The sequence below is a fragment of the Lacerta agilis genome, chromosome 14, assembly GCF_009819535.1.
Source record: "Lacerta agilis isolate rLacAgi1 chromosome 14, rLacAgi1.pri, whole genome shotgun sequence".
NCBI lineage: Eukaryota > Metazoa > Chordata > Lepidosauria > Squamata > Lacertidae > Lacerta > Lacerta agilis.
This window is the reverse complement of record NC_046325.1, coordinates 32043047-32184395: the sequence shown is the minus strand read 5'-3', so window position 1 is coordinate 32184395 and position 141349 is coordinate 32043047. Positions and strand designations below refer to the sequence as shown.

Below are 141349 nucleotides of genomic sequence, written 5' to 3'. Positions count from 1 at the left end.
TGTCAGGCATGAAATTCCTATGGAGGTCTATTACAAGGACTGCATTAAGAAAGCTGTTTCCAATTCCTAGCTGCCAGCATCAAATTTTTAGTTGCCTAGGCAACTGGGCACCTGGGATTTTCCTCCGACGCCCCCTCCCCACCAACTACAACCCTTTTGCAACTTTGCTCCCCACCCCCAACCCGCCATCTCAATCTCTGGGATCCCTGTGGCAGCAAATGTCTACTTCACAGCCTCTTTCTTCTAGCCTGGCTCTGCCAAAAGGTTCAGATGACTGGAAGGACATCCGGAGGCAAGAACATCTGGCATGGCTGATTTCTGCTGACCTCTGCAGGCCAATGTGAGTGATTCGCTTCCTTTCCCTTTCCCTCTCTTCCCTTTTCCTTCCAAAGGCAAGGAAGAGCTGGGACTCCACAGACAACCCACGTGGTGGTTTGGGCAACAGTCTTTTATGGGTGCCAAAGAAGCAGCGGCTGATCTGAAAGGTCCGGAGTTGATGGCTATATGCCAGAAATTCCCGAATACTGGTCGCCGCTCCTTATCTGCTGTTGACTGCTACTACAGAATCAGTGGGTGGCAAATGTTAACATTGAATAAGAAGTGGCCACAGAAGGTTGATCCAAGGGAAATTTGGGAGCTATAAAAATTGTTTCATTTACATAATAACGTAAGAAAAGCTTGCTGGATCAGAACAGGATCCAGCCCAGCATTCCGTTCTCACAGTGGCCAACCAGATGCCTGTGGGAATTCAGGTTCTTTTGGGTAAGAGATGGCGGTGTTATTAGTGAATAAACGTTGCTACAGCTTTGGACCGGTTTTCTTACCCCACATATGCCCACTTGGTCACTTCAGTCTACGGAACTGGCATTTCTACAAATGCCGCAGCATGTTTGATCCACACTTGTGAGAAATCAATCTAGTTACGTGCAGCAATTCCCCCATGTCTTTGTTGTAGTTTCTGAAGCTGAAACCATTTTCCTTTAGGCACACCTACCCAGACATGTCATTTTAGTATGTGCGCTTGTTTGTAAAACTGTGAATTTTAATCTATATTTGGGTAATTTTATTGTGTTTGTTTGCAGCGTTTATTGTTTATTGTGCTTGTTTTCACCGCTATTATCTTTGAATGTTTTATGTTATTTTGTGTATGCTTCTTAGAGAGGTGCTTTGTGGGTTTTGGGAATTAAGCAGTATATAAAGGTAACCTGACCATTAGGTCCAGTCACGGACGACTCTGGGGTTGCAGCGCTCATCTCATTTTACTGACTGAGGGAGCCGGCGTACAGCTTCTGGGTCATGTGGCCAGCATGACTAAGCCGCTTCTGGCAAACCAGAGCAGTGCATGGAAACGCCGTTTACCTTCCCGCCAGAGTGGTACCTATTTTTCTACTTGCACTTTGACATGTTTTCGAACTGCTAGGTGGGCAGGAGCTGGGACCGAGCAACAGGAGCTCACCCCATCGGCTCTGTGGTTTAACCCACAGCGCTACCCATATATAAAGCTTGCTAAATATTCCCCTATGGCTCAGGTGCACATCTTGTATCCAGCAGGTGCCATTGAGTTCAGTATTGTGGGATCCGTTTTATGGAGCTCCCTTCCAGGTGAGGACAGACAGACAACCCCATCCCTCTGGAACTTCAGCAGGCATTATAACTGAATTCTGATTCTATAGCTTTAACTATCCCCCCCCCCCCCCAATTGCATTGAGTTTCTCATACACTGCCTAAGAAGGCCGTAGCTCAGTGGTAAGAGTATGCAGAAAGCCCCAGGATCAATCCCCAGTATCACCAGGTAGGACTAGGAGGAAGGACCCTTTCCTGAAACTCTGACAAGCCACTGCCAGTCAGTATAGACAAAACCACGCAAGATGGATCATAAGACTGTAAAGTTGGAAGTGACCCCCAAGAGCCATCTAGTGCAACCCCACTGCAATGCAGGAATTTCAGCTAGATCATAATCCAAACTCTGCTTAAAAACCTCCAAGGCAGGTGAGTCCACCACCTCTCGTGGGACTCTGTTCCACTGTCAAGCTGCTCTTGCTGTCAGAAAATTCTTTGTGGTGTTTAGTCGGGATCTCCTTTCTTGTAGCTTGAAGCCGTTGGTTTGGGTCCTGCCCTCTGGAGGAGAAAACAAGCTTGCGCCATCCTCCATTTGACAGCCCTTTAGATATTTGAAGATGGGACGCGGGTGGCGCTGTGGTCTAAACCAGAGAGCCTAGGGCTTGCCGATCAGAAGGTTGGCGGTTCGAATCCCCGCGATGGGGTGACCTCCCATTGCTCGGTCCCAGCTCCTGCCCACCTAGCAGTTCGAAAGCACATCAAAGTGCAAGTAGATAAATAGGTCCCGCTCCGGCAGGAAGGTAAACAGCATTTCCGTGCGCTGCTCTGGTTCGCCAGAAGCGGCTTAGTCATCCTGGCCACATGACCCAGAAGTTGTCTGGGGACAAACGCCGGCTCCCTCAGCCTATAGAGCGAGATGAGCGCTGCAACCCCAGAGTTGTCCGCGACTGGACCTAACTATCAGGGGTACCTTTACCTTTACCTACCATATCTCCTCTCAATCTCCTCTTTACCAGGCTAAACATACCACTGAATGTATGTTTGAATCATTCCTGCTTAGAAATGATTGTAATCAAGTGACATATGTTTCCCAAGTAAATAAATAAAATACAATTGCTGAACTAGGAATGCTCAGCTCAGAGCTTTACAGAAAGTTGCCCCCCTTCTCTATTTTTAACTCCCCCCACAAAACAACAGGGTTCTTGGCAAACTTTACATATTTCACTATCTTTTTCCCCTCTATTTTTCTAGGCTTCAATAGCTCACAGCTTCCTTGAGGAGAAAAGTTGGACTAACTTCTGTACTCTCCTTGTTTTGTACCTTTTGCTAATGAGCGTCAACAATAATTATGACAGCAGCAATAAAACAATTTATTATCAAGTTCAGACGTGAGTGTTAAGAGTATTATTCAATTCTTCTTTTAAAAACCCAAAAAGAATTAGTAAGTGCTCTCATCAGAAACAAAAGTTACAGGTTGTACTAATCTGTGAATCTGGTATGATGAATGAAAGGGAGGCGATTCAGAATCCGTTCTCAGGGCACCACCACACAGCGTGTATTGGGGTCATGAAATCAATGGTTCGGTTCCTGCACAGGTTTGATATAAAACCTGAAGATTTAAAGAGCCTCTACACAACAGTGAAGCATTGCAACCAGCACAATAGTAAAGAGAAGTGTGTTTTAAAAATCTAAAACATAACTATGATTGCACGTTTATTAAAAAGACGCAGAACCTTTTTTCAGCCCTAGAAGGGCTCCATAAAATACCAGTATCGTCTTAACACAGTTCACAAAGGCTTGATGAGGATAGTCGAGATTTGGGGGGTTTTTTTTCCATGCAAAGGAGCAGTTTTATCTCCCCCCCACCCCCGCCGACCCTGGATTTCCATCACTTCCATTTTTAAAAAAACAACAACACCAAATAGTTATTTTTATCTGCTTACAGGGCACATGGTGTGCGCATGTGCAATACTTGTAAGACGCTAGCCATGCACCATCTTAATATGCTCGGAGGCAAACTAAGTACACTGCCAGCCAAACTGATACATCTGGAGAAGGTGTGTTAGTGTTAAGTGCAAATCCGGTATGCAATAACCACTGGAATACTTTTGTGATTGGGAAAGAATGTGAGCCTATGAGCCTGGCAGTACCTGGTTCCTCGCTCAGCTCAGGAACTTTGCAGCTAGCCTTTGGTTGACTGCTGTCTCTCAGCCTTCACCCCACTCTGCCCACCTGCAATTTAGGTGAAATCATAATGATGTTACACAGTGGTTGTAAGAACTGATGAAGTACGTTTTGCTGTCTGAGTAGTGGCAAATGGTCTCTCTCCCCTCCCCCAAGTCAAGGTGCATTAACACCCAAGTTATTTTGGTATTAGAAGCAGAAAATGCCATGTCTATGGATATATTTCGCTCCCTGTCAGTAACAACACAATAACCACAAATTCAAGAATCAACAATTTGCTGCCTTTTTCTGTGGGGCCACTGCACTCTGCCTGATGATAAGACTGACCATTGCTCTTCACCACCATCACACAAGTTGAGTCCATTTTTGTTATAGCAGTGTGCCACTAGAGGGCAATATGACAGCACATTTAACCCAGTTTCCAGAAAAGACAGACGTGGGAGTGAATCATCTAAACATATCCCTCTTTTATAGTGCTGGCCTAAGTATGTTACTCAGAAGTCAGTCCTGCAAGAATTCAGTGGGGACTTAGGCCTTTTTCACAGCACAAACTAACCTAACCTACTCAGAAGCAAGTCCTACTGAATTTAACGGGGCTTCCTCCCAGCCTGTTGCAATGCCCATATATCCAGTACGGTAGTTTCAAAAGAAAGAGAAACCGGTTTAACAAGTATCTTGCTATTTTAGTCCCATCCAGTGCAAATGCTCTTTTTTTGGGGGGGGGGGAGACTATCATAAAACCTAGGACTCAAACGTTGCAAGTCCAGCACCCTATCCGCCCATGCCACCCTAAAAAAAATATGTGCAATTGTCATTTGTGAATTTGCGTCTCTAATTATTGCGGACATTTCAGCACCAGATGGGAGGGGGAAATGCCCCCCCCCAAAAAAAAAAACCTGCCCCGCATTCTGCTAGAACAAAGGTGACAACCCTAACCCTAACCGTGTCCCACCCAACCCCGCAGCCCCCCAAAAGGCAGCCACGGGACTTCCTGGGCCAGCTCTCTAGTGGGTAGGCAGAGGCACCAACCCAAAACACCGCTTCCTTCCTGTCGCGCACTGATGACGTAAAGGACGAATAGGTTTCTCTACTGTGCTTAATACTCCCTTTCCACCATCTCCCTAAAGAGGCTCCAGCCCGACGCCGCTCGCTGGCAGCAATGCACCGCCGGGGAGTCGGGGCCGGCGCCATCGCCAAGAAGAAGCTGGCCGAGGTCAGGCTTCTTTCCCCCCTTCTTCTTCTTCTTCCTCTTCCAGCTGATCTTCCTTTCATTCCCATCCTGCTCGCTTGCTGTCTCTCCCGCCAGCCCATCCTTTGTAGGAGGGGAAGGGGCTGCAGTTTGCGCCTCCTGCCACTCCCTGGGAAGCTCTTTAACCCTTACCAGTGTCGGATTTACGTATAAGCTAAACAAGCTATAGCTTAGGGCCCCGCTCTCTTGGGGACCCCCCCAAAAATTAAAGGGAGGGGAAGAAAACCCTGGATGTACATTTCCAAAATATAAGATAAAAAACAAATAAAATAAAGCCTATATACAGCAACAGTGTTTGGTGTTGTGCGGCTCCTATGGTGTAAATTGTGTTTCTAAATGCCAATGTGTTTGCATTATTAAGTTTGTTATGCATGAAAAATCATTTTAAGAAACAGAACTTTCGTGTATCTGAAGAAGTGTGCATGCACATGAAAGCTCATACCAGTAACAAACTTAGTTGGTCTCTAAGGTGCTACTGGAAGGAATTTTTTTGTTTAATAAAAACTTAGTTTTTATTTCGTTTCGACTATGGCAGACCAACACGGCTACCTATCTGTAACTAAATCATTTTAAGTTAGAGCTTAATAATTATTTCACTATTAATAGACTTCTTCTTAATTGTATTTCTGTTCAACGATTACTTTGATAAAATACACATTTTGATGTGCAAATGGCTTTAGATACCTATGAGGTCCATAAATTACCATATAGCATACATTCAACACAAAAAAACAGCAACAATTTGTTGTTGACAAAGGACAGCTGGACATATAAAGGGCCCCATGACCTTCAGAAGCTTAGAGCCACATCAAACCTAAATCTGGCCCTGCTTCAACCCCAGGCTGGACGAGGGGTGGTGGTGGTGGAGAAACGCACTTTGCACGTGCTCAGAGGCATTTCTCTTCAGTCCCATTGCCCATTATTGTATCCTGCAGCTGGCAGGGATTACCCCCAGGCATTCAATCTGCTGCACCTCTCCCCTAAACTAGGGCTGCCTGGCTTCTTAAAACCCTTTGCTGGAATTTGTCTCCTTCGCACTTTTGTCTGATGAGACAAGAAGAGAAAAAGAATCTTTATTTGCATCAGCCACTAGCCATAGCAATAAAATAAAATAAAATGTACGGAAGATACGTGTCTCTGCTTCAAGAGAGCGAAGAAGCAGGGATGGGAGACTTGTGGCCATGGGCATAGCCGAGGGGGTGCAGTGGGGCAGCTGCACCTCCTTCAAAATAATCAAAATCAATACAGATTTGAGGTTCTGCCCTCCCCCCCCAACAAAAGCCTGCCCCCTCTAACAAAAATCCATGTTTGTGGCCCTCGGGATGTTGTTGGACTGCATGTCCCATTGGCACCAGCAAGCTCTCCAGTGATGGGAATTTTAGTCCAACGTCATGTGGTGGGCCACAGGTTTCCCCATTGCTCCTGTAAGGTAAGCATTATGCTCCATTTTGCAGATGTGGAGACTGAGGCTAGGAGAGAGCGGTTTGCCTCAGGCTACCTTGTGTGTGGAAGAAGGGAGATTGAAACTTCCTGGTTCGTAGCTCAGACTCTTAGCAGCTAAGCTACACCAGCTCTTGACAACTTGTGCAGTCAGTTATTTCTGGGTTCCAGTAGAGGCTAATGGAGCATCTCTTCAATATTTCTCTGATGAAAATAGGGACATCGTATTCAATAATAATAATAATAATAATAATAATAAATAATTTTATTTTTTACACCCCACCCATCTGACTGGGTTGCCCCAGCCACTCTGGGCTGCTTCCAACATATATAAAACATAATAAAACCTTAAACCTTAAAAACTTCCTTATACAGGCCTGCCTTCAGATTTCTTCTGAAGGTTGTGTAGTTACTTATTTCCTTGACATCTAATGGGAGGGCATTCCAGAGGGCAGGTGCCACTACCAAGAAGGCCCTCAGCTTGGTTCAATGTAACTTCATTTTTCACAGTGAAGGAACCGCTGGAAGGCCCTCGGAGCTGGACCTCAGTCTCCGGGCTGAATGATGTGGGGTGGGGTGGGGGTGGAGACACTCCTTCAGATGTACTGGGTTGAGGTCGTTCAGGGCTTACAAAGTCAGCACCAACACTTTGAATTCTGCTCAGAAACAATTTGAATTGTGCTCTTAGGAAGCTGCGTAAACATAGGCAGAAAGGCGGCTTGCTGGCCTTCAAGAGAAAGGAGAGTTGCACTGCTTTGGTGCTACAACTTAAGACAGCTGAGTCTTGGGTGCTTGCCAAACAGTCCTGTGGACAGGGCATTCTCATAAGAGCATAAGATGAGTATGCTGGATCAGGCCAATGCTACATCTAGTCCAGCATCCTGTTCTCACAGTGGCCAACCAGAGCCCGTGTGAAGCCTCCAAGCAGGGCATGGACGCAACAGCGCTCTGCTCAGCCACAGTTCCCAGCAACTGGCATTTAGAGGCATCCTTCCTCTGACAGTGGAAGGAGAACGTAGCCATTGTGGCTCCCATAATGATGTTTAAGAATCAGAGATGCACATCCAGGAGGGGAAATGGCTTACATATCACTCTGCATCTTACCACCATTTTTTTTTCTTTGTAGGCCAAATACAAGGAACGTGGGACAGTTTTAGCTGAAGACCAGTTAGTCCAGGTGAGATGAGGAAACACAAAGGTTTATTATTATATTTTATTTTATATATATATATATTATTAAATTTTCTATTTTACAATTTAGAATATTCATTTAGGCAACCTTAAGATATCAATGACTTCCCTTCTTCTCTTTCCATGCTTCATTTTGCATAGCATAAAATCCCTGCATCTTTTATATAAACTAAACCATTCATTATTCCATTGTTACTTCCACCAGAACTTATTTACACTGTTGAGTTTATCTTAATGCTGCCAACGTTTTCAAGTGTACACTATTATCAGTAAACATTTTCCAATCTTCTTGAAATGAATGTTCTTCTCATTCTCTTATTCTGTAAGTTAGATCCTCAAGCTGCGCATATTCCATCAGCTTAAGTTGCCATTCTTCTTTAGTTGGGACCTTGCTTGTTTTCCATTTTTGGGCTAAAAAAACACAGGCCGCCATAGTGGCGTACATGTGAATAACCTTTTTTGACATCTGGGAATTTCCATCTAAATTATCCCCAATGAAAAGGACTCTGGTTTTTTTTTTGGGGGGGGAAGGTGCTTTAAAACATTTTCCCCCCCCCAGTTCACTTTAAATTATTTCCCAATGCCCTTTTGCCCTTTTACAGGTCCACCACATATGAAAGAACGTTCCCTCGACCTCATTACATCTGCAGAGATGTAATGAGGAATCACTAAGGTTTGATCTTAGTGTTAAAAGGAGGGCCATTGCAAAATGTGTGAATCTAAAAAGCTCTTGTATGAGCCTAGGCTTCTGTACATGATGCACATTATCAACCTGTGGTTCCCATTGTCACAGGGTGTTGCACTGATCAGGGGGAACCAACAGCAGGGGAAATGAATAGAATAGAAAAATACATAGGTGATATGTCTGTATTGATGGGTATATGACAGCCATAATTTCTGGCTTCCCAGTGGATGGGACATGGAGATGGATAATTCATTGGCTTAATCCCAACATTAGTCTTTAAACTATTAAGAAGACAGCACTGGAGCAAAAAAGGCTTTCCCATAAATCGTTTTCTTTGTGGTAATGGCGACAGAGAGCTGTCCCTTATGAAACATCAGTCTGTTCTGGGTCTCAAAGGTGTATTTCGAATTAGTAGCCTTTCGAAGAAGATCGTTTTAAACCTGTTTCTTCTTTCTATCCCCTGGCTTCGTTTACAGATGTCCAAGCAGCTGGATACGTTTAAAACTAACCTTGAAGAGTTTGCCAGCAAACACAAGCAAGAGATCCGTAAAAACCCGCAGTTCAGAGTCCAGTTTCCAGGACATGTGTGCAACGATCGGGGTTGATCCCCTAGCCTGTAAGAAATGGGGGAGGCAGGGATTTAGGGGGCAGGAAGGGTTTCTGCAGAATCTGCTGGTCTTTCTTTGGTGCTTCAGTTCGATCTTCCGTGTTTCCATTAAAAATAAAAAGGAGTGGCATTGTTTTCTCAAATTAAATAAAAAACGAGTTATCACAGTATATAATGTAAGTTGTAAGCCCTCTGAGGAGGGACCATTTTGTTTTTTTTGTTTTTTAAAAATTTTATTGCAAAAGCTTTATTGATTAAAACACAATACATCCAATACATTCTCACATTAACATACAGTATCATTTTTATCATACATTTCCCATTTTTCCATCCTCACACCCACCACCAAACACCCCTCTGACTTACCTCCATCACTCTTTCGACTTCCATTATAAGCTATTTGTTCACTATTTGTACAATCTTAACTTCTATATATTTCTATAATCATCTTTAATTCTTTATATTAATTTATTATTTAACAATTCCTTCATACCTCTTACTCCAAGCATATTAGCACTTCTTTCTTTGAGCAACGTTTCTCCATATACCCTTCATAACATTTCCATTGTTCCTTCAAATTTTGATTTGTTTGGTTTCTTATTGCTGCCGTCAGTTTTGCCATTAACAAATACTCATTTAACTTGCCTATCCACTCATCCTTTGTTGGGACCTGTTGTGTTTTCCATTTAGCTGCTATCACCATTCTGGCGGCCGTGCTAGCATACAAAAATACACTTTTCTTTCCACTAGGTATTTGCTCATCTAATAAACCTAGCAAATATGCCTCCGGTTTCTTTACTATTGATTTTTTCATCATTTTTGTCATTTCTGTATGTACCATTAACCCCAAAATTTTTATATCCTCGCATAGCCACCACATATACAATAGCGTCCCCACTTCTTTCTTACATCTCCAACAAAGGTTAGACGAGGGACCATTTTGATCCATGCTCTGCCTTCCCAAGCCATGTTGCTGTTGGGAGTGGACGGTGGGCCTGTCTATAACTCCTTATCCCCAACTTGTCCTTGCTCAGATGCAAGTTAAATTTACAGTCAGTAAGAAGAATTGGATGAGCATAAATAACTTCCCGTGGACTTCTCACTGAAAAATGGAAAATCACTCTCGAGGAAATGTTCCAAAAATCATGGATAGGGAAGGCAGAGAGCAGGTCTTGTCCCCTTTGAATTCTTGACACTCGCCAAACTAGGAAGTTCCTTTGCCTTTTTCTTTATTGAAAAAATCTAAACTTGCAAAATTTGGTCCTGGAGATTCTAAAATAATAATAACGCAGCGTTCTTTTTTTTTTGTCTTCCATATATTCATATCTATATTTCATTCCCTCTTCCGCAGCTGGCAAAGGATTCTGGTCAGAAATGTTGGGTGTTGGAGATTTTTACTACGAGCTCGGTGTTCAGATTATTGAAGTCTGTCTAGCTCTAAAGCACAGAAATGGAGGTGAGGATAGCGTCCAGTCTCTTCTCTTCTCAGGGTTGTGTGTGTGTGTGTGTGTTTACAGTTCTCTTAATGCCTGCCTGCCACTCTCTGAATGGGTGGCCGATATCTGCGAGCTTCCTGGCCATGCTAGTCCAACCCCCTAGAGACATTAACACAACCCTGAGCGTCTCCACTCAGAAGTAAATCCCACTGAATTCAGTAGGTCTTATTTCTTGGTAGTTGTGCATAGAATTTCATGCATCAGTAGGAGTAAGACTCTTACTATGGAGGAAGCCGCATTGAACTCAGGGGGGGGGGAACCTATGGCTGTGCTGGCTGGGGCTGATGGGAATTGTAGTCCAAAATACCTGGAAAGCGCCAGGTTGGGGAAAGCTATTGTGTAGGATTGCAACCTTTTATATATACAGTACAGTCGTACATTGGAAGTCGAATGGAATCCGTTCTAGAAGTCTGTTCGACTTCCAAAATGTTCGTAAACCAAAGCACAGCTTCTGATTGGCTGCAGGGTCAGAAGCCCCATCGGACGTTCGGCTTCCAAAAATAGTTCATAAACTGGAACAGTCACTTCCGGGTTTGCAGCGTTTGGGAGCCAAAATGTTTGAGAACTAAACTGTTCAAAAACCAATTTTTTAAATTGAATTTTCTGTTTTACAATTCAAAGTACTCATTTTACATCCTTAAGATATCAGTGATTTCCATTCTTCTCTTTCCATGGTTCATTTTACATACCATAAATCCCTGCATGTTTTACAAAAACTATACCATTCAGTATTCCATTACTGCCTCCATCAAAACTTGTTTACACTGTTGAATTTATCTTAATGCTGCCGGCATTTTCAGCTGTGCACAATTATTTCCCTTATATCCAATAAACATTTTCCAACCTGCTTAAAACCCATGTTCTTCTTGTTCTCTTATTCTACATGTTAAGTCTGGGAGTTGTGAATATTCTGTCAACTTAAGTATAGGATTGCAACCTTAGCCTGCTAACATATTGGGTTGGATTCAAATTCCTTGTATGCATGATGGTTGTGTGTTAACACGCCTCTTGCTTCCTCATTCCCGCTAGGGCTGATAACACTGGAAGAACTTCACCAGCAAGTGCTGAAGGGGAGAGGAAAATTTGCGCAAGACGTCAGCCAGTAAGCCTTGCGTTGGAGACTGCACCGCAGTGGGGGGTGTAATATGTTTTGCATCATTTTGCATAATTAGTTGTGGCTGCTGAAGGTTCACTGGCAATGTCTAGGGTGATGGAGCAGAGCTTCCCACAGGAAATAATTAAATCAGTCGTGCACATTGACAAGTTCAGAAGTACTGTTTTTGGGGGACAGGGGGTGGGTGGGTATGGAGGACTCCCTGGTCCTGAATGGGGTAACTGTGCCCCTGAATGACCAGGTGCGCAGCCTGGGAGTCATTTTGAACTCACAGCTGTCCATGGAGGCGCAGGTCAGTTCTGTGTCCAAGGCATCTGTCTACAAGCTCCATCTGGTACACAGGGTGAGACCCTACCTGTCTCACCAGAGTGGTGCATGCTCTAGTTATCTCCTGCTTGGACTACTGCAATGCGCTCTATGTGGGGCAACCTTTGAAGGTGACCTGGAAAACTACAATGAATCCAGAAAGTGACAGCTAGACTGGAGACTGGGAATGGCCGGCGATACCATATCACACCAGTCCTGAAAGACCTACATTAGCTCCCAGTACGTTTCTAGGCACAATTCAAAGTGTTGGTGCTGACCTTTGAAGCCTTAAACGGCCTCGGCCAAGTATACCTGAAGGAGCATCTCCACCCCCATCGTTCATCCTGGACACTGAGGTCCAGTTCCGAGGGCCTTCTGGCGGTTCCCTCACTGCAAGAAGCGAAGTTACAAGGAACCAGGCAGAGGGCCCTCTGACTGGTTCCCTTTAGCTTCACTTCTCACAGTGAGGGAACCACCAGAAGGCCCTTGGAGCTGGACCTCATTGTCCGGGCTGAACGATGGGGGTGGAGACGCTCCTTCAGGTATACAGGGCCGAGGCCGTTTAGGGCTTTAAAGGTCAACACCAACACTTTGAATTGTGCTCGGAAAGAAAAGAGAAGAAAACTGTGTTTCTCAGGTAACTCATTTCTGCACCAAGTGTTATGTTTTGTAGCTTTTCTGTGCTTCCACTGAGACCATCCTTTGCCCTGACTCTTCTTTCCCTGGCTCCTCAGAGATGACCTCATCCGGGCAATTAAGAAGTTGAAAGTTCTAGGAAACGGCTTTGGGATCCTTCCTGTTGGTGGGACCTACCTGATCCAGTCTGTGCCGGCTGAACTAAATATGGACCACACGGTTGTGATACAGCTTGCTGAGGTACCCATGCCCGGTTGACTCAGTTTCTGCTATTATTCAAGGGGTTGATTCAAAGTTCTTGTACTGAGCTTTCAATCCCTTGCCTATACAGTCCTATGTTGCAAGTCGAACAGAATCCATTCTGGAAGTCTGTTCAACTTCCAAAACGTTTGAAAACCAAATCACGGCTTTGCTCCTGCAGCCAGTCAGAAGCCCCATCAGACGATTGGGTTCCAAAAAGAACGTTCACAAACCAAAACAATCACTTCTGGGTTTGCGGCGTTTGGGAGCCAAAACATCCGAGTTCTAGGGCATTCGGATCCAAGGTACGACTGTCTCTGTGTGTGTTTCATCGACACCCTTCTGGTCACCCATAGTTCACTGGCCTCTGTTGGGAGACAGAAGGGGGAGGGAGGAGCTCCATAATTCCTTCTCAATCTCGTCCCCTTCAGTCCAGTCCCTGACAAGAGGACATTGCTTCTCCCTAGTCAGAAGCCCTACCTAAACTTCTTTTCCAACCCCCCCATGCTGGGGGCATAACCCTGGGTCTTTGAAGTTTCTCAGCCCCACTCACCTCACAGAGTGTTGTTGTGGGGGAGGAAGGGAAAGGAGAAGGTTAGCCGCTTTGAGACTCCTTCGGGTAGTGAAAAGCGGGATATCAAATCCAAATTCTTCTTCTGCTTCTTCTTCTTCTTCTTCTTCTTCTTCTTTCTTCTTTCTTCTTTCTTCTTTCTTCTTTCTTCTTCTTCTTATTTTGAAATCGCCTCCTTTCTTTACTCTCCGTTTCAGAAAAAGGGGTACGTGACCATCAGTGAGATCAAGTCGAGTTTGAAGTGGGAGGTGGAACGAGCGAAGCAAGTTTTGGTATGTAAACAACGAGTTACGTTATAAAAAGAAAAGAGCACCCACCTCTTGGCAGCTAGGAAAATGAAATATTGCGTTAGAAGTTGTATAGGTTAGGCAAAGGTGCATATCATTATACATGTTTGCTTGCAACTAAATGTTGCAGCATGGAGTCTTCTCTGTTGAGGATTCTAAGCTATCCATTCCATGAACCCTCCTGCTGCTTTCTGTTTCTTCCCCAACAGTAAGTCAACATTCTGTAGCCACTGAGCATGCTCAGTCCTCCCCCTGTTTTAGGGTTTCTCCCCTACGAAGCTCAGGGTTCCCCAAGCCTGCTGTTGGGAGAGTCCTCTTGCACTCAGTTCCTGCATCTGGTTGGCTACTGTGAGAATAGGATGCTGGACTAGATGGGCTTTTTGTATGTTCTGCCTGCCTGCACTGTGTTGCGGGGGAAAGTGCAGAGCCACTTGTGATAGCCCTCCTCTCCAAATAATATTCTGTGGCTTTTTGCAGGATCACTTGCTGAAAGAAGGCATGGCGTGGCTGGATACCCAAGCTCCAGTGGAACCACAGTACTGGCTACCTGCCCTCTTCACAGAGCTTTACTCTCAGGAAATCACACCAGAAGAAGCGAAGGAAGCTTTACCTTGACAGCCGAAAGGGGGACTGATTTATCTGAACATTTTCATTTAAATGGGATGATGCTTTTTGCATTAGTATGATAAAGCTGAGTCACATCGAATGCCTATAGATATTTCCCCCCCCCCCAAGTCTTTAGAAGAAAATGTCTGCGTTACCAAACCCTGCCAAGCAGGTATATTTGACACTGATTTTTGGGCTTCTGCATGATGGAGAGACTAGTTTCATTAGCAAGCTGTTAGTCCTCATGACTGGAAAGGGGTGGATGTGTGGTTTTTTTTTTCTCCTTGAAGACTTAGAAAGTGGAGAGGATTGGAGGTGAGGATTGGTGTCAATGTATGTGTTGTAAGCGTCTCTTCCTCCTTTCCCCCATTTCCTAATTACATTGTTGTATACTTGATTTAACTCTGTGCACACTGGCTGCCTTCTTCCCTAGTTAAGGGTTCCTTGTTTATCTCACAATGAGATGAGAGAACTCCGTCTTTAGATGGTGAAACAGCCAAAATTCTATACTGTTCCTTATTGGGGCTTTGGGAAAGGGACCAAATAATTTTACTATTCTGTACATTCATGCCCCATTACAGTGTTGAAATTGTCCTCAATTTGTGTTTTAAAAAAAAATCAGTTTCTAGTCCTGTGATGACAGGGCTTAAAACTTATTTGAATTATTGGAGTCTAGTAGCTCTAGATGCATTTTCAAATTCTGTCATCTCCACAACCAGGAAGACAAGAGGATGGGGACAGGAAGAGAACTGTTTGTACCTTTGTATAGTGAAATCTACTCACTTTTATTCTTTGCAAATGCAGTAATGTGGATTTCACGAAACAGCCTTAAGATTCTTCCCTGTGTCATTATTGTGAACAACCTAGAAATCTCACGGGGCATTTGAAGAGCTCTTTCATCCACTTATGCAGAGAAACACCTAGGGCCAAGATTCCACCTTAGGCTTTGTGGTTACAGTTATAAAAATCATCCGTGTGTGTTTTTGCTCATTTAGATCAAGCATTTGAGTCAGCAGAGCAAAGGAGTCATTTCCACAGGTAGGATTTGCTTTTCTTAGCAAGTGAGGAGGAACTGCCTCTGGTAGCTTCACAAAAATCACTTTAAGGCAGCTTACAGAAAACTGCCTGCTGTTCACATGCAGAGGGGATCCGGAGATTGTGGTAAGCAACATCCACCACAAACCTGACTTGGGCAGAAATGCTTATGCAGTCCCTCTGGGTGACTCTGCCTCAAGTTCAGCAGTTCTAGGCAGCTGGCCAAACCCTCCCATGAGATGCTTTGGGCGTCTACTTGGATATCATAGCAGCAGATACCCTGCTTTTCACCATTGTATCCTCAGCACAGCCTTGTAAGATAAAAAGTCAGGTTGAGAAACCAGGTGGGCCAAGTCACCCAGGTGGGTTGCACTTCTGAGTGGCGATTTGAACATGGGCCTCCAGCACTCCTAACCACTGTACCCGGTGCTTTTCTTAAAAGGGGAAAAAAGTGCCGGTACTCACCATCAAGTTGTTACAGTATGTTCCACACTTTTAACCAGTGCTTTTCTTCTAGGGGGGAAAAAGGTGCCGGTGCTGTGGGTGGCACTGTGGTCTAAACCAGAGCCTCTTGGGCTTGCCGATCAGAAGGTCGGCAGTTCAAATCCCTGCGACGGAGTGAGTTCCCGTTGCTCTGTCCCAGCTCCTGCCAACCTAGCAATTTGAAAGCACGCCAGTGCAAGTAAATAGGTACCGCTGCGGCGGGAAGGTAAACAGCATTTCCGTGAGCTCTGGTTTCCGTCACAGTGTCCCGTTGCGCCAGAAGCGGTTTATTCATGCTGGCCACATGACCCAGAAAGCTGTCTGTGGACAAACGCCGGCTCCCTCGGCCTGAAGGCGAGATGAGCGGCGCAACCCCATAGTCGCCTTTGACTGGACTTAACTGTGTGGGGGTCCTTTAACTTTACTTTTACCTTGCCCTTGAGCACCCCCAGAAAAAGCACTGACTGTACCACATGGGTTTTTGTATGACTTGCAACAAATGGTTAATGTTCTTCAGCCTTTAGGGTGGGAAACATCCTCCCCAGCACTGGAGTTTGCTTACAAGTGAATAAGCAGGTTTAAGAATTATGTCAGGCAGGAAAGGGGGAGTTGGCATGGGGTGCTTGCGTAGGAAATGAGCAAGAGAGGAAGTACCGTACTTTTCCGTGTATTAGACGAGTTTTTTATCCCAGAAAAGTAAGTTTAAAACTGGGGTGCCATCTTACACATGGTCAGTGCATATTGGTGACGTGGGCTGGGTGTCTATTTACCGTACTTTTGCCTTGGCAATCTGGTGTACGATTTGGTGCTTCTGACAGTGAGGGAACAGCTGGTGGGTGGCTTGATGTTGGGAAAGATGGAGGGCACAAGGAGAAGGGGACGACAGAGGATGAGATGGTTGGACAGTGTTCTCGAAACTACCAACATGGGTTTGACCAAACTGCGGGAGGCAGTGGAAGACAGGAGAGCCTGGCGTGTTCTGGTCCATGGGGTCACGAAGAGTCGGACACGACTGAACGACTAAACAACAGCAGCACATGCTTGGCAGCGCAGCTCAGGCGGGTGAGCAACTGGGGGCAATCCTCTGCAAAAAAAACCTTGACAACTCTGGGCAATCTCCCCCCATTTTCTTAAGTTTGAGTCCCCAAAAATATCTATGGGGGCGTGGTATACACAGAAAAATACGGTAAGTGAAGCGAGGCTTGTGTCCCAAAGAATGTGATGACGCTTCTGGGAATGAGGTACTTGATGAACGTTTAATATTTTTAGTTATGGAGTGTGTCAATCTAGATTGTAGATTGTAAAGTGCTCATCCAAAGCCAGGAGTGGGGGACCTCAGGGCCAGGGCCCAACTGTGGCCCTCTGTCCAGTCCTTGGGACTTTCTCTAGGTCTAGGTCGTACGCCCTCCTTGTGCCTCTTGTGTCATTGAACTGCAATGATATTTCCTGCTTGCCTCAGTGGAGAAAGCAGTGTTCGAAATTAGCCAGACGCATTTTGCACCAGAGTATTGGCCACTTGCGGCCGAAAGAAGATGCCCGGGCGCCAGGATGACTCCTGACATCTCCACCACCTGGAGGTGCATGCCTGGGGATCATTCAATTTGGACTTTTTTAACACACTTACTACCTCGTCCTGTAGAATTCTATGTTATATTTCATCGCACCATCAGAATGAATTTCAGGAACCAAAATGCTTTTTCTGTGCAGCCTGTGCAGGGGCAATCAGCAATGTTATAGTAATATATATAGTTAATTGGTGTGCTTGTCTTCACTTACCCCCCCCCCCGTCCTGCTCACAATTGTGAAGACTATTCCTACATTACAAATGGTCCGTTTCTGCCTTAAGGGGAAAAAAAGGCAGGAATAGGCCAATACATATGTGGACTGTCGCTGAATCAAGTGACTCTTCTTCTTGTAAGTTCTTCATCTAGTTCAAGATTATCACCTGAACTAGCCTTCGGGTATAGGGTGTGTGTGTGTAAATCAAACCCAGTCAGCCCATCATTTGCAAAAGATGACTTTAGAACCGTCTTGCCCCAAAATGACAACTAGACATTCTGTTTTGGTGACTGCAACCTTGGTTTAAGGAGCCATTTGGCCCCTGGCTCATATATCTGAGTTTCTAACACTGGGAGAAAGGTGTGTGCATAAACCTTTGCTTTATTCTGTAGGAAGTACAGCAATCATTGCTTCACACACACCCCCTTTGCCACTGGTCCCACCAACCAATGGCACGTGTGGGACCTGGAAGTTTCACCAAAAGGGAATACAGTACATCCCTGATACAAGCTGCTTATGAAAACAAGACCCCCTTTGGGGGCATTCCCTGTTCTTTTACCAATTCAGGACAAAAAAGAAACTCGGATCCTGCCAAAACAAACTTTATTGCACCAAAAAAAAAAAAAAAAAATATGTACAATTGTATATAAACAAGGATTCCTTATTTTTCTTAAGACCCTTGTGCATTCGAGTGTGTTTAGCTTGTTAGGCCTAAAAGTCTGTCACTAAACATTTTGTCTAGATCAGTCATCTAGGATTGTCACTTTTGAAATGGAAAACATTCAGAAAACAGATGACTATGGGCAGCTAGAAAAACATATTTCTTTTTTGTTTTGTTTTGTTTTCTTACATCCACATGCGAGCCGTGTGAAAAAGAAATAACCACATAAGGCATTTTCATGTTTTCTTTTCGTTTTGTCTTAAAAGAAATGTAATGCAATGGTTCAACAGCCAACATGCATCTGGAACTAAGGTCTCTTGAAGTAACAGGTGCTCTGATTCAGTAACACCTCTGGTCCTGGTGACTATAGACTGGGGGAAAGCCAAACTTACACAATTGGCAGAGTTCGGAGAATACAAGTCCTACCTAGGTCCTACTGATTTCTGTGAGACTTAAAACGTTAACTGTGCACTCAAGTCCCTTTGATTTCAATGGAGGTTCAGCACGACTGATTTTTGTTTTGCTGGATTGCACCCAATGAGATTAACACAAACATGATAAGATTGCCTTCGTCCTCATGAGGTGCCCCCTCTACAAGGCATCTAAATGCAAACTCGCATTAAAAAGCTTTTGATTCCACCGGCTATTCGTAACCCTTGGGAGATTCTTTTCTCCTTGCGGGTGGGAGAGAAACAGAGAAAATGGCATTCCACTCCAAAAAGCAGGTATGGGGGGGGGTTAATTTTAGTTTTAAGCAGCAGCACATCGTACTCTACACGGGAGAGGCAGCAGTAGCTGCAAGACTGGTGGTGTGCTTGCAGATAAAACCATGCCTATAATCATACGAGCTTCCTTTCAGGGGCCAGTTAGGAAGGTTACCCCGCATGATTCCTTCAGCTGGGATTGGACCTACTGAGTGCAATGCTTCCTACTGGCCTGGCCACTGTTAACATCTGCTCACCTCCCCCTGCCAAGTTTTTGATCTGGATGTGCATCTGTAGGGTCAGGAGCAGTCCCCTCCCCCCACAATTTTTTTTTTTAAAAAAAAGACTTAAAAGGGTCTCTAAAATAAGAAGGGGGGGAGCAAGTGAAAGGTGCTCACAAGGCTTCCGAGCCTTTCTACGTAGAAACCAGCTTGAACTTTCAAAAGTAAAAAATAAAATAAAATACTCTGCCAGCTGGGAGGATGGCCAGACATTATCCCACAATTCGATCCTCAAAAGGCATGTGCTTCTCAAGTGTATAGCACGACAAAGTGATTTGGAGAGAAGGGAGCTACGGCAGATTTTTACACATCTGCCATTTACTTCTGTTTCAATAGAGGTTCCTGACAAAAAAAACGAGAGCTAGTCCTTCGACAGATCTCAACAGCTGGCTTTCTGCCCTGGCCTACTTGTCCAACTTGGACTGATGCTTATTGCTGTCCTTCCATTAGTTTGTATGCTCTTCTACATCACTGAACTCCTAACTATGCCCCCAAAAGCTGCAGGTCTGAGTCTGCTATTGCACTGCCAAAGCTTAAGATTAGCATTGCTTTTCTCTCTCTTGGTGCTGCGTTAATTTATATTTGCTGTCTCTCTCTCTCTTGAAACACAATCAATGGCTGCATAGAATCACTCGTCTTCCCTAAATTCTAATACTGCACCTTCCAAATAAAAATTATATGCCACTTGCAGGAAATAAACTGCCAGAATGATGACTCCTTCCAAGGATCACAAAAAAATAAAAAATAAAAAACACTGGCCGTGAAACCTGCTCAACTTCACCTTTTGAAGGCCGCTGGCTGGGTTGCTCACAAGGCTGACGCGTTAACAATTTAGGATCTCTCCCAGTTTGTCTCGTCCTTCTTTCCTGCCTGGATTCCAAATTTGGGGAGGGGTTTTTTAAAAGGAGCTCTAGAGTTGAGTAAAGCTTTGGAAACTGCTTTTCCGTTGCCGTCGTTTTGAATCGCCGCAAAGCCCAGTTCTGGCCAAAGTTCCTCCTCTTTGGTCTGTCTAGGACAGGCAACACCAACCCAACTGGGGAACTGAAACGGAGCGAATATGAAAACAGGGCTTGGTTATTTAAATGGCCAAAGGTGCTTTTTCAGACTTGGTAGAGCTGGGAGTCCATCCCGTTGTGTGGTGGGGGAGGGCAACGCTGGGAGGGAGGTGCTGAGGGTGTATGCGGCATATTGAAACAGACAGCAGGGCGAAGAGGCAAGCTCTACCTCCTGCTCTTTTAGAATCATGGGGAGGACAGAAACAAACCCGCCACGGGTTCTTCCAGAATGCCTTTATGCCATTTTTGCTCATGGGTCTGCAGCGGAGAAAGAGCCACTTTCAAAAGACAGCTTGTCAGAAGCCCGGTTCAGTCTTAGCATCAAATCCTCGTTTGTTTTAAACAGCGTGTACCAGAGCACTGGAGGAGGCAATGAAGGGGTGCTGCTCAGCCCAGGTTCTCCCCGCTCTAGAACCGGACGGGTTCTTGGGTCTCTCCGGGGTTCCTCCGCAGTGCCTGGAGTCAGAAGATCCCACCTCTACGTCTTGGGTTCCCAAGCGATCAGGTGGGAGGCACCTAAGCCTTAATGCTCCCTTGAGTGTCTGTCTCTGTCTCAGAGGAGCTGCTTTCTGAGTCTATGTCTGGGTTCTCCTGCTGGTGTTTCTCCTGCACTTTCAGGCGGATTCCTTGCAAACGCAGCAGAAGGGACTGGTAGTCAAAGTGCCCTCGCTTCTCGCCGAAGGGATCCTGCGAGAGGAGAGGAGATGGGATGAAAACACCTCTTTTTTAAAAATGCTTTATTGGTTGAAAACTGTATAACAGAAATAATCAGTAGATGTTAAAGACAAGATAAAAAACAATTATTCTTTTCTTCATTGATACTTGTTTTGTACATCGTATTGTAATTAAGTTTAACATGACCTCCGATCTTCCCATTATGTTCCCAGATTAAATTCCTTGATTATGCACTTATCTTTATTTCCCCCGTTATTTAACTTACTTTAAATTTCGTAAACTTATCCTATTTGCACCCAGAAGTCAATCGAAACCTGCCAACGGATTAATATTTTGACAATGTTCTTTTACAAAAATTCTATATGTATGCCCCACTCTGAATTTTTTTTCCATCTGTAACATCTCGTAGCTTTGCCGATAGTCTTGCTAATTCAGCGTGCTCTCAATTTATTTTGCCAGTCTAATTTGGATGGGGTGTCCTCTCCCTTCCAACCTTTTGCGATTAAAATTCTGGCAGCAACTGTAGCATACTTAAAGACTCCCCTGAGCTTTTTTGGAATTTTGTTGCCCTTAATTCCTAGCAGAAATGATTCAGGCTTTTTAGGGAAAGAGCATTTAAACATTTTCTTAAGTTCGTTAAACTGTCTGATCAGGATGAAAACAACTTGCAGCAAGATCTGCCAGGGTTTCTTTGCACATGGACTGGAAACAAGGTGACCAAGGCCTTCTGTAACCAGTTCAAGTCATAGACACTTGACAAGATCAATATTATTCTAAGCAGCGAGTATTTTTTAACAACCCCGAAGCCACAAGAGGAACAGGGGAACTACTGCTGGATCAGACTGGAAACCCAAGTCTAGCAAATCAGATTGCAACATGTGCTTCAGTTGAGAAAAATGAAGTTCTGTTAAGGGAAAATAGCTTTCTATTATATTGAAATCTATTTATAACCTAAGAACCCAAGAGGAACCTGCTGAATTAGGCCAAAGGCCCATCTAGTCCAGCATCCTGTTCTCACAGTAGCCAACCAGATGCCTGTGAGAAATTTGCAAGCAGGACCCGGGCACAAGAGCCCTCTCCCCTCCTGTAGTTTCCAGGAACTAGCATTCAGAAGCATCTATGCCTGACTGTGGAAGCAGAGCACAGCCATCAGGGCTAGCAGCCACAGAAGCTCACTTCCCAGATTAGAGAATGTAGCATCTTTCAACCCCACCCCTTTGCTGGATGCTCTTTTTCCAATAGCCAGGATCTAGTCAAGTCTCCTACCTCTCATCCCCTCGTTCCAACATCCTGCTCACGTTAATATGTAAAAGGTAAAGGAACCCCGGGCGGTTAAATCCAGTCAAAGGCGACTATGGGGTTGTGGCGCTCATCTCGCCTTTCAGGCCGAGGGAGCCGGCGTTTGTCCACAGACAGCTTTCCAGGTCATGTGGCCAGCATGACTAAACCGCTCCTGGCGCAACGGGACACCGTGATGGAAACCAGAGCGCATGGAAACGCCGTTTACCTTCCTGCCGCAGCGACGCCTATTTATCTACTTGCACTAGCGTGCTTTCGAACTGCTAGGTTGGCAGGAGCTGGGACAGAGCAATGGGAGCTCGAACCAAGCGGCTCAGTGGTTTAGACCCCAGCGCTACCCGCGTCCCACAATATACTTCCAGCTAGTTCCTGGTGCTTCAGAAATGCCAGCAATTGGTCATTTCCCCTAATTTGTCCCCCATACCTCAGGTTTTCAATTTGCCCTTTGGAAAAACCCTCAGCTGAGCAAACAAGCCAACTTCTCAAGAGGGGAAGGAAATGTGACAATCCAAATTGTTTGTTTGTTTATTTATTTATTTTTTAAAAAAACAGAGGCTGCCCTCAGGAGTGGCCAGTCATAGACATTATCTGATCCTTACCTGCATCGTCTGTCCTTGGAGGTGAAGCCGCTCTTTGCATACCCCCTCGTAGAAATCATAATACTCCATGAAGGACTTTTCCATGACACCCCTAGCAAGCAAAACGAACCGTAAGGCTGCAGAGCAAGGATGTGACAGGTGGTTTATAACAAAAGGGCTACTGCCATAGTTTGTGCTTCTGAAAATTAGTTTGTCATGTGCACGTTTTTCCCCACAGCGCAATGCACTTTGGTTCCCTCCCTCATGCATGACCTGCTGACCAAAATATTATAAAAAAAAACAACAACCTTAAGTGGCGGACAGCAGGGAGAGATTCTATGAAGCCATGAATACAGTTGTACCTTGGTTGTCAAACACCTTGTGACTCGAATGTTTTGGCTCCCGAACGCCGCAAACCCGGAAGTGGGTGTTCCAGTTTGCAAAGGTTCTTTGGAACCTGAACGCCAGACGCAGCATCCGCAGCTTCCGATTGAGTGCAGGAAGCTCCTGCAGCCAATCAGAAGCTGCACCTTGGTTTTCGAAAGTCGAATGGACTTCCGGAACAGATTCTGTTCGAGAACCCAGGTACGACAGTACTGCAATTTGCACTGCTTGCATAAATATCCTCAGCAAAAGGTCTGAATTAACAAGACACATATTGGTAATCTGGAATAGAATGCGGACAATGATCATGCAGCTGCAGGAATGAATGAATGATGGTGCTTGATTGCTGAGTCATGGGTTTCACGCTGGCAAACAGTTTTTCTAAGTGTGGGGGGGAAAGGCTGACTAAGGGGTACTGCCCTCTCTCCCTCTCCATCCTAAAAGCCTGAAACCCATGAATTGAGACTCCCAAACATACCGTAAAGGCTCTGGACAAGGGCATTTCCCTTCTAGCATGTCACACACAGCAACCCTGATAGTCTCATGCCGAATACACTCGTTGTAATTTTTACTGTCTCCCGGATGTCTTTCCTGCAAGAGATTGGTGGCCAAAAACAAAATTCAGCTTTTACGAAGTTCAAGACACACGGCCCACAACTTTGGTCTTCTCAAGAGTGGGGGTGGGGGAGAGAAGAGAGAGACTGAGAATGCCTCCAATTAGTATTGCTGATATTACCCATTGGAAATACTGGCCAGTCGCTGATAAAAGTGGATTGACAATCCTATTTCAAACCAGAGCTATGTTCCATGAAAGATCCCAGGGAGGTTCCATGCATGGTCTTGTACTGCAGACAAGCTGCGAATACGTGTATACAGACTGCAGCATATGGAATTATCCAGGGCTGCTCCAGGCATTCTTCCTTTCCACTCTGTCCCAATGCAGTCAGCTGTTTTAACACAACAGGTAAGCAGGCCCACCCGCAGCAACATGCTGAACCTCTGAATTGGGAATGTCTTCTTATAAGGATGTATGGGTTGGAGATCAAACCTCAACGGGTCTTATTGCTCTGCCAACATTCCCATTTCTAAGAGAGCAGTTTGTTACAGGATAACCACTTCCCTGTCCCTGTAACAAAGAGCTCCGTAAAGTGGGCACTAATCCACGATTCAGGCTACTTACCTGCTCAAAGCCAGGCTCGTTGTGATAAGGGTTCTCAGTCATCAGGGACTGTATAGATATAAGGACCGAGGAAATGCTCTGTGCAGGACTCCAGGCTGGACCAGTCCACGTACTGCCAGACAGCAAGAAACAGGAGTTTATTTTCACACAGCCAAACAAACACAATTCTGTAAAGTGAAGTGAATGATGTGTGGCTTTCAATGTACTTCGATTTGTCTGTCTGTCTGTGTGTATGTGTGTGTAGGTAGGTAGGTAGTAAAAAAAGAACAGTTTCCAGGCCTCAGGGTGGTGAATTTTTTTTTAAAGACATAATGGCAAGAAACACTAAACAAGCAAAGATAGAAAAGCCCAAAAGTGTGACACACGTAGCAGATAAATTGTATAGTTATAAATGAAATTGCAGGCAGGATTTGAGATAAAAGCAGCAGCGGAAAAACAGCAAAATAATTGTAACACGAGAAATTTTTTTGTAATAGATAAAAAGATGTAATGCAGTAGGGAAAAAAAAGTTTGAGTATAAACACTGTGGAGGCGAGGGTAGGAAGTCATTTTACGAAACAATGTACTCCCTGGTTACCTCCAGTTGCGGACGGGATCTGTTCCGGAGGTCCGGTCGAATCCCGAGGTTTCCGCAACCTGAGGACTGCTTCTGCACATGCGCGCGGGGGCAAAACCCAGTAAAATACTTTTGGGTTTGCCGCGCACACATCCCAAAGTTTATGTAACCAGGGAGTTACGTCAATGGAGCTTCGACTGTATTTGTTTTGAAGGTAGTTGTGAAAATGTTTGTGTACACACACACGTTATGAAGATGGATAATTACTGTTTTGTGATAAAACCATTCTAAACTTCTATGCATCTTTCCAGCATACAATCTGAATAGAAGGCTGTTTGCATTCAGTCTTACACAAGAGTTGCACACAAAGTCTGGCAGTGAGGGGAGAATTTAGCTTCCTAAGTACCATGTTCCTTTTTTGTTTAAATGTCTAGTTCTTATCTAATGTACTGGAATTCTGAAACCTTGGGAGCTGGCTGATTAGGGGAGCAAGGGGGACACGGGGGCAGGATTCCCAGTGGCCAGGGCTCAAGGCGTCAATACCCCACACATCTCCTTGGCAAGTCTCCATAATTAGGAGAAACAGAATAAATCATGGGAACCAAGCAAATGCGTGCAAACATCCGTGATAAACAAGTCAGAAATTCCATTGTTCCTTGGCATCGTCGTCTTCTTTCAGAGCACCAGCTACACACTGTGTCTACACACCTCAGTTCCTAGAAGTTGTGTGAAATATCTGAGGAATTTTATTTGGAGCATTCCCACTGTCCAGAGATAAAGGGCAAAAAGCTCAACTATGAAAATAGGAAATAAAAATCTAGAAACACAAAACAGCATAATGAAGTTGCATAGCACACTGTCCCTGCCCCTTGCTGTTGCAACCTTTCTCAGGGTGCTGGTCGGCAAGAGGGTCTTCCTGATTTTTCCCACATAACATGTAAATGGTGCTTGCTTGGGTCCCCAAATCCAATTAGACCCTATTTTCATGTATTTTAATCCCTGTTGGAAGCTGCCCAGAGATGGACGGGGTACAAATAAATTTTATTATTATTATTATTATTATTATTATTATTATTATTATTATTATTATTATTATTTTCCAAATCCATATATATGCTAAAAAGCACTTGTGGCTAACAGAAAAAGTGTAGTAAGTAAATGTGGTTTAAAACACCCAAGGCCATGCCTGAGCATTAGTGAACCTACAAAGAATGCCTTAACTGCAGGGTGGATAAAAATCAATGGGTTTTTTTAAAAAATAAATTTTTTAAATCAGATTTTTAAAATTTAAACAGGATTTTTTTAATTTAAACCAGATTTTTTTTATTTAAATTGAATTTTTTTTAAAATTTAAATCAGATTTTTAAAATAAAATGCTTTTGGAGGAAAAATCTTTCTAAAGATAGTTTTCTATTTAAATTACATTATAGTTCAAAGGCTATTCATCAGGAAATAAGGATTTGTTTAGGTTTTTCATGTGCGCTAAAACTCAGTCTAAGTTTTTTTTAATAAAAAAAATTGGTTTAACCACATGGTTAGTTAACAAACATGGATACATAAGCTATAATGTTATTGTTTTAGTTAAATAAATTGCTAAAATTGTTATTAAGGAAATTATTATTTTTCTCCTTCCAATAAAGTACGGCAGAAAAGTTGTCCAAATATAAACAGTTAACTTATTAAACCTCACAATAATTCCATAATTATCTATGTATTTCTAATAGTATAACCAAATCAGTAATTTTTTATATAACTGTAAAAAAACTACTCTGAAAATTTATTATTCTGCCCCCACGATGCATGACACAAGTAAGGGACCTTTCAACCTCCTGCCGTTGTGAACAGAAATAGGTAGAAGGACACAAGCGACTGAGCAGAGTATAAAATCTGCAACTATGGCCGCTTCCTGTCTTACTCTGGTTTGAAGAGCTCTCGATTGAGGGCTGGAAATGAAGACCACACAGGATCAGCAGGAAAAAGCAGCGCCCCAAACTTTCAAGAGAATGCTTTGTGGTTTCTGAAAATGTAATGCCATCTGAAACCAGTCTCTACCCCCCCCCCACCCCAAAACCACGCAAATAAAAAAGGAAAACTAAATACTGCCGATAGCTGAGCCAAATGAAGAGCAGCTCTGGATATTACAGGAAGCACTGTCAACCACATCCATGACCTCCTCGCGCATCTGGCTGATGGCAGAGGCTCCTTGCAATGTTCAGAGATGCTCAAATGCTCTGTGCCAGGGGTAGGCAACCTAAGGCCCGTGGGCCGGATGTGGCCCAATCGCCTTCTCAATCCGGCCTGCGGACGGTCCAGGAATCAGCGTGTTTTTACATGAGTAGAATGTGTCCTTTTATTTAAAATGCATTTCTGGGTTATTTGTGGGGGCTGCCTGGTTTTTTTACATGAGTAGAATGTGTGCTTTTATTTAAAATGCATCTCTGGGTTATTTGTGGGGCATAGGAATTCTTTCATTCCCCCCCCCCCCCAAAATAAAATATAGTTTGGCCCACCACATGGTCTGAGGGACGGTGGACTGGCCCATGGCTGGAAAAGGTTGCTGACCCCTGCTCTATGCCATCTGAAGACAGCCAGAGGCAGCTTGTGGGATAGATCCAACCTGCAGTTGGCCTCACCTCATGGTTCTCTTGTGCCCTTCTAGTACCTAGACAGAGCCATGCTGTGGGTAGTAGTAGTAGTAGTAGTAGTAGTAATTTATTACATAATAATAATAATAATAATAATAATAATAATAATAATAATAATAATTTATTACTTCCCCAGCCACTCTGGGTGGCTTCCAACAGGATATTAAAAACACAATAAAAGATCAAACATTAAAAACTTCCCTAAACAGGGCTGCCTTCAGATATCTTCTAAAAGTCAGATAGTTGTTTATTTCCTTGACATCTGGTGGGAGGGCGTTCCACAGGGCGGGTGCCACTACCGAGAAGGCCCTCTGCCTGGACAAGCACGTGTCCCAGTGGTGCCCTGCCTTGGCGATGATGATAGGAATTTAATAATTCTAAGCCTCACATTTCAAGAAGAAATACCAGTGTGGTTCACAAAAAAATAATAAAAGACAACAGCAAAACAAGAAGAATGAAGCTAACTGTAAAAATACGAACTACTCATAGCAGAACAACCGCATTGAAACATCCATAATGAAAAGATATATGAATAAGGAAGCCCATTTCAAACAGCGTAACAGTTTAAAAAAATAAAATCAGGAGATCCAAGTTAGGAAGAGCAGGGAAATACTTGTCTAAACAGGTGTGACTTCAAAAGCTGGCAGAGTGGCAATACCTTTGGGGCCTCTCATATTGTAGCAAGGGGAGCGTTCCACCACACGGGTGCTACCAGTGAAAAAGCCTGCCCCTCTGGTTCCTGCAAGATGATAATCATCAACCTACCTGGCTCTGAACAGAAACAGAAATACACACACACGTTTCATCGACATGATAATTGCATGCAGAAGTGTGGACCTCCCCGAAGCAGCTCAGGCTGCTCGGCTCCTTACCCTAGAATACTGAGGCAGACCTTCCCATTGCGGTAGAAGTTAGGGTTAAACCTCACTGTGTTATTCCCTGTTGTCATCAGTTTGACCCGCGGCGGATGGATGGGATAATCTGGAGGACAGCGAAACAGGAACAAGAAGAAACCCCCTTCGTAAGGCGTGTCAAAGGGGCCTGTGATCAACGCATGAATCTGCAAGAGAAAAGCCCAGCTCGCGCAAAAACTTCCAACTGGGTGCAACGTCGGCAGAGCCTGCGCGGGACGCAAGCCGGCCGCTAAGAGAGTTGGGGGGGAGGGGGGAAGAGAAGAGAGATTCTCTACAAAGCATTAGGGAAAACTCACTGCCCTCTGAGGTTCAAGAATCCTGGGTTCAAGTATCAAGCTTAGTTCACACATGTAGCAGTTGAGGAGGCCCAAATTATTTCTGGAGCACGCCACTTCTTCACGCTGCAGGTGGAGGACTGCTAAAGCAACTGGTTTTGTGGTTTTGCCCAACAAGGACAGGCACCCGTTCAACAGCAGCAGCGCCCAGTGGTTCTTTTCAGAGCAAGGGGTGAGGAGGATGAGTCTGAGCACCATCAGGAGGAAGGGGGAGAAATGTTCCTACTTACCTTTTGCATGGACGCGCCCCCCCCCCAAAAGAACCCCAGTCACGACAAGGGCAACAACAGAGACAACTCCTGGGCTTTGAACCCACAAAACAGCTTCCTACCCACTTGGCCATAGCAGCAGACAAGGAACACAAGGCCCAGTCTCAGGCGTAAATGGGTTTTCTTTTCATGGGGGAGCTTTCAAACATGATTTCCCCACCTGTGGTCTGGAGTGATAAAAAACTGTTCCAAGATGTATACAGCATCATCTGTATGAACGAGGCCTTATCTGACCTTCAACTAAATGGCTACCTTAACCCAAGGTGGTCAAACTTCAGGCATGGGAGATCTACTAAAAAAAAAAAAAAGAACAGATCCCTGAGATATACCAAGAGGATGGCAGTGAAATATTGTGACTCAGGGGCAGACCCACTTAAAATTCAGAAACAGAGCCGGAGATTGCTCCTTTCTCCCTTCTGAAAAGGTACCCAAACCCTTCATTCTAACACATTTCTCAGGGTGAACAGAACATGAATTGAAAAGATTTGCCTAATTATGAAGATGCTTTGAGCAAACTTCACTTTGGCTAATTTCTCCTGTGGCAATCGCTCTGCTACCCTTTCCCACAGGCTGCTGCCATAAATGAAATTTCAAGCCATAGTAACTTCAGTATGCCAACCCTCCTAAAAACATCAGGAAACCCCTTCAGGCAGGACACACTACAGAGGAAGGCATTCAGATACCACCTACCTTGGTCATATCATGGGGGTCAGGCACTACAAACATTCCAGGAGGGGGTTCCTTGTAGATAGACATGATATCTCTGGGAAACAAAAATAATAATAATATGTATTAATCAGTCAAGTGTTTGTCTAGAGCAGCGTTTCTCAAACTTGGGTCCCCTGCTGTTGTTGGACTACAACTCCCATCATCCCTGATCACTGGCCCTGCTAGCTAGGAATGATGGGAGTTGTAGTCCAACAACAGCTGGGGACCTCAAACAGTGTTTGAGAAACACTGCTGGAGCTTCCAGCTTTGCACCCCAATCCCCAAATCCTGTTGCTGAATTCTTGAGGAACAGCCCTGCTTTTAAAGAGAGAGAGAGGGGGGGGGGAACCTAAGTTTCTAGTCCTCATGACTTCAGGCAGGTAGTCAATCTTAAAAGACTCCTGAAAACAAATATAAAGATCTGAACTATAAGGGACTCTCCATAAAGTTGTGTTGTGCTTTTCATAGACCTCCTGACTCCCTTTCACCCCTTTGTCCCATTTTAATCCATATTTGTTTCCTCCTATGTCACAACTTATTACCTTCCAAATGCACGGCACATTTTATGGGCAGCTCCAAATCGAGCACATATCACAATACAGCCCATCAAAGGAAAGGAAGAGAAAAGGGAAAGCCCAGGATTTTGAAACATTGTGAATATCACAGCTTAGGCTGTGACACCAGAAGAGGGAGGGAGGGGCAATTCAATCAGAAGAGACACATTTTCATCACCCACTCCAGCCTACAAGAAACTGCTTCCTCAAACTCTGTCATGGGAAAAAGAAAGTACACCCCCTTTGAATTATGTGATTTTACATATCAGGACAAAATAGCAGTCATTTGTTCCTTAGCAGGTCTTAAAATTAGGTAAATGCAAACTCAGATGAACAACACCACATGTCATATTACACTGTGTCATGATTTATTTAACAGAAATAAAGCTAAGATGGAGAAATCATGTGTGAAAAACTAAGTACAGTGGTACCTTGGTTTACGAACTTAATCTGTTCCAGAAGTCCGTTCTTAAACCGAAACCGTTCTTAAACCAAGGCGCACTTTCCCTAATGAGGCCTCCCGCTACCAGTGCCCTTCCACCGTTCGGATTCTGTTTAGACCGAGGTAAAGTTTGCAAACCGGGACACTACTTCCGTTTTTGCAGAGTTTGTAAACCGAATAGTTCATAAACCGGGTTGTTCTTAAACCAAGGTACCACTGTATACCATTACAGCTTCCATAGGAATTAAGAGGCTAAGTAGCAGACGGGGGCACTAATCAAATGTCCTTGCTTAATTGATCATCAGCAAGTGTGCCCACCTTTATAAAAGACAAAATTTTAGCAGTTTGCTGGCCTGGAGCATTCAGGTCTGTTTTAACACAATGCCAAGGAGGAAAGATGACACAATGCTCTTAGAGAAGCAAGTGCTGCTGCCCATTTCCAACCAATTTTAAGTCCATCATTCTACAGTTGGAAAGATTATTCAAAAGTGGAAAGCAGGGTGGATTTGATTTAAATCACTAGTCAGTAAGGCTTGATTTCAATCACAGTTTTCTACATAAAGACTAATTCTTGCTGGTATAACTTTAATATGCAAGTAGATGAAGATTTTTAGAATAACAACTTTTAATATTAGTTTTTTTTAATCCCCAGTTTAATAGGTTAATCATTTATATTTGGACAACTTTTCTGTTGTACTTAGGATGGAGAAAAATAATCATTACCTTAATAATAACAATTTAAATAGATTTATTAGATCCATTCCAATCCAAACAATCAGAAAAATATTGTTTCTATTCTGTTCACTGAACTTCTTGAAACTTAACACTGAAGGGGTTGATTCAGTATTCATAGGTTTGTAGAACAATAGGATTAAGGTCTTTTTCTCAACTCTGTTCATGTTATAACATTTTTGCTGTGAAGAAGAGGCATGTGATCTCTGCTGAGTCAAATTCAGTTTTGAGAACTGCAAAAGTAAACCAAGCATCTGTGATAATATCTTGTAGGCAGAGAAACTGCCCAATAATCTTACAAAAACCTCTGGAAGAGCATAAATGACATTGTGAATGGATTAATGGAATTTATTTACCAAAAAATTAAACATATACAGCCTTATTCTACATAATTAAAAAACTAATCTTTATTTCATGATTGAATAATCTTTGGATGGTAATATATTTTCCCCAAAAATCATTTTATTTAAAAAAATCCAATTTAAATCAAAAAAATCCAATTTAAATTAAAAAATCCAATTTAAATTTTTTAAAATCCTTTTTTTTGTTTTTTTAAAAAAATCATTGATTTTTATCCACCCTGGTGGAAAACATTCGAGACAGTTGCCAATCTTCTCAGGAGTGGACATCCCAGCAAATTCACGCCTAGGTGAGACTGTGCAAGGCTTAGAGAAATCACAAAAAACCCAAGAGTTACATCTCAGGCCCAACAGACTTCAGTTAGCATGTTAAATGTTAATGTTCAATACAGTACAATTAGAAAAAGACTGAACAAGTATGGTTTGTTTGGAAGGGTTGCCAGGAGAAAGCCTCGTCTCTCTAAAAAAGAACATGGTAGCATGGCTTTGGTTTGCAAAGTTGCATCTGAACAAACGACAAGACTTCTGGAACAATGTCCTTTGGACAGATGAGACCAAAGTGGAGATGTTTGGCCATAATGCACAGTGCCACACACTTGGCAAAAACCAAACACAGCATATCAGCAGAAGCACCTCATTATCAACTGTCAAGCACGGTGGTGGAGGGGTGATGATTTGGGCTTGTTTTGCAGCCACAAGACCTGGGAATCTTGCAGTCACTGAGTCGACAGAAAACTCCTCTGTACACTAAAATATTCTACAGTCAAATGTGTTGCCATCTGCCCAACAGCTGAAGCTTGGATGAAACTGGGTCATGCAACAGGACAAGGATCCCAAGCACACCAGCAAATCTACAACAGAATAGCTGAAAAAGATCAGAATCAATGTGTTGCAATAGCGCAGTTCAAATCCAGACCTCAACCCGATTGAAATGCTGTGCGGGACGTTAAGAGAGCTGTGCATAAACAAATGCCAACAAATGAATGGGCCAAAATTTCTCCCCAACAATGTGAGAGACAGATAAAGTCCTACAGGAAGCAATTGCTTCACATTATTGCCACTAAAGGTGGTTCTACAAGCTATTGAATCATAAGGTAAATTTAGTTTTTCACACATGGCTTTTGCATTTTGGCTTTATGTCTGTTAAATAAATCATGACATAGTGTAATATGCCATGTGCCGCTGTTCATCTGAGGTTGTATTTACCTAATTTTAAGACCTGCTAAAGAAACAGATGATTATTATGTCTTCATATGTAAAAACACAGAATTCAAAGAGGATACACTTTCTTTTCCCCCGTGACTGTACACCAGGGGTAGGCAAACTAAGGCCCATGGGCCGGATGTGGCCCAATCTCCTTCTCAATCCTGCCCGTGTTTTTCCATGAGTAGAATGTGTGCTTTTATTTCAAATGCATCTCTGGGTTATTTGTGGGGCATTGGAATTCGTTCTTATTTTTTTCCCCAAAATATACTCCGGCCCACCACATGGTCTGAGGGACGATGGACTGGCCCACGACTGAAAAAGGCTGCTGACCCCTGCTGTACACTCACAACAGAAAATGTTCTTGGTTTGAACACTGCTTAACAAGAACGCACCTACATAAAAAGTCAGAGGTTGTGGACTCAAAGTTAGCTGGGCGGTGGCGGGGGGGGGGGGAGACACACTTCATTCTTCTCACTGAACAATAGACAGTTGTTAAAGGGCAGGCAGGGTGAACTGGCATCTCCTGCTGTACATATAAATTGTGCCAACAGCACATGATTAACAACTGCAGCCCTCAGCCCATAACACAAACACCTGTTTTGGCACACAACAAACAGCACAATCCGTGGAGGAAAAAGAAGGGAGGCGTCCTAACACACTTCTGGGAAACGAGGCTGCTACAAGTTCACTTTCGTTTTAGTTTGCCACCGACAATAAGGCTTTTGTTTCTGGGATTAAACGTGGAACTGGCGTAACTACTCCTGAAGTGGTTGCGTTCAGCTCTAGGAACAAACCCAAACTGTCCCTCCCTCCACCCGCAGTTATTTCCCGGCTTTAAAGCAAGCCTGGGAAGCCTCCTTGTATCAGGGCACCCGAAACATCTGCCGAGCAACACTTGCTTGATAGTGTACCCAAGATCTAGATCTCCAGAATCTGCTAGGCAGGCCTCACCTAGTTGTGCTGACTGGAGATGGCAACGATTCAACACAGAGTCTTGTTTGCGCAAAGGAGATATTGTTGACTGCAATGGAGGACTTCCCTTCCCCTTGCAGTTCCTCACGTTATCCAAGAGCGTTAGCCGAGGGGACGCTAAAAGAATTCTTATTGCTAGTGCCACCGTATTCTGGCCTTCTCATTCTCCTCTATACCCAGAAGGGATCTTCTGGGCAGATGGAACAACCTCTCATAACAACATGTTAAAGCATTAATTAACAGCACACTAAGTACTGAACAAATGTAACCCAGGTCACAGAGAAGTTAATTTCAAGGCCTGCATTCAAATTCCACGCCTGCCAAGGACACAGTTTATGTCCTTGGGCCATAACAGCAATTCCACAGCAGCTATATGGGAATGGCAACCGCCTACCTCTCAGGGCTGTTGCAAGAAACAGGAAACACAAAGGTGGAAAGCATTCAGGAAATTAATTGCTGCTTCTACGGACGTATTTTTGTGCTGCTAATAGCAGCCTTTGCCAAAGAGCTTACTGTCCATGGGTGCATAGTGGGAATTACTTAGCATGTGCAGCAGCTGTGAAAAAGGCAAATTCCATATCACAATTCGCTAGGAAAGGGATCCAAAATAAAACTGCCTGCATCAGGCATTTTGACAAACCTAGGGTACAACAATTGTATTTGGCTGGGTACAGTTCTGCTTAACACCCCTCAAAAAGAGAGTTGGGAAAGGTAAAGGAAAGGGCAACTCAAATAATCAAGGAATTACAATATTTGGGACTTGTTAGTTTAACGAGGATGCGCAAACGTTTTTCAAAGAGGGACGGATTGGATGAAGTGAACACGCGTGAGGTCCAAAGTTGTTGAGCGTTTTTTAAGGATTGAAGTTGTTGAGTGGTCACCAATTTGGAGTGCTTTAAAAGAGGAAAAAGAGGATAAGACAAATTCATGGCTGACAAGGGTATTAATGGCTCCTAGTTATGATGGCTGCAATACCTCCAGTAGCAGCACAGCTCAAAATACTAGCTGCTGGGGCTTACGAGGGGGAGAATGCTATTGAAACAGAACCCTGAAGAGACCTCTGATCTGATTTAGCAGGGCTACCGCATTTTTTCCTTGCACAATTTTTATATGTTTCAACTGTCCCATTGCCTTTAACCCTAGGCCTAGGGAAAGCCTTTACAGCACTGTGGGCTAAAGGAACATTTTTAATCATGTTATTGATTATGACTACAAAACCAGTATTTTTTATCATATTGTTGATTATGAATGCAAACCTAAACTTGTGACCAAGTCCTAAATAAAATGAGTATGTACTGCAATGCACTGTTAATTGTGCAGCACAATGGGAGATACTGGGACGTCTCTCATTCCCCAAATTTATATGGTTAGCAGCAGGAGAGAGGCTGATCTCTGCACTGGGAGAAGGAGCTGTAGATGCTAGAAAGAAGTCAGCCTAAATAAAACTTCACACCTTTCCATCACATGTAAACCAAGCAAGCCAATTTCAGGAAAGGAGAAAACCAAAGCCAAAAGTTTGGGCTCTTAAGCAACAATTCCAAATAATTCTAATTCCAAAGAAGTTTCTAAAAATGAGTTGTCTCATCCTTGGATGCTACACACTAGCATGGCATATATTTAAAATGAGGTTCTAAATATGTTATATGCAGATTGTAATCTGATAACAGAACAAGGAAGTTGAGTTTGGGGAGGAAACAATCTAGGATATCCTCCTTACAGGGATGCTGGAGCATAAGGTTATACATCATCTTCAGGGCTGTGAAAGCCACTGTTGATCCTAAATCTACCTAGGCTGTTGTAATCGGGAGTTTATACCCCCAAGCTCTTGCTTAACCGATGCACAACACCACTCCCTTTAAGAGCTACAAGGCATATGGAAATGCAACAGGCGCAACTCCCCTCCACTACTGCACCTGCATACCGGACACGTCGCACCAGTTGTCCCACCATACACCCCCCCCCCGTTGTTGGACTACAACTCCTATCACCTCTAACCACCGGCCATGCTGGCTGGGGCCGATAGAAGTTAAAACATCCAGAGGGCCTCCGGTCCCCCACCCTCGCTTATGGGGAATTCCTTGCAGACGCTGAATCGCTGCCAAGAAAGTAGAGCAATTAATCTTTTCTGGGCGAGTTGATGGAGAAAGAAAACTCTCCCTGCCCCATTCCGCTCTCAGAAGTATGCACGGGCAGGATGAGATGCCCGGAGGATCAACGCGCGTACTACGCACTCTGCACACGCTCAGGAACACTACCCCCTTGGCCCCTTCCTAAACCACCCACACCTTCCGGGCCAGAAATCTGGAAAGCGGGAGGTTCCGGCATTTGCCTCCTCCCTCGTCCGGGGAGCGGAAAGTCCCTCACCGTTTGATGCGGAGCAGGCAAGCAGGGCTCGGCCTCTCGCCGTCCCAGTCGCCGCTGGTGGTGGGGTCCCAGAAGGCCGAGTGCGAGAGGAGCACCCCGGCCGCGGCGGCCGCAGCGGCCGAGCTGGGGATCCCGGGGACCGAGGCCCCGCCAGACCCGACTCCCGTACCCGCTCCGGATGCGGCCCCGGCCGACCCGAGCCCCGCCACCGCCCAGAGCTCGGCCGGCAGGAACACCCCGGGCCCGCCGCCGCCCGCTCCAGCTCCTGGCCCTGCGCTCGCCGGCGGCGCCGCCAACACCGCGGCCGCAGCCGCCTCCTCGGCAGCCGGACTCTCCGCCATCATCGCCAACAGCCCCGGCTACGCTTCCGGGACCTCCGACGCCAACGACAGGGGCGGGCAGAGCGGACCTCCAAGCGCCGCCCACCGTCGACGGCGCCGCACGGCGGCCACAGAGTGCGGGAGTCCCAGAGCGCCCCGACGGGAAACAGAAACACCCGTAAACCAAAGACGTAGCATATCGAAAAGCCCCCACTTCCGGCGCCGATGAGAATCTTCCCTATGCATGACATTCGAAAACTCGAATAAGGAACGATTCGATGCCGCCTTTTGGATTTAAAGTCTTAGGTGTCTATTTTCTATCTATCTATCTATATCTATTTATTATTACAATTTGTATGTCGCCCCTATACCCGCAGATCTCAGGGCGGTTACATATTTCAGAAATCTCCAGGGCTTCAAGAGCTGCACAGCAGGCAGCAATTCAACAGGTACAGCCTCATGGGCCTCCATGGTGAGGGCTGTTGTCGCTGGATTTCTGTCTCTCGTATAGCTTTTCAGACGCACCGGAGCCCTGCCCTCGTCCAACACGCGCTGCTTGCTTTCTACTCCGGGGGTGATGGTGTTCAAGGGTGGGATGTTTTCAAATCTCCATCAATCTCCTCTCTCGGCTGTTGATTACTACAGCAGCCATTCCACGAGGCTGCATGAGAGGGTGAGAGATGGGATTTCCCCCCATCTGTTATGCTCACAGACCATGCTGCTCCCCCTTGAAATCTTTCCATTACAGTACAGCTGCTCTCTCGCAAAGTAACTAAGAGATAGTGCTCGACTTTGCTCCCCCCCCCCCCCGCTTTTAGATTGTAAGCAGAGACTGTCTTATCGCTGACAACTTTCAGTCTTTAATTGGGGGAGGGGGGCTGGAAATTGCGATAAAGAAAGAACTGCAATACAAGGGATATTTAGCTCGTAACCCTTTACCACTGAGGTGCTGGGCAGAAATTCAGCAGGCAAATGTTTTCATCACTGAATTGCCATCTGTTGAATTTCAGCCGGGCACGAGGCTTTTAGGTTGCAGTTCTACCTACATTTACTTGCGGGTAAGCCCCCGTTGAACTCAATACTGTACATCCATGCATAAGATTACGCTGTTAAAAGCGCAAGGTCCTCTCCAGGGGAATAAATCCCATCCTTGTGGTATAGCTTCTTTTGCACAGACTTCGGATGGACTGGGCATGGTTAATCCAAAGCACTGTAGCAAAAGCGGGAGGCAAAGCCCACTTTATCGGCCATTTTTCATTAATTCATGCGGGCCTCCCAAACTCTAGGATCTAGGAGAAACATTGGAAAATCCGCTTTCAAGGGGTGGGGAACAACAAAGCTCTAAGCCCCGCCCCACAGAAGGCCTCTTCCAGACGTCACGCCATCACGTCACACCGGAACTGGCCGAAGAATTTTCCCTTTCAGGGACAGAGCGCTTCATTTGGATTGATAAACGTTATTTCACCGCCCCCGCCTCAAATGCGCCACTCATTCAGCCTTATACGCATTTGTACTCAAAAACCGAGTTTTCACGCGACTTTTTTTCCCTCGCGCGTGTTCGAGGATCGAAGCTCAGACTCTCGCGCATGCGCAACAGCGGCAACAACCAACCAGCCCTCATGGGAAATTCCCTGTGATCGAGGTACAGCCCCGCCCCTCGCTCCCTGCCCCTTTTCCCTCGGGTTCCCACCCACCACACCAGCGCACCTCCCACAACCTCTTCCTGTCCCTCTGACGTAGATCTCTCTCTCAACCGACATTCACCATAGAGACTGCACGTCCTCCATTCCCTAGAGCGTATCCTTGCTCCACCATAGAACGCCCTAGAGCGTTCCGGGAAACGTCGGGATAAAAAGAAGCGGCGCCCATGTAGTCAGGCACTTGGGGAAGCACCGGGTGTGGCTGTGGGTGTGTTTAGTGGCGGGGTGACTGGATTTAAAACCCACGAAAGAAAAATGACCCCTTTTTAGGATGACGTTCTGTTGTTGTGAGTTAAATCTCTGCACCATTTAAGGGAAAGCTCTGAAGGTCACCGAAGTTCTGCCCTTTAACGAACCAAGGGTTAGCAAAATTCAGACGGAACTCCTCGCACTAAATATAGTATGTTCGTTGTAGCTTTACTTAAGAAATCATAGAATTGTAGACTTGGAAGGGTAATCTAGTCCAGCCTCCTGCGATGCAGGAGCTTTTTTGTCCAAGGTAGGGACTCCAACTTATGACCTTGAGAATAACTTTAAAAATTAATTTCAAACAGACTGAAGGAGGAACAGAAAATGGGCTTATACGGAATCAGGCCATAGGAGATACACACACACACAACCTGCACATTTGATACTTGCCAGGACTCCTTGAAGGGAAATACAGGGTTAGGTGTCCTAAGGTTCAGACTGCCCTCACTGCCTTTATATGGGGAGGTTTTGAACAGGGATAAAAAGGCCCCCTTTTTCTGTAACCCGCCAGGTTTTGTCACAAAACACAGAATTTTGGGGCTCAAAACGAGACTGAAATGAGTCCTTTAACATTACAGTCGTACCTCGTATTACGAACGTGCCTGCTCCTCACGGTCTGTGCATGTGCCGAAGTGTTCTGCAGTCGCGTATGCGCAAATATGCGCAGAATAGCAATATCGCACTTACGCGCATGCGCGATATCACCACTCTGGTCGCGTACGCTTTGGGGTGTTAACAGCACCCCGGAATGGATCAGGTACGTAACCAGAGGTACCACTATATATGGCAGCGTAGATTAACGTTTCTGAAAGATGGTTCCCACCCCGTTTCTTCTGAATCTTCCCTAGAAGTCTCAAACAGTATTTCAAAATGGCAGTGTTAACAATGCTATTGGGAGCTGGATATGCAGCACATTCTGCTGCAGATCCCCACGGTTGCATGGTTTTTAAATATGCCTAGTTTGTTAAAGTGGATTATTGTCCTGACTAGAAATACAGTCGTACCTCAGAAGTCAAACAGAATCTGTTCCAGAAGTCCGTTCAACTTCCAAAACATTCAGAAACCAAGGCGCGGCTTCCATTTGGCTGCGGGAAGCTCCTGCAGCCAACTGGAAGCCGCGGAATCCGTGTTAGATGTTCGGGTTCCAAAAGAATGTTAGCAAACCAGAACACTCACTTCCAGTGGCATGCCAACTTTATGAGGGATTAGAATTTACTAGTCTCAGGGTGCAGATAAGCTTGTTTAATTTTTGTAAAGGCTTTCATACCCTTTCCAGTTGCGGAGGGCAGTAAACTTGCTTCGGTAGTATAGAGACAGATTATTTGAAAATAAGTTATGCCTTTCCCTGCATGCAACTTCAGTATAGACCATCCTTCCTGTTCCTTACGCAAACACTTTATGGAATTGTGGGCCTGATGACATTCCAATTGTATCCTTCAAGCAGGTTGTAGAACTGTTCTCTTCCTACACTATTTCTTAATATCTGGGGGCTAATAGTGGCACTGACTTTTTAGCCAACTATATTTTATTGTATATTGCAAAAGGACTCTGTGCCAGATTGATTTGGCACATTACAATTCTTTGTTCCCCTTCTCAATGTGTATATTTAAGAATTACGAGCAAGCTCTTAGGATGAAAAGCACAAAACAAAAAACTTGAATCTTATTTATTTAGAGAAAGTTTGTTTAAATCTGTTAACACCCTGGCAAGGGAGGCAGGCTCAAACTGGAGAGGACACAGACAGACAGCAGCTGCAGCGTAGCTCCAAGGCTTTCACATGGCAAACAAAATGAGAAATGCCACCATCAAACAGAAGAGCCCCATGGCCTCTGAGAGGGCAAAACCCAGGATAGCGTAAGAAAACAGCTGCTGCTTGAGGGATGGGTTCCTGTAGGTAGAACAGAAGAGAAATCTGTAAGGTAAAATCCCATTGGCTTTTCCAAAATAAAAAGCTGCAATAGGCTTCCCAAGTCCACTCTTGAAAATGTATTTGTAGAACCTCAGAGTGAACACGGGGAAAGCTTTGTTAACTACCAGTCATGGATATATCCACCACATCTCACTTAAAGGTGTTTTGATTGTTCTTAAATTAAAGTTATACAACCATGGAAATCTGCTTTACAAAGAACCACATATTTCAAGCCCTGTCATTAATAAGTTGTGGTTCATAGAGAGTTGAAGGAAGGAGAGGCAAGACAGAAGACTGGGGGGAAGCATCCCTTAATTTAAATTTTGAAATACATGAGTACATTCTATTAAATCATATTATGTTCCAAAATCTGTGAAGATACTTTGTCTGAATACAAACATTTATGTGCTCACATACTTGCGAACCATGGACACACTTCACCAAGCAGGAACATTTAGAGAGAGAGACAAATTCTTCAATCCATACATAAGACAATAATTGCTTCTTTAGCACACAAAAATATTACATTGAGAATGGAGAGACAATAACCCAGCTGGTATGAGCACTGTGTGCACAATACAAGCTGATTCTTACATTAAAGGTAGCTTTGGTTATGATCTTTTTAACAGTGACACCTTTGACACTATTGGTTTGGAAAAGGTATTTTTTCTCATCAGCAAGACACTTGACAAGAAAATTCCATGCAGATTCCACCAATTCCTTTCTATTGCAGCTTTCCCTAGCTCCGGTTTCCAATCACTGTCAGCTGCTTTCTCCCAAGAGGAATGCATTTATGGTAAAAGTCTTCACACAAAAAAATCTACACTGCCTGCTGAAACAAAGCATAAATGCTTTCCCCAAGCTAACTTACCTGGCATAACCAATGATTAAACTACCAAACACTGTCCCAATCCCAGCTCCTGAACCAGCTACCCCCACAGTAGCAGCACCAGCACCGATGAATTTAGCAGCAGTATCAATATCACGGGAGACAGCACTGGTTTGGAATTCCCGATGAGCCAGCTGACGATTCAAAACTCCAAAAGGCTGTGGAGGAAGCAAGTAATTAGCATGATTTATATCAAGTCACTTTAAGCCTCCAAATCTTTTTCTCTTCCCAACAGCATTTAATGCAGATGTTCCCAAACAATGGGTGGGTAGACATCAGGCTGGCAGGACCTACTTTGTTTCTTTATTAGAACCTTTGAAGCCAAGCAGGGCCTCCACCAGGGGCAGGTGGAAAATAATGGCTCAGCTGGGTGGATCACTAAGAATGAAGAACACGGCTGGCTCAACCTATGGATTTGTGATCCGTAAGAGAACCAAGCTTGCAATTTCTTTCAGAAAATAAATCTCTTTCCAGTAAGCTAATGTGGGTGGGGCTTTTTTCAGTTGCTGATATTGTTAAGAGAGTCAGGAATCCTTGCCAAACAGATCCCAGGCTGCCTTCTGCCCATCTCCAGGGCAGGGGCAGGACATACCCAAGACAGGGTAGAGAAGAAAGAAGGGAAGAGGCAATGGCCTTGGACACAGACTACTAGTTTTCTAAGCATTGGCAGTGGGGTAGTGTGTGGGGAGAGAAAGCAAATAATGCTACTTAGGTGTCTCTGCTAGATTGTGAAATTGGGTGTTCCACAATCTGTAGCGTCTACCAGGGTCTGTTGCGTTGCTTTGCTTTTTGTGCCTGCCAACTCCTGGCTATTAGCAGAGTTCAAAGCCACAGCGAAAGCTTGTGTGTAACTGCCAAGGCAGCACAGCAATGATTCACAGAAGCGTTCCTGGGCTGGAACGATGGCTGCTTTCACTTCTGTGTCCATCTTCTGCCAGCGAGTTCCACTGCCCTATGCCAACTGCATCAAAGCAGGCTTCTCCAGCTGGCTATGTGGGCGCCTTGCAGCTAACACTTTGCTATAAATCACTTCCATAACCTGCTAGATTGTGAAATTGGGTGTTCCACAATCTGTAGCGTTTACCAGGGTCCGGCAGGCTTGCGTTGCGTTGCTTTGCTTTCTGTGCCTGCCCACTCCTGGCTATTAGCAGAGTTCAAAGCCACAGCAAAAGCTTGTGTGTAACTGCCAAGGCAGCACAGCAATGATTCACAGAAGTGTTGTCTTCTTAACTAGCTGAGTTTATTTACAAAAACAATAAATCTTCTCCCGGAGTTCTCAGTTCCATGACTGCTCCGGTCGGTGAAAACGAAACCAAGAAAACAGCACACACAAAGACCAAAAGCCTGTATGTGAACTGCCCACACAGTGACCAGTGTGTCACAGCAGAGCACTGAACTCTTTAGGCTCTGATACTCTCCACAGGTCATGGGGTGGAACAGAAATGCAGGTCTCTAGCAGATGTAACTGTTGTTCAGTCACCCTATTGAAATCTTAAGGGTGTGTGTGAAATGACCTCCCTTGTAATCCAGTTAAGAGATGTAGCAACCACTGAACCACAAATATGCAGATTCTGAAAATCTGTTTGATGTACAAACAGAGATATGCCTACCACGCACACAAAGAATACCAATTCTTAATATTTCCCAATCCAGTAGGAGTAAAAGGGAATTCTAGGGGAAGCTACTTAATGTAAACGTTAGAATAGCAACAAAAGGTTCATGAAGGCTTAAATTTATGCAATTTCCTATCCAAAAGGTGTTTTAAAATAAGCGAGGGTGACCAGTTGAAACATACACAGACAACATGTGTAACAGCATGCTTTCTTTTTTTTTAAAAAAAGGAAGGACATAATGATTTTGAAGTACTGCTTGCTTTTTAATTTTTAAAATATTAACATGGACTCTCAAAGCAACAAGACAGTAGCTTCTGCCAGGGAAAAAAAGTTTTTTTGTTTGGCTGTAGTTTGGTATCACTGTATGATGCTGTTAATTATTATTATTATTTTGCTCCTTTTTGTAAATAAAATCAAGGTACAAACAAAAACTGAAGATAGCACTGAGGAGTCATGCTGTTTATTCTTACCTGCAGAGTCTGAGTCTCTGGCCTGCTCAATATAGACAAGGAAGCTGGCCTGGTTAGAGCTCGAGAACAGCAGCGGAACTGGAAAGAAAAACATTAAATTCGTATCAGGATATAAAGAACTGCTCTATTCATAGACCAATGCAATCTGTTAAGACTGACAGTGGCTCTTCAGCATCATAGCCAAATATATTTCCTAGCTATCCCACTTGATCCTTCAAATGGTATATTTTAAGGATTTAACTTGATATTAAATACTTGCAAGATTTATCCTGTACCAGTGATCTAAGGCCTTCCCCCCCAACTGGTGATGAGGCACTTTTGTGCTGACCAGAAGGCAGTTCTCTTTCAAGATAGGTATGCCTATTCGTTATCTAATGTAATAGTAATAGTAAAACTTTATTACGGTCATAGACCAGCAAAAGAGAAAATAAAACGATAGTACATAGTATAAATATTTCTTAAATATCGTCTTTTAACAATACTATTTCAGATCCCATGTTAGATTAAAATTAAGCTAAAATTTAATGGGAGATAATTCCATTTAAGTATTATCTGCTATGGCTTGGTGGACGGCTTTATCGCTGTTGTCAGTTGATGTCATGACGCGTCTCAGTCTTGCTGCATGATAGCAAAATTTAGCTACAGTCATAGTTCGCTCTGGGTTGGTGTCCTCAATTAAATATCTAGTCAGCATTTCAATTGAATGGCCTGGTAGATTTTTTAACAGGGGTTTGATTAACTCCTTCCTCAAATCTCGATACAGAGTGCAGTGTAGGAGGATGTGGCTAATAGATTCGATTTCCTTGAGATCGCAAGGACATAGCCTCTGTTCTATTGGGATCCGAAGATATCTACCAGTTAGTAACGCCGAGGGTAATGCATTAAAACAAGCCCTAGTAAAGGCCCATCAATGTCTCGGGTTTTCTAACGACTTTAGATAGATGGCTGGGTGGTTTGGGCGGTGCTCATACAGTTGTCTGTACATTGAGGAAAGACGAGTTAAGGTGTTTTGGCGGTCGATATCTGCGATTCTTTCCCTAATAATCTTTTTCGCCCTTTTGCTTCCCATAGATAGAGTAGTCGCCACTGGCAGTCCATACGAGGCTAATTTCTTTTGAATAGTCTGCTCCCAAGTGGATTGAAAACTATCAGTTTGATTAAGGGGAGAAGACCATTTGGGGACGTTTTCACTCTTATCCAATACTGTAGAGCTGATTGCCATACTTTAGTTTCTACTTCCTGCACTCCAGCTTCTCTCATATTGGAAAGGACATATGAGCAAGAGGGAAAGTATTCATTGCTGCCTATTAAACCTAGCTAGAGACTCTAGGGGATGTGGGTGGTGCTGTGGGTCAAACCACAGAGCCTAGGGCTCGCCGACCAGAAGGTCAGAGGTTCGAATCCCCGCGACAGAGTGAGCTCCCGCTGTTTGGTCCCAGCTCCTGCCCACCTAGCAGTTCGAAAGCACATCAAAGTGCAAGTAGATAAATGGGCACAGCTCTGGCGGGAAGGTAAACAGCGTTTCCATGCGCTGCTCTGGTTCACCAGAAGCAGCTTAGTCATGCTGACCACATGACCTGGAAGCTGTCTGCAGACAAACATGGGCTCCCTTGGCATATAGAGCGAGATGAGCACTGCAACCCCAGAGTCGTCCGCGACTGGATCTAATGGTCAGGGGTGCCTTTACCTTTACCTAGAGACTCTAGACATGGGCAGTAATCTTCCTAATACTATTTGTATCAGGACTTGCGCATTCAAATATTTTTGTTCATTTTTAAAAAACAATCATTAGCTGCTTTGGGGGTCCACCTGAATTGATATCAAATGAACTGAACAGGTCTTTCTGATCAACTCGCATCAGCCCTAGTCGGCATGGCCAATGGTCAGGGATGATGGGAGCTGTTGTCCAAAAATATCTGGAGAGTGACAAGTTCCCCCATACCTGTCATAAATTCATTCTCATATATATGAATTCTGGCATAAGAATTGTCCTAAATAAATAAATAAACACGGTAAAAGCCATTTGCTGGTTCCCCTTACAGAGTCCAAATTACTTCCAAGATATAGATGTTTTGTTTTGTTTTCTAAACTGGAACAGAGCTAGTCACTCACCGAGGACTATTATAGGAATGCATGGGCAGGAAGACTAAAGATTTGTTGGCTTGTAACTTTTATTAACGTATTTGTAAGTCTGGTTTAACATACCCTTCAGAAACTATTGCTGACTGAGTTCAAATGACATATCAAACAGGTCACTCTTAGTTTTTCCTCTTTAAGAGAGATATCAAACAGTGATTTTACCCGTTGTAACAATGAATAATATGAGTGTAACATACTAAAGTAATCTAAGATACATTAAGGCACTTGCAAGCCAAAAATTCCTTACCAGAGCTGGCGAAGCCAGGAGAGCTACTGGAGTCTGCATTCTGATGATCCTGAATAAAGGGGGAAAGTCACATTTTACACAAACACCCACTGAATACTCTCACAACCAAGAGGGAAAGCCCACTGTGGACAAAATGGAGTACATTTCCGGATCTGTTTCAGGTATAGCTTTTTTATTAAGATTTTGCAAACTAAGTCCAGAATTAAAGGAGGAGGACAGAATGGCCTTGAAGGAACACTATTAATGGAGAGTCCAGTTATTCACAAAGAGCAAGGAAGAACCAGATAGCTTGTAACTTTGCATCAGTGACCTCCAACTATGGACAGACATCACAGATAAGGTGACAGACATGAAACCTGTCACAGGAAAGACAGATGACAATCTTAGCTTAGTTTGTCCAACACAACATTGCTTCTTACAGCAATTAGGCACTCAAAAATGGCATTTGACTTTGTAATTGATTGAAAGAAGGGCGTTTAAGAGAAACTGTGCATACCTCTGTTAGCTAGGAGCCACGAAAAAGCACAATTAGGTAACAGGACTTGCAAAAAGTTAGTATTTCAAAGCTGCTGTCCCCCTGAAAACAACCCCATCACAAATCTACCAGCTTCCCAAATCCTTTCCCATTTTGTGGGTGGCATCCCAATGACAGCCTCCACCATCTACACCTTCGTTAACTGCCCATACTGAAGAAGACATTGGCCAGTTCTCTTCACGTTAGTTGCCCTCTGCACACCTGCCCTCTACTCTTCTTAACCCACACACAAACACACCCCGTTCAGCTCAACAGGATCTCCTTATACCTTCGCCCTGCCCTTCCAAAAAAGCATTCCCAAGCAGACAAAACCGGCAGCTAACAGGCCGGTTGCACCAGAAGCCATCTCGCCCTGGAGTTTCTAGCCCACAATAAGGACTTGGTCCACCATCTAGTCTAGCATATCCGTTAGCAAGCAGGCCAATTTGCTGAGAGGGCAAGCTCAACGAGACTCTTCCATCCTCAGGGTCGTGGCTTCGAGCCCCACGTAGCGCGAACGATTCCTGCATTATTGCAAGGGGTCGGACTAGATGGCCCTCGCGGTCCCTTTCCAATTCTACGATTCTGTGGCTGCAACAACCTATATCTGTCAGCCGTCAAAAGGCACCCCTAGGAAGCCGCGAGTGATTCACTCGCAACAAGGATTCCGACGGGACGCCTTTGAACTGCTGTTCCCAATTCAAACGGGCCTTCGGGATTAAGGGAGTGCTCGTGGGAACAGACCCGAGCTCCGGGCCTCCCCGCTCCACTTGCTCCCCGTGCAGCCGCCTCACCCTCACGGGAGGCCTCAGGACCAGGCGGGCACAGACTCACCTTCGGGGATGAATAGGGCTGCACTGAACCTCAAAGTCGCGGCTCTCCTGACTAGACCCAGCCAAGCCCCTCCCGCCCTCGCTCACCTTGCCAATGTACCACAGCGTCCTCCGCTCCTATTGGCCGCCGCGACGCAAGGAACGCTGCCCGGCGGGGCCCCGGTGGCTCACGGGAGACGGAGCCTCATCGCCGCCCGCTATTGGCTCCCGGACCCTCGCGCTCGCGCCCTCTGCGTGCGGATTGGGCAACTGCGAGGGATCGCGGGTCCCTCATTGGCCGGCCGCAAAACCCTCCCCTTCTCCTCCCCTCCCTCCCCACTGCTCCCGGGAGCGTTCCACCGAGCGCGTCAGAGGAAGGAGACCAGACAAAGTTGAGTCACGTGCTTTGTTCTTTCTTGACAGGCTGCAGGTGACTGCGCGGCGGCGAAGCTCTCGAGGAGTCACGTGATATCGGGGATGGGCGGAGGGCTCTTTTTAGTTCTTTCTAACTTACGACCCAGGTGGCGCTGTGGGTTAAACCACTGAGCCTAGGGCTTGCTGATCAGAAGGTTGGCAGTTCGAATCCCTGCCACGGGGTGAGCTCCCGTTGCTCGGTCCCAGCTCCTGCCCACCTAGCAGTTCGAAAGCATGTCAAAGTGCAAGTAGATAAATAGGGACCGCTCCAGCGGGAAGGTAAACGGCGTTTCCGTGCGCTGCCCTGGTTCGCCAGAAGCAGCTTTGTCATGCTGGCCACATGACCCGGAAGCTGTCTACGGACAAACGCCGGCTCCCTCAGCCTATAGAGCGAGATGAGCGCCGCAACCCCAGAGTCGGACACGACTGGACCTGATGGTCAGGGGTCCCTTTACCTTTACCTTTAACTTACGCTCTGGTGAATGTGGAGCGCTGACTCCATTTAAGAGAATTGCGTGTGAGTCAATACGCACGCTTTATAGGCATAGCTGTCAAGTTTCGGATTTGAAAATAAGGGATCAGCACCCTCACGTGTCCCGGGGACAGTCTACGGTTCTCAGGGACAGTCCACGCCGTGGTAATCCCCCCAGGCTACAAATTAATTTACACCAGGCTACACACCATCATCTTTCCCCACATTCATATGTGGGATTTGACTGGAGTAACACATGACTGGAAAGGTTTGCATTTCCACAAACATAGGTGTGCACTGCCTCAAAATTTGCACACCTGTCAACACAACCACATAGGCATTTTCCACAACAGCTCCACAGCACAAATCCCTTCTGCAGGCAGGCACCCGTGCACAAGAAATGCGCTCCGTTCCCCACAGCGGACCCATGCTCCCTCGCCCTCTCAAATTTCCCCTCTGCAAGCTGCATCCATGGATAGAACATCACACCTAAATATTTCCATTCTGCACAATGCGCAGCATTTGCACGACCCCCTCCTGACAGCACCATACACGGAGGAATAATTCCCACACATAGCTTGATGGGCACATGTGCAACCCCCCCACCCTCCGTAGCCAACAACGTACAGGAATAGAAAGCAATGGGCTTGGCCTGGTCGTCCTCTTATATACCTGCTGGGACTGACAAGCCATCTGACCTTCACCCTCACCTGAATCTCATAGCTCGTCCTCTTATATACCTGCTGGGATTGACAAGTCATCTGATCCTCACCCTCACCTGAATCTCATAGTTCTCCAGTAGCTGCCTCTGAGCAGTTATTTAACTCTTGGGGGAAATAATTAGCATCACACATCATGTGCCTGGAAGTTGCCAAACCAATTAACCAACCAGAAGGATTACTGTTAACCAGTTTTCCTATAACTTGATATTGCTGGATAGTTTTGATCAAGTGCAAAAGCATTTTTAGTTTGCTTTCTGTTGCCACAGTGGAACGTTTCTTTATTAGAGCCACTTTGTTTTGTATGATTACTTGCAAATGAAGGAAAACAACTTTTCTGCTTGTATACCTTGATAATATAATTTTGGTTACTGGGGACAAACAAGATTGTACAAAAACAACATTGGGGGCAGGCCATGCTGTAGTGTAGTGCTTATGCGACTGTGAATAAAAAGTGGCTCGGCTCATTGTCTCTGGGTTTGGGGGGAAGAGGTGACTTATTTCCAATAAGTGCCCCCCTTTATTTCCATAACAAGTCCTTGAGTCTGTACTCCGAATGGTGACATCAGGGACCTAGAAGGTGCAGGGCTTGTCAGTCCAACCCCTACACAGTCACATCAGGGCTGACCTTAAGGCAACTGGAGCAATTGGGCACGTGCAGGTGGGGTGGGATGGGAGTTAAAGGTCCAGGCGGTTTCTCAGTGTTTTTCTCCTGCACTGCATGATAGCTCGCTTTCAGATCCAGGAGAACTTTTAAGGGTCTCTGAAGCGGTTCTCTCCTCGCTCCTCACACTTGGTGCACGCTCGGCAGCCAGAATCTAGAATTTCGTCCTGTTAAAGTACTCCTTGAAGCACTGCTGCCAAAAACTTGGATTGCAGAGGGGGAGAAGCTCTGCTCTCCCCGGACTCCAACTCTCCTTCCCGGACACTCAGCTTGCCGCCCGGCCCTGGTTCCCCGTGCCACTGGCGCCACAAGGTAGAGGTGTGCCTGGGGAGAGGAATATTCCCTTTGAAATAAGGGAAAGTTAAGGGATATAAAAAAAATCAGGGATAGCAGCGGGAAACGGCTTGGAATAAGGGAGTTTCCCGCACAAAAGGGGAGACTTGACAGCTATGTTTATAGGTGGTGTTGCAGCTGTGGTGGCCCATTCACACGAGGATCACTGTTTGCTGCAGTTATCAAGGGGATGGTGATATATGCCCGAGCCAGGCCGTCTAGTAAACCCCATAGTCTGCAGCGGGATTGCAGTCTTAGACTGCAACCCCATTTGTTTTGGAATAAGCCCCATTGAATTCAATGGGAGCTATATTCTGAGTAGCTACAGCTAGGATTGGAGCCTAAACAATGTAAGTAGTGCTTGGGGGGGGGGCCTCAAGGGCACACAGTGCCAGCACCTTTTTTTCTAGAAGAAAAGCGCTGTGCTTAGGTAATTAAGGCATGAAGGTGTTAGCACCATAGAGTAGGCTTCCCTGCCAGGCTTGGTTAGGCAGTTCCTCTCTCCTCACCTTGGGAGGAAGGTAATTAAGCCTATTGTTTCCCTTAAGCCTACCTGAGCTCAGCTTGTGAACAGGTTTTGAAAATGTAAATTCATTTGAAAATATTATTTTCTGTTTAAGCTGACTCTCCTCTTGTCCCTGCACCTCCATCCCTTTCATGGAGACACTCCAACTTAATCCCTGGTTGGCAACTAGATTTGCCATGTTACTGTAAAGAGCAGTCAAAATTGATACTATCTCCAAAAGAAAGATCCATCATCATCTTGTACAGTATATAGTTCTGAAAGTTTTGTTTCAGCAGCAGTTTCTGAACAAACCTCCTGGAGCAGCAAGCTGAACTCTCCACTTACGCCATCAGTTGAGCAAAAGAGCAACCAGGAACTCCCTTTAAGCACCTAATTCCTTTGTAGCTGCTTATGTACCTGCCCCATACCTCACCTATGACATCAGGTGTGAGGCAGGTGGGCATAGTTTGCTAGGAATGCCTTATCGAGCCAAGTTGAGACCCCTGTCAAGCCCAATTAGTCATTCCTATTTTATTTGGCATAGATTTAAATGCCCATAGTTATCTTATGGTGCTGGAGGAGACTCTTGAGAGTCCCATGGACTGCAAGAAAATCAAACCTATCCATTCTCAAAGAAATCAGCCCTGAGTGCTCACTAGAAGGACAGATCCTGAAGTTGAGGCTCCAGTACTTTGGCCACCTCATGAGAAGGGAAGACTCCCTAGAAAAGACCCTGATGTTGGGGAAGATGGAGGGCACAAGGAGAAGGGGACGACAGAGGATGAGGTGGTTGGACAGTGTTCTCGAAGCTACTAACATGAGTTTGGCCAAACTGCGGGAGGCAGTGAAGGATAGGCGTGCCTGGCGTGCTCTGGTCCATGGGGTCACGAAGAGTCGGACACGACTGAATGACTGAACAACAACAAAAGTTATCTTATTGATACATATGCCAGTCCACTCACCTACCAGCAGGCGGAGACATTAACCTATCTTCTTTGGAAACAGTTAATGTTAACTCATTTCTTGAGAATGGCTGCCCAAGATAGATATATAGTTTAGAAGTTGTTTCCACGGGTGACACGGGCTGCAATCCTGAACTCTGCATATCTTACTTTAAAGTGGGTGTTTGTAAGACTGGGCTGTAATCATAAGCATAATTATGAGAAAGTAAGTCCCATTTAACTATAGGCTTGTAATTACTAGACTGAGACACAGGTCTGGTTTCCACTTCCAATAGAATGTTTCTTTTTTTTTTGTAAATAATTTTTATTGGTTTTTTCCATTGCATTTTAACAAACAATTAAAATAATAAAAATAATGTAAAAGCAAGTATAACCTAAATTTAAATATCCAAAAATTTGTACCACTCTTATCATTTACATTTAAAGATTTGAGTCCCTTCCCTTCTTCCTTCTTATGTCTTCTCTAACTCATAAATCAATATATCGCACATCAGTTCTTCTTACTCCAATTTTCCAATAGAATGTTTCAGGGCTGGCTCAGGATGTTTTGTCGCCTGAGACGAAACAGAGCATGGTACCCCTGCCACCTTCGCTCTCCACTGCAGTTGTCTGAGGCAACTGGTGGCGGCCCATGAAAGCCCCAGTATGCTGGAGACAGTGGGGGAGAAAAAAAGAGGCCAGAGTGGAGAAGACAGGCAACAAATGCAGGAGGTGGCAAGCTCCTCGGGGCAGGGCTTTGCCACCCTTCCCAGCTGTCCCCACCTGAGGCGACTGCCTCGTTACGCCTCATGGGTGAGCCAGCTCTGGAATGCTGCTTTTTTCTTCTCCAGGATAGAAATAAGAACTGCCTTTAGAAAATGTGGGTTTTGTGTTTTTTGTTTTAAAAAGTTGGACATTCAAAGCTGCAGTGTGACTGCACACAAGGTCATGAAGCACAAGGTTTCTTTGTGCAGCTGAATGCTGAATTTTGGCAGGGTGCAAGTCTGGGAGCGCAATTTAAGGAGACTGACCTTTGCTGCAGCTTGACTGTTACTCTGTATGGGTGATTTTTGACTTGAAGTACTTTGATCTGTAGTGTTAAAGCTGGACTGTTTTGCAGAGTTGTTGTACACTGGTACCTTGGTTTGCATACATCTTGGTTTGCATACGTCTTGGATTACAAACCTGGAAGTGCGTGTTCTGGTTTGCAACCAATTTCAACCCATTTTGGGGGGATTATGAACAAATTTTTTTTGGGAGGGCCTTATTGGCGAAAGCACACCTTGGGTTACAACCTGTTTTGGTTTACAAACGGACCTCTGGAACGGATTGGTTGTAAAGCAAGGTACTACTGTATTCTGCCTCAGCCTGACACCCCGCCCCCAACCTGCAATAAGGATATAACAAGGCTGACAGTGCTGCCAGGTTTTTGTAAATCACTTGGCTTCAGTACCAACCTGTGTTATTAACAAAGCTTTACGTTGCCACTGTGCTAACAGCCTCTACTCCCACAACCTGCTATATGGTGGGAAATGGACTAAATTGGCCGTGAAATTTGCACAGGCATGGCTGTTATTTAAAACTTAGGACTTTAAAAAATAATGTAAGGTTGTAAACCAGTACACATTTACCTGGGAGTAAGTTCCACTTCCATTTACTTCTGAATTCAGTTGCATTTACTTCTCAGTAGATATTCATAGGATTTTGCTGTTCATATTTCACGCCAAGCCATTCCCTAGTGAGGGAAAGCAGCAGCTCCTCTCTTTCCTGTACCTTTCTTTTCATGGGAGATCACACTGCTACGTAATCACAGCTATATTAAAAGCTTAGGTTTCTGCATTGATTTCTATGGGCTGCCCTCACTTTCACTGGGAGGGGGGAGGATATAAAAATGGCTTTCCCAATGGAACCCCATAAATTGACTATAGAGACAATGAGTTAATGCCTCTTTCCATTTATGTTTTTAAATCTGTGTATTAAACTCAGTGGGACTTACTTTTGAGTAAATGTAATTAAGACTGGCCTATAAAAACCTCATTAGAATTCTTCACATTTATAAAGCCAATGAAAAGCTGTATGCCTTTGGGCATTTTCACCAGAACCTGTTCATATGTACTTGGGAAGCAAACCCTACTTAATTAAATTAGATTTATTTTTAATTAAATGTCTATTTGACTTCATAAATGTCCTAAGGAGAGTAATCCTGTGCACATTTATTCAGAAGTAAATCGCACTGCGTTCCAGATCGATGTGCTGCCTAGTTGCAGGCTTAGTTATAGTTCATTGGTATAGCATCCGGCATCTCTGGGTAAGGCAAGGAGAGGCTCCCTTTCTGAAACCTTGGAGAGCTGCTGTCAGCCAGTGTCAACAGTACTGAACTAGATGGAGCACTGGATGTAAGGCAGTTTCCCACAACTGTTCAGTGGGAAGTTCCTCATTCTATTTAGATGCACAACCAGGAAATGCCACTCACTCAGTGTCATTTGGGAAGCACCTTACATTTGTGAAGGTGGGCACCTGGTTTTCAACTGGTTCCTTCTCCTTTCTGCCCCACACTACCAATATTCACCCATGACACTCTCAGGACTATCCAGGTATAAGCTAAATTGCCTTTTGCTCCGATTGAATACTAAAGAACGGTTTTCCCTGGTGGAATGCAGCAAGGAAAGAGGAAGTGTCGATAAGCCTTGGAAAGCAGCTTTGCTCGCAAAGGGCTTCAGGCGTTGAAGAGCAATATCTCCACTGCTTCACAGAACTACACTTCCCAGCATTCCCTGCAAAGGGTGGTGCCTTCAGCTGTAACTTTCCAGGCTAGGGGCTGTCCGATGACTGAGAGTATCAAGTTTCTCTCCTTTGCTAATCAGCGTCAGCTCCTCTGTTTTAGTGGGAAGTAGCAACTGATCTGTCCTGAGATTCTCGCATCGCTAGGAAGGGGGCTGTTTGACGACTTCTCCACTTGGAAGGGTGAGTAGGCAGTTAAGGGTTACCCCAACTCTTAGCAACAAGTCATCTCTTTCCTGAGCGGCTCCCTTTGCCGACTGTGACCGGGAAGGGGGTAGTTTGATTTATTTTATAAAGTGTGTCGCACATTGAGGAAGAGAGCTAGCTGCGCAGTGGTGGTGCTAAGTGCAGGAAGGAGGTCAGGCGGTGATGGCAACCGGTTGCAATCTTATGTCATGCTCTTGCCTTGTGTTTTGCTTCGCCAGTACACAGAGGAAGCAATCTTTCACTAGATCAGGGTGCTTCTAGATCGGAGCTTTCCAAACTTTTCATGTCGGTGACATGCTTTTTAGACATGCATCATTTCGTGATACACTAATTCAGTTTTACTAGCAAACCAAAGGTTAAACTAAGCCCTTTCCAGCCCTGGGAGAAGTGTGGGGAGCGTTTGTGGAACACACCTACACACTGCAGCCGACACACTAACGTTTCACGGCACACAGTTGGGAAAGCTCTGTTTTAAATGTTGTGGACTGTCTGCAACCCTCACCAGCCCTGACAGTGGCTGATGGGAGCTTCAGCCTACAACAACATCATGTCACTATTCTGAGTGACACTGAACAGATCCACGCTGTACAAGCATGTGTTCTACCTCTACCTCCCATTCTAATTATTTAGGATAAAAGAAGTTGTGGGTTGGGGTAACAAGATTGTTTGTATTAAAGTGAGGTAGTGTTGGAAAATGTACCTGCAAAATATCCCATCATTATGATCTGGGTGGTGAAAAAGGGCTTGTAAGTATCTTAGCCGTGTTAGAAGTCCTCTTTCCGTGAGGCCCAGGCTGCTCAGCAGGAAGTTCTTTTCCCCATAAGAATGAATGTCACACTGTTCAGTTCTGTGAGAAGAAATAAGGGCATGCACTTGGACCTCACAATGTGTGGTACCCTATAACTCGCATCATTTCCAGTAATTGGCCATGCTGGCCGGGGCCGGTGGTGTTCCCTGACATCTGAAAGGCACCACACTGCCTATTCCTGCTGTAAGGCATTAAATATATTATTACAGTCCCAACATGGTTTAGGCGTTTGGAATGGAATATTTGCGTTGGTTCTGTCGCGTCACAGAACAGCCTTATGACATGTTTAAACAGTGTGTTGATCGCCTTTCTGTAACTTGCATGCCAAGCTTCAAGTTGCAAGGTTAAAAGGAAATGCTTTCTGGGGAAAGAAGTTCGTCCCCCCACTTATTTTTTTTTAAAAAAGGCATCTAGCACAGGAAATATGTAACGTCTGCCAACAGAAGCATTGGGATGGTGTGTTACTGCAGCAGTACATTTGTTATGCTGGAGCTGGTAATCTGGAAGCGACTTGAAAAGAAACAGAAACAAGAATGTGTAAGAGGCAGTGTGGCGTAGTGAGTAAGCATCTGAGTTGGAAAGTCCAGGGTCCAACATCTTTTCCGTTGTAAACTCTAGATGGCCTTGCAAGCTGCCATGTGTCAGCATCGACCCTCAATCTTGCCTGTCTTGCAGTACTGTTGTTTTACTGCAATAATATATATGCAGCATTATGAGGGGGGCTGTGAATTCAGAAGCAGCACGTGTGTGTGTGTGTGTGTGTGTGTGTGTATTATGAGGGGGGCTGTGAATTCAGAAGCAGCACGTGTGTGTGTGTGTGTGTGTATTAACCCGGGCTTAGTCCCACATATCTAATCTCTGTCTGAGATCTCGGAGAGTCCTTGTTAGTCAGCACAGAAAACACAAGACCAACGGCATATAGTAGGATGTGTAACTTGTGATTACCTAAAACATTTTTCATATTTAGCAAAGCAAGTCTCTGCCTTCCGCATTCTTTCCACCTACAATTTCAACAATTATGAAGCTATGGCACTTTCATAGATTGTTCATGTACAGTACTGCATAAGTTGCTTCCCATAATGTAGTGGTTAAGTTCACTGGTTAAAAATCTAACCTCTTCCATGAGTTCGCTAAGTATTAGGCAAGCCACTGTCTTGTAGCTTTTATTCTACCCCGCGCACCTGCAATATGTATATGATAGTACTATCCGTTTTTGTAAGGGTGGCTGGGATTGTTTGAAGTACTGTTGAATACCATAGAGCATGATAATAAAGGCTTGATGCTAATGTAGCTAAATAAGACCACTGTAGATGCTTGCAAGTTAGCAGTGATGCTATTAACCCCTACTAGCAAACATATTTTCAGCTTGCACTGTTGTGGATCTCTACTCCCCCCCCCCCAACTACTTGCATCCTCTAGACTAGATTCTTTCTAGACTGAAACCACTGCCTCTCTCATAGCCTTTATTCTCTTTCTAACCTCTTTGTTTACCTTCCCCCTTTTATGTTCCTCCATCCTTGGCCTGCGATGACATCCTGTTTACCAAAACAATCAGCATGCTTTATTTCAGCAGGCCATGCAGGCAAAGCATGGGGAAGCCCACTTGGCAGCTTGGGAAAAGAGAGCATTTGGGCTGTTTCCTGGCTGGTCTAAGAACTGGTTTCTGTTTCCCCATCTATAGACAAACATCCAGATAAATCCCCAAACACCATTCAACGTGAGATTTCTAAGAATACCTGGGCAATGAAATCAGCTACTGAAAGGGAAGATGCTGGAAACTTAGGAAGGGGGGGGCGCTTAAATGCTTCTCAAGGTTGCTTTAGATATAGGTATAGCCAACCTTATATTTGGCAATTCACCTGCTAGCCATAAATGGAATCCAATAGCCTATGTGTCCATGCTGGCCATGGAAGAAGGTGGCTTTCCTTCCTCTGCAGCCAACGTGGAGATGCAATTTACTAGAAGGCTAGTAATAAAAACAGTCTTGTGGGCTAATAATTTTTGCGGGCATATTTACAAGGCTGAGTCCTCTAATTGCTGGTTCTAGCAGGGCTTCTGCAGGATTGTACTCCGTGGGGCAGATTGCTCTGTCTTCCACTCTGCTGCCTTTGATGATCTCCAAAATCTGCTGCACCATGGGGCTACATGAGAAGTCATCCTCATAGGGCTGCTGGTGCCCACAGCTGCCTGTGACTGTTAGTAGGGGATTTTCTTCTTGTTGTGCAGGAAAATGCAAAACAGGACAACTAGAGGCCAAGTTGAATCGAGATTGGGACTTTCCATGCATCCCAAATTGGTGGAACAGCATGTCCTCCAAGCATGTCCCTTGCTGGCTCAGATTATTCAGATGTCTGAATTTTTGGTTTTGCAAAGCAGTTGATTGATTAATGGGAATTCCTTGTGTGGCCTCTTGATGTGCCAGCACAGCAATATGCAACTGATGCTTTGGCTTGCCTACACTTGTTCTGGATTGACCCCCCCCCCTCCCCCAGCTGTCTAGATATATGAAAGCTACTTCACAATCCATGCTTTATTCTACGACAGGCACCCCCAAACTCGTCCCTCCAGATGTTTTGGGACTACAGTTTCCATCATCCCTGACCACTGGTCCTGTTAGCTAGGGATGATCTACAGTAAGATTGCTAAGGTCTTTCAGTGGATCTGCTCCTGTGCCTTTAAGAGAAGCCTCAACAAGTAGTGTAGCTTGTGTGACCTAGAGGGTAAAGTGTTGGTTTAGGACCAGGGAGACCCAGTTTCAGATTCCCACTCAGGCATGCAGCTCATTCAATGATCGGTCAGTCAGCATCTCTCTTCCTTACTTAACACCCAATAGCTCTATAAATATTGAAGCGCAGTTGTTCAGAAATTGGGCCAGTGAAGCTTTTCCTGGCATGGATGGGGAAAGCCTCACCGGCTTCATTTCTGTGCCCGCCATTCTGCTGTTATGGCACACTTGGAGCAGTAAACAAGTACACAGCTGTCTTCTGCCAAGCTCTGCCACTTGACTTGGACTCGGCATTTGATGGCCTTATGGCACAGGTAGCTGGCAGGTGTGTCTCCTAAACCCTGCAGCAGAGACAATTGCTGGAACTCGTGTAGGGTGCGGCTTCTCAGTGACACATGGAAAGTGAAAGCTGCAGGCTATTGTGGTTCTGCTCTAGGCAGGCTATGCTGTTAAATGCTTTCTCAATTCCAGGAAACGGCAGAGCTGGCTGTTGGCCCTGTTTATCTCAAAGTTTGCCTATTCAGAAGAGTATGGAAATGAGCAGCACATAAAGAAGGACTGGCTTTGCTTTGTACTGAAGAATGTTACGCACCTGAATCTCTCTTGCAGAGAGCTCTCAAGTCCTGGGATGGTAGAAGGAAGAGATCTAGAGACTGTTCAGCAAGAGACAGGTGTGGGCAGGGTGGGTGCTGTATCTCGTCTCCTTTTTCTATTTTGTTCTGCTTCTCTTTTTATTATCTATTTACTACATGGAGCTCAGGGTAGTGTATATGGCACTCCTCCGCATTTCTATCCTCTCAACAACCCTGTGAAGTAGGCAAGGTGAGAATCAGCAACTCAACCCAGTGAGTTTTGTAGTTGAGCAGGATTTGCATCTGTGTCTCCCAGGTCCTAGCCTGACACACTATAATTGTTAGACCATGCTGGCTCCCCTGGCTAAGCCAACAAATGCTTACTGGAGCACAGGAGCAATGCACAGGAAACATCAACAACCTTGATGAGGAAATGACTTCTTTGGCAACACATGTCTTCCAGAACTCGGGGGCTTCTTCTTTGTTCCCTTCCTTCCTTCCACAGCCTAAGGCAGCGGTGGGAAACCTGTAGCCCTCTTGATACTGTTGGTCTACAACTCCCATCCTCCCTAGCCATTGGCCATGCTGGCTCTGGCTGATAGGGACTGAAGTCCAACAATGTCTGGAGGGCTTAGCAGGGGTCAGTAAACTTTTTCAGCAAGGGGCCGGTCCACTGTCCCTCAGACCTTGGTGGGGGGATGGGCTATATTTTGGGGGGGGTGAACAAATTCCTGTGCCCCACAAATAACCCAGAAATGCATTTTAAATAAAAGCACACATTCTACTCATGTAAAAACACCAGGCAGGCCCCACAAATAACCCAGAGATGCATTTTAAATACGGTGGTGCCTCTGGTTACGAACTTAATTTGTTCCAGAGGTCCGTTCTTAACCTGAGGTACCACTTTAGCTAATGGAGCCTCCCGGTGCCACTGGCGCACAATTTCTGTCCTCATCCTGCGGTAAAGTTCTTAACCTGAGGTACTACTTCCGGGTTAGCGGAGTCTGTAACCCGAAGTGTTTGTAACCTGAGGTGTTTTTAACCCGAGGTACCACTGTATAAGGACACATTCTACTCATGTAAAAACATGCTGATTCCCGGACCATCCGCGGGCTGGATTTAGAAGGCGATTGGGCCGGATCCAGTCCCCGGGCCTTAGTTTGCCTACCCATGGCTTACAGCCTTGCCTTGACCTAAGGGCTGCTCATGGAGGCAGCTTTTCTTCAGGCAAGGGTAGCCAACATGGTGCCTTCCAGACATTGGAATACAATTCCCATTATCCTTGGCCGTTGGCCATGCTGGCTGGGACTGATTGGAGTTGGAATTCGACAACTAGAAGGCACCACATTGTCTACCCCTCCCTGAGAGTGAGGAAGCAGGAGTTCTAAAGATGTGAAGAGGCCATCAGTGCTGTTTTCCCCTCCTGCCACCAGCACCAGCCCACATGTTAACCTTGCACACATACCTACATGAAGATGCAGTCCAGTAGCACAACTCCTATTGTAATGAAATGGAATTGTGTAATAGGACTACTGCACTCTATCACATCCTGTGTTAATTTCAGCAGAGCTTGTGGAGGAGAATGTCCAGTGAGTGATCCTCTGTGGGTCAAATCAGTTCATCTGCTGTTCTGCTGCCCTTGATGATACCCAAGGTCTGCCACACTGTGGGGCTATGTGAGGAAATGTTTTCCTCATAGGGCTGCTTCTGTCGACAGCTGCCTGTGACTTTTATTAGGGGATTTTTCCAGGGTGCGCAGGGGAAAGGAGCAGCATTACAACTTGAGGCCACGTCAAATTGAGATGGGGGACTTCCCTTCATCCCCAGATTTGTGGAACAGAATGTCCCCTAAGCATATCGTCTTCAGGCTCGGTTTATTCAGATTTCTGCTATAAATAACTGCAAATCCTACCACCAGACACCAGGGAACCTGCAGATGGAATAGATTTCTGGAAAGATTAATGAAGTTGCCTTATCTGGAATGTTGCCTTTGTTGGAGCTGTGGGGAAAGTGATCACGGAGATCTGGAAATCTTAGGCAGATCCCCTTCCTCTGTTGGGAGCTTCCAGTTTTCTCTTTCCGTAAACGTTAGCTTAAGAAACATCCCAGCCCCGTTTATAAGTAAAGGCAATGTTTTTGCATGGATCTGTGTGTGCAACTTGAGATCTATGTGTGTTCCGAAATCTCCCCCCCCTCTCCCTTTTTAAATATTTAATTATCGGTGTCATCAAGACCGGCTTGGCATGATTGTTGTGCAAGCAAGCGGAGCATCAAAAACAAATCATGCATATTTGACTGCTGGCATCCCCACCAATTTCCTTCACCCTGTATGCCCTCTCTGTGTCTCTCCCTGTTATCTGGAGCGGTCATGTCTTGCTGCTCTTCCGCTGCTATGAGGATCAGCCAGGGAACTCGTGCTTCTGCTTTCCTGGAATTGGGAAAGCAGGAAAGCTATCTGGGAAGAGAGCTCCTCCTCTCCGGTGACTGGCCCAGGACCTGATCAGGTTGCTCCTGAAGCATCAGAGAGAATATTTTATCTTGGATCGGCCCACGACAGAAGTCGTCAACATGGTAGCCTATAGATGTTGTTGGACTCCAGCCCCCATGTGCCCCAGCCAGCATGGACGACGGATGGTGGGAGTTGTAGTTCAGCAACACCTGGATGGCCCCATCTTGGCTACCCTGGCTTGAGTCAGCGTTTTAGCTGGTGTGCACCAAAGACGCTCCCTTTCTGCTAATTAACACAAGGAAAATCCGCAAGTGCAACAGAACATTTATTGGGCGTGAGAAGAGGGGGGGGACCTTTGAAATTATGGTTCAGCTATCAACTGGCTTGATTTTCACTTTCAAAATCCCCCCCTTCTTGGAGTGGGGGCTGCTTAGAGGAGGAAAGCCTCCCCACCTGGGGAGGGACAGTGCATGGGTGTGGTGCCATTTTGGCTAAATAAACATTGGCCCTGAAGTCAGGAAATAGAGGGGGGAATAGGGCCTGCATCACAGTGTTGCTGTGTAGAGCATTTAACAGTAGCAATCAGCTATGTCGTCTTCTTAGAAACTCTGTTCCATTTCTCTTGGGTTTTCCATTTCCCCCCACTCCTGACGCTTCAACATTCGGTGCCCTCTGAGCATATTCAATCAGTCCTCATTGGGCTGTTCAGGGGCAATTTGGCTCCTTTTGATTCCCCTACTCCCCCATCCCCAGAATGATTTGTGGTTTTTTGTACTTCTTCGAATTTTGGGGGTTCCTTTGTATATGCTCCTTGTTGTCTGTGATACTATTTTAGACAAACAATTAGTGGTGTTTGGGGAACTGAAGATTTCAATTAGTGTAAAGGAAGAATAGGTTGTAACCCACCAGGATAATTCTCTTCTGGGAGCCCAGATGAAGATATTCCCAGTGGATTATTCACTAGGGGACAAATTTATCGGTCTCCACTTCGCTGCTATAATGATGCTTAAAGTCTTCTACCTGAGGAGACTGTTTTACTTGGTCTTGTTGTAATAACCATTTCCGTAGAACACCTCCCTATTCAACAAGTTGGACTTTGGAGAGTACACTGGTGCCCATTATAGATAACTATATTTAATTTATTGTTTGTCCACGGGCTTGCCCTGTTTGCTCAGGTCAGCAAATGGGATTATGAAATAACAAAGTTGGCATGCTCATGTTTGCTGTTGTCCGACATGTTACTACTATCAGTCTTTCCATCTTTAACTATAATAGCCAAATGACTGAAAGAAACTTAAGGCCAATTCATGCGGCTTTATTGCTGTTTCATTGGCCAAACACAATTCTGCTCCAGTAACATCTGAATGAAATGTACATGGGTCTGGTGAGTCATGAGGGCAGTTCCCATGTTGGTGCCGCCAGCCCCCAGAAATGTGTCATGTGCGTTTGTGAGGCTTGTTGGGAATGCGGACAGCTATGCTCAAATATGAGCCTTCAGTCTGATCTGTGGAGGAAGAGAATAATAATAACAAAACAAGTGGGCTCACGTAAACTACATTTCCGTGAGAAAAATTGTGGTAACACTGCAGTTCACGTGGCCGCCAGTAGACGGCCATGCCAACTGCAGTGTGGTGACAGAAAGCAGTTGGCAGGCAGCCCAAGTGAATTGCTGTGGATGGAACTGCATTTAGGAGACCCCCTGTTTCCCTCAGAGAGCTGCAATTCCCAGAGTGGCTTAACAAACAACCCCTTTTCCCAGGGAACTCTGGGAATTGTAGCTCTGTGAGGGGAATGGGGTCTCCCAGGCCCATGTAGGGTGAGGGGCAGCTGGGTAAAAAAAAACATCCAGTCAAAGGCGACTATGGGGTTGTGGCGCTCATCTTGCTTTCAGGCTGAGGGAGCTGGCGTTTGTCCACAGACAGCTTTCTGGGTAATGTGGCCAGCATGACTAAACTGCTTCTGGTGCAACGGGACACTGTGACGGAAACCAGAGCGCACAGAAACACCATTTACCGTACCTTCCCGCCGCAGTGGTACCCACTTATCTACTTGCACTGGCGTGCTTCCGAATTGCTAGGTTGGCAGGAGCTGGGACAGAGCAAGGGGAGCTCACCCTGTTGCGGGGATTCGGACCACCAACCTTCTGATCGGCAAGCTCAAGACGCTCAGTGGTTTAGACCCCAGTGCCACCCGTGTCCCAACTTGGCTGTGATGCCAAGAATGCCACGTGCCTCCTAGATGACCAGGGACTCCTGCCCCATCCCTCAGACAAGCTCTGCACAGGTCTCAGCACCCTTAGCAAGCCACAGCTCCCAGAATTCTTTGAGGGAAGCCCTGAATGTTTACAGTGGTACCCTAGTTCTTTAAATGTATGGTGTGAATGTGTCCCTAGTGACATCATTACAGAGGCCTGGTATAAAACAAGGTGCTCATTGATTTGGAAAGCTTTCTGTGGACAAACACCGGCTCCCTCAGCCTGAAAGCGAGATGAGCGCTGCAACCCCATAGTCGCCTTTGACTGGGCGTAATAGCCCAGGGGTCCTTTCCCTTTCCCTTTTTATCAAACATACACTGGAAAAGATACATACACCCCACAGAGAGAGCTGATGGAAAGGTAATTTTGAGTAGAGAAGTGGTGGATGGGAAAGGGATAGCACACCACCTCCCCTCTTTGTTTCTCCAACAAAATTCCTTTCTCCCTCCAATAATAATAATAATAATTATTATTATTATTATTATTTCAACAATGCTGGGGATCCACATGCAAATGTGTAGTTGATCCCTTACAAGAAAAAGGATGGAGTTTGGGCGATGGTGTTTTTCCTAGTGTAGGGTTAACGTTCCCTTTCTCTGCCCTGTAACCTTTCCTTTGCTCCTGGGTTCAATGCCAGCAGTGTTTTATTGGGCAAAATTCCTCCAGTGCCGTGAATATCTTGTTGTTAAGATACAGTTGACATGACATCCTGAGGTCAAAATTAGCTGTGTTTGTTTTTAACTGACCTTGGTTTTCTTTTTTGTTTTCCTTTTTTTCCATTTCTGTTCCCCCCCCCCCCAATTGTCCTTTTTACAGAATCCAGGATGGAAGCTGCATTATGTAACAATTCGGAGGAACCTCCCACTTCAGCCGTCTTGCTAGACTGCCGTGCCTTCAATCAGGTCATCTTCACAGACATAGACAAATACTATGTCCCTGGAGCAGATATAACTTGCCATTACAACATTTCTCGGCACATCACCCCACGCCGGAAGGACTGGGTGGGCATATTCAGGGTAAGTCTGCTGTCATTTGTGGCGCACCGTGGACATTGGAACTGGCTTATGATAAATTGCAATCTCTTGCTTTATAACACAGCAGTCAAAGCAGGGTTATAAAGCTTCAGAGGAGATACTGTTCTCTGGATGGAGTTCTTCCAGAAAGCTGAGGGGTTTGTCAGAGCAGGGAAGGAGGCGAGATAATGGCTGATTGGCTGAGGCATGGTGAGGTTATGCTCAGTTTGTGAGCCGTAATCAGGAAGGTATTCTACACCAAGAGAGCTTAGATCTTGGATAGTAGCATATGCACATTTTTCCTTAAAAAGAATTAAAAACCTTTAAGTGCTATTAAGAAATTAAATTGTGTGTGTGTGTGTGTGAATGTTTTCCTTTACTTTGCAAATGTGTATACTACAAACATCAGCATTGTACCATTTTCACTCTTACGGCTCCACCCAAGCAATCCTGGGAATTATAATCTGCTGGGGGGGGTGTGCTGTGAATTCTTTTGTTTGAGATCCCAACAGAGTGAGAGAGAAATTGTTGTTGTTGTTGTTAATAAACTGGTTTAAGGATGATGTCCTTAAAATCTTTAGTTGGACTTTCTTCTTCTGTGATATATTTGTCTTGTAAACCCAGCAGTTGGCGCCCTGGGCCATGCTGCTTTAAGGAGTGGCATGCCAGGCTGTGGGGCACCTGTACTTATGTGCCACCTTGGGCTCCAGCAGGCTGCCCCCAAAGGTAAGTGCCGCCGGGGGTGCCCTGCCTCCTAGCTACGCTATTGTGTAAACCTGCTGTGTAAATACGTCCCTTGTTTTAGAACAGGCTGCTTTTAGTGCACTGGATTAGAGCACGAAGAGGACAGCTTGTAAAACTGTCACCACTCCTGGCCTGCTTCTTGGTTCGTTGAAGGATCCCACTCAAATATTTTGATGTTGCAGGTGGGGTGGAAGACCGCTCGCGAATACTTCACGTTTGTGTGGGCGCCTTTGCCAAGGAACCCCGACAGCAGCGACGACGAACTTCAGGAGGTGCTCTTTAAAGGTCCGTGGTGGGAAGGGAAGGAGTTGGGTGGTGTTATTTCTTGAAACAGGCATTGTTTGCATGCTAAAAATAAAAATAAAAATCTCAACTTCAGTACAGTAAGTCTGACCAGGTAGAAGTGAACCTCCTATGTTAGCTTTGCACGCTTGAAGGAGCTAAAAATGACATGTGGCTTTTTGTTGTTGTTGTTCTTTCAGCCTACTACCTGCCAAAGGACGATGAATATTACCAGTTTTGTTACGTGGACCAGGACGGCCTCGTCCGTGGAGCCAGCGTCCCCTTCCAGTTCCGTGCAGAGACCGAGGATGACATGTTGGTGGTTACCACGCAGGTTCGCTTCGTTTGTGCCCTGCGCTATGTAGTGGCTCATTTGAGACTTTCCCAAGCCTCTGCCAATCTATTATGGCTCCTTGTTTGTTCCCTTCTTCTGCCTTTGTCACTATGTGTAGTCTGAACAGGATGCCTCACTGTACACGGCATGTGGCTCACACTGTGTCGTGCGGCAGGCTAATTTTCAGAGCAGGGAAAGGAGTGCACCATGCTATCCTAAAGGTGAGATCTGTGCCCTTGCAGTAACCTCTAGTGACTATCTCTATGAGTTCCTGTATGTGATAAAAGCACAGGGCTTTGTACGCAGAAGATCCCAGGCTGAAGCCCCAACCTCTCCAGGGACTTTTTTATGTTTTATGTGTGAGTAGTTAATGTAGATGAGTCAATCTCCAGTGCTGCTTTAAAAGGCAGCGAAGCAGGCGAGAAGAGAAGCCATATGGAGATGCAATCTTGCTCTGCCTCTGTACTCTACTGCAATTGTTCTTTTTTCCTTTGTACTTAAAACGCAAGGCCACCAGTGTAGGTGGCACTTGAAAAATACACATGAGCAAAAAAAGGGGGGGACCTGCCCCAAGGAGCTTACAGTCTTTGAAGAGGACAAATGGGGAGAGGGGGTTTGAATAGGCATAAACGTAGCTGTAGCTGTTGTGTACCTAGGCTTTGCTTTGGATGAGGCACCAAGGGATGAAGGTAAACGTTTCGTGGAAGAAGAGGGATCGGAAGGAAATACGGAGTAATTTAAGAAGCCAAGGCAGTGTACGCATCATACATTGAAAGCATTCAGTGGCCCACAAAGAATCCTGGGTTGCTGTAGTTCCCGCACCCAAAGAACTACAATTCCTAGCACCCTTAACAAATTGCAGTTCTCAGGATCCTTGAGGGGGAAGCTATGTGCTTTGAACGTACTGTATGGTGTGTACACAGCACCCCCCCCCAAAAAAAACCCTTTGGGCTGAAGGGGGTAAACTCAAAAGCAACAAAGCTTCCCAACGTTTCAGATTGTGGAGAAGATCAAATTCTGCTGACACGTCCTCTTCCAAGTTGGCCAGTTTTTAAGAAGGGAGCCCCCAGAGAGCACATCTGCTTGCAGTGTCAAGTGCCTTGACTTAATCAAAGCATTTGACACCGTGAGCAGCTGTGATCTCGGGAGGGTCCTTTTTCAGTCCTCCTTATGTCACACGCTGACTTGCCCGAGAGTGATGTCCGAAGGCATGTGCCGCTTCATCTGTCGACCTCCTCCTTAAAAAAACAAAAGGGGAGAAAGAAATTAAAACTGGCTATGGTCCACTAGCCTTTGCCGTGCTGATATTTTAGTCGCAGAGTTGGGTATGGGTGGCTGCATACGCATCGCCAACAAGAGAGGCAAAGAAAATGCGGCTTTTGCATGACGTTTGCGCACAATAGTGGGGAAAGCTGCGACCAGGAGGCCCAAGTGCTGCCTGTTGATGAGCAGTGTTACAAAAAATGGGGTGCCACCCCCCACTCTCTGCTGAGCGATAGCAAGAGCCCAGGGGGTTCCAGGCGCTCACCCAGGGTCTGTGTTCCTTTGGAGATTTGAGGCTGTTGTAGCTTTAAGAAATATGGTTTATTCGCCTATTTACACCTTCATTCTGCGTGGAGGGAGTCCAGATCTTACAGCATGGTTATTTCAAGAGCAACTTGTCTCCCTCAGCAGTGCAGCCAGCCTTCAGCCAGTCTGCCCAAGATAGATTCCGATCTCTCTTCTTCCTCCTTCCTCCTCCTCCTCCTCCTCCTCCTCCTCTTCTTCCCAGAACACCTTGCAAAAAAAACAAAAAACACCTGCATTCTTTTTTCTCTTTTGCTCTTCCAGGGAGAAGTGGAGGAGATCGAGCAGCAAAACAAAACTTTGCTTCAGGAAAACCAGAAACTGAAGGAAAACCTTACAAGCCTTCAGAACCAGAATGAGGACCTGCAGGAGAAACTCAAAGCAGCAGAGGTAGGACACACACACACACCAAAAATACTAGGACATGGGTGCCATTGGTGAGGGGGGGGTTGCTTTCCTTTCCCTTTCTTCCATTCAGTAAGTAAGACACCATTATCAGAGTTCAAGAACACATTTCAGCCAGGCAAGGAGGCTGTGAAGCAGGGCAAGAGAGGGGTTTGGCCTGGGGAGAATATCAAGGGCCAGATGGAGTGTTCTGGAGGGCCACACTCATTCCCTGAGCCTGGGGTCTCTGCATGGATCAAAGAACTCTACAGCGGTACCTCGACTTACGAGCGACTCGACTTCCGACGTTTTCGACTTCCGAATCAGTTCCGAAAGCAAAAAAATGGCCGCCGCTTCCGAAATTTTTGAGTTATGAAGGGAAAGCAGCGGCACGATACCTCGACTTACGAGGTTTTCAATGTGGTTTTTTCGACTTGCGAATTTTTTTTCCGTTCCGAGACGGCGCCTTCGACTTACGAAGATTTTGACTTACGAGGGCGCCTTCGGAATGGATTATCTTCGTAAGTCAAGGTACCACTGTATATAGACTTCCTTCCCATAGAATTATGTTTATAAGTGCAAGTCAGTCTCCGCAGAAACTGCCGCAGCAATAAAGGACCTGCAGATTTATTTTAACAACATTTGTATACCACTGAATGGTAAATAAAACCTCTTAAGTGATTTACAAAGAACATAAAATATACATTAAAATGGTCGCTGAAAGGCAAGATTTAAAAACAACTTTTTTTAAAAAAAGCACAATGCATAAAATCAGTAGTTAAAAGTAAATACAGTGGTACCTCGGGTTAAGAACTTAATTCATTCTGGAGGTCCGTTCTTAACCTGAAACTGTTCTTAACCTGAAGCACCACTTTAGCTAATGGGGCCTCCTGCTGCCGCTGCGCCGCCAGAGCACAATTTCTGTTCTTACCCAGAAGCAAAATTCTTAACCTGAAGCGTTATTTCTGGGTTAGCGGAGTCTGTAACCTGAAGCGTATGTAACCTGAGGTACCACTGTACTAAATAATGCATTGGTAAGTATTCTGTGAACCGCCCTGAGATCTTTTGATGAAGGGAGTTATATAAATTGAATAAGTAAATAGATTTGCATTGGCCCACCTAAGTTCCACCAGTGTGTCTAGTATGAAGTTGCAAAGTAAGGCTAACACTGAAGTTCTTTCCACGCAGCGTGCATTTAAATGGTTCGTGCAGCAGTGTGTATTTGTTGATGTAAGCTGAGGCTGCTTTTCTTCTTAAAGCTTTTCCCACACCGCATGCATTTTAATGGCTTCTCCCGTGTGTGCATTTTTGCAATGTAAAGTAAGGCCTTATCCACTCTTACCTTTCCTCCACACTTTCCAGGCACACTTTAAAGCTCTGTGTTGCATGCTCTTCTTTTTGTCCTGGAGCTTTCGCACTGTAAACTTGCTCTTTAAAGCAGAATTGGAGCAAATGTTAATCCATGGAAACCCTGGATTGCCGTTGGTTGCATTTCAGCTTTAAAGAGTGGGTTTTCACGGGCAAAAAAACCCGTCCGGCTTTAGATTTTACATTCTCTGTTCTCACCTCTCCGCCCTGTGTTTGTGTGTCCAGGAAAAAGCACAGGAGCTTGAAGATAAAGTCCATTTGTTGCAGACTGGGACCATGGAGCTCCAGAGAGCTCAGGATCTGCAGGCTTTACAGATGACCTCTGCTCAGACGGAGTTGGCGGCAGTTACAGAAAACAGTAGCAAACTGCAAAAGGAAAAGGAGGTAAAAATATGGAGGCCGGTTGAGTAGAAGGTAATCATCCATGGGGGCGGCAGGCAACATTTGAATCTTGCGAAGTACACTAGGTTTTCCTATGACACTGAGAGCAAACTGGGTGGTTCCGATTCTCCAGTTCTACCTTCCTGTCTCTGACTCTTCAGGATCTGCAGAGGAACTTGGATACTTTAAGGAGCAGCAATGAGAATCTCGAGGTAGAAGTGAATATTCTCAAACAGAAGTTTGCAGCTCTGGAAATGCAGAACAGCTCCACCGACGAAGAACTGTGCCAGTGAGTGCATTTCTTCTTCTGTAGTTTGTTGGCTTAAATGGCAATCGTCTTGCAATTCCAAAATCCAAAAGAGTTTTCTTTCCCGGCCCCAGTTGTTCCTTAACATTAGCAAACCAACTGCCAGTAATTTTATTACTGATTTGTTTGTCTGCATAACACCATCAAGATTCATTGCACTTTATGGAGTCCCTGCCTTTATGGAGAGCCCTAAGTTCAGTGTGACAGGGTGGAGGTATGGACTTGGGAGTAAGCAGGGCTTGGTGTTTTACGGTTGATGTTTTAATAGTGATGTTTTATTGTGTTTTTAACATTTTGTTGGGAGCCGCCCAGAGTAGCTGGGGCAGCCCAGCCAGATGGGTAGCATATCATCATCATCATCATCATCATCATCATCATGTTGTGCTGGAATTGCCATAGCTGCCTATTGGTGGTCATATGACTGCAGGATGACAACAGTCTTAACATTTTATTATATAGTAAGATGCATACTTAGGCTTAGTTACAACAATGTACGGGGACTAAGATGTTAAGCCAGATAGTGAATGAGGGGAGGAGAATGGGGCTTGAGGAGAGTCTAGATCTCTTAACAAGTGGGACCTATAACAATATTTCATTGTGGAATGCTGATGTTCAGGATAGCAGACATACCATTTCCCCACCTACCTTAGCATACTGTGTCTGCTGAGCATGCTCAGACCTCATTGGACTTTGTAGTTTACCTCCTCCCTCAGGTTTTTATTCTCCCTCCCCAATATATATTTTAGTACTTCTGCAAAGCTTGAGATTCTCCCCAAACTGCTGATACCTCTCTCCTGCAGAGGCTGTTTTGGCTAGGGAAGCAATGGCACCCAAGGCCTGAATGCTGGATATAGAGGGAATGATTTAGAATTAGAATTATCGTCTCTGTGCTTGATGTTCCTTTAGTTGACATAGCAAAACGAGCAACTGGAAGCCATTCAGGCTCCACAGAATCTCATGTTTCCGTGTAAGGAGAGTAGCAGGAGGGTAGCCAAAACTCAGGCTGTGCAACCTCTCTTTTAACGCCAAGTATGAGTCACAAAGCAGGGACACTGACTCCTCTTCAGGGTCTTGAAAGCTTTGAACCTGCAGGGGGACAAACTGAGCCTTTTGGTGATTATGAGAGCGCAGGTGTGGGTTGGCATTTAGCAGGCACCAAGGTGATGTATCTTGTGGCAAGGAGGCAGGGGGCCTGGGCATGCAACTGCAAGAATTCATCCGCTACATCTGTCCCCAAACAGAGCCAAAGAAGAAAACAAAAAGGTGTTGGCTGAAAAGGAGCAGCTGGAAAAGAAGCTGAGAAACACCCTGAAGTGTGTGGATCAACTTCAGGTGGGAAACTCCCGCATGTTCCCTTGGCATTTGTGAGCTGCTGGAGAGTGCAGGAAGGGAACATAGGTGGTTGAGAAGGTTTCTTTAAAACCCAGTTGTCCTTTGGAAAACTGGAAATGAAATGGTTCTTTAAAAGCAGATGGGCAGATATGCTCAAGTATTTATCTCATTCATACACTGAGGCCATGTTTTCGTTCAGATTAGAGGAGGCTTCCTCAACCTCCAGATGTTTTGAGACTACAATTCCCATCATCCCTGACCACTGGTCCTGCTAGCTAGGGATCATGGGAGTTGTAAGCCAAAAACATCTGGAGGGCTGAGATTGAGGAATCCTGGATTAGAGGGTGGGGTTACTTCTGGCCCTCCAGATGTTGTTGGGCTACATCATCCCTAACCATTGGCTATGCTGGCTTGGGTTGATGGGAGTTGGCCGTGAGTGCAGCAGCCACACTTGCAAATGGCACATACCTTATTAGAATGTGACACACTAAGCAGTTAGATCTAAAACCCAGTAAGTTATAAGTGGGGCAAAGAATTAGAAGCAGACCTAACACCTACACAATGGGGAAAAGCTGTACATAATATTACACTAGCCTCCCACAACATTAGACTGAGGTTAATTCAACAGGAAATACTCCTCATGAGCTACTGGACAGCAATATAGTGGTATCTTGGTTCTCAATCAACTTGGAACCCAAACACTGCAAACCCAGAAGTAAGTGTTCTGCTTTGCAAACTTTTTTCTGGAAGCTGAACATGCTCCATTTTGTGTGCCACACTTCTGTTTTGAGTGTTACGCTGAGGTCTGTCTGTTTTTGCTATTTATTTTGCGTTTTTGTGACTGTGTGGAACCCAGTTCAGCTACTGATTGATTGATTGATTGATTGATTGTGTGACTGCAGTACATTTTTCATTGCTTTCATTTTATGGATCAGTGGTCTCGTTGGATAGTAAATTTCATGTTAAATTGCTGATTTAGGGGTTGTTTTTAAAAGTCTGGAACGGATTAATTCCTTTTGCATTACTTTCTCTGGGAAAGTGTGCCTTGCTTTTGGAAAGCTTTGGTTTTGGAACAGACTTCTGGACATAGCTGTCAACCTTCCTTCTTTTTTTTTGCATTGGGAAACAGCCATAGCTGTCAACCTTCCCTTTTTTTTGCATTGGGAAACGGCGCTGGAATAAGGGGATTTCCCGCAAAAAAAGGGAAAGTTGACAGCTATGCTTCTGGAATGGATTATAAGTTTGAGAACCAAGGTACCACTGTATGCCTTAAGCCCAGGGGCAAAACGCACACACACACACACACACAGGACAGATGATCGCTGGAGACGCTGACAGCCACAAGCAGACCTTACTCACCTACAGTATAAAGCTAGAAATCTTAACAAAACTCGATGGGGCTAAGTTTAAGCCTGACAGCCCAGCATTCCTGTCGTCATCTGCGTTTTGGGAGTCATGTGTGCCTCTACTTTCATCTCAGTCCCAAGTGCAGAGTCAACAGAACAAAGTGGAAGATCTGCAAGGAGCAGTTCAAGACAAAGCAAGGCACCTGGAGCAGCTGAAGGAGGAGAATTATCAATTAAATGCTGCGTTGCTTAGACAGGTAAGCTTCCCTCGCCCCTCCTTGTTGTCACAGTGGTTTAGGAGACGGTAAAAGAAAGAACACAGACATAGTGGATCTGCACAGTTTTATCCGCCAAAGCAAATGATCAAAGGTCTTGAGAGAGTTTCAGACTTCTTGAGCAGGAAGCAGCTCACTTTGAGGTGGACTATTTAGAGCATGCCGGAAGTGGTTTGCTCTCTGTAAGTTCAGACTTTAAAACCAGCAGGTAGCTTCTGTGCTGCCGGGCCTCCTGCCAGTGGATTTAGATTTAAACAGAGATAGCATACAGCACAATGCTGTGCAGGTCTACCCTGAAGCAAGTTTTGTTGAATTCAGTGCGGGAAATGAGTAGAGGATTGCAATATTAATCTGGACATTCTTCATGCAGGCTGCTACTCTTCCATGAGACTTATTTTTCAGTGTATTCCAGAGGTGGAGAACCTGAGATCTGGGGGGCAAATACAGCTTTCCAGGCCTTTATCTGGCCCTCGGGAACACTTTTTCCAGGTCACATCCCCTTCCCAAGCCGCACACACCCCTCCCTCCCTCCCTCAAGAGTTTTTGCCTGACTCGAATGTGTCCTTGAACTGTTGAAAATGCCTTTGGCTTGCCTGGATGGAGGGTAGAGTGAGGGCCGGTTGTGAGTGTGTGCGCAAATTAGTCTACTATACACTGTATGTGTCAGTCTGGCAACTCTTGCCTCTGGCTGTGCCTACCCCTGGCATGTGGCCTTTGGAAGGTTCCCCAGAAAGGGATGTGGCCCTTGAGCTATGAAAAAGGTTTTCCAACCTTGATATAGTGGTTAGAGTTTTGGACTTAGACTGATGAGAACCAAGTTTAAATTTCCCATCAACTGGGAAACTGATGGGTGAGCTTGGGCTAGTCACCATCTCTCAGCCTAACCAAGCTCATAGGGTGGTTTTAACAATAAAATTGGGGATAGTCGGGGGGTGGGGAAACCTGAGCTAATCCAGAGAAGTGTGGTGTGAGAATGATAGGTGACATTGTCCAAATACAAATCACTTTTTTTTACCCCTCCCCAGCAAAATTTGGAGAAGAAACTGGAAGAGGAAGCTCTTTCACATCAGACCCTGCAGAAGGAAATGAATGAAATGGAAAAGGAGAACAAGGTGCAAGTTTAGTTAAATGGGGGGTTGGAGAAGGAATGCATAAATGCTCCAGCGCTCTGAAAAGAAATGTGCTTTCTTTTAAGTGAGGGATAGCCAGTTGTAGCTGGACTCTCATCAGCCCCAGCCAGGATGACCAATGGGAAGGAGCTGTAGTCCCACAGCATCGGGTTAACAGCCAGGAAGGGCTATTGCCTTCCTGCCCTGCTTATGTGCACCCCAGGCGTGTGTCTGGTTGGTTGCTGTCTGAAACAGGCTACTGGAATAGATGAACCTTCAAGTCTGAACCAGCAAGGTGGTTCTTATCTAGAATTGGCAACCCTTGTACTAGGCCACTGGGAAAGCAAATACCTAACTGCACTGGCTGCCAATTAGTTTCCGGGCCCAGTTCAAAGTCCTGGTGTTGGCCTATAAGGCTTTACACAGCTCTGGACCTCAATGCCTTAAGGGCTGCCTCTCTTCATACAAACTGACTCAGACCCGACACTTGTCGTCTGAGGCCCTTCTCTATGTCCCCTCTCCCCAAGAGGTTTGGAGGGTAGCAACACAAGAACGGTCCTTTTCCGTGGTGGCTCCCTGTCTCTGGAATGCTCTCCCCAGAAAGGCTCACCTGGCACCATCCTTATATGTCTTTGGGTGTCATGCAAAAATATTCCTCTTTACCCAGGCCTTTGGCCATTAATAATCTATGGTCTGTTAAATGTGGGGGGGGGCTGTTATTATGATTATTTTATTATTATGGTCTGTATTATGTTTTTTATTATTATGCTCCGTAAAATATGTTCTTAATGTTGCACACTGCCCTGGGATCTTTTGATAAAGGGTAGTATATAAATTGAATAAATAACATTAGTAATAATAAATAATGATTTGTGAAGACAAGCTTGTAAGAAACTGCTCACCTGGTTTCCTGTGGCAAATCAAAACAACAAAGTGTGCAGCACCTTAAAGACTTAACAATTTTATTATAGCATAAGCCTCCATGGGCTACAGTTCACTCCGTCACATGTCGTATGCTGTAGTCCAGACAACTTTGTCTCTGTGCTGTGTTTGCTATAAGAGATTAGCAGGTTTACCCCTCTGGAAATGTAAAGCAAGCAAATGTAAAGCAAGCAAGCAGTGCTTCCAGGCAACCAGATCAAAGCAAGGAAGCTTTCATAAACTGGAATGATCTTGGTTCTTTGAAACTGTCCGTGTGTTTCAAAGGACAAATATGAGTATGGCTGAGCAAGTGGGGCAATAAAGAGAGCATATGGGCTTGGAACTTTCCGTGGCCTTATTTGTGAAGCTGCTTTGAAGGACACTGAATGACAAGAGAAGCCATTAGTAAATTAACGATGATAATAATACAGCAAAGCTGTTGCACCCTGCCCGAGAGCATTCCTTTCTCCCTGAACCCTACCGCAGGATTAACGGCTGGTTCCTGCCTCCCACTTCTTCTGAAACACCTAAAATGGCATTGTCCAGTCAAAAGTATTCTTGCCAATCCCCTTCCCCTGAATTGGTATGAATTGTCTGGCATTATAACACAAAAGCAGGGGGAATAGGAAAGAAACAGGTTTCCTTTAGTGCAAGCATGAAGAAAGCCTGTGGATGTTCAGATGCTGATGGACTGCAAATCCCATCAGTCCTGATATTGGCCATGCTGGCTGGGGCTGATGGGAGTTGTAGTCCAGGACCATCTGGACCCCACAGTTAGCCATGGCTTTCTGTATTTCAGATTTGAGGAACTGCTTCAAGCTGCTTGCAAACCGTAACTTCAGGTGAGACTGGCTTCTCATTTTACCATTTGTTTCGTTGCAGAGATTAAGGCGGGAGAATGAGGAACTGATGGTGCACCTTCCTGAAATTCTGGATCATCCACCTGGGGTCCTAACCCAGTCACCAGAAAACTCAGTCCTGGTGTATGGAAATCCCTATACTGGTGAGTGCATTAGAGAATCCACTTAGAAGAGTCCAACTGGAGGCAAAGGAGCATGCATTGATGTTAGCCCCAGATTCATTCCCTGGTATCTCCGGTAGATCAGGGAGAGACTCCAGTCTGAAAACTCTGGAGGTCAGTATAAACAATACTAACCTAGATGGACCCTTGCTCTGACTTGGTACAAGGCAGCTTCTTCTTTTCATTGCATTCAGATGCCTATGTTTAATCTGTTTTGGTCTTCTTGCCCTCTTGTTTTATCAATGCCCCCTGCTGATGCTTCCAATTCTCTCTCCTCCTGCCCATCAGTTCTTACTATATTTGCTGACTGCCTTTCTGCTGTTTCCGACTTGATCTCAAATATGATCAAACTGCTCTGCCTCCACACTCGGAGGCTGTATACTTCTGAATACCACTTGCTGGGAACCACAGGAGGAAAGAGCTCTCCTCCACTTGAGAGTTTCCCACAGGCATCTTGTTGGCCCTTTGAGCACAGGATGCTGGTCCGAAAGGGCCATTGGCCTGATCCAGCAGGGCTCTTCTAGTGTTGTTATGATCTACAATAGGGTTTCCCAAACTTGGGCCTCCAGCTGTTTTCAGACTACAATTCCCATCATCCCTGACCACTGTTCATCCTGCTAGCTAGGGATGGTGGGAGTTGTAGTCCAAAAACAGCAGAAGACCCAAGTTTGGGAAAACTTGATCTACATGCACGCATTTCTCTGTCTCTACCCATCTCTCTGAATTCAACCTATTAGTCTGTCCTTCAGCCAAGGACAATGTGATTGTTTGTTTGTTTGCTTGCTTGCTTTTTAACTTTTGCTCCTCAGAGCCAACTCTTCCCTCAACTCCACAGTTTTCACTTCTGTGTAGTTTTCCTCTAAAATATGGCTTTTTCCATCTGTCACTGTACTTGTTCTTGTTCCAAACATCTCTCAGGGCAAAACTCTGTTATTATGTGGGAAGCCCCTAACTGACTTCTGTTTCAGTGTATCTGAAGAAGTGTGCATGCACACGAAAGCTCATACCAAGAACAAACTCAGTTGGTCTCTAAGGTGCTACTGGAAAGAATTCTGCTTGATCACTGAGGTTCATACTGTGCAAACAGAAGGTTTCATTCTCAATCCCCAGTTGACTCTGGGAAAAGGCTCCTGTCTGAGACCCTGGAGAGCTGCTGCCAGTCAGTGAAGGCAATACTGGGCCAATGGTGTGACTCTGTAAAAGGCAGCTTCCTATAAAGCTATTACAAGCTGCTGCACAAAGTTTCCAACACTGCAATACATGACTGTACGTGTAGATTGAGTAACAAATGCACAGAAGATGGCAATGTATATCTCCTTGCAAATTTCATTTGGATGACAAATCTGTTGCACACAAGACCATCTGATGGAACAGAGGGCATTTCAGGCAAAGGAACTGTGTGAACATTCCCATTTCAACATATTCTAACTGCCATTCCAGTATACTACTGTTTTCCTGCACCAAAGTTCACTTTGTGCTATCCACACTGTTCCTTCCTAGGCAGGCAAAAAAAGCAGTAGGCGGTTTGATAAATATTAAACCCAGTTATAAAGTGTCTAGAACAAGCCCTAATCACTGCATAAAGAACAAGCAGGCACAGTTCCTGCCCTCAGGAAAATAAGGGAAAGAAAAGGGTATTTGCAACAGGGGGCAAGGTGCCAAGCCCAGGGGAGGTCGAAACCAAAACGCATTCAATAGAAAGGTATGCTTGTAGTAAACCAAAAACGTCTAACCCATGCATGCAACAAGAGAGTTAGAAGTGCCTTATGTTTCAAATTTAAAGAAGCACATTGGGAGATCAGTTACAGGTAGGTAGCCGTGTTGGTCTGCCATAGTCGAAACAAAATAAAAATAAATAAATAAATGGTTTCAGACAGGGACTCTTTGAGGGCAGTGGTACTAGTTCAAATGAGTGGGAACCTTTAAGCCCTGCAGATGTTGCTGAACTACAACTCCCATCAGCCACACCGTAGTTCAGAAAACCACTGAGGCCTGCCCCAAGACTGTCTTTTAATGTTTGGAGCTGGGCAAGAATGAACTAATGAGGCTTGGGGTTTTTTTTTTTTAATTAAAGGTCAAGTCTCTATTTAATAGGCTTGTTTAGTGCCACCCTGTGTGCCCCCCCATGTGTATAGGAGTGTTCTTAGCTCTGTTTAAGTGCATTAAACTTCCATTCTGCCTTTCTTTAACATTTTAAAAAACAGATGATAATTGTTATATATGCCCCACACTTCTGCTAAATGTATCCAGAGCAGCAGACAGCAAGATCGTAAAACAGGGGTAGTCAGCCTGGTGCCTCCCCAGATGTTGAACTAGAATCCCCATCAACCCCAGTTAGTGTGACCTGTGGTGGTTAGGGGTGATGGCAACTGTAGGCCAAAACATATGGAGGGCACCGGGTTGGCTACCTCTGTCATAAAAGCATAATGTTTACTATTTTAAACTGCACGAGTACGACAGATAATTGATAACGGCAAAGTACTTACTCTACACTTGAAACAAAAAGCACAAACCCAGCCCAGAACAAGAGGAAAAGACATTGGCAGCAGTAGAACTAGGTGTTACATATTTAAGGCCTCTCTTTCTGGCAAAGGACATTCAAACAGCATCTGTCTCTCGTGCTCACCTACCAGATCCCTGAGAACAGAACAAGGCCTTTGACACTGATCATAATTCCTGGGTAGGCTTATATGGGAGCCAGGAGTCCCAGAGGATCAGGTGCCTCAGCCATTTAGGGCTTTCAAGCACTTTGAATCGAGCCTTTCACCGGATGGTGGCAGAGAAATCTGACTACATCACTATCGTCACAGCTGCAGTGTGGGCCCTATATGGGTTGCAGCCTGAAAATCTTCTGCCGTTTACACTCTAGCCAGCTTCCTTTTCATGGACGACAACGGTTCCCCTGTTCACAGGTCAGCTTCACCTTCACTTGAGCAGAAATCCAAATCTACTGCGTGCCCAACTCAGTGTGTCAGGTTAGATATGATTTGATGGGACAGTTGCAGTCCTATAAACTACTCCCAACACTCTCGCTTACAGTATATTTCTATATATGTCTACTCAAAAGCTGCCAATTGCTGCCAGTGATGCCACCACCACTCAGTCTCTTTGTATGTTGCTTTTGCGATAGATTGGTTCATGTAAGAGCATTGCATTTTCTTGTTATGGCTAAGGTGTGTCATCTGTTTTGCAGTAAACCCAGCAATTCCTGAGACAGAGTTGGTAAGTTTTTGTGTGTGTTTCATGAGATTCTTGTTTGTTTGTTTTTAGGGGGGGAGAGCCCTGGAAGTGAATGTGGGAGCCCTGGAAGATTGAGCCTTGCCTTTTCTGTTCTGTTTCATTCGTTCCCCATTATTTTTGCTTACTGTGCCACCATCCATATATATGGCGTTTGTTCAAGGAATCTTAAGAGGACAAGTCCCTGCCCCAAGGAGCTTAAAGTCTATAAATTACATTACACAATGGGGGACAGCAGAGGAAGGGGAAGGAATTGGAGGCAGGGATTAAACAAGGGGAAGAACATGTGATGGTTGCTGTTATGCATACATAACACAGTAAACACCACATTACTGTCCTTTAGCGTGGTATTTAGGGTGCCTTAAGCCAAGGTTCAGAATTTAGTGAGGAAGCCATACAACATGGAATCAGACATGGGATTGCTTTAAAAGCTCTTAGGCTGCTAGTTATGTTTGATCCACAGTTTAGAGCTATAGCTTTTCCCTCCTGTCCATTTTCAAAATTATATCCAATGTCCGTCCACCTCTGTGTTGCCCTTTCTTTACAATAATAGAGATGTACCGCCTGGAAGAAAAGTGTTGGAAAGCTAGAGAAGGGCAGAGAAAGCTGGGGGTGGGTCACCTGCGGGGAAATGGACTGGCTTCTCTTCCTCCCACTTTTAACTCCTTTTTAGGTGATCCTAAGGAGGGAGGCTAAACCCCTGAAACTTCCAATAAGAGCCCGAGATCTTACAACCCTAATAGAGCGATTGCAGATGGGTGCTCATTCTTAACACTTTTTCACTTCCCCCGTACCCTACCCTACCAGGTTAAAAAATATATATATCTGTCCACTGTTAAGCTGTTTTGGCAGGAAATACCCATAAGAAGGATGGGCAGCAAATAAGGTGGTGCTTCCAGGCCCTTAAGTTCCGCCGCCCTTGCCCTCGTTGCCCTGCCCTAGCCAGCCTCAGGTCCCTGTGCTCAGTTGCACTTTTGCAGCAGATATTCTCCTCTATGCTTCCAACGTTCTCATTCTCGCTTCCATTTAGGTCTCTGTGAGAAAATGTCCCATGTGCAACGAAGTCTTCCCTAATGACATCGGGGAGCAGCAGTATTCAGATCATGTGCGGAGCCACCTTCTGGAGTGTCCGTACTGTGAGGAGAGCTTTGACAACTCCAATAAGCAAGTGTATGACGACCATGTCTACTGCCACGGCTTAGACTAAATTTCGGTCTACTTGCATAAGCTACAAAGGAATAGTGCCTCTTTATCTTACCCCACTCCCCCCCCCCCCCTTTTCAATGTTATGACAGAGACTGGCACAGAAGGATTTCTGCTGCTGTTAGACTTGCCATGCCAGGAGAAAACCTGTTGCTGGGACTACAGCATTGTTCATTTCCTTCCATCTGTTATGCACACCTGTTAAATGCTAAATGCACTATGCTTCTGCTATGGAAAAGGACACATACCGTATTTTCCGGCATATAAGATGACTGGGCATATAAGACGACCCCCAACTTTTCCAGTTAAAATATAAGAGTTTGAGATATACTCGACTGCAGATTCTCCACCCGGCGTATAAAACGACCCCCGACTTTTGAGAAGATTTTTCTGGATTAAAAAGTAGTCTTATACGCCAGAATATACAGTATTTCTTGACTAAGTACATCTTTCAACAGATAAAAGCTTGTTACAAGTTATTTCAAAGGGATGAGCATTTTATTAAAATGAATTGTGATTTTCTTCCTATACGTTTGCAACTGACAGAAACCCCTACAGCAGAAGAGATTCGTTTCATTAACATTAGTTTGTCTAGCTCAGTGTTTTTCAACCTTTTTTGGGCAAAGGCACACTTGTTTCATGAAAAAAATCACGAGGCACACCACCATTAGAAAATGTTAAAAAATTTAACTCTGTGCCTATATTGACTATATATAAAGTAATTCTCTTGAATTTTTCAATTTTTCCCACGGCACACCAGGCAACATCTCGCAGCACACTAGTGTGCCGCGGAACAGTGGTTGAAAAACACTGGTCTAGCTGTCTAAACTATAGAAATTACACCTTCGCTTGCTTTGTGTCCTGTTCTCGGTAAAGGAAGGAGATAATTGTGAAACACCCCACAAGTGTAATAGTAGTAGCCTTACCTGCCTTCAAGCTGTTTTGGACAAAGGTAAGAAGAGAAGAAAGTTAATTTGCTCGCCAGTATTGCATCACATCTTGGGTGAAGTGCTTCTGAATGATGGTGTTTAGGGGAAAAAAGCAGGGAGCTCAAACTTTGTTTCAACTAAAATACTAGTGTCCAGAATGCCCTTTTGTGATTGAACAGGAGCATGGTGCACGAGTGAAAATTAAGTCAAAATGTCTCGCACCATCAAAAAGCCGCTTCGCAGATGCCGCTGCTCTGGTCAACAGCTAGCTTTCCAAAGAGTGGAAGCATTTTGAGAAATGAAATACGGTTGGCTGGTGGGCCATAATTTCATACCTCCACACGCCATTCCCCAAAGTGACCGTGCCAGCAAGTTTAGTAGCCACAGGGTTACTTTCTCCAGGCATCTTTCGCTTCCAGGCAGGCAACTGGGAAAAGAGTGGTAGCTGAGCATCCCTGAACGGAATCAGATTCTCCATGCTGGATTGGGGGGGGGTGTTGCTGACCATTACGCTATAGGCAGAACTCACCAGAAAGCAGCCCCTCTGAAATGAATGGGAGCAGTTAAGAACAGTGCATCTTACACAGGTCATCTGAGGTAAACTCTGTTCAAAACAGTGGTGGCATCGGGGGGGAGAGAATACTGGGATAGAAGTAGGCCAAAGAGGCCTAGTGGCTTCTGTGGTGGCAAGCTCTGTGTGATATGTTTTATGTTTAGGACTGATCCTAAATCATTCACATTTTGCAGCAAGACTGCTGTCAAAAAGACATTTACACAGAAATGGGCCCTGCTGATTTGAGTGAGCTTTACTTCCAAGTAAATAGCCCTCGGAGGGCAGTCTCAAAGACTCTGGTGCCTCACATGCCTCTTAAGCCCGCCCAACAAATCTGACTGGAGTCTGCGCGTGTCCTTATAGCGGGTATAAAGAACCCGCGGGCACCAGAACAGCCATCAGGTAAACATTAGGAGACGAAACTCTCCTAATTCAGAATATGTGATATGTAGGCTACTTTGTCTCTTGTCTTTGGGTTGTTTTGCCAGACTGTGAGGCAATGGCTACTTTCCAGGCTGCTTTGAAAGCCTCCTGTCTCTAGCTCATGGAATGTAAGGCTCAGCGCCTTGAAATGGTTCTGTTCTAAGAATTTCTTTTTTTAATCCTCTTATTTATCCACCACCTCTAAATGGTAACTCAGGAATCAAAGTGACATTAAAAACAAAACAAAAACCCACCTTTGAATAGAAGAGAATCTTCACGATTTCATTGCTGTTTGGGAATTTGCAAGGCTCGATGCAAACTTGGATTCTCTGATTTTTTTTTAAACAAGCACCTTATATTCCTGCTGATTAGAACTGAATACATACGTAGAATACTTGTTCAAAAGAATCTTTTTAATTTTTATGTTGATGTGTTCTCCTATGCAAGACCAAAAGCTGTAACATGGTTAATTGCCTATACTATGTATTGATTACTGATAGACGTCTAATGTTATTGGGGGAAATCCAGTTTGTGTTTTAATAGCGTTCTGCTTTCAACTACTTTTGATGATTGCTTTTTAAAAGGATGGTATGTTAACACCTCTTCCAACGCTGAAAATGTAATGTTGTATGGGTTGGCCTCCTGCAGTGTAATATTAAATAAGTGGACTTCAGTTTTTGTCATCTTATATTTCAAAGCAGCCAATTGGGAACTTCATTCTGTGCTCTTTCCCTTTGATTCCAGTGATTAGAATATGTAAAAAAAAATTGGGAGGGGGGAACAGACAGAGAGAGAGAGAAAACACAAACAATCACAAGAGCAGCCCTATGGGATCAGACCAAAGACCCACCTAGTCCCACATTCTGTGACAACCACAAACAAAAATTTGACTTGAGGGTATAGGGCGGTATAAAAATTTAAACAACAACAACAACAACAACCTGAGCGCAACAACACTCTCCCTCTCCCACCCTCAGTGATTCCCTGTACAGTAATAGGTATTCAGACTCATACCAGTGTGTGATTTAGGTACAATCTGCTCTGCAAGAAGCTGTCCCAAGATGTTTTGCTGCCTGTGGATAAGTACATGAGGGTGCCCTCCGTCCCACCCACCCTCCCTCCCTTCAGTGCCATATACAGTATGCCCATGACCACTCTGGCTCTTCAATCTTATTTAAATAGTACAAATGAGGCAACGTCTCCCAATTCCCCTCCAAGCACATCTCTGTCCTCTTAACACCTCGCTGCCACTCCTCCTCCCAAAATGCCCTGCATCCGCTCATTAAAAAAAGAAGACGCATATAGTGATTTTCAAATATACAGCAGCTCGGCATCTTAAAGCAATATACACTGCTGTGACAAAGATAAAGAGCGTCGCTGCCCCATGGAGCACAGGTCAATGTACTACAATGAGAATAAAGATCAAGTCTCTTCCGCGTAAGCACAATATGAAAGGGAATGGGAGCCACCAGCTCACTCTGTGCCAGCCCAGATTATTTTAATACGTCTTCATATAAATAATGGTTCATTTTGATTTTATTTTAGAAAACATAGATTTCTTTTCAATTTAATAGAAATGGTTTGACATAACAGTAATAAAACATTAAAGAAAAACAGAAGTGGCAAAATACAATCCTAAGTCATTAAAGAAGAGAGAAATCAGATGGGCTATAGGTATAAAATGAGAAGAAAAAGAAGGGGTTTTCCAGAACCCAAGTGCGGAAGTAGAATGGAAAACGATCAACTTTAATTTACAGTACAGAACCATTCAAATAACCTAGGATCCAGAGATGATAGTGGTGGGGCTGATTGTTCAAGTTTTAAAGTCAAGGAATTTTTGTTTTGGTTAATGGTGTGTTGAACAAAAGTAGAAACAGCAATGTTGGCCCGTAAGAAACATTCTGAATTAAGAAAATGCCTTTATTGGTGGTAACAATGGATCTCAAAAGTCCTGTGAATAGTCCAGTAGTATGCCATGTTCAGTGTCCAAGAAGCACACTAAGGCATGTGCACCTTTCCCCAAATCCCATGGCAACAGTGAATAAGCCAGACAGAGTCCCATATAGACCTTGTGCAGATGAAGGGATCTCAAGGGCATCTCAGCCAGAAAAAGCAACTGATTAGCAGGATGTCTTGTGTCCTCCATGCAACATGGGGGTCTTTGTAAAATGGTAAAGGGACCCCTGACCGTTAAGTCCAGTCGCGGACGACTCTGGGGTTGCGACTATTTACGCTGGGCTTTGTGATGCACCTTGACCATCTCAGACAGCTTCCACATGGCCTCGGGGATTCCATCTGTTCACGGCACAGCAGCCCTACACATGCCACCGGTGCCCTTGCAGTTTCCTCAGTTTTGCAGAGTATCTTCTCTGAAGCAGCAAGTTTTGGTGTAACCAGCGCTTGGCTAGCTAATAGGACTGGTTCAGCATTCTGGCTGTACAAGTCATGGAGTGAGTTTTGCTGCTGCTTGTGTTGCAATATCACCAGGTATGCCCGTGACCACTTTGGCTCTTCAATCTTATTTAAATAGTACAAATGAGACAACGTCTCCCAGTGCCCCTCAAAGCAAAGCTCTGTCCTCTTAACACCTCGCTGCCACTCCTTCCCCCAAAATGCCCTGCATCTGCTCATTAAAAAAAGAAGAAGCATATAGTGATTTTCAAATATACAACAGCTCAGCAGCTTAAAGCAATATACACAGCTGTGATAAAGAGCATCACTGCCACATGGAGCCCAGGTCAAAGTACTACAATGAGAATAAAGATAAAGTCTCTTCCGTGTAAGCACAATAAGAAAGGAAATGGGAGCCACCACCTCACTCTGTGCCAGCCCAGGTTCTTACAACTAAACCATACGAGGGTATCAAGTAGAAAGAGATGTACACAAACACTGAAGGACCAAATGTGTTGACCAGATACCATTTCTATATTAACGCTCAGTGCCTTTATTGGTGGAAACAATGGATCATAAAAGTCCTGTGAATAGTCCAGTAGTATACCATGTTCAGTGTCCAAGAAGCACACTAAGGCATGTGCACCTTCTCCCAAATCCCATGGCAGCAGTGGATAAGCAGGACAGAGTCCGATATAGACCTTGTGCAGATGAAGGCATCTCAGAGGAACCTCAGCCAAAAGAAGCAACTGATTAGCAGGATATCTTGTGTCCTGCAAGCAAGATGGGGGTCTTTATATGCCTCCCCAGTTGACTATTTACCCTGGGCTTTGCGATGCATCTTGACCATCTCAGACAGCTTCCACATGGCCTCGGGGATTCCATCTCCATTCACGGCACAGCAGCCCTGCACATGCCACTGGTGCTCTCGCAGTTTCCCCACCCCCATTTTTTCGGCCACTTCTAGTGGGGGCCACGCTCCGGGCAAGTCTTGCTTGTTGGCCAGCAGCACTACGGGCACGTTTTGCAAGTCCCTGGTCTCCAGCCGGGCTTCCAACTCGGCCTGGGCCTCCTCAAAGCGAGTGCAATCTGCACTGTCCACTACGAAAACCAGCCCATCTATGTTGGTATGGTATTTCATACACGCGGCTTTGAATAGGTCTGTACCACCTACATCCCACATGATGAAAGAGACGTTGTTGATGGGCTGAATCTTTTCCACATGGAAGCCGATGGTGGGAATGGTCGTTACGGTTTCGTTCAGCTTCAGCTTATAGAGGAGGGTTGTTTTGCCAGCTGCATCCAAGCCCAGGAGGAGAATACGAACCTCCGTCACATAGAAACTCTGCAAAACACTCTGAATCCGGCTGAGTAAAAGTCCCATGGTGAAACACCACCACTGTTCTTCTCCAGACGCAGGCAATGTGTAGCGTGGGGAAGGATTACCTTACTTTTTATAGTTAGTTGGCTGTTGTTTCATTGGCTCAACTCTAGGGGGTGTGATGTGGAACTGTCATTACTGTCTTGTTGGCAGCAGTCATGCTGGAAGTTTTGCAGAGCAGCTTCTCTGATGCAGGAAGTTTTCGTGTAACCAGCTCCTGGCCAGCTAATAGGACTGGTTCAGCATTCTGACTGTACAAGTCATGGAGTGAGGTTTGCTGCTGTTTGTGCTGCAAATAGCTTTTAGTCCATATTAGCAAATACAGCTATGGGGTTATTTGGATTTGTTGCAGAGCCTTTTGGCATGGCGACAGGTGTTTTTCTTTTCTTCAATAATGTCAAAAACACCATTGGCAGTTTTTCATCATCTGAAAAGCAGAGCTTCTTAAAAGGCACAATGTTCTGGCTTGATTGGTTGGTATCCCCATATCTCTTGAAACAACAGGCAAAATGCACAATGCATTTAGAATACAGTCTTTTCCTTTTCTGTATAATTATGTGTGCCTATATAGCCAGCTCAAGACTTCGTGACCTCTGTAACAACCATGGGGCTCTCTTAGTACATCACTATCCTAACACATATGGATATGTTCTTGAACTGGTCTTTGCCACAGAGCAGATTGCTAATATTCTGTTGATTGAGGGAGGGGGCTCATTTTTCATGACTGGAACATTCCCTGGTGAGGTTTGGAGTGCTTCAAGCTCCAGGGACCTATTGTGTTCCTCTGCCCCTGGAGGCTTATGGAATCTAATGGATTCCTGAATGCTCTGGGGAATTTTCCAGCTAACATGGCTCGTGCTCCTGTCAAGACTCTTGTCAATTTGGAATGGTAAAATGCATAAAACCATCAACTACTTTTGATCATTGCTTTTTAAAAAGCATGGTATGTTAACACCTCTTCCAATGCTGAAAATGTAAAGTTGTATTGGATGGCCTCCTGCAGTTTAATATTAAATAAGTGGACTTCAGTTTTTGTCATCTTGTATTTCAAATCAGCCCCAACTGGGAACTTGGTTCTGCATTAACTCTTTTCCATTGATTCCATTGATTAGAATATGTAATTGGAAGAAAGAGAAAGAAAACGCAAACAATTTAACACAAGAAGAGCCCTACTGGATCAGACCAGAGGCCCATCTAGTCCCACATTCTGTTCTCATAGTGGGTGGCGCTGTGATCTAAACCACTGGGTCTCTTGGGCTTGCTGATCAGAAAGTCGGCGGTTCAAATCCCTGTGATGGGGTGAGCTCCCGTTGCTCTGTCCCAGCTTCTGCCAACCTAGCAGTTCAATAGCATGCCAGTGCAAGTAGATAAATAAGTGTTGCTGCAGAGGGAAGGTAAACGGCGTTTCTGTGCACTCTGGTTTCCATCACAATGTTCCATTGCACCAGAAGTGGTTTTCTCATATTGGCCACATGACCCGGAAAGCTGTCTGTCGACAAACGCCGGCTCCCTCTGCCTGAAAGCAAGATGAGTGCCACAACCCAATAGTCACCTTTGACTGGACTTAACCATCCAGGGGTCCTTTACCTTTACCTTATCATAGTGGCCAACCAGATTACCATGTGATGACCACAAGCAAAATCTGTGAACCACCCTGAGACTTGCAGGTATAGGGCGGTGAACAAATTTAAAGAAGAAGAAGAAGAAGAAGAAGAAGAAGAAGAAGAAGAAGAAGAAGAAGAAGAAGAACCTGAGCGCAAAACACTCTCCCTCTCCCACCCCCAGTGATTCCCAGTAATTGGTGTTCAGACTCATACCAGTGTGTGATTAATGTACAATCTGTTCTGCATGAAGCTGTCCCAAGATGTTTTGCTACCTGTGGATAAGTACACGAGGGTGCCCTCCCTCCTTCCCTCCCTCCCTCCCTTCAGTGCCATATACAGTATGCCCATGACCACTCTGGCTCTTCAATCTTATTTAAATAGTACAAATGAGGCAACGTCTCCCAGTTCCCCTCCAAGCACAGCTCTGTCCTCTTAACACCTCGCTGCCACTCCTCTTCCCAAAATGCTCTGCATCTGCTCATTAAAAAAAGAAGACGCATATAGTGATTTTCAAATATACAGCAGCTCGGCAGTTTAAAGCAATATACACAGCAGTGACAAAGAAATAGAGCGTCGCTGCCCCATAGAGCACAGGTCAATGTACTACAATGAGAATAAAGATCAAGCCTCTTCCGCGTAAGCACAATACAAAAGGGAATGGTAGCTGCCATGACACTGTGTGCCAGCCCAGATTATTACAACTCAACCATACGAGGGTATCAAGTAGAAAGAGATGTACATAGAACACTGAAGGAGATAAATGTGTTAAGCAGATAGTATGGCTATATTCACACTTGGGGCAGGGGCGTAGCAAGGTAAATTGGGACCCGGGGGCAAAAAATTTTTTGTCACACCCCCCTCAGGCATGGGAAGGTCAGGTGGTACCCGGTGCGGAAAATTTCTTGTCAACCCCCCATTGATCCCCCCCCCGCAAAAATGGTTTTACGTTATTTCATATTTTCTTACAAAGGAATAATAGCAAGTAATAATAAAAAAACTTTTATTTATACCCCGCCCTCCCCAGCCAAAGTCGGGCTCAGGGTGGCTAACATCAGATACATAACATTTGTATAAAATCAAACAATAATTATATTACCTCCTAAAAACATCTCAAAATCAAATTAAAGTCTAATTAGATGGCTTTCCACAGGGTTAGGGTTGGGAACAGTAAGTGTTCTCTGAACTGAAATTTCAGCCTTCATGACATAGGAAAACAGCCAAGTGAACAGCTATTTTGGTGGAGGAGGGTCAAGATAATAGCCGATATGCATGAAATTTCATATATAGCTATATAATCCCTAGTATAGTAAAATAAGACCTTCGGAGCAGGCATTAAAAAACAATTTCAAAAACAATTTCAAAAACAATTTTCAAGTTTTTTTTCAAAAAAAATTGTTCCTTGATAATTTGTCACCCCCACCATTATGGAACCCGGGGCGGACCACCCCCCGCCCCCTTGCTAGGCCCCTGGATTGGGGCATCTGAGAGCGAAAGGGAGATTACAGCTTGTATCCAATGCTAGTCCTTCTCTGAGTAGACCCACGGGAGTTATTAGACATAACTAACCTAGTGTCATAATCAGCATCGGATACAACCCATGAATTAGCAGCTTTCACCATAAAGACCTCAAATCTGGTTTCCAATATGCTGTCTATGAACCCCATTTCTTGAACTGCTGGCAGCCCTAATATATTTTAAAGACCATGTTTTAAGCCAGACTCTGGAGATAAAGAAAATGCCAAGAGATTTTAATATGTCTTTTTAAAAATTATTATTCAATTTTTTATTTTTTTAACATAGATTTATTTTCAATTGACATAAAAGTAATAAAACATGTAAAATGGTTTGACATAACAGTAATAAAACATTAAAGAAAAACAGAAGTGGCAAAATACAATCCTGAGTCATTAAAGAAGAGAGAAATCAGATGAGCTATAGGTATAAAATGAAAAGAAAAAGCAGGGCTTTTCCAGTACCCAAGTGCAGAAGTAGAATGGAAAATGATCAACTTTAATTTACAGTACAGAACCACTCAAATAACCTAGGATCCAGAGATTGTAGTGGTGGGGTTGATAATTCAAGTTTTAAAGTCCAAGAATTTTCATTTTGGTTAATGGTCTGTTGAACAAAAGTAAAAGCAGCAATGTTGGCCTGTAAGAAACATTCTGAATTAAGACAATGCCTTTATTGGTCCAAACAGTGGATCACAAATGTCCTGTGTATAGTCCAATAGTATGCCATGTTCAGTGTCCAAGAAGCACACTAAGGCATGTGCATCTTCTCCCAAATCCCATGGCAGCAGTGGATAAGCAGGATAGAGTCCCATATAGAGCTTGTGCAGATGAAAGCACCTCAAAGGCATCTCAGCCAGAAGAAGCAACTGATTAGCAGGATGTCTTGTGTCCTACAAGCAAGATGGGGGTCTTTATATGCCTCCCCAGTTGACTATTTACCCTGGGCTTTGTGATGCACCTTGACCATCTCGGAGAGCTTCCACATGGCCTCGGGGATTCCATCTCCGTTCACGGCACAGCAGCCCTGCACATGCCACTGGTGCCCTCGCAGTTTCCTCAGCCCCATTTTTTCGGCCAGTTCTAGTGGGGGCCACGCTCCAGGCAAGTCTTGCTTGTTGGCCAGCAGCACTACAGGCACGTCTTGCAAGTCCTTGGTCTCCAGCAGGGCTTCCAACTCGGCCTGGGCCTCCTCAAAGCGGGTGCAATCTGCACTGTCCACCACAAAAACCAGCCCATCTGTGTTGGGATGGTAATGCCTCCACAGCACTCTGATCCGGTCTTGACCACCCACATCCCACATGGTGAAAGAGACATTGTTGATGGGCTGAATCGTTTCCACGTTGAAGCCAATGGTGGGAATGGTCGTTACGGTTTCGTTCAGCTTCAGCTTATAGAGGATGGTTGTTTTGCCAGCGGCATCCAGGCCCAGCAGGAGAATACGAGCCTCCGTCCCATAGAAACTCTGCAAAGCGCTCTGAATCCGGCTGAGTAAAAGTCCCATGGTGAAACACCACTGCTGTTCTTCTCCAGACGCAGGCAATGTGTAGCGTGGGGAAGGATTACCTTCCTTTTTATAGTTAGTTAGCTGTTGTTTCATTGGCTCAACTCTAGGGGGTGTGTTGTGGAACTGTCATTACTGTCTTGTTGGCAGCAGTCATGCTGGAAGTTTTGCAGAGCAGCTTCTCTGATGCAGGAAGTTTTGGTGTAACCAGCTCCTGGCCAGCTAATAGGACTGGTTCCGCATTCTGACTGTACAAGTCATGGAGTGAGTTTTGCTGCTGTTTGTGTTGCAAATAGCTTTCAGTCCATATCAGCAAATCTAGTTTTGCTATGGTTATTTGAATTTGCTGCAAAGCCTTTTGGCATGGCAACGGGTGTTTTTCTTTTGCTTAATAATGTGAAAATACCATTGGCAGTTTTTCATCATCTGAAAAGCAGAGTTTCTTAAGACCCACAAAGTTCTGGCTTGATTGGTTGGCATCCCTATACAGTATCTCTTGAAACGACTGGCAAAATCTGGCAGATAATGAACATGCAGCATCATTTAGAATACAGTCTTTTCCCTTTATGTATAATTTCCCCCATCCTAATCTGGTGGAAAACATGGTGTAGCAGGATGAATAAAAACTGATAATTAAAAATAAATTGAAATGGTATTGGGGGTTTTTTAATTCCTATCATATTGACTATTGAGCTCCATGTGTTTCTACCTGGGAGTTCATTAGGACTTATTCCTTTGGAAGTATGTTTAGGATTGCAGCCTAAGATTCTTTCTCAAAGATACCTGTTTATGCAGAGGGAGTGGATATATTGTGCAGGTTTAGAGGCCTATTTCTCCCCGCCCCCCTTTGGAATGAACACATTTTATAATATTTTACAGTTTTTTTAAAAAAAAGAAAGAACATGTATTTATTATTTTGTGTTTTATTATTGTAAATTGTATGGGATGCCTCTGGGTATGTGAAGTGACATGTAAATATAATAAACTTATTTAATATGAAATTATTTAGAACAAGCCTATGGTGTCCTGTGAACCCCCAGTTGTGAGATGTGTGCCTATATAGCCAGCTCGAGACTTCACGGCCTCTGTAACAACTATGGGGCTCTCTTGGTACATCACTGTCCCAACACATGTGGATATGCCCTTGAACTGGTCTTTGCCACAGGGCAGATTGCTAATATTCTGTTGATTGGGGAAGGGGGCTCATTTTTTACAGATGGAATATTCCCTGGTGAGGTTTGGACTGCTTCAAGCTGCAGGGACCTATTGGGTTCCTCTGCCCCTGGAGGCTTATGGAATCTAATGGATTCCTGAATGCTCTGTGGAATTTTCCAGTTAACATGGCTGGTGCTCCTGTCAAGACTCTTGTCAGTTTGGAATGGTAAAATGCATAGAACCATCTACACAATCGCTCCTGAGTGCGCTTGCTGTTGCTGTGGAGCATGTCCTCTAGTCGGTGGGATGCGGGTAGCACTGTGGTCTAAACCACTGAGCCTTTTGGGTTTGCCAATCAGAAGGTCCGCGGTTCAAATCCCCATGACGGTGTGTGCTCCCATTGCCCTGTCCCAGCCTCTGCCAACCTAGCAGTTCGAAAGCACACCAGTAGATAAATAGGTACCACTGTGGGAAGGTACCTATATTTATAGGCGGGAAGGTAAACGGATGTTAGTGTTCCATTAAAGTGAGATGAGGACCACAACCCCATAGCCACCTTTGACTGGACTTAACCGCCCAGGGGTTCCTTACCTTTTACCTTACCTCTAGCCACCTGTGTGTGATGAAACAGGAGGCTTGGCGGCTCGAGTGCCGATGGCATAAATCTTGGTCTGTACGTGACCGAACACATGTGAAGTCACACTACCATGCCTACCATATCTCTACCACCATTGCATCTCCAAGTAGCTGGCTGGCAGAGCTTTTCCAAACGGGGAATGGGCTTTGGTCATCTGGCTAAGACAATGTTGCTCTGAAATGCTCAGGAGCCTGATGTAACAACTTTTCAATGTACTTTAGGGACAACATAACTCAGATTTGGACAGGGTTGGGTGCCACAGCCAGTGCCAGTCCAGTGAAGTCATCCAGGCACTTCATCCAGGCACTGTCTGTTCCATCTGAACTGAATCAGTTTCAGTTATAGTGACCTGAGGATATAGACAAGCTGCTTGAAGAAGTGTAGCTGACCACCTGTCACCTTGACCCTTGGCCATCTTGGCTCCTTAAAACTAGTCAGAAAGGATTGATTTCGTGCATCCAGGGAGTAAGCAATGCTTCATTGGAGGAGAGGGAGGTACCACCCACCTTGAAGGATGTGGTGGTGCTTCCCCTCCTTAGGAGGACCTTCCTGGACCTGGAAGTGTCACAGGGTGACAATTGTCCTCTTTTGGTGCAAGGTACTTGAGACAGGACTGGCAGTATAGCATGCTTGGAGGAAACTGAATATGTGGCTCCATTTCATAGCACTGAAATGGCCTTCGTTGCCTTCGGTGATTATATATGTCAGGACAGGAAAGATATGCAGGGAGTGAGGCCCTGCTCATTCTTCTTGAACTCGCGGCAGCTTTTGATATCATTGACTGCAAATCCTTCTGGCATGACTCAATGAGTTGGGGGTTGGGGCACTAAGACAACAGGCTGGTTCACCTACCCAGAGGCAAGTTTATTCATGGGCAAGCAAGTGCCCCACTCAGCCCTCCTTTTGTTCTTAGTTACTTGCCAACCAATTATTACCACATTTTTTACAGGTCTATTGACATTGACTTGGAATACACAGTCATAATTAAATCAGTTGGTTCCTTGTTTTTAAGAATATATACAGCTAAATGCAAAAGCAGTGTTTTGTTTTGTTTTGTTTTGTTTTGTTTTGTTTTGTTTTTAAAGAATTCTGGACATTTCCCAACTTGACGGACCACCTGCAAATTCACTAATGACTGAATGTTAGCATTTGCCAGGATAGTCAAGCTGGGAAATGTCCAGAATTATAAAGAAAGGAACTGCTTTTCAAACATTTAGCTGCATATGTACTTAGAAGACGCCTGCTTCTTGGGAGAAAAGCAATGACAAACCTAGACAGCATCTTAAAAAGCAAAGACATCACCTTGCTGACAAAGGTCCGTATAGTTAAAGCTATGGTTTTCCCAGTAGTAATGTACGGAAGTGAGAGCTGGACCATCAAGAAGGCTGATCGTCGAAGAATTGATGCTTTTGAATTATGGTGCTGGAGGAGACTCTTGAGAGTCCCATGGACTGCAAGAAGATCAAACCTATCCATTCTCAAGGAAATTGGCCCTGAGTGCTCACTAGAAGGACAGATCCTGAAGTTGAGGCTCCAGTACTTTGGCCACCTCATGAGAAGAGAAGACTCCCTGGAAAAGACCCTTATGTTGGGAAAGATGGAGGGCACAAGGAGAAGGGGACGACAGAGGATGAGATGGTTGGACAGTGTTCTCGAAGCTACTAACATGAGTTTGGCCAAACTGCGGGAGGCAGTGAAGGATAGGCATGCCTGGCGTGCTCTGGTCCATGGGGTCACGAAGAGTCGGACACGACTGAACGACTGAACAACGAACATGTACTTGAAGGGGAAGAGGGCAAAAACGGGGACATTTAACGAGGGTGCTGTATTTGGTGGTTCTTCAGATATACTAGTAAATGACAGAAATGATAAGACATGAAGCTTGATTTTGACATTTATCCCCAGGCCATAGTATATGTCTGTTTTCAGTAAATGTTTCAGCCACCAAGCAATAGATATTCAGCTGCTAACTTTCATTTGTCACAAGTACTCTGCATTTAGTACGCAAGTTGTGTTTGTTAGGCTGTAACTGGGTGTTAGGAAAAGTGTGAGAGAAAGGGAAAATAATAAGATTGCTAATCAGGTACACAAGTTATTTCTGCCATCTGAATAATTATGTTCTTTATCAGCACAATACTAATTTATTATTAGATTAAATTTCTAAGAGAAAGTTGTAAAGAACATCTCATAAACAAGAGCTTGTTCTTTTATAAGTCTCTAAGGACCCAATAGACTGTGTATCTGTACTCTGTGACTGTATGGCATTTGGATTGTTCAAGACCAATTACTTTAAACAGTTTTCAATTATTTTCCGCAGTGTTGCAGCTGACTGGCAGAGTTCTAGTTTTATACCACAGATATCAGAACATGAATCAGAGAACTATGGGGAAAACTTAAAAAGCTGGGTTCACTAGACTGGGACAAATCTGTGGAGAGAGATCTGCTTTGCAAGAACTCTGTATCAACTTACGCATTATTTCATCAATGGACTTGTAGATTTCGTGTTCCAAAAGGAGGAGTCGGCATGATGAAATGCAAAGCCTCTTCTCAATCAAAGAATGTGGCTTGCAAACACTCAATTGGCTTGGAAAGCCAGGCCAGATTTCTAACACTTTGCTAGCAGAGCTAACTGCAATGGTCTAGCCCAGCCTCTCCCCCCCCCCTTTCCTTCCAAAGACAGCATCATGGGAGTAGGATCTGGGCTATTAGTGAAGCAGGAGGGCTCTCTCATCAATTACAAGTTGTCAAGGATTTTAATGGAAACCCTGTGAGCACTGTAAATCTGTGCAGTTCTGCCTTGCATGCTCTCCCTCATTTCCATCACTCCATCACTCCTTGGGGACGGCAAGTCTGCAGCATGTATCAAGCAACATAGATTGGTAGCACACAGGGGAGGGAGACCCTGAGCAGGAGCTAGGAAATCTGAACAGTTGGTAATGGGAAAGCAGCTGTTGTGTGGAGGGTTAGCGTCACCTGACCCCTTTCATACTTCAGAGGGGGTGGGGAATTTCATAGTAGGAAATGGCAGGATAACATCACCGGGAAGGTTGAAGGAGGATAAAGGCAGAATGTACCACAGTTTACACAATCGCACTCTGCATGCTTGTAAATCTTGGGCAAACCACAGAGCTTTATGGATAAGAGCAATGCTCCCCCCTCCTTTCTTTTACTTCCTGCTGTATAAAGTTGCTTTTCAAGATGTCTTTTTGAAGGCCAAAAGGATGGGGCAGAAATTTAATGATCAAGAAGATCCAATGAACTACTTTTAGGTGTTCACAGTTTACATGGGCTTGGGCATCCTTTGCTGTTTAAACCGCTGCTGCCCTGAACAAGAAACTCCCTAACAACACAAATTGCTTGTAAAACTCCCCTCAGTTTCGAAAGAGGTTTGCCATACCACAAAGAAGACCACTCTTTGAGATCCTTAGAGCCTCTTTGGGAAAGTGGAGTGGAACCAGTCTCACTTCAGTTTTACCAGGCTGCTTTAATATATATATATATTTTTTTAATAAAATGCTTAAGAGCCTGCAGAGCTAGTAATAAGGCATGTGAAATATAGCAACAAAAGACCAAAGACAAAACCTACATTTCTATAGAGTTTATTTCTTTTCTGCTGTCAATCATAGAAATTAGCATTCATACAAGTAAAGAGTAGAATCAATAATAATTATTTTTTAAATCCCATTGGTTTCAGCCTGGTGGTGGTTTTCTGATTATCACTCAACACAAGTCTGGCATCAAATTCACAAAAACTATAGAAACGTTAACCAGTTCACAGGATTGACTGATATAAAGTACTCATGATTAAATGTGGTGGTATTCTTGTCTCAATTTGCAAAAAGTGCATCCCATGCAATTGCTGTTTATGTATTTGTTTCAGTTCAAGTTTAACCCTGTAATATGAAATGAAAAATAAAATATTAGAGATAGCCTTTCCTTCTAAAAGTAATAGCTTTTATATATTAAGCTGTAAGCTGATTTTATTCTCAAAGGGGCATAGAAGGGGCTCACAATTTATTTTTATTTATGTTTAAATTTCTATAACGCTTTATATTTTTAAGAAAAATCTCAAAGCGTTTTACAGCATATTAAATAAAACATAAACAAAACAATCTGAAGAAAGTCAAATATAGAGTATACAGTCAAAGCAACATAACAGAAGACTAAAATATTATCTTAAAGATTTCAAAATAAAACATTACAATTATGGTCACCAGAAGAGGTTGGATCCAGACTAAGGTTGCAATCCTAACCTCACTTATCTGTGCGTAAGTCCAATTGAATTCCATGGAACTCATTTCTAAGTGGACATGGTTAGGACTGTGCTGTCTGATAAAAAATAATAATTATTTTTAAACTAACTTAATGGATCTATACTCTAACCATGACTAGGTCTGGGTTGCTATAGGAATAGGAAGTGAAGAGATGGAGTGTGTGTTTAACAAAGCTGTGAAATGACATTTTGTATCTAAACATTCAAGCAAGAATAGTTATGTGCTGGCTGGTTGCTGTTTGATTTTAAACTTTTTTTTTTTTTTACTGACACCCCACCCTGAATGAAACTCGCAGATTCCTTGGTGGCCCCTAGACCAGCCTGGGAACCCTGGGCTTGCAAAATTTCATTAGTCCACAAGAACCTTATGCTGTGATAAAATGGTCAGGTGTTTAATAAAGGCACCACTTTTCTTCAGCACAGCGCCTTGGTTTTCGAACATTTTGGAAGTCAAACGGACTTCCAGAACGGATTAAGTTTAGCACTTTTGTTTTTACTATTTATTTTGCATGTTTGTTTTCGAGGCTTTTTTGGTTAATTTGTTCTTGTGACTGAACCCAGTTCAGCTACTGATTTGTGTGACTGTGGAAATGGATAAAAGCCCCCCATCCAAACAATGACTATCATTAGTGTAGGTAAGAAAATTTATAATTTTTATCATCTACAATACGGTCTTATTTATTTCATACTGAAGTACATTGATTATTGCTTTCATTTTATGGATCAATGGTTTCGTTAGATAGTAAAATTCATGTTAAATTGCTTTTTTTAGGGGTTGTTTTTAAAAGTCTGGACCCAATTAATCCGTTTTGCATTACTTTCTATGGGAAAGCGTGCCTTGGTTTTGGAATGCTTTGGTTTTGGCAGACTTCCGGAACGGATTAAGTTTGAGAACCAAGGTACCACTGTACTGTACTGCCGCCAGGAAATTATCAGCAAAGGGGCTAAACCCTCGTTTCAGCATTTGCAAACAGGGTTTCGGAGTGGAAAAAGAGAGAGGCAATTCTCTCTAGCAAAACTACACATCTCTCCCCTAGTCTTTCTTCCTTTCTATCTGCGATCCATTCAAGAAGGAGGAAATGCAAAGAATTCATCTCTATTCAAATTAGCCGGTCCTTCAGGATCTCTGATTGGCTACGCCTTCCAACCGTGCCCAGCGAGGGAAGCGAAGGGGAGAGAGAGGCAGCGGTAGTTCGTCCTCGAGGCTAATGTTTATGCAGCGGGGATAAACCGTAGGAAAAGTTCTCGGAGCGTATTCCGTTGGAACCGAAAGTACGCATGTGCAAGATTGGGGAATCGCTGCATTAAAGAAGACGCCTGGCCGGGAGGGGAGGGGGGGAGGGGACGATGGAATCCCGCGCGCAGGCGCCCTTGCACTAGGGAGGGCGCCTAGGCCGCAGCCGCCAAGCCGTCCCCATGACAACTACGTTTCCGCCCTGGTTTTTTCCATCGCCATTTCCGATTTGTTGTCACTCCAAGGATGTAGTTTAGGCCAATGGAAAAGCAGCACGCTTTGGGGGCTGGGCTTTTTTTGGGGGCCAAATGGAATCCAGTTTCGGATCCAGTTCCAGCCAATTACGCAAGATGAGGCGGAGCAAAGGAAGAGCGAGGTTTGTCTGTAGGCGGGGTCGGCGCAGGTTGGTTGAGAGCAATGCGGGGGAAAGGGAGGACGAAAGGCGGTTGGGCGGGGGCAGCAGAATGAAACGCAGAGGCAGCAATAGGGTTGGAGGCCACGCCCCCACTGAAACCAAGCCCCGCCTTCTCCATGGCAAAAAAGCGAGAGGCGCTTGGCTTCGGTAATGGAGGCTGCAGTAGTTGCTTTGCGCGTGTGGCTGCCCTGTGCTGTGTAGAAACCCTCCTCAGCTATGGCTGACTGAAATACATTTTACTGCCTCTGGCGGAGCAGCAAATGCCGCCCTTTCTCTCACCAGTTGAGGCGCATTAGCACGAAAGGAATGTACAGTTAATTCTGGTTCCTTAGGGCAGAGAGTCCCACAAGCACCTCTCCCGCCTTCCCCACTTCTTGGTAGCAAAATTACAACGACAAAAATAAAATGAAGCAACAGTTTGCTGCCTTGTCACGACTCTCCAAATCAGCTCCCTTTTAGCCTGCCTGATCGTGAGCAGATTGCAATAGTTGTTAAACACGAAAATGCAGTGTTGGCTGCTAGGCTCTTCCGCCCTTTATATTTTGCTGCGTGCACACCGTCCGTTGAAAAGCACAGATCCCCCGACCCCAGCTCAAATAATCAAGGGAATTATAGTTTGTTATGGGTAGTGGGAATTGTCGCTTTGGGGGTAGACTACAATTCCCAGGATTTTGTGTCTATCTGTGTGACTGCTTTAAATCTGGTGTGTATGCAGCCTGTTCCCTCCCAGTGCCTGCATTTAGGTACAGTATAAGCTAAACCAAGCTATAGCTTAGGGCCCCACTCTCTTCCCCCCCCCATTTCACTATTAATATACTTCTTAATTGTATTTCAATTCAAAAATAACACGTGTGTGTGTGTGTGTGTGTGTGTGTGTGTAAAGGGACCCCTGAATGTTAGGTCCAGTCGCAGATGACTCTGGGGTTGGGGCACTCATCTCGCTTTACTGGCCGAGGGAGCCGGCATACAGCTTCCGGGTCATGTGGCCAGCATGACTAAGCCGCTTCTGGCGAACCAGAGCAGCACACGGAAACGCCGTTTACGTTCCCGCCAGAGCGGTACCTATTTATCTACTTGCACTTTGACGTGCTTTCGAACTGCTAGGTGGGCAGGAGCTGGGACCGAGGCGCAACGGGAGCTCACCCCGTCACAGGGATTTGGCAAGCCTCAGTGGTTTAGACCACAGCGCCACCCGCATCCCATATATATATATATATATATATATATATATATAGTTATGTGCAAATGGCTTTCGATACCTATTAGGTCCGTAAATTCAACACAAAAAACAGCAACCATTTGTTGTTGACAAAGGACAGCTGGACATATAAAGGGCCCCATTACCTTCAGTAGCTTAGGGCCTCATCAAAACTAAATCCAGCCCTGCCTCCCACCCTTACACTTAGCAAGTTGACAGCCTGTCCCAAATCAATTGCTTTCCTGTTAATATAGACTCACTGTGTTTTTATTGCTCCCCTTCATATATTTCGTTCTTTTAACCAGAGTGGAGCCATGATAGTTTCCCAGTTATTGCCTTCCCCGGCCCTTAGTAACTGAGAGCTGATAGCGCCTGTTTATTTATGTCCCCTAACTCTTGTCTCCAGCCCCACTTTCACCAGAGGAAGTCATAACAGCAAGCCCTAACAGATCCCATTCTATATTTCCCAAGCCTCCCAACGTTTAAAAAGCACTACAGACATCACAGCTAATATTGGTACAGTATTTCCCCTCCCATCTCAGTGTGACACAATATAACTTAGCAGAGGTGGATTTAGGGGAGCTTGACTGGTTTGGTCGCACTGGGGGCAGAGCCCTGGGGGCAGCTGCAGAGGACACAGCAACCACGATTTAGAATGGAAATGGTTTATTGAATATTTACAGATAAATTGTAAACAGATAAGAACACTGGCAGGATTGTTGTAATAACCTGCAGTTTCATAAGAGTTTATATTTTAAAGAAGATGAATAAATGGGTAAATAAAGTTAATTTGGATATGCAGAAGATATTAAAAATAAATTTAAGGAACCACAGAAAGAGGGGGAAGGAATTGGTTGTAAATGGTTGTCAAATTAGTGAAATGTATAAACTTGAAAAGTATAAATAAATAAATAAAATAGAATGGAGCACAAGAAGCAAGGGGATTGCCCCAGCCACTCTGGGCAGCTTCCAACATATATAAAAACATTAAACAATTTTTTTAAAAACTCCTATATAGTGGAGGTTTTCAACCCTTTTGAGTCCATGGCTTCCTTGACCAACTACATTCTTTCTGCGGCACCCCGGCAGGGCTCAGGAGCCCAGTTACGTCACCCCACACCTGCAGAGCTGGCAGCCTCTCTCAGGGGCGTACGCAGGATCAAAACGTGGGGGGGGGGGCAAGCCATAGTCGTTCAGGTTGTGACATTTCAGCACGGAAAGGCGAATGAAACCAAAATTTTAGGAAAATTATATATAATTATAGCAGTGCTTTATTACGGTAGTTATTACAATTATTTGCTTGACATTTTTTTTTTAATTTTTATTCTAGTTACATGTCTTATACCAGGGGTGGCCAACTTCCAAGAGACTGTGATCTACTTTCAGCAGACAATTTTTACATTGTCATGCAGTAATAATATTGGATTTATATGATGTGTGTAGGTTTTTTTTACCCATTTGCTTGCCTAGATATTAGTGGTGAAGTAATACTTTGTCATCAATTTAAGTGTTCAGCTCATTTATTCTAATATAAAGCTGCAGGATTTGCACATCGCACACCAGGAAAACCTTTCTTCATCCAAGCAGTTAAAATGTTTTTTAAAAGCATGTTTTACTGAGTTCCCGAAAATAATATTGGTAAGATACGCTTTCAGACTTTTTTTAAAAAAACAAACTTTTATCATTTGAAAATTGTGAACACGTGATACGGTGTTGTCAGTCTAGTATCAACAATGGTCAATAATGGAAAGACAAGTCCAGACAACCATTAATGAAACAAACAAACATTTCCTTGGTGACAGTGGGACAGATTCTGCTGGCTTTCCTTCATAGTGTGTCCACTGATTATTATTTTGTAATGACTCCTGATTTGTGCCAGAGTCTGTCACTACTCCAGTCCTGTATTCAAAGCTGTTTGTTATCTCATTGGCTGAGACTTGTACTTGTGTTTGCTTTTTTATCCTGCTTAGAGACCTCAAGATGGCAACTGCAACAAGATATTCTTTGCCTTATGAACAGATCTGGGAAGACCCTAAAGTCCGTGGTGAGGAATGGAGGCAGAGGATCAGGTTCGTTTTAGCAAATGCAAGAGTTATGCATATGAGAGAGAGCATCACAGCATTATGTTTAGATTAACATCTGTTTGCTCACTTGTCTAACATTCTCTGTGTGTGTTTTTCTGGTGGTTTTTCAATATATTGGGAGTCCAAAGTCATATACAGTACCACTTCAGGTGACTACCTTAAACACTAAAAATAGACTCCTTCCCCAGATGTTAGCATTCCCCTCCCCCTCCCCAAAATGGCCTTCAATTCTAACAGTGTTTAATCAGATACAATTCCCGTTGATTTAAGTAGCAGTTACTTCCAAATGACTATCTTCAGGATTGCAGCCTAACTGTGCAGTCTTATACAGTACATACATGTCAGAAGTCCTGTTGAAAGCAATGGTGCTTACTTCTGTTTATTATTGTTTTTGCTCTGCAGCGTTATAGTTGCACGAAATAAAATGTCAATTGCATTTATTCAGAGTGTTTGTTTAGTATTCAAAGCTGTGTCAAGTTTGAGAGTAGTTGCGACAACTTTTAAGAATGAAAGAACTATGCCTTTTCAACTATTTGCAACTTCACTACTATTTAATATACTTACTATAAGAAATTCCCTAGAGAAATTAACAGTTAATAATTCTGGCACAAATTATTGCAACTCAGGCCAATGTCTATACAGTACTTTTTAACCTTTGTATTAGATGTCTACATAGTGCACCACGATGATATTATTTAAAGGATCGGTTCCCTAATATATATATATATATATATATATATATATATATATATATACTTCAAAATCTCATTTTTTAGGATGAAATACTACTGTACTACTAAACCATCCCACAAAGATAAGGAACAATTTGCTCAATAAGTGTCAGTGAGGTTTTAACATGTTCTAATTGCAATTTAGAGCTTTGCAGGCAGTGTTTGTGAGCACAGACCTCTGATCATGAATGAATAGAATTTGGGGCAAACCAATTTGCTAGTTTTTAATACCAAGCTTGTAGTCATTGTTTGGCTTTCTGCGTGTGTTGATGTACATTTTATTAAGAATGTATTTATATTGTTGTGGATTGCCCTGAAATTTTTAATGAGGGATGTTATAAGAATGTAGTAAATCAGTGGTTTTGAACCAGTGTGCTGTGGCATCCTGGAGTGCCTTGAATAGTGGTCCGGTGTGCCGTGGGCAACGCTGGCCTCTGTCCCTCTTTCCTTCCCTCCCTCCTCTGATGCCTTCTCGTGTCTCTGCCTCCCAAAGGCTTGTGTGACTGTTTGTTGCAGCAGCCCTGACTACAAGCTCCCCAGGCAAACGGTGCCTCTGGGGCTGGCCAGGGGGTGCTGGTTGCCAGGAGCTGAGGCGGCCTCGGAGCAAGCAAGCAAGCGAGCCCAGCCAGCTAGTTTGCCAACCCTTGCTGTTGGGAATGGAGAGACAAGTCCCAGGCCCCTGTGGGGCAGTGTGAGGAGGCACCTCTCTTTGGGGCGGTGGGGGGCAGCTCAGAGACCGGGGAGGGCAGCAGTGGCTCCGCAGAGGAGAGGGGAGAGGAGGCTGAGCAAACCCTCCACAAGGGAAAGTGTTCAAAAAAGGGTGAGAGGCTGCCAGCTTTGCAGGTGTGGGGTGACATAACTGGGCTCCTGAGCCCCGCCGGGGTGCCGCAGAAAGAATGTTGTTGGTCAAGGGAGCTGTGGACTCAAAAAGGGTTGAAATCCTCTGTTCTAAAAGAATGAATGAATCAGAACCAGGATGTACAGTCCTTTGGGGGACTTGGGCAGAAATCTAGCTTTCTCACTCCAGGCATTTCCAGACTGTCACTGTTGTCGGGTCGGGTTCAGTCACACCTCAGCAGATTCAGATTGCACAGTTATAGCTGCTTGTGAGATGTTGTGCAACAAACCTGCTTTCCCCCAAAGATCGGACTTTTGTGATAAGGAAAATGGCAGGAAGGTGCACTGGAAAGTGTAGGAAAATCCTTGCTTTTCTGCAGCACCATCTGACCTCCCCACAAATAAATGAGAAGGAATGCTCATTAAATAGCCAGCAACCTGATCTCCATGCAAACAAATCAGGATTAATGCTCAATAAACAGGTTGTTCAGAAGTGACCTCCCTGTGTGCCAGTGTGGTGTAGTGTGCCAGTGTGCCAGTGTGGTGTAGTGGTTAAGAGCGGTAGACTCGTTATCTGGGGAACCGGGTTCGTGTCTCCACTCCTCCACATGCAGCTGCTGGGTGACCTTGGGCTAGTCACACTTCTCTGAAGTCTCTCAGCCCCACTCACCTCACAGAGTGTTTGTTGTGGGGGTGGAAGGGAAAGGAGAATGTTAGCCGCTTTGAGACTCCTTCGGGTAGTGAAAAGCGGGATATCAAATCCAAACTCTTCTTCTTCTTCTTCTTCTTCTTCTTCTTCTTCTTCTTCTTCTTCTTCTTCTTCTGTTCTACGCTTCTGTGGAAGAAACTGGAGGGAGTCAGAGCTCCAACCTTGCTTTGTCCTGTGCAGGACTTGTCTTTTTCTGTGTGGGGCAGGAGAAGGTGGCCTGAGTTTTGTTCCCTTCTGCTGAGGGTGTGGGGGGGAGCTAAAATATTTACACTTCACTTTGATATGTTTCAGGGCTTTCTGCTTCTGATTATTAAAATTAATCGGCCTTAAAAGCTGTACGCCGGCTCCCTCGGCGAGATGAGCACCGCAACCCCAGAGTCTGCGACAGGACCTAACGGTCAGGGGTCCCTTTACCCTTAATGTGCTCTGTGAAATCCTTCACATCGTCACATGTTAGCATAACCTCTGCTTTAGGCAAAACTGTTGGGTTTTATTTGCCAAACAAAGCCTGACAACACAGAGGATCTCATTTACACAACATCTCTGAAATGCCTTGTTTTACAAATTCAGTAATTTCTCTCCAAATCAGCATTCTCTTCTTCCCTTTCTTTAAACTTCTGATCACCCAAATATTTTAGGAATATTTTTGAAGAGTGGGGATTTAAAAAATTTGTTAGGAGTTGGTTGGTTTCTGACCTTAAGTAGAACTCCATACAGTGGTACCTCTGGTTACGTACTTAATTCGTTCCGGAGGTCCATTCTTAACCTGAAACTGTTCTTAACCTGAAGCACCACTTTAGCTAATGGGGCATCCCGCTGCTGCTGCTGCGCCGCCAGAGCACGATTTCTGTTCTTATCCTGAAGCAAGGTTCTTAACCTGAAGCGTTATTTCTGGGTTAGCGGAGTATGTAACCTGAAGCGTATGTAACCTGAAGCGTATGTAACCCGAGGTACCACTGTATTTTTTCTCTCCACAAGGTCTCTCTATCCAAGGAATAGCTGTGTGAATAGCTACATGTCAGTGTCACTCTTGTTTATCCAGGCATTTCGAGGGTCCTGCTACAAAGTTCTTGTAGATGAACAAGTTAACTAACTTTTCTATCATACAGGGTCTAGTTTCCTAGGAGAAAAGCATGTTTGATGGTGTACGATTAATATCAACCCCACCCATGAAATGCACAGATCCCAGATAAAACATTTGCTGTATCTTAACTTCCCTTTGAACTGCTTGCTTGCAGGAGAACTTGAACTGTTAGATTCAAGTTTCATCCTGTAGATTCGATAGACCCAGGGTTCTCTCATTCAGCTTATCAGATGTCAGTACTGAGGTGGCATTCAAGTGAAGTGCATGTTCTTTTGGCCTATAACATTGCACTCTAGACTCTAAGGAGGGACTGAACCCATAGAGATGAGCAGGGGTAAGCTATTTAAAATGCACTGGCTGTCATAAGAAGGATGCTTATAGCTCTAATGCCTGTGTTAGGGTGAATTCACTTTATGGTGAACATGACAGTAAAAGGACTGAGAGTCATAGTACATTTCTTTGTCCATTCACATGGATATCGTTATTAATGGAAAGAGAGATGTTGCATGACTGCACTTGCCTTCTGATGGAGGTGATCTTATCAAAATACAGAGGAATTTGTATAGGTCCAGGCAATTAAGGAGAGATCAACAAAGACATATTAATATGTCTTTTTATTTGTTTAACAAGGAACTCCTTGGACCTGCAGACAAAGTGGATAGGAATGTGGATCCAATTTACTTCTTTGCCTTTTTTTCTTTTTACTAACAGGATGAGGGTATCAGATTCAGCACGAAGGTGTGGTTCATTTCACACAGAGAGGCAAGAGCTGGAAGAGCTGGGTGAGAAGGATGTGTCCGACTTAGAGTTCCTTCCAAGTGGCCTGGAAAGAGAGGAAAGTGCACTGGATGCCACAGATCAGGAAACAGCGGTGTGTGAAGAAGAGAGCAGAAAAATTTTGTGCTCTGGGTCCAACACCGCTGTGAAGAAGAGAAAGAAGAAAAGGAGGTTAGAAATAAGTATTGAAAGCACTTGGGGCATCTGGATGTGGACAAGGGAATGTAATTCTGAAAGTCATAAAAATATACGAGGCACTAACCAGGAGGCATTGCAAACTTTTGTGGGTAATAATGAGAAAGGGGAGGGGTGCAATACAAATGCAGTGGGAGAAAACCAGGCAAACAGTATTGTGCTAAGAGGAAATTAGTGAATAAAAGAGCATATATTAATACACCTCCCACCAGGGGTGAATCTTCTATGAAACTATTGAAATTTAAGTTTCAGGGCCCCTAAACCTGGTTGCAAAGGGGCCCCATAACAGTTCAAGCCCCCAAAATGTAGGTCCGCCACTTCCTCCTAATCAATCATGTCAGTCCATTCCAAATGCTCAGCATGCATATTGATGTATCCTTAACGTAGTCTGGGGCCTTTCCGAGTTTCAGTTCTGAGTGATGAGCTGAACGCAGGTGTATCATTCAAATTCAACTGGCTTTCCTCACTGTTTCCTCACCATTCTGCTGTCTATAGCAATTTCCAATCTGTTTGAGGTTTGGCTGTTGGCAATCTAGTTGCATGCCAATTGGCCTTAGGGCAAGGCAGCTTCTCTGCCAAATGAACCGTACTGTTTGTGGTTCATCTGATACCTCAACCCAAGGCCCTGGGTGTCATGTACTCACTCTGAGACTGCAGAGATCGGCGAGCAAGCACCTTTGAAATAAATCTTGATCACTGCATCGTTTTTAGTCTCCAGCTATGGTGCTATAGCCTGGTGCAATCATTGCAAGGCCAAGGGGGAAAGCTCTGCGCCCCATTTGAGAGCAGGAAGCTTGTACACTTTGCTAAACTCCCACCAGCATCTGTCACTGTCTGAAAAGATTCAGCTCGTTTCTGGTTCTAATTCTAAAACAGCCCTGTAGTTAAGCGTTTTCCTGATAGCCATAAGATATAAGGAATTGCATGCAGATGAGAAAGGGGGCTTGTGGGGGAATGATGGAGCATCGAAATGTAGTGGGTTGCTACAGGAGAGATGGAGCGCAGCAGACTAATAATAATAATAATAATAAAGCATTGCTGCTTATTTGCAAGGCTTTTCGAAAAATCGTCAATATAATATTGTTACGGATATACAGACAGGCTTCCGAAGGAAAGGGTCACAGGTTTGTGCAGCCATTCCTGGGGTCATATGGAGGAGAAGGTGAATATTTCTCTATAGCAGCAATTGTCCTGATCTGGCAGCATATTTCTTGCTGACATGACATTTGGTGACTTACTCAGACTGCTTAGAAGCTAATTATTTTGTATATTTTTTATTTATTAAACTCATTAGACTCGCAGCAACACACCCACAACCCCAGTGGCAGACCTCGGGGTCTCAAATTTCAGCAGCACCCTGTGCAATCCCAATGCCCCCCCCCACCGCCTCTCACCTTCCAGTCTACATCATAGTTATGGCGCTCCCTGTGAGTTCATAGGCAATGTGGTACTTGAACCATCTACACCTGGAGGCTAAGGCTTAAATCTCAAAAGAGGTCCCAGAAGGTACTCAGGTGCTTTGCAATAAGACCATGAATTGGTTTTGCCTGTCTGCCTCTGTCTTTCTTCTTCTTTTTTCTGTTTTCCAGATGACCAGTGATAAATCTGACCAACTGCAAGTACGAGAGTGGTGAGTGCCCTTCTTTGTCCCCAGTTGTGAAATAATAGATTGGCTTTATGTCTCATTCACCCTTGTAAACAGTGAGAAAAGCACCATTTGCACTAGGGAGCAACTTTAACGTGTCTCTTGACTTAAATTGGAATTTTGTTAAGACCAGATATTTTTACCAATGTACTGTATATATATAGAGGAGGGGGGGGGGTCACAACTGCAGTTGAAAATATACTGTAGTAACAAACATGTAAGTTAAAAACACAGCCGCATACATTGCATTTTTTGAATTATCGTTACTTCTAAAAATATTGATATTTTTTCAAGGGCAGCCTAATGTTTGTTAAAGAGCTTTTCTTTGGCATGTGAAGTGGAATATATATTAAATGAAGGCTAGGGTAGGAATTTGCAGGGGGAAATGTTATGATACAGAATAAATATTACGTATCTACCAACTGTATCTTGGCATCTCCCAGGCTCAAGCAAATTATCATCTCTTACATTCATTTCATGCAATTAAAATATGTACAACTTAGCGGCAGCATTTTAGATTTAGATGTGTATTTGATGTGACCCTCTGAGTTGAACAAGCCTCCCCACCCGATGTTTCCTCTTGCAGATGTATCTATTAAATGCTGATGACACCATTCTCTCTTCTATGATGTAGTGCGACGGGCTGCTATGATGTGTGGCCTCCGGGAGGCATCTGAAGTTGATGATTGGACTCTGTATTGGACAGATTTTTCTGTCTCACTGGAACGGGTGCTAGAAATGAAACCTTACCAGGTACTTGGTGTTTCTTCTGAAGTGGTGGAGCTAAAACATCTACCTTCATTTATTCATTCATGAGAAAGATCCGAAGGCCTAGACAACAATCAGGCTTTTGTCTTGGACTCCTTTTCTAGAAAATAAACCATTTCCCTGGGATGTTGGAAATCTGTAGGAAGGATCTTCTGGCCAGGAACATGGGCAGGATGCTAAAGCTTTTTCCGAAGGAATTTAACTTCTTTCCCAGGACCTGGTGTCTTCCTGCTGAGTGAGTCTTTCCTAAATCATTTTCCATCTTGGCTCGCTTCCCCTCATCATCACAGAGATTGAGGAAACCAGGTGGACACAGAGTGGAGAAGCAAAGTCGGAAGGGGAAAAAATCTTCTGTGCAAATGGTTTTTAAAAACCATTTTATCAGGTCTTGTCTGGTAAAATGCCACCAACCCCACTAAGGGCTTATCCACATTTCCGCTTGTGCCGTGCCTAGAAAGTGGTTTTCCCCTTACCTCCATTCCAAGGGAAAACCCGCTCTTTAGCTGTTGATCGGAAGAAATGGAAATCTGAAGAAAACCTAAATTGCCATTTGCTCTGAATGAGCGCTAAAGAGTGGATTCCCCTGGGTGGCGGGGAAGCAGTGGAACAAGAGGAAGTGCGGATAAGCCCTATGTAGCTTATCATAAATGATTCTGTCCTGTGGGAAAGCTCTTCTGGACACTTGCCTGAGTGGGCTGTGCGTCTTGTTCCATGGGCCACTATCTCCCTGCCCACCAGATCAACTGGTGAAAAACATGGTACATCTTCTCTGTGACTTGTGGGGATGGAATGAACAAAATGTTTGCATCTGAGCATTCCTCAAACCTCCATACAGACATTCTTGTAGGGCTGTAACCTTTTCCTACAGGAAGGGCTTTTTCAGCTGGAACTCACCGGAACTCTATTCAGGCACCTCTCAGGTGGGCGCCATTGGCATTATAAGAGAGCGAGATAGGCGTTCATATTGAACTCCAGCACTGCTTTTTCTAGAAAAAAATAGCACTGCTTATAAGAAAGATGCTGCAGCCCCCTAGCCATTTTGATTGGTCTTTTCTGCATCTTTTTTCATCTCTACATTATCCATTTTCAGATGCAGGCATCTTTATCTATGTGGACTTAGGCCTGGGAACCAATACAATTCAAGGGTTGTAATGAAAGAATGAGGCAGCAGGAGAGGGCAAATGCCCTCCAAAAAGTGGGATACCAAGAGATAGGACTTAGACCCCTTATTTTAACTGCTGCCCAATGTTACCAACATTGTTTTTAGTCCTCATCAACTCAGGATCTGGAGAGAAAGCCTAGTTGCCAGACTCAGTTCTGAAAAATGCAGCATCCTTTCAGCAGTGTTATTATTATTATAACAACAGCAACAACTACTTCTACCAGAGCATGGTGCTGATAATACCAAGGTTGCAGGTTTGATCCCCGAAAGGGACAGCTGCATATTCCTGCATTGCAGAGAGTTGGATCAGATGATCCTCAGGGTCTTTCCCAACTCTGCAATTCTATGATCCCTACTACTACTGCCTATATTCATAGATCCAGTTACAGCTGGGTAGCCGTGTTGGTCTGCCATAGTCGAAACAAAATAGGAAATTCTTTCCAGTAGCACCTAGAGACCAACTGAGTTTGTTCTTGGTATGAGCTTTCGTGTGCATGCACACTACAAAGCTCATACCAAGAACAAACTCAGTTGGTCTCTAAGGTGCTACTGGAAAGAATTTCCTATTTTGTTTCGACTATGGCAGACCAACACGGCTACCCACCTGTAACTGGAACTATGGAAGGCACCACATTGAGCCGCATGAAATGGAAGGGTATCTGAAGAAGTGTGCATGCACACGAAAGCTCATACCAAGAACAAACTCAGTTGGTCTCTAAGGTGCTACTGAAAAGAATTTCCTATTTTATATTCATAGAGGTATCTACTGAGAAGATCCATAAAAAAGCAATAGTCCCAAAATGAATCATTGTGAAACTACTAAATATTGGGTGGGGGGGAGTAAACTTCGTCTTCGCTCAGGGGGCCATATTTCCAAAGTCCACCCCGATCCTTTAATGCAGCCTTGCAGAAACAATAAAAAGAAGTGCCTAGTCCACAGCAATTTGTTTACGACTCTTTTCTTCCTCCCCACACCAATTATCTATATTTCAAAAGTAAAAGAGGTCCAAATTTTGTCAAAGGTTTCTTTTTCGCTGGAAGAGTATCTCTTGCCATAGATGAGCAGGTGAATGATTATTTAAAAGTCTCCTCTAATGGGTCAAGATACTTGGTTTGACCTGCTGAAAGGATGCCCTTTAGCTTTAGCCTGCACGAGTATCTCTGAACTGACAGTGTATGTGAGAAGTGTGAACTTTCCCGTAGCTCACTCGTTAAATGTGGTTGCTGCAAGATATTGCTGGAGCTATTGACTCCAACTTGTTTTCCCTTTAGCTATCTGGTCATCAGTGGGGTTGGTGAGGAACGGAAGGATGAGGGGCCTGAAAGGAAGTGGTAGTGTGAAAGGCAGCAAAAGTTTCTTCTGAATGTCTTGAGAGAGAAAACAAACAACCTTAGATCTGGGGTGGTTCGTGATGGTATCAGGCCTATTTCCCATTACTATCACTACTTTAGCTTGAACTATTATTATGCCACTGTCTGGTACTACATCAAATGAGAATGTATATTTTGCTTTCCTCCTCACTGCTCTCAGCTATGGAGAACTGCAAGCATTTGGCAGGTCAAAAAAACACAAAACCTACATCTGTAAGCCAGACTCTGGTTGTCAAGGCAGAGGCATTTTTATCACAAGATCTGTGAAAGATATCAAACCTGGAGAGGATATGATCTGCCAGCTCTATATCTCAAAGGTAACCCCTTTTATTAGTCGTCGAAATGGGCTTCCTGTGTTGCCTGTGAGTCCCTTTAGCTCAGGCACAACTCCCATCATCCCTGACCATTCAGCATGCTGGCTGCTGGGATTGATGGGAGTTGGAGTTCAGCAACATCAGAAGGAAACAAGTTCCTCATCCCTGCTCTAGTCATTGGTTGCTGCAATACTGTAGATGTTCATAGTATACTATTTCAGGGAAGTGCCAATCCATCAGAAATAAAGTTGATCCGTGAACCAACTCTGAGAGAAGGAGTTGTATTGAATGGGTCCTAACATCCAGCACCTAGAGAGAGCAGCTGCATGCTATCAGGGTGAAAGACGCTAAGGGGGGGACTGAGGCTGTGCAGAGATTTGGGAATGGGGGTGCTCAAGAAGGAAGGGGTCTGAAGGAAGGGGAATACATAGGCAACACACTCAAAAGCAGGAGTGGGATAAAGCAAAGAGACTGTGATAGGATGACTTGTTATTCTAGAAACCATGGAGTATCGGTACTTGGTTTTTCTATATAGTCCCCACGCTATCCAGATCTATTGCATATTTTTGCCCCTGAAAAGTGCATATTGTAGATTGGTTCTGCATTACCCAGAAGTGTGTCCAGTTGAAAAACAGATGAAAATGGATGTAAGTGGTCCCAGCAATGGTGGGTGCATCCACACCTGCCCAATGATGTTGTGGGTGCTTATATAGCAAGATTGCAATCACTACCTCCTTTTTCATTCAGCCGGGGAATGATTCCTTTTCTCTATAGCTCCCAATAGCAGGATTAGATCTAATGGGCTGAAGTTCCAGGGGGATGATCATTGGGGTTAACCATTAGGGGGGAACCCCTTAACAGTAGGTTTGGTTTGGGGAGAAAACAGGTAACTAAAAGAGAATTTTATGGATGGCAAGATCCAGATTTGGGACATGTACTCTTTGGTGAGAGAACCCCAGCAGAGGTTTAAAATATACAGCAAAGTAAAGTGTGGAAATAGAGGCTGTTAGACTGGGCTTCCTCAACCTCAGCCCTCCAGATGTTTTGAGACTACAATTCCCATCATCCCTGACCACTGGTCCTGCCAGCTAGGGATCATGGGAGTTGTAGGCCAAAAACATCTGGAGGGCCGAGGTTGAGGAAGCCTGTGTTAGACCTTTAAAACAATAAGAGCAGTTTAATAATGGAGCCAGTTACCTGGGGGTAATTAGTCTCTTCAAGCAGAGGCTGGACAGCCATCAGCTGGGGTTATTGTAGCTCTAGGTTTTCTTCATCAAGAAGTAGGGGTTTGGACTAGATTGCCTAAAAGACCCCCTCCAACTCTGCTTATTAGCACAGACACTTCCTAATGGTTCCCAGAAAAAGGTCAGATGTGAACCTCCAGAGAAGGGAGTTACAGAGTTCGACTGAAGCTGTGCCTCTATTTGTAACATTCTGGTGTGAACATGGAACAAGGGTGGGGTTGAATCAGTCAATGCACACAGTTGGAATCTCTGTGAAAGAGAGAAACTCAAGCCATTTGCCCTCCACGGGTTAAATGCAACATGTGATTTAGTACCCAGAAGGCTTTAGGAAGCCAGTGAACCTACCTCTCCACCAGCCCAACACACTAGTATAATAGTGGCTATTGAGTGGTTTTCTAGGCAATGTTGCATTCTCCAGATTTATCAAACTACTTCTGTCCCTTTAAATATCTAATTTAAGAATTTTATCTCTCTCCCTGCCTCCACCCTGCGACAGCCTTTCATCATTGATGGCTTCAAATTTGACCTTCGGATTTATGTGCTGGTAACATCATGTGAACCGCTACGGGTTTTTCTTTATAAAGAGGGCCTTGCGCGCTTTGCGACGTCTGCCTACTCGGACCCATCACACAGCAACTTGGTGAGCAAGGGAGGCTCCTGCTGACGTGACGCTTGTAATAAATATTGATGGCTTTTGATTCAAACCACATAATTCATCAGGTGCTTCCTCGGTATTTTCCAAGAATTAATACCCAAGCCTTGTGGTATCAAAAGGAATGCAGCAGTGTTGTAAATAACAGCCATAAATCATTGAGGCGTGTGCATTCATAAGGAAGCATCTCACGCAGCTGGTTTGATGAAATCAAAAGTGTGGGGAACGCCAGTACCTGCAAACAGGAGAGTTCTATGCAGCATTCCTCCATCTGGAATGATGGAGCTACTTGCAGATCCCACGGTTGCTTTGTTTGTCCTGTGAAATAAGCATCACTATGAGCAGGGCTGTCTTAAGCATACACGGCGCCAGGGTGCAAAGATCCACCTGCCCCCCCCCTTGCCCAGTCCCAGGCGCGCAGGAGGCTGGAGCCAGCCAGCCGCCTCAGTGTCTCGCTGGCTTGGTCGCCTCCAAACTCACAGCTTAGAGCCACCCGCAGCAGAAGAACCTGCCATGGCACTCCAACCGATGGGTGGGCTCTTCCCCAGACTCTTGGCCTGGCGCCTCTGAGAGCCCAGCTCCTGGGTGCCCCGCACCCCTAGCGCTTATGGGTAAGACGGCCCTGACTATGAGGAAATGCATGGAGCCAGGGGGTGTTAAGGGATGCATTTTGTGAAGCTCAGAACTCCTGCACCAATTTAAGTTGGGTTCTTAACATATTTTGTACATTCTGTCCTTTTGAAGCCTGCAGAGCAACCTGTGTCTACAGAACTAACCCTGAAGTTATTTGTTAATGTTAGTTTTGAAGGGGCCATAAAAAAACCAGCAACTAAACAGCTTTTGGGGGGGCGAGGGGGAAGGAGCAATTTAGAATAGAGAAGTACTAGAAGGAAGGTGTTGCTTAAGCCTTTTAATGGCCACTACTTCTCCACTCTAAATCATCCCTCCAGCCACTTTTGCTCCTGTGGAGTTCCAAAAATGCACGTTTGCCTGTGTTCTGTTACATAGGTTTGCGTGGAAGATGTAGTCATGCCCTAAAGGCAATAAGGAAGTCTGAGGCCACAATCAGTTCTCAGGCAGAGCCTGGTTGTCTGTGGTTTGATTAAAATAGCCTGCTCTCTTTATTGTCCAAATAGAACGACAGCCACATTACTGAGACGCAGGAGGGGGTAATAATTTTGTCATTTGCCTTGGTTTCATTTTGAACTCCTGTGTTTTATGAAAAACGTCTGTGTACATACTGTTATCTTTTTCATTTTTATGATTCTATGAATGTGACATCACTTTCCTTATGTGATCTATTCTGATTGCGGAGTTTGGAGTCCAGAAATATTGAAACCACCATCTAAGAGGTATGTGTTCAAAATTCCAATTGGAATTAAGGAAAGTGATGTCAGCTTTGTAGTTCCAAAAGGGATGTAAAGGCCATTCGATATACTGTACACAGCCTGGTAAAGGTAAAGGTGCTTCCTTCACACACACCCCAAACATCCTGAAGAAACAGCATAAGGGAAGCAGAAATCTCTCTAGCCTCATAACCTGCTTGTTTGTTTAATTATTTACAGGACGATGTCTGTATGCACCTGACTAATTATTCAATTAACAAGCACAGCGCTAATTTTGTACGAGACGCAGACTCTGGTAGCAAGAGGTACAGAATGTTTTCTAAAATAATCACAGCTGGGGGGACGCTGGGGGGCCTGCTCTCATGAATCTTTATGGCCATTTCATACGTGTTTAGGAAACATTTCTCCAAATTCAGCTGCAACGTGGCGCATTCTCCGTCATTAGGTGAAATAAATCATTTTAAAAGCTCAGATGAGTAACAGCAGGGTGCCTGGAGCAGGCGAGAGGAGCCTGGATTTATCCCCCCCTAAAGGAAATACAAATGAATTTGTTGCAAATGGAATTGCTGGATTGGCGCCCTCTGTTTTATTGTTTTCGGTGGGTGTAATTAGCCTCCTCTCTAAATCTTGCGCAGAACGGTCAGTTCGATCTAATTATTGTTGCCTCAGTATTTCCCCCTCTAGAATTTCTTGGCTTTTCTGTTGATCACTAGCGCTGTATTAGTCTGCTGGCTGAGGTTCTTCTGCAGTGCTCTGCCCACTGCGGCAAAGGCTTGGTTTGCTTTCGGTATTTTTCCTTAGTATTATTGTGCTTTCCCGGTAAGCGACTGAAATATCAGCAGTGCAGCCTGACTTCTGCAGTGTTACACTGTGCTGCTGTCCAAAAACGGGGTCTGCAATGTGGCAGATCAATAGACAAGTGGGAGGAGTTACTAGAACAGATGTCCCTATAACTCCAGTGCCAATGGATCACTGCCGGTGCCCTGATTTGTTTTTCCATCATATCTGCTCATTCTCCGTCCTTCTAGTTTTCAAATGTTTGGCTTGCAGCTCCTAACCTGGCAGAGAGATAGCTTTAAAACTCAACTTTTCAAAGCTTTTAGGAAACTTGTGTCCAAGTGGGGGAAAGCATTTACAGTACTGTAATCTATTTCTGAGGTAGGCATAAGAGTTCCATGGTGCTTTAAGAAGTGATCTGAGAAAAAGGAGTTCATTCGCAATGGCTCTTGCCACTCCCCTGCGCCATGGTTAGTGAAACATGGGAAGTGGTTCTATGACATATAGAAGACCCTATGTTGGTCCCAATTTCCCCTGGGGATTAAGCATCCTCCAGAGTGTCCCCTGTAGCTCTATCCAGCCTATCTTCAGGCTTTGGGCCTGGCTTTTATTTATTTCTTTGTTGGTCTAACTAACAACATGAAATGTTTTCCTTAGCTAATCCAACATTGCAGGGGGTTGGACTAAATGACCACTGCAGTCCCTTCCAACTCTACAATTATGTTATTCTATAAGCAATGCATATGAGTTCTCGGTACGCTTTGGGAGACCCCCCTCTCCCAGTATAATCACCCAGTCTTCAGTCTGGATGGGTCAAAACTGTCAGCAGGATGGCTTTCTTGCCTTTCCCTTTGTTTTAGAAGTATTAACTGGTAGCTATCCAGATTAAATAATGTGAAGGGGAAAGTTGTGCATATGGTCTTAGCTTACGGCTGCAGCAGCCCAACTTCTCCATGCTGAAAGCAGCGGATGAAAAACAATGCAAGTCCTTCAGGTATGTTGTCTCTCTCTCTCTGCCCCCCTCCCCAATTTTTTCAAGGAAGTTGTCCACCTTTAATGAGCACATGGAGCAGAATGGCTATGAAACTGAACAGATATGGAAGGACATTGAAGATGTTGTCATTAAAACACTGATATCAGCCCATCCTATCATCAAGCATAACTATCTCACTTGCTTCCCCAACCACACCATGTGGAGTGCCTGCTTTGAGATCCTGGGATTTGACATTTTACTGGATCGAAAACTCAAACCGTGGTTGCTCGAGGTACGTCCCAACAAAGCAAATGGCCCTGAGCTTAGACTCAGAAATGTCTAAGCTCTCGTTCTCTCTCTCCTACTTTGGGGGGTTAAAGAAGCTGCTATTATTCCCAAAATGCATTGATAAAACCCACTTTGATGTTCCCCCACCTTCTGTCAGTTTGTTGCTCGTGTGCCCCATGGCAATTCTTCCAAGCATCGGGATGCCCAGCAGAGGGCGTTCGGCTACAGGGAATGTATTTGGAGTTGTTGTTTTTTTAAAAAAAATCACACTTGCCCTTGCACGTTGGCGTTCCCAACTGGGAAGAGAGTCAGTTGGTTTCATAAGCAAATCCTCTAAGAGGATCCAAAACAAATTGGATCTGCCAAATGGGTCATAGCAAAAGGTTATCCAACTCATTTTTCTGTCTTCTGGCAGCAGCCAGCCAACTTCCACAGAGAAGTCACCAGAAAAAGACAAGCAGGTTGTACTTTTCGCTGCCACATATCTAATACTGTAGTCACTAATGGATTTAGGCTTTATGCTAAACTCAAGCTGTTTAAGCTAGCTGTCCTCATGATGTCCCATGATTGTCAGTTTCATAGTCTAGTAGTTACACATTGCACTCCATAGTGTTTCCCTAAATATATCATCGTAAACCAAATTTATTAATGACCTTAATGTATTTAAATGTACATTGTACTATATAAAATAAAAATGAAAAATACTTCCATTAGAATACAAATTCAAATGTAACCATAAAATCATCTGTAAGGTTATATGTTCCAATATGTCTGTACGATTATACACACTCCAATATTTAACAAAAAGAAGTTGCAAAACAACTCCTGCTCTTCTAACCATGATTACAAATTTATTATTCCTGATTTTTTATTCTTATTCTTCTGATTTATTATCTTTAAGCAGCAGTTGTTAAGTACAGTGTGTCATTCAATGTACAGTACTTTTTCTTTAGATGACTAAAAGTTTGTTTCGGTTACCTTTGGAAACGACCATATCTCCTTTCAGTAAATTAAGAAGAAATCCATAACTAGCATTTATGGTTCCAGTGTGATTAAGTTACATGACATGCTAAGCCATCAAGCATTCAGAAATGACAACTTGTTACACAATTTATTTTCTGTATAAGCCTAATTTTGTAATAGTCTGCCTCTGCGTCCTGGTTTTTCACCTTGGCGTGTTGGAGGGTATGCCCCTGACGAGTATATGATCCAAATACAGTTCTGGGCCCCAGTCTTCTGTATTGAACTATCTCACTCCTCCCTAGCTTTGCCCTTCAAAATCTACTTATTCCCAGCCTTTAAAAGCTAGAAACCAAATAAGAAGATTCTGCAGCCTTTCCTAAGCAACTAGGAGGGAAAGTGTGGGTAAAAATGTGGTAAGCAAGCAAATTCAAAGTTGTAGAGAGATGCTTAAACTAGAATTCTGATAAATCTCTAGGAGTGCCATAATTAAGGAGCAGTCACCAGGGTCTCTCTCAAGGTAGCTAATTGCATGTGACTGATAATTAGATAACTCAAATGTGCCCCTAAGGCTATTGCAGTGCACAGTCTTCAACAATGAAAGTTTTAAATGTTGGTTTCAGCTTACTTCCCCAGTAAATACCGGTAGGTCTTTGATCTTCCAACGCTATCCCCCCCCCCCAGTAATTTTTGTGTTATATATTTCAAATTGTAGCAAATTCAAATATAGGTTTAATTCCTGTCCAGGTGAATCACTCTCCAAGCTTCAGTACTGATTCGTGGCTGGACAAAGAAGTGAAAGATCAGCTCCTGTACGATACTCTGGTTCTTATCAATTTGGGTGCATGCGATAAACGGAAAGTATTGGAGGAAGAAAAACGGCGAGGAAAGCAAAGGCGTCTTAAGCAATGCCCTAATCGGGAATCCAGGTGGGACCTTTTCAGTTCTTCTTCTGCTTCTTGGGATTACGCAGATAAGAATTTGAAAATCATCTGCAAAACGCGTTTAAATGCGATGGATTTTAATATTTTGGCTCTTAAATGAGCTGTACGAAAAACAAACAAATAAGCACATATTTAATATAACTTTCAGTCCATTTAGTAGTCTTCTTTAAATCAGAATTACTCAGATGTATTAAAATAGAAATTTACAGGGTGAAATTAGCAAAGTGTTGATGAAGCCAACACATTATCTGGCAACTTAGGCTGCAACTAAAATATATGTATTGCTGCGGCTGAAAATGGAGCCGTGTGCCTAGTTTCACCCGCCGCTCCTAATGTCTGGTACAACTTACCCATATCCTGGTGATGTCACAACATTGTGCATTTCTCTGCTTGTTGGCTGTTGTTTTTAGATGCATCTGTATTTTAGCATCTAGTTTTTGCCTTAGCAATCTGATGACTGTATAACAACGTAGCTAACCTATAAGCAAGCACACGGCACCTCACTCGAAACAACTAAGAACATTTCTCAAAGGGGAACAAGTAAAAATGAATCCATATATCTATTGGGGAAGAGTATATGGCTCACAGGCTTTGGGTGTGATAGGGCCAAGTTTTGTGCATATATGCCGTTTCATCACAGGAAAGTAAGACGCGAGTTTTGTAGTATTATTTTTTTCACTCCTAAAATAAAAATAAATTTGTGCAATTGTGCCACATCATTCCTGCCATCCTGATAAATTGGATGGAATATGCTGGGGAAATGTGGTGTGTGTGTGTGTGTGTGTGTGTGTAGGCTTGAGATGAGGTTGTAAAATATTGAGGTTTTGCTTCTGATAAAAGAAATTGCACATTACCGTACAGCAGAATGCGTTTAGTGCTGGAAAATCAAGCAACAGTCCAGAGTGCGTTAGATAATAGTGTGAATATTTGTGCTGCAGGGCTCAGTTACACTTGGGGCATAACTTCAGGGCTAGATCATCCTTATTGTCTCTGCTGTGCAAATTTTCTAAGAAATATTAGAAGAGCTTCACAGCCTTCAGCAAAGATAGGGCGTAAAGCAAGAGGAAACTCGCTATTTCTGTAAGCATTGAGTTATGTGGCCAGCACAGAACAGAACTAGTTGGTGCAGAAAAGTGTAACTTGTGAATCCTCATACCGCAACGTAAATTTTAAAAAGAACAGAACTTTATTTATTTTTAAGTGTACCTCTTCTTCAGCCCTCATTCAAACTGAGTTTCCTCTGCAGTCTGTGTATAAGTAGTTCAAGAGAGAGTAAGCATGCAAAGTTGGATTACACATACACAGAAAGTGAGCCCAGCGGCGGCTCCCACTCTTACAGTTTTCTAAATGTCATTAGTGTGCTTCGGTCCCCTCTCATATATGGGTAGGGCTTGGACTGAATAAAAATAGAGCTGGATTGCAAGATCCCGCCAGGGTTTTGGGCAGCGTCCTATTTCTTTTCTACCCTCCTTATCTTTTCCTGCAAAGAAAATAAGGAATGATAAAACTGAGTTCTTATGTTGCAGAAAGACTGCAAGGATGGGCCTTTCCCCTTCCCGGTCTGGAAAATGCAACATTGCCTAGAAAACCACACAAAAGCCATTACTATACTAGTGTATTGGGCTGGGAAGGGCGACAGAAGGGGGCCTGCCAAAACTGCGCACACACCGGTTTCCTTCAGAGCTCTTTGCACCTAGTTAATTAGCATTAAAAAAGGAGGGGGATATGATACAATTGTGAATGGTGTATATCTCTGCACTTTGTTTAAAAGCTATATAAACAAGCTTTGTCTTAGTGGGTTGAGTTAAACAGATATAATTTAAATGCTGAAATGGCGACATGAACTCTAAATGGAGAGGTCTCCCACTGTGGACATTTTCTCTGTTAACCGTTTTTCTTGGGTGATTTTATCAGGGCTGAGGAATACAAGAACTCCCAGGCCACTTGGCTCCAGCAAGCGGAGATGTATGAGGAAAAAAATATAGGAGGCTATCGCCGAATTTACCCCAGTTCAGATTCAGACAATACGACAAGTTTTTTCCAACACAATAATTCAATCTACCAGGAAACAGTAGCTTCCAGAGCACGTGAAGAGTTTGCCAGGTAAGAAATGTCATTTTTCTCTGTTTTGTCTGAAATAAAAGGGAGATGTAGGGCATGAGGTTGCTGCTTTTGTCGGGGGAGGGGGGGACTGCTAGGATCAGTTAATAATAATAATAATAATAATAATAATAATAATAATAATAATAATAATAATTTATTTGTACCCCACCCATCTGGCTGGGTCTCCCCAGCCACTCTGGGCGGCTTCCATCAAACATTAAAATACATTTAAAATATCACAGTTCAAAAACTTCCCTAAACAGGGAAGTTGTCTTATCCAAGGGCCATTAGTATAGAGCTAGGTAACCATTTCCATTTCTTCATTTCAAGGTAGCCTTCTTTCTGTTTACTTTTTAAGCCAGGGCGCTGGAAAACTTTGCTGCTATCCTTTCTTCTTCTTTTACTACTAAATTTATAGGTTGATCAACTATTTGAAGAGTGCAGCAGATGTTCTAGTCTCACAGCACAACCTGCTAAATTGTCATCCGGCCCTGAATTTAGTACTAGTCTCCCCACCCCACTTTTCTTCATGGTAATCCCTAATGTGTTGTTGTTTTTTCCTGGCAAAGGCTTATGTGTCTGTGTTTTTATGTTTATGTTACTTCCAGGTGAAGTGCCATCCACACACATTCAGATGGTCTTGTTGCAAATTACCCAACAGACATCTGTACTCACATTGATCAAGTGTCATTGTCTCATCAGATACTAGGAGGTTCTACAATGCCATTAATGTCCACCACTTATCTAATGGACTAAATATTAGTAATAATAATATCTTTATTTTCAATGTACAACCTGTGTGCAATGAAATTAACCGAGCCTCCCTACCTCCCACTCAATCTCATTGCACTCTGTGCGCTTGTGGTACAACACACCAACCCCTAAAATCAGTTGCACTATATTATTTTCCGTTAGCAGCCTAACAGCCCACGGATAGAACTGTTTTTTAGCCTGTTGGTACGACTGATTATACTTCTAGATCTCCTACCCGAGGGTAGAAGATTAAAGAGGTGCTGGCTGGGGTGTGAATCATCCCTTAGAATTTTTCTCGCTCTCCTAAGGCAACAATCCCTTGCAATGTCATCTACTGGGCTCAGGGGAAAGCCCATGATATCATGTGCTGTGTTCACCACCCCCTGTAAAGACTTTCTGTCCGTGGCTGTCAAGTGTTCACCACCCCCTGTAAAGACTTTCTGTCCGTGGCTGTCAAGCCAACGTACCACACTGTGATACAATATGAGAGGACACTTTCTATTGCGGACCAGTAGAAGGAGGTCATCAATTGTTGTTTAACATTGTTCTTTCGCAAGACCCCGAGGAAATAGAGTCTCTGTTGGGCCTTCCTAACCACCTGAGTTATGCTACAGTGGTGCCTCTGGTTACGTACTTAATTCGTTCCGGAGGTCCGTTCTTAACCTGAAACTGTTCTTAACCTGAAGCACCACTTTAGCTAATGGGGCCTCCCACTGCCACTGCGCCGCCAGAGCACGATTTCTGTTCTTATCGTGAAGCAAAGTTCTTAACCTGAAGCATTATTTCTGGGTTAGCGGAGTATGTACCTCTCTTCCTCGAAAGTCCAACACCATCTCCTTTGTCTTGCTAATATTTAGGTGCAAGTTATTCTCTAAGCACCATGTAGATCATAGCTGTCAAGTTTCGGATTTGAAAATAAGGGATCAGCACCCTCACCTGTCCCGGGGACAGTCTACCCACTGGAGGAAGGAGAGAAAGCTCTCTACGTCACCCCCATAAAAAGCCTCCTTTGCCATCTCCTCCTGTCTCTGCCTGCTTTGCCCCCCCCTTCCCGGACAAGCCACGCGGCTCTTGCTGTCCCTGCGAAGATGATGGAGGCGATGGAGCGAGAAAGAGGCGTGCACGGGTGGGGTGGGAGTTAAAGGTCCAGGCGGCTTCATGGGCAACCCACGTTGCAGCTCGGCTGGCGACTTGCCCATTGCAGTACACGGTGTCACATGCTGCAAAAACAACATTCGTGTGATGCGAGCCGACCAGTCACCCACCATTAAGCGTGCAATGGATCCTTTGGCTGTCCTTACCAAGCGCTCAGCCTGCCCATTGAAGGATGGGTGAAAGGGAGCTGATGTGACCCCTCTTATGAAGTTATCAGCCAAGAATGCTCTGAATTCTTGGGCTACAAAAGCTGCTCCATTATCTGATATGATGGTCTCGGGCAACCCGTGGGTCGTGAACAGCTGTCTCAACACCTTAATTACTGTGGCTGATGACATGCTGGGGACCATAGCTACTTCTAACCATTTGGAATATGCATCGACGATAACCAAAAAGACCTTCCCTTGGAATGGCCCAGCAAAATCTAAGTGCAGCCGGCTCCAGGAGGTCCAGGACTGCTCCCACCTGTGGACCAATGCTCTGGCCACTTCTGGGCGCACCTCTTGGCATGCCTTGCAAGTTCGCACCCATTGTTCAACATTGGCCTGCACCCAATCTTGTTTTTGTACAATCTTGTTTGTCCTCAGTAACCAAAATTATATTATCAACGTATACAAGCAGAAAAGTTGTTTTCCTTCATTTGCAAGGAATCATACAAAACAAAGTGGCACTAATAAAGAAACATTCCAGTGTGGCAACAGAAAGCAAACTAAAAATGGTTTTGCACTTGATCAAAACTATCCAGCAATATCAAGTTATAGGAAAACTGGTGCTATTAACAGTAATCCTTCTGGTTGGTTAATTGGTTTGGCAACTTCCAGGCACATGATGTGTGATGCTAATTATTTCCCCCAAGAGTTAAATGATAACTGATCAGAGGCAGCTACCGGAGAGCTATGAGATTCAGGTGAGGGTCAGATGACTTGTCAATCCCAGCAGGTATATAAGAGGACGCCCAGGCCACACTCATCATGATTTGCATAGCACGCACACTCATCATGATTTGCAATATATTGCTAGGTCAAAAATTATGAAACTGATATGATACGGATTTCAAACTGGTTTTGGACAATATATTGATATATGGCCCAGCAGCCATAGACATGCATTTTTAATATTCCTTATGATAAAATGCACAATATAATGAATACAGGAAGGAAAGCATTTCTTTATCTTACTTATAGGCCATCACCAATTAAAAATAAGTGCTCCATAAGACATAATTGCCAGATGTGTTTCAATGTTCTGTTGTCTTTAGTGCCCAGTGATTATTATCTAAGACTAAATACTGTACAAATCATGATGGTCAGAACCTTGGACGAGCAAAACATTCCTTCGGAAACCAAAATACAATGCAATCTTACCTCTCACTCTTATGCTTCTTATAAAATAATAAAATTCCAACAGGTGTTTGGATTCACAAACATTTTCAAAGATTAAAGAGTTCCAGTGTAGACATTTCACAAAGATCAGTACACAGCCACGGGGTGACATGACTGCATGCACCTACCATTTTTATCTTTTGCAATACTCCTGGAAGTGTTGTAGCATTATCAGTCCAACTCCCATCCACCCCAGCCAGCATCGCAAATGGTTACGGATCATGGCAGTTGCAGTCCAGCAACACGTGGCGGTCATCACTTTAGCTGGCCCTGCTCTGCTCTTCTTTATTATTGCATCACATTCTGGCCCTAGTTAGGCCTTGGACATTTCCCTTTTTACCTACCTTCCCATGCTGATGGCTGGGACTGCTAAATTGGCCCATATTGTCTGGCCACAGACTCTCATTGCCTCCACTTGTCTTGATTAATTTGTGGAAACACATGCCCCATGTCTTGCTATGCTGCCTTCATACAATAGGCAACCATTTGGGCTTGGTTTAAGAGGCAATGCCACTCTGCCTGGCATTGATCCCCATGCACTTTTGGGGGCAATTCTTTTGGGAGGCTGCAAGGGTTTGCAAACTCAGTGTAGTAATCTTGATGGTAAGCAGCGCCTCCTCCCCGTCTTGAGCCTGTTATGAACTCCTCTGTGCAATGTCATCAACAGGCAGCAGCTCCAAGGGCTGCGTCTCAAGAAAGAACAGAAAGCAGCTCTGCCGAGAGAGAAAAAGGCCGAGCTGCAGGGAGAGTCTGGTGGAGAAAAGATAAAGCTTCCCAGGCAGAAGATGGTGAACAGATCAAGTGTGGTGCCAGTCTCTGCCCAGGTAGGACTAACACAGAAACGTTTTAGCTAATGAATTATTACACACACTACTACCTCTGGAAAAGTAAATTGAAACGCCCTCTCAATTCTCTGCTTCTGTAAACTAGTTTCAATGACTCCCCGCCACCAAATGCCATATTCAGACTAACTTGGATTAATCGGTATCCTGCAGAAAATTCATCTTAAGCCAGATGAAACTCCGTGGAACTTAAGATTTGCCCTTATATTGTTCAAATGGCCCAGATGATAACCAACTTGCTTGCCATGTTGGTGGTCTGGGGTAGCTCTCTCATTGTCACTTTTTCAACATCTGCAGAATCTACCCTTTTCTCTCTCTACCTGCTGCTAAATACCCTTCCCAGAGCTCTAGTCTCCTGTCTAGACCCTTGTAGCTTCTTCCTTGCAGGCCTCCCCTTCCATTGCATCTTTTCTGTCTGGCCAATTGGAAATCCCCTGCTAAATTTGACTTTCTATCCCTCTTCCGCTATTCTCATATTGTGTCCTGTGTGTAGCTTATTGCTGTGCTTCCATTTTGTTTTATCTACTTACCGTATCGCCATTCCACTTTTCCTACAAGGGGTACCAGATGATGTTTATAAAATTCACAGGAAGGTGTGCATGGAGATATATCATTTTATTCTCTCAGCTTTGTGAGGTAGTTCAGGCTAGGGACAAATGGATTTGTCAGGTTTCATTTTCTCAATTTCTCGTTTTCTAAGTTATATTCAGTTTTCTACAATCACACATAATTTTGATTTAAAACAAAACCTCAAATGAAAATTTGTTCATTAGTGGGAACTCTGAATAAACACATGTCTATATGCAGTTTTAATTAATGTGCATGTTTTGGTAAGCAATTTCCCCTAATAGGATGCATTTTTATGTTATTTTCATGAATATTTTCATTTTTTTTGCACACTTCCCCCAAATATAATGAATTTTTGTAAATATCATTTGGTTGGAGAACTGCATTCCAAAATTCAGATAAGTTTGCATTTTGAAGAAAGGCTGTGTTTCAGTTCACATAATATTTTGGTAGTAGTAGGTCCACATTTAAATGCAAACTGTTTAGAATTTGTCCTCTATCCCTCGTTTAGAATAAGAGGGGATGTTGGCTCATTTGGTTAGAGCATGATGCTGATAATGCCAGGGTTGCAGGTTTGATCCCTGTATGGGACAGCTGCATATTCCTGCCTTGGACTAGATGATCCTCTAGAATTCTATGATTCTATGACTTTCCCAAAGCCAATGGTTTGATTTCACCTTTAAATCTCTCTGCTTCTCTATTTCTTTCTCTGTACTCATTGCTTCCCAAACCATCATGTGATTTTAAAAAAAGAAGTACCGTATGTACTTGAGTGTCTAAACTGATGATATTTAATCCTAGCAACTAATAAATTCTGAACTAATTTAGAGTTTGTGGGCTTGTAGGCCTACTTGTTCGCACACATTTCATGCCTGAATTTGACCTTGCTTGGTCTTTATTTTTCCTCTTATTCAGCCTGAGGATTGTTCAGAGTCTGGGCCTGGGACTACCCTGCTGCTTGAACATTTTGCAGATGAGAAAGAACCCAAGAAAGAAGTGACTTGTGATTCTTCGAGTACCTCTCAGCGTCAGAACCATGAGACAGACAGCAGCCCAAAGACCTCTGAAAACCTACCCGTGAGACCTTACAGTTCTGTGCCTGACCTTACCAGACAGACTGCACCCCACACCCAAGAGCAGTATAATTCCAATCCAGAATTGAGGAATACCATTAACAGCCACCATTCTGCAACAGATGTGAGCTTTATATCTGGAGTAAGTAATAAAGTTGTGTTTCTGTTGTAAAATTGCTACTGAATTGGATCTCGTGCCTCACCACACAACAAACACAGATCAGGCCTTTTGCCCTGATTTGTTTAAAAGCTTTTACCTTCCGGCAGGGTTTCTCAGATTATTACTGGTCAACTTTAATATAATATATCTGAACAAATTGGCTATTATTTGTTGCATTTCAAAATGATGCATTTCTAGATGCTATATGTTTTGGGTTTTTTACTGTTAAGTGGGTGTGTAAGCAGCTAAGGAATTATTTGGTGTATTTTTATATTATTAATAATAATATAAAGAAAAATATCTCTAAAAGAGGGGAAATCTGTTTGGAAAAAAAACTCTTGATCAAATATGATAGGGATCCATAGACTTCATGTTAAGAATATAAGAAGGAGTCCTGCTGGATCCAGCCCAAAAGCTAATCTAGTCCTATATCCTATTCTTGCAGTGGCCAACCAGGTACCTTTGTGAAGCCTGCAAGGAAGACCTGAGTGCAGCAGCCAGGGTGGATTTGATTTAAATCAAATTGATTTAAATCACTAGTCAGTAAGACTTGATTTAAATCATTATTATTTTTTACAGAAAGACTCATTCTTCCTAGTATAAACTTAATACAGTATTTACAACCAGATGAAGTTTCATTTTTGGAATAATAAATGTTCAGAGTAGTTTTTACAGTTGTATCAAAAAATTACTGATTTGGTTATACTGTACTATTAGAAATACATAGACCGATAATTATGAAATTATTGTGAGGTTTAATAAGCTAACTGTTTATATTTGGACAACTTTTCTGCTGTACTTCATTGGAAGGAGAAAAATAATCATTTCCTTAACAACAATTTAAACAATTTATTTAACTCAAACAATAACTTTATAGCATATGTATCCATGTTTGTTAACTAATGTGGTTAAACAATTTAAAAAAAAAAACAGACTGAGGTTTAGCACACATGAAAAACTTAAACAAATCCTTATTTCCTGATGAATACCCTTTGGACTAAAATGTATGTTAAATAGAAAACTATCTTTAGAAAGATTTTTCCTCCAAAAGCATTTTATTTTAAAAATCCAATTTTAATTTTAAAAATTCAATTATTATTTTTTAATCATTGATTTTTATCCACCATGGCAGCAGCACTCTCCTCATTTCTGCCAAAGAAGGGGCAGAGGAGGAATGGTGGAGACCGCCTCCCCATCCTGACCCTTCCAGGGAGGAGGAAGAGGAAGACAGTATGGATTTAGAACAGGGGTTTGAGGGAGGTCGCAGCTCAGAGGCAGATGAGGGGGAAAGTTGGGAAATCATGGGAGAGCCACAACACCCAGCTTACACATTGTCCTTAGAAAGCATCCCAGACCCTACATCTCCCAGAACCCGGCGAACCTTGAAAGTAGGAGAGCAAAGAGCTCAAAGTCGGAGGGCACATAGCAGCACCCGTAGAGGTGACGAATGAGGAAGTGGGAGAGACGGGGAGTGGACAATGCCATTATACAAGAGGCTAGATTCTATAGCAGGGGTCGGCAACCTGTGGCCCATGGGTCAGACGCGGCCCACGAAGACCGCTTTACCGGCCAACGAGCCACCTGCAAACCAAGCTCCCTGCTCGGCAAGTCTTCAGCACGCTGCACTAAAGCAGCACAGCGCAGTGCAGGGACTCGCTGAGTGGTGCCGGAAATTGCGTCTATGCCAGTCCGGCCTACGTACAATCTCCATGGAAGTTATCTGGCCCCTGGCCGGTAAACCTTGCCAACCCCTGTTCTATAGCCTCTCTCTGTAAAGATTGAAATAAAAAAGGACGGTAAGAAACTTTTCCTTGTCTTTATACTTTCCTGGGCAGCCAGCCGGCAGCCGCTGATGGCATCCTGACAATTTATCGCAATTCCCAATTACTGCTATAAAGAGGCACACTGTGTCCAACAGCAGCTGTAGAACAGCCATCCCCAAACTTGGCCCTTCAGATGTTTTGGGACTACAACTCCCATCATCCCTGACCACTGGTTCTGTTAGCTAGGGATGATGGGAGTTGTAGTCCCAAAACATCCGGAGGGCCAAGTTTGGGGATGCCTGCTGTAGAACATAGGCACCATGCCTAGTAGCTGCTGATAGCCTTGCCCTCCAGGAATATGTCAAATCCTCCCAAGTTATCTTATCATAGAATCATAGAATTGTAGAGTTGGAAAGGACCCTGAGTATCATCTAGTCCAACCCACTGCAAGGCGGGAATTTGCAGCTGTTCCATATGGGAATTGAACCTGCAACCTTGCTGTTATCAGCATCACGCTCTAACCAACTGGGCTGACTCGGAGTGAATTCCATAGTTTGACTTTGTGCTGTGTCAAGTACTCCTCTTTTTTGTGTGTCTTTCCTGATATAACATTCAGCTTCTTTGGATGGCCCCAGGCTGCTCTTGTATTCAGAGGGATGGAGGGTTGAGAAACTACATTGGTTCCATGCATTGGTTCCATTTTTGCTTCTGCCAGGTATTTTTATCAGTCTGGTAGCCACCAGCATGAAACTTAGGTTACACACTCTTAAGTGCAAAAAGTCTAGGCCAGTGTGTGGCAACTGTATTATTTCCTGGGTCTCTAACAGCTGCGTTATCAGCGAGGTTGATCTGATGCGTTGGTTGTGTTTCTATGCCACTTTCCGTTCAACTGAATCCCAAAGCACCTTAGGTCTGTCAGGCATGTGCAACAGGGACTCTGTAATAGCCCTTCCCTCTTTCCCTTGCCAGCTCCAGCCAACAGATGAGTTTGCAAAAGCGTTGTGCTGTAAGGAGAGCCCATGTGCTTCCAAATATTTTCCAGCAATGGCCCCTCCTCGTGCGAAGAGTTCGACAGTGCCCAAAATGGCTTGCTGCAAAAGTCCACCTATTAAGAACTTCCATCCGTTTGGAGAACATTCCTTCCGGTTTTACGTCAGAGAAAACACAACCTCCCCAAACTCAGTCACCCCGAGGATGAGAACGTTCTATGGGAACGACAATGAAAAAAGAACCCTCTTGGCCTCCGAATTCTTCAGCAAGCTGAATTATGCACCAAAGGAAAGAAAACTCAGACTTCCCTTGCAGCAGCACTCTCATCACTTGGTCGGCCGAGCACGTGAGAGCCGTTTTCTTGGCATTCTGTAACTTTGAGCACATTGTATCTCTGTCATAAGGGGCAGCCCATCCATGGGGCTCCAGGCAAAACCATTTGCCCTCGGGCAGCAGATTTGCCCCTCCCCCGGCCCTACACCCCCTCTCCACCACCACCGTTGCACTGCTGCCAGTCCCCGTGCCATTGTCATGGTGCTATTGCCTGCACTGCTGCCTCTGTGCCCTTACCACTGCCACTGTGTTCATAGCAGCAAGCTCAGGTGCAGCCACAGGCAAGGAGGCAGGGGCAAGGCTGGCAGCAGAGCGGGCACAGTAGTGGGAGTGTCACAATTGGGGAGCTGGTGGCATTAGGGTGATTTGCCTACAGCAGCAGTATGCCTCGGGCCAACCCTGTCTGTTATCATAATGCAAGGGCAGAGCGGAACATGCATAGATATATTGATCCAACAGAATGTATATAGAACTGCCTGGTTGTTTTAAAATGTTCAGGATTTTGATTTCTTGGGTTTGGGGTGCATCCAAGAAGTTTTACATGGGGGGAGGGGATAGGTGCTGCTTATTTACTACTTCCAAGCCACATCTTCCAGGTGGTTCAGTAATAATAATAATATTATTATAATTCATTATTCATACCCCCCCCAATCTGGCTGGGTTTCCCTAGCCACTCTGGGCGACTCCCAACCGAATATTAAAAATACAATACAGCATCAAACATTAAAAAGTTCCCTAAACAGGGCTGCCTTCAGATGTCTTTTAAAAGTAAGATAATTGCTTATTGCCTTGTCATCTGACGGGAGGGTGTTCCACAGGGCGGGTGCCACTACCGAGAAGGCCCTCTGCCTGGTTCCCTGTAACCTCACTTCCCTCTCGCAGTGAGGGAACTGCCAGAAGGCCCTCGGAGCTGGACCTCAGTGTCTGTAGTGCTATCCCCCTGGCCACATGTCAGAGAAGAGCTGGTACAAGATCTGCGTAGGTTATGGCAGATGGGGAGGACTGTGCAAGCCCAAGTCTCACCGCAGCTCATTCTTTGTAATGCCAAACGGTGGTTCATACGCAGCTAGTGCATTGAGCGATCAGGAAACAGAAATTGACAGTGTTTGCTTATTCGTCCCATGTCCGGAACGGAAATCAGTCCAGCAAATCCACGGCTTTTTTCAGCCAGAACTTACTGGAACTCAATTCCAGCACCTCTCAGGTGGGCGCCATCGCCATTATAAGAGCACAACGGAGGCGTTTGTGGTGAATTCCAGCACCTCTTTCTAGGAAAATAGTGTTGGGCAAACCTGTTGGGCAATTCACTGTTGTTGCTTTCAGCCCATGAATGATACATAATTGCTTCTATTTTCTTCTCATTATGCATTGATCCCTTTGCATGGAAATGAATAGGGTATGAATAGCATAATGACAACACAATTTACATAATTCATTGTGTATCTTGTGTAAGTTCTATAATTTAGGGTTGCCATATTTCCGACCTGGGTTGCCCAGACATTTTAAACGATTTTCAGAAATTCAGCCCAGACGCTGTTTGTGACAGATACAGGGCAGTACAGAAAATGGATGCCTTCCTACATCATTCTTACATCTATCTTCTCCCAGAAATAGAAGTTCAGTAGCACTGCAATGACCCCATGACATTGACAGTGCAATATCTGTATAACTTCTCTTTCCATCTGCAACTGGCGATTGATGCTATAAGAAAGATCAAATCTGACTCTGAATCTTTGTTGTTATGGAGACTCATACTGTATTAGGTCTGCTGTCTGTGCAGATATATACCCTCTTTTTCTTTGTAGTGATGAGATGGGCAGGGGTGAGTGCAGGTGATCTCTTACCTGGGACCCACAAAACAGGTGCCAGCTTTGATCAATCCTGGTGCTGCAGATGACTGTGAGACAAAAGTAGATAGGCAGATGGCAGGTAGGTTATGTGGTTTTTGCCTGTACTTGCCGGAGAATATGCCTGATGTTGACTGAGGAAACACCCAGGTTAGGAGCCCCATTGTGCTTCGGTGTGGCGTTCCAGCGCTTACACGTTCCATCTTATTTTCTTACCTGCTGTCAGATCCAGTAAAAAAAAACACCCAACGTGGTCTGGCGATACTGCTGTGCGTATTCCATCGCAGCACATAAATCTTGGTTTTTGTGCTACACAGAAAGCGCCTCGCTCCCAAGAGAAATCCTGAGCTGTAGGAGTGCTTCGCACAAGAAGCCAACAAAATACTGCAACCCACACCTCGTCACGCAAAAGTCAATGGCTCAGCAGCACAGCTTGCAAGACCTGCTGGTGATCTCGCGGGTGAACAACCAGTCCAAAAAAACCAGCAATCCAATGTTGGAAGAGAGTTCTGTAAACAGGTAACCGGCAAGTGTGTCTGCCAAGTTTTCATTAGCAGAAGTTTCACATTTCTTTAAGGCAAGTGGATCATTTTTTTGTCGATCATTTTTTTGTGAACTGCCCAGAGACCTCCTGGTATAGGGCGGTATATAAATTCAATGAATGAATCATCCATGCAGTCAATGCACTCCAGTCATCTTCCAAGACTGTGCATATACTGCACTTGGAGTGTGTGGTGGGGGGTAGAATTCAAGCTTCTACACTAATACAAGAAAAACTGCTTCTGATATGTAAACTATTTGCAAACTATGCACGTTAGGCAAATGTATGTACACTTCTTCATTTATATAATAATAATAATAATAATAATAATAATAATAATAATAATAATAATAATAAATTTGTACCCCAGCCACTCTGGGTGGCTTCCATCAAATATTAAAATACATTTAAAATATCACAAATTTAAAACTTCCCTAAACAGGGCTGCCTTCAGATATTTTCTGAATGTCAGGTAGTGGTTTATTCCCTTGACTTCTGATGGGAGGGTGTTCCACAGTGCGGGCGCCACTACCGAGAAGGCCCTCTGCCTGGTTCCCTGTAGCTTTGCTTCTTGCAGTGAGGGAACCGACAGAAGGCCCTCAGCGCTGGATCTGTGTCCAGGCTGAATGATGGGGGTGGAGACGCTCCTTCAGGTATACAGGACCGAGGCCGTTTAGGGCTTTAAAGGTCAGCACCAACATTTGTTTCTGCTTTCTTTGGAGAGAGGCAAGGATTGGGTTTTGGCCTTTAAACCTCTTCCTGAAAATTCTGCTCAGCTCTGAATTTTCGTTTCGGGGTTCCAACAAGCCTTTGCACTTCTAAGCATTTTTAGGGCTCAAAACATACTGTTTTTGAAAATGACATTGAGGTTCTCATAATGTTTAAATTTCTGCACCCAGGACCAAATCTTGCACTTCATGGGAAGTATAAAGTTCATCAGAACCTTGTATAAAGCTAGGGGTGTAAATGTTGAAAATTGCTACTATAGTAGCTATTTCATATAGAATGAACGTAATTCATACGTGCAATTTTACAGGTAATCCAGACATTTCTGTCATCCTGTTGCATTGCAGTAGTTTCCATATTGTCCTCCCATTTTTTTCTGAGACCTGATCTATGGTGATATTTTTGAGTTAAAATGCAATTATAGTGCCATTCAATGACTGGGCAAAGGGCTATTGAGAGTACCCAGAGCAATTCTTCCCTTAATTTTCTTCCTTCCCCCTTTCTTTTAAAAAATAGGCCTCTCAAACTCTGCCACTTTAATATTCAACCCTGAAATGAGCCGTTATCAGTCCATTTTTGTTCTGTTGCTCATTTATTGGTTTCTTTTATTTTTCTGTAGGACGAAAATAATAACAATGAGCATTTGTCTTTTCCAACAACAACAACAAAAAGATGGCAGCAATCTAAAGCTCCCCAAATAGACTCTTTCAGGACCATTTCAGGAAGTAACTAATTAAAATGGCCGAGAAGTGGGCATTTGCAACTGTGGTAGTTGTTATAATAGGCTGTTGGTGGTCTTTGGGGCAAAATACTTTGTGCTGTTGTCTTTATCTTCCTGTTCTGTTTCTTCAGCATATCATTGTATTCTTCATTCCAGGGTCTGAGTGGATCTTTCACAGAGAACATGGGATGGTTTCTGGAGCCCGAAAGATGCTATTTTCTATTGAGGGGCATACGGAACCATTTAAACCGTTCAGCTATATCTTTTCCAAGTGCATTCCTATGCAGCCAGCCTTTCCAAGAGCTTCCATGCAGCCTGTGAAATCTGACTTGTAAAGATAATTGGGTCTTTTTTTAAAAAGTGGCTCTGAGATACTGGAAGCTCCTGACTTTCTGCTCCGTGTGGAAGTATGTGGATGGTGTTTGCCAGCTGGAAAATTCTCTTCCAGAAATTTCTTTAAAAACAAGAACTATGTTAAGTGTCTACAGGGTTAGTATGGCTCCCAATCATATTCTCATCTAGATCTACAGAGGTGTGTGGAGTCCTGCAGAGAAGGATGGCATCTCCTGCACTGCATTTTGCTGATTGAATCTTAAGGACTGAGCTTGAGGTGGCACATGGCGTTGTGTCTGTTTCCCTTGATTATTATTAGGTTTTTTTTTGTAATGAGCATCCGCTTCAGAGGCTACAACTGGAAGCAGAAACACGGGAGGAAAGTAGATAGCTAATTCTTCTCACTCCAATTGTCTTCCCCACTTTAAAAAAATCTTCTTTTAGCTGATTTTGCATCTGCAAAATCCTATGTTTTCTCCCCATGGGGAAAAAAAGCTGCTTGGAAAGGACAGTTTTGAGTAAAAAAAACAGCAGAAGGCAATAAGTCTAAGCAGTCCTTCCCCCTGCTTTCTTCTGTTCCCTATTGCAGCTCCCAAGGACGTATTTAATTTAAAAAAAAATATTCAGGGAGATATACATGTCCTGTCTAGTTTAACTCTAAATTCCTTGCATTTTCCAAAGCAGTGTTATATTAGTAAACCTAGAGAAAAGTTGCAAAGAACAGACTGTTCACCAATCTCAATAAAGGCTTAAAAATGGCAAAGATGTGCATGCAAAGGGGTTTGGCTTCCCCGACTGGAATAAAACTGAGTCCTGTACGCTTTTGGATGGTGTCTGCAGCGTCTGTAGTTGTAAATTATTTGCTAGGCCTCCTGTGCTTTTCTCACAATTTTCCTTGCTGTGGGTTGTATATCTTTGCTCCCAATTTAATTTACTTCCCTCGCTTCCCTGCTGCATATCCATGCTCTCAGTGCTGTTTGGAGGGAGGAGGGGATAGTGAAGTTGCACTTAAACTCTCCACAGGCCCCAAATGACTTGCAAGGCACAAATTGGGCTGCCATATTCTTGGCATGAAATATGGGCCTGCTCGGAAAGACGTCCGGTGACTGCACAGCACAGACTTTGTTATTTGGGACAAAGTCCCTGCAGTTGCATGTTTATCTTACTTTAAATGAAAGTTTATAGTCATGATTACTGGGAGGCTGGGGCTTCCTGGCAGGACTGAGACTTCCTGGTAGTAGCAGAAAGTGTGATAAAGCCTATTAACACCCAGAGCAGAAGAAAACATGGCAATAACGAATGTGTGCTTTTCCATGAAGTAACCAGGACATTCCACCTCTTTATCTTGTGGGCACTGCTGCCAACCATATCAAAGTCGACGGGGCACTTCAAATATACTAATGTATTTATAATATAATAATGACGGCCTGTATCTAGTACACGCCAAGTGTAGCAACCGCTTCATTTACAGTGAACCTTACAAAAATGTAGGCCAAATATCACCTGCTGGATGTGTGTATTCTCAGGAGAAAGTGACAACTAACTTTCTGTATGCAGAATGTGACATTTCTGCATTCTGTTCAGTTCCACAGTATTTGACCTCTAACCACCATCTGTATGATTATTATTAGCACTTGTCCTGTGCCCCATAGTGCTCGCTCTATCAGACCTAACCAAAAAAATCAATCCAGTACCAGAATGGGAACAAAATTTGCACTTTCTGCTTGATAGACATTGTTTATTCTGGTTGCAGGATTTGCCTTCTGGGCTTCTGTGGATCATACATTGCCATTTGCTTCGGCAGAATATGGTAAAATAAAATATATCATAAATCATACGGGAGCTCTACCAACAGCAGACAGAATAGTGGGCACTGGAATTACCAGCTTGACAATCATAATGAGGCAGACCATATTTCCCATTAGGCCATATCTGTGCTGCTGCAAGTTCACCAAGCATCTGTGAGGTAGCTACCCAAATGCAGAAAATCCTTGTTGGATTTAGCACCCTGAAAACCTCAATCTTAAAAGCAAGTTTGTACCCCCATGGTTGCAAATAAAAAGACTTTGTCCCTTTCTCCTCCATTATTATTAACTAGCAAAATACCCATCATCTGACCTTGATGGGGTGATGTGTGACTTACGTATTTTTTGCTCCATAAGACACACTTTTTTCCTCCTAAAAAGTAAGGGGAAATGTCTGTGCGTCTTATGGAGCGAATGCATGGTCCCTGGAGCCCAGGGGGGAAAGGCAGATCCTGCTTTTTCTGTTTTAGAAAGAGCTAAAGGCTAACAAGAGGGAAAGAGAGTGTTGAAAGGAACCCGCTCAACAGCTGATTGCAGGAGATTGGGGAGGGAGATAAGGGAGCTAGCTCCCTTCCTGCCCCACCCAGGCCCCTTGCACAGTAGGATCCTAGGAAATTGAGGATCCTGGGAAATTGAGTTTTTCAGCCATTTGGGGCTGTTACTTTTCCTCTTGCTTTCTATTACTTGCTGGTGCTTACTGGTTTGCTTTCTTCTTGTTTCCTATAACCTGCTGGTGCTTACTGGTTTGTACTGGTTTGCTTTCCTTTTGCTTTCTATTACTTGCTGGTGCCTACTGGTCTGTACTGGTTTGTACTGGTGCTTACTGGTTTGTACTGGTTCGCTTTCCTCTTGCTTCCTATTACTTGCTGGTACATGCTGGTTTGTACTGGTGCTTGCTGGTCTGTATTGGTTTGTACTGGTGCTTACTGGTTTGTACTGGTTTGCTTTCCTCTTGCTTCCTATTATCTGCTGGTGCTTACTGGTCTGTACTGGTTTGTACTGGTGCTTACTGGTTTGTAAGCAATGCTTTTCCCCCTTTACAAAAGCTGCACAAATCTGAACTGATCCTCAAAAAGCAGGGCTTTTCCCTTTGCAAAAAAAGCTGCAAAACTTTGAGCTGATTCTAAAAAAAAAAAAACCATGGGTTTTAGAGGAGGAAAACCAGAAAAATATTTTTTCCCTGGGTTCCTCCTCTGAAAACGAGGTGCGCCCTATGGTTCGGAGCGTCCTATGGAGCGAAAAATACGGTAAAAGGTGTTCCTACAGGCAGAGCAAATCTTCCTTAGTCAAGGTCACCCACCCAGTGTCAAGGGCAGAATTTGCCTCCATCGCTCTACAGATTGTTGACAGGACTACACTCGTACCTTGGTTGTCGAACACTCTGGAACTCTGACGTTTTGGCTCCCAAATGATCAAAACCCAGAAGCGACTGTTCCAGTTTCCAAACGTTCTTTTGGAATCCAGACGTCCAACAGGAAGTTCTTTTGGAAGCTCCTGCAGCCAATCAGAAGCCTCGATTTGCATGTCGAATGCTTTGGAAGTCGAACGGACTTCCAGAACGGATTCCGTTCGACTTCCAAGGTACGACTGTACTGCAATGATTGTCACATTTTAGTTGATCCTGATAAAGATCAGGATCTCAGGTAGGTGCCATTGCCATTCTAAGAGACCAAGGGAGGAGTTCACGGTGAGCTCTGGCACCTCTTTTTCTAGAAAAATAGCACTGCTGTTCCTGCTACCTGTCTGGGATTGCAAAATGGAAGGAGGGGATTTTCTAGCAGCTGGCAAGCCACAATATGTGGGCTGCACTTGGCTCCGTGGAATCACAAGTCTTGCAACATGCAAGGGAATGTTACTTTGCATAGCAGAGATGCCCACCACTGTAATTTATTTAATTGCCAATCTCAGAGTGAAGATAGGGTGAGGTGGGCATATCCAAAGGTGTAGGAAATTGTGGCTCTGTCTTCTAATGTCCTCTAGTTAAGAGGCTGGAATGAGTTCGACAAGAGCAGTTAGGGTAACATGTATAAGTGGCGTACCCTCCCAAATGTCCTGATTTTCCAGGGACAGTCCTAGAATTAAAGAAGCTTGTCACAGTTTCTGATTTGATCCCAGAATGTCCCAGGTTTTCCGTTTTCCTCCCCTCAACGTCTCAGATAACAATTAGGTGTGTGTAGGTGCAAAAAACGGAGTCCTGTTTCTACTGAAAATAAAATGCCTGCACCAAATGAAGGAAATGCTGAATCTGACATACAAAGCCCTTCCTATAATTTTGAAGGAAAATGTGACCAATCCACTTTAAATTATTTAATTGCAATGCATCAGCAGCCAGCAATTTTTAAGGAAATGTGTGGAGCGTCAATACCTTTATTGTAAATGGAGCCTTACACTGTCTTATCAAAAGTAAGTCGCACTGTCTTCAATGGAGCTTACTCCCAGGTAACCGAGTAAAGACTGGGCAGCCTTACATTGCAATCCTAAACAGTTTTATTCAGAATTAAGACCCACTGAGTTCAATAGGATTTACTCTCTAGTATGTTCCTGATCTTTCTCACAGTTTCTATTATTATTTTTCGAGCTTTTCCCCTGACAGGAACTCGAAGCAGCTTACAGCTAAAATTCTATTTCATTCCATATATCTGTGGAAGCTGTTGTACACAATCCCTTCCCTTGCACGTTTTTTTCTTCTTCACAACAATCCTGTGAGGTAGGTTAGGCGGAGAAGTTGCAGTTAGCTCAGTGTGACCACAGTGGATGTTTATATGATGTCCATGCGTGCAGGAGATGCAATGCGGGAGAAGTTTCCTGATGTGGAATAAAGGGACCCCTGACCATTAGGTCCAGTCATGTCCGACTCTGCGGTTGCGGCGCTCATCTCGCGTTACTGGCCAAGGGAGCCGGTGTACAGCATCCGGGTCATGTGGCCAGCATGACTAAGCTGCTTCTGGTGAACCAGAGCAGCACACGGAAACGCCGTTTACCTTCCCGCCAGAGTGGTACCTGTTTATCTACTTGCACTTGGACGTGCTTTTGAACTGCTAAGTGGGCAGGAGCTGGGACCAAGCAACGGGAGCTCACCCCGTCTCAGGGATTTGAACCGCCGACCTTCTGATCAGCAATATGATGTCCCTATTTTCATTGGAGAAATGCTGGAAGGTTTGAAATGGGCCCCTGGCATTCTAATTTTTCTGGGTGGTCTCACGACTGCAGTACAACCCACGCTGTCACGCCATGGCCTATCTTGATAGTTTTATCGGCTGCTGCAACAGCAACCCTGTTTGAGGGCCAGACTGTCCGGCCAATTGCTTCCTACGCATCCCGAAGGGCGAACAAAAGAGTTAATTCCCCTTTCCAGTGATTAACGTTTAATGACAGAGCCGGGGGGGGGGGGGGGAATGATGCGACTTCCAGTCTGAATAATCTCCAGCAAGCTCTGAGTCAGCAAAGGGGGCTGGGAGACCAATAACAAGCGACGCGCCGAGGAAGAGTGTGTTCCAGGAAAAAGAAGGCTGCTGTTGCATCTTTTAAAGGCCAGCGACTTCTGTGTTCCTCCTCTGGCGCCGCTGAGCCACAAGATGGAGGCAGCGCTGAATGGCCAGGGTGGGCCCACCTTCCCATGTTGAGAAGGGATTATTATTGTCTTGGGCTTTTCTCAACCTCCTTGTATAAAAGACTCCCTGCTGAGATAAACCGAACAACCATTGTCCGTCCGTCTTTGATGTGTGTATTTTAGAAACCTTTCCTATAAAGTTCTCTGCCCTGAAGGCTTACCTCATATGACCACTGCCTCATCCTGCCTATAGATAAAGGTTTTATTGGGCTTTATTCCCTTTTTTTGTCGTTTGGGCTCTGCGGCGTTGTTTCAAACACATTGGTAGGATTTTTATTTTTTTTACCTGGGGCAAATCAGCTATATGCCGAAGGAGGGAACAGAGCCACCTGAATGTTTCTCCCTTTAATCCGTCACAGAACTGTAGGCCTTGGATGCAAATTCTTCTCCAGCCAGAGAACCTTCCAAACCAACACTCCTACCTGGTTTTGTTGCTACAGTAACAACTGGCTGGATATTATCTCTCTACACACCTGTTTTCTTTGCATCCAGTGCCCTTCCACTGCTGATTTAGGAAGCAAGCGTACACATTCTGTGTTAGCCACAATCCATATCTATACTGTATCCTGTCATTTTGCTGTTACACACACACACACACACACACACACACACACACACACACACAGCTTCAATCTGAATGGAAGAAAATAATGAACTCGGCTGTGTACACACTATACATTTAAGGCACATTCTTTCCCTGCAAGAATTCTGGGTGCCGTAATTTACCCCTCACAGAGTTACAATTGCCGGCAACCCTTAACAAACTACAGTGCCCAGAATTCTTTGAGGGGGGGAAATCTGCTTGGAGTGTACTTTAAAGGTATAGTGCTTACAAAACCTCAGCTGTTTTTTTAAGCTGGCAGTGTGTACACAACCAAAGACTGTGATGCAACACAATCCGAACTGTCTCTTTTTGTCCCTCTGCCTTGCTGCAACCAAGGTGGTGGGTGTTCTGAGAGAAGCAACAGCAATCCAGAGGGTGCGGTGCTATGAAGAGCAAATGGATTGATCAGTGTGCTTTGTATAGAAACCTCTGCAGGTCTTTCCTTGTTCACCCTTACACACACTTTCCCTGAAGAGCCTCACAAATCATGAGGCGCTTGAATCCTCTCTTCTTTGCACACAAATTATAAATTGCATAATGGTGGTCAAATCACAAAAGTTAGACTTCATATGTATCTTATTTTGTTGTCTGTTTTATTATGAGCCTACTGCAGAGCAGGGTTGGGAAACTTGTGGCATTTCAGATGTTGGGAGTACAGCTCCCATCGTCTCTGTTCATTGGCCATACCAGCTGGGGCTGATGGAAGTTGAAGTCCAACAACTCTTAAGGGCATGGAGTTCCCCATCTCAGCTAAGGATGGAGCCACTCCCTGAGAAGGATCAATGGGATGAGATCGAGCTCTGAGAGCCTTCTGGTGGTTCCTTCACTGCGAGAAGTGAGGTTACAGGGAACCAGGCAGAGGGCCTTCTCAGTAGTGGCACCCACCCTGTGGAACGCCCCCCCCCCATCAGATGTCAAGGAGATGACTAACTATATAACCTTTAGAAGATATCTGAAGGCAGCCCTGTATAATGTGTAATGTTTTATTGCGCTTTTATATATGTTGGCAGCTGCCCAGGGTGACTGAGGCACCCCTATAAGATGGACGGGATACAAATAAAATGCAGCAACAACAACAACAACAACAACAACAACACAATGAGGTCCCCCCCCCAGCCAATGGAAAAAAATTGTCCAGTGGCCATGAGGGCAAGGGGATGTAACATGGCATTTTTCAGACAACAGCCGATCCAAAAAAGCTGGGAACATAATATATTCCAAGAAATATATTGGTGGGGGTTTTTTTGCCTTTGGTGTTGTTGTTGTTTGTTGTTTCTTTCTTTATACCCTGCCTTTTCCCCCTGACAGGACCCAAGGTGGCTTATGGATAAAAAGAATTGCTAAAAACATAGGAAAAACGTGTATTAAAAATAAACAGTGATAGCATTAAAACGATATACATATATAAAAACTGTTTAAAACATACAAATAATTACAATATAAACAGCACAGCACTAGCCCTTTGATAAAAAGCAGTCAGTTCCCTAAGCCTTTTGGAACAAGAAGGTCATCACCTGCCAGAGAGAGCCAGTCTACAGTAGCTTCTCCAGGGAGGATGTTCCAGAGTCAAGGAGAAGGCACCAAGAAGGCTCTCTCCTGTGTACATGTGAGGGTGGCAGGCATGAGAAAAGGGCCTCCCCACAAGATGCCAGAACTCAGACAGGTTCATAAAAGGGAATACAATCGGATAGCTTGAACCTAAGCCGTGTACCACTTTATAGGTCATAATCAACACTTTGAATTGTGCTTGGAAACAGTCAGGGGAGATGTTCTAGCAAAGGAGTTGTTGTATGCTCCCTAGAAGTAGCCCCGGTCAGCAATTTGACTGCAGCTCTTTGAGCCGGTCGAAGTTTCTGAGCACTTTCCAAAGCCAGCCCCACGTAGTGCGTGTTACAGTCAAACAAACGGGATGCAACTGAGGCATGTGTCACTGAGGCCATATCGAACATGACATTTTTGTATTTCAGCAAATGGAAAGAATAGGGTAAAAAAATTAAAAGGTCTTACGGGATCCTGCAGAGGAGACTTGAATGCCCTTCTTTTGACATGATATACATGGATTTGTTTTGGGATAGTTTACTACCCTGGGATGCTTCCAGGG

The 141349-nt window shown here is 44.3% G+C and overlaps 8 protein-coding genes across 16 annotated transcripts in view; 4 read left to right on the top strand and 4 right to left on the bottom strand.

The window, feature by feature from the left end:
• The window catches only part of LOC117058581 (gastric inhibitory polypeptide-like), a 6824-nt gene extending 3879 nt beyond the window's left edge, over positions 1-2945 (top strand). Inside the window, exons 4-5 of the mRNA XM_033169824.1 lie at positions 248-340; positions 2812-2945. Of these exons, the coding sequence (XP_033025715.1) occupies positions 248-340; positions 2812-2821 (103 nt within the window). The 3' untranslated portion in view covers positions 2822-2945. The remainder of the gene's footprint in view (positions 1-247; positions 341-2811) is intronic.
• Positions 2946-4851: 1906 nt separating this feature from the next.
• On the top strand, positions 4852-14574 carry SNF8 (SNF8 subunit of ESCRT-II). Its single transcript, XM_033170488.1, is given in 9 exon segments — positions 4852-4957; positions 7560-7610; positions 8786-8881; positions 8883-8925; positions 10268-10372; positions 11442-11514; positions 12567-12708; positions 13477-13551; positions 14044-14574. Coding segments are annotated over 9 exon segments (777 nt in total). The 5' UTR covers positions 4852-4903; the 3' UTR covers positions 14182-14574.
• A 5815-nt stretch (positions 14575-20389) lies between these two features.
• Positions 20390-36710, bottom strand: UBE2Z (ubiquitin conjugating enzyme E2 Z). The gene is made up of 7 exons (XM_033169485.1): positions 36343-36710; positions 29696-29768; positions 28360-28547; positions 24287-24398; positions 23585-23697; positions 22744-22834; positions 20390-20857 (listed from the first exon to the last, which is right to left on the bottom strand). Exons 1-7 carry the CDS (start codon positions 36684-36686, stop codon positions 20687-20689), a joined length of 1092 nt encoding a protein of 363 aa, XP_033025376.1. The 5' UTR covers positions 36687-36710; the 3' UTR covers positions 20390-20686.
• Positions 36711-40262: 3552 nt separating this feature from the next.
• ATP5MC1 (ATP synthase membrane subunit c locus 1) lies at positions 40263-47408 on the bottom strand. 2 transcript variants are annotated; one of them, XM_033170174.1, is made up of 5 exons: positions 47313-47408; positions 45879-45927; positions 43493-43570; positions 41392-41567; positions 40263-40499 (listed from the first exon to the last, which is right to left on the bottom strand). In XM_033170174.1, the coding sequence occupies exons 2-5, from the start codon at positions 45915-45917 to the stop codon at positions 40385-40387; spliced, it is 408 nt and encodes a 135-aa protein (XP_033026065.1). In that variant the 5' UTR covers positions 45918-45927; positions 47313-47408; the 3' UTR covers positions 40263-40384. The 2 variants fall into 2 exon arrangements, with proteins under 2 accessions (XP_033026065.1, XP_033026064.1); XM_033170173.1 differs by having other exon boundaries at positions 47227-47337.
• A 6701-nt stretch (positions 47409-54109) lies between these two features.
• Positions 54110-80116, top strand: CALCOCO2 (calcium binding and coiled-coil domain 2). Of its 4 annotated transcripts, XM_033169287.1 has the most exons (14): positions 58056-58087; positions 58245-58444; positions 63865-64064; positions 64988-65090; positions 65288-65421; positions 67252-67377; positions 68965-69123; positions 69282-69409; positions 70669-70759; positions 72240-72362; positions 73406-73492; positions 75293-75413; positions 78625-78653; positions 79699-80116. In XM_033169287.1, the coding sequence occupies exons 1-14, from the start codon at positions 58071-58073 to the stop codon at positions 79873-79875; spliced, it is 1695 nt and encodes a 564-aa protein (XP_033025178.1). In that variant the 5' UTR covers positions 58056-58070; the 3' UTR covers positions 79876-80116. The 4 variants fall into 4 exon arrangements, with proteins under 4 accessions (XP_033025179.1, XP_033025181.1, XP_033025178.1 ...); XM_033169288.1 differs by lacking the exons at positions 58056-58087; positions 58245-58444 and adding an exon at positions 54110-54216; XM_033169290.1 differs by lacking the exons at positions 58056-58087; positions 58245-58444 and adding an exon at positions 54812-54831.
• Positions 80117-84738: 4622 nt separating this feature from the next.
• LOC117058247 (ADP-ribosylation factor 6-like) lies at positions 84739-85581 on the bottom strand. Its single transcript, XM_033169291.1, has one exon. The coding sequence runs from the start codon at positions 85549-85551 to the stop codon at positions 84982-84984; it is 570 nt and encodes a 189-aa protein (XP_033025182.1). The 5' UTR covers positions 85552-85581; the 3' UTR covers positions 84739-84981.
• Positions 85582-89259: 3678 nt separating this feature from the next.
• LOC117059370 (ADP-ribosylation factor 1-like) lies at positions 89260-90220 on the bottom strand. The gene has a single exon (XM_033171044.1). It carries the CDS (start codon positions 90165-90167, stop codon positions 89598-89600), a length of 570 nt encoding a protein of 189 aa, XP_033026935.1. The 5' UTR covers positions 90168-90220; the 3' UTR covers positions 89260-89597.
• A 7554-nt stretch (positions 90221-97774) lies between these two features.
• TTLL6 (tubulin tyrosine ligase like 6) lies at positions 97775-133256 on the top strand. Of its 5 annotated transcripts, XM_033170502.1 has the most exons (17): positions 97775-97869; positions 101050-101148; positions 105236-105472; positions 107089-107126; positions 107776-107894; positions 108014-108144; positions 110603-110759; positions 112497-112640; positions 114218-114303; positions 115815-116040; positions 117744-117925; positions 119855-120043; positions 124001-124157; positions 125658-125957; positions 128708-129074; positions 131226-131427; positions 133053-133256. In XM_033170502.1, the coding sequence occupies exons 1-17, from the start codon at positions 97775-97777 to the stop codon at positions 133057-133059; spliced, it is 2736 nt and encodes a 911-aa protein (XP_033026393.1). In that variant the 3' UTR covers positions 133060-133256. The 5 variants fall into 5 exon arrangements, with proteins under 5 accessions (XP_033026393.1, XP_033026394.1, XP_033026396.1 ...); XM_033170503.1 differs by lacking the exons at positions 97775-97869; positions 101050-101148 and having other exon boundaries at positions 105366-105472; positions 107086-107126; XM_033170505.1 differs by lacking the exons at positions 97775-97869; positions 101050-101148 and having other exon boundaries at positions 105366-105472; positions 107086-107126; positions 107728-107894.
• Positions 133257-141349: the final 8093 nt, after the last annotated feature.

Excerpts from the sequence above, each read along its gene's own strand:
- UBE2Z (XM_033169485.1), bottom strand. The coding sequence starts at position 36,686 with ATGATGGCGGAGAGTCCGGCTGCCGAGGAGGCGGCTGCGGCCGCGGTG. Across the intron at positions 22,835-23,584 it reads CCTTGTCCAGAGCCTTTACG|GGGTGTCATGGAAAAGTCCT; the intron begins GTATGTTTGGGA and ends TTTGCTTGCTAG. Across the intron at positions 20,858-22,743 it reads TCCAAGGACAGACGATGCAG|GATCCCTTCGGCGAGAAGCG; the intron begins GTAAGGATCAGA and ends CTCCTCTCGCAG.
- ATP5MC1 (XM_033170174.1), bottom strand. The coding sequence starts at position 45,917 with ATGCAGACTCCAGTAGCTCTCCTGGCTTCGCCAGCTCTG. Across the intron at positions 43,571-45,878 it reads TCCTGGCTTCGCCAGCTCTG|TTCCGCTGCTGTTCTCGAGC; the intron begins GTAAGGAATTTT and ends TTTTCTTTCCAG. Across the intron at positions 41,568-43,492 it reads CAGAGACTCAGACTCTGCAG|CCTTTTGGAGTTTTGAATCG; the intron begins GTAAGAATAAAC and ends CTTCCTCCACAG.
- CALCOCO2 (XM_033169287.1), top strand. Across the intron at positions 65,091-65,287 it reads TCAGGAGGTGCTCTTTAAAG|CCTACTACCTGCCAAAGGAC; the intron begins GTCCGTGGTGGG and ends TTGTTCTTTCAG. Across the intron at positions 73,493-75,292 it reads AAATGGAAAAGGAGAACAAG|AGATTAAGGCGGGAGAATGA; the intron begins GTGCAAGTTTAG and ends GTTTCGTTGCAG.
- LOC117058247 (XM_033169291.1), bottom strand. The coding sequence starts at position 85,551 with ATGGGACTTTTACTCAGCCGGATTCAGAGTGTTTTGCAGAGTTTCTAT.
- LOC117059370 (XM_033171044.1), bottom strand. The coding sequence starts at position 90,167 with ATGGGACTTTTACTCAGCCGGATTCAGAGCGCTTTGCAGAGTTTCTAT.
- TTLL6 (XM_033170502.1), top strand. The coding sequence starts at position 97,775 with ATGGAATCCAGTTTCGGATCCAGTTCCAGCCAATTACGCAAGATGAGG. Across the intron at positions 101,149-105,235 it reads GAATGGAGGCAGAGGATCAG|GATGAGGGTATCAGATTCAG; the intron begins GTTCGTTTTAGC and ends TTTTACTAACAG. Across the intron at positions 117,926-119,854 it reads TGCCCTAATCGGGAATCCAG|GGCTGAGGAATACAAGAACT; the intron begins GTGGGACCTTTT and ends TGATTTTATCAG.